Here is a 140,605-nt window from a genome sequence, read left to right on the forward strand (position 1 = left end):
TTGAAATTAAAGTTCTTTGCCTTTTGAACAAACTGCCTGCAATGAGTAATTCCTTTGCAAATCTAATTAAGGGGATAAGAAACAGGCATTCAAAAAAATGACTGCTTTATAGATGGGAAACAAATTTCAGAAAATCTAGCTGTCTTACAAAAGAGTTGCTTCACCTGAAAGTTCCTTATAAAAAAATCAATGCTAAATATTACAGCTGTTAATAACATCAGGAGTTAAAGCTAATGAAGTGAAAATACTAAATACAGTTCGGAGCTGTGCCACTTGTGGCTTTACTAGCTCCTTTAGAAAAATACTTTATATCACCTAATAGCTGTCCAGTATTGGCGAAGAGCTTTACAGCAGCTAAATACGGTAATTTCACCCTCAGCGTGAAGTTTTTTGGTAGAGCAAACCAAAAGTACTGCTGTAATAGAAACGTTTGTCTGAATTGAAGCACTTAGGGGAACTATTATGAATTTGGGTGAAGGGACAGCCTCTAGTTAAAAACTGTCTGCCGCTGACAGTGCATCTCTGCCGGTTCCGGACCAGCTGAGAGAACTGGCAACTTTGGAGTGTGGTGTCATCCTGGGAAGGTTACAGTCCCCTAGCAACAACTATCACAATTCTATAACAACACTCACTAAATCCCAGTGCTTTATAACAAAGCTGACTATAAACTCTAAACTTTAGAAATGATGTACGTACTTCCTGTCTAGTTAAGAGAATCTTTCAATAGAGATAGTGATAATAATTAAGAGTAAGAAATAGAAAAAGATGAAAATAAGATGTGAGTTGTAAAAATTCTCCTGTTAGATCTGTGTTAAGAAATCTTTAGGCGTTTGCTAAGTTAAATATATGCTAATGGTAGCCCTATGTAAGTTTGTAAAATAGATCTATAGAGTTCCTTTAAGAATATAAGCTTGCAAGAAGTATCTAATGTAATCTTAAGACATATAGTAATAAGCTTGTAAGAAGTAAAGATGATAGTTGTAAATGTAAGTTTAAATAAGAATAAGATGGAATGAATATAAGAAATATATAAGTAATAAGAAATATATTTGTTAAAGTAGTTCTATAGTTTCCTTAAGGAGTATAAATAAGTAGATGTTAATATGTTATATGTGAGTTTGTAAAATGTAAATGTTGAATGTGAGTCTAAATGCTTTGCAAGGCAAAAAAATGTTATATGTGAGTTTAAAAAGTGTAAATGTTAAGTGGGAATCTATGCTTAATGTATATGATGAAAAAACCTGAGATCTAGAAGTTAGTGTCCTAGGAGACTGCAAAGCAGGCAGTCTGAGCGGTTTTCAAAAGCTCCAGAAGCCGCTAAGAAGCTAAGAATGGCGGATGCCAGAACCAGCACAAGGCATCCGCAGCTGAGATCCGTGGAAAATCGACGCAACACAGAAAAACCTGAGCTAACATCAAAAACGGTGCGGTTTAGAATACTACTGTACCTAAAAAGGTCTCTGGCTTGAGAATAAGTTCAGACACGCTTGTTTGAGCAAAAATTAACTGCAAAAAGTTTTGGTTGTAAAACATCTCTTCATATTTTGAAGTGAAAGCCTGATACCAGAATTTTTCTTGTTTGAACTTTTTGAACTTAAAATGAGATAAAACTACAAAAAGATTTTGGTTATGGATTTCTTCATATTTGGAAGGCTAGTACCAGAATTTATCATTTGAATTTTAAGACTTAAGAAATGAAATGAACAATAGAGATTTCATTGATATGGGACAATTTTGAGTTTATTCATAGTAATGACCTAGGAACTGTTTTCTGGAATTGGGTTAAAAATGGAACTGTTTAAATGAAGAAATTTATTATTTCTACCTAGAATCAAGATGCAGTTTTGTGTATGCATATATGCTTTATTAATTGGTGATTCATGAATTGTTTTGTGGAACTGTTTATGTAAAAATGAAATTACTTACAGAACTGGTTTTGTGTTACAAATGGAACTGTTTAAATGGAAAAGTTTGGGTTTTCTAACTAGGCTTGAGATTTTGCTTAAATTATAAAGAAAAGGGGGAGAGTTAATATTCCTTAGTCTAATTTCAAAAATTGTTTGAGTGGATTAATGTCATGTTTTGTTAGTAAGAAATGCAAATGGAGTACTAAGAGGCTACTTTTAAAGTGTAAAGAGTTTTATTAAGAAACTGCTTTTGGATGTTTTGCTAAAAGTTTTCAAAGTGTTAATGGTTAGATTGAAAATATTGCTTTTCAATATGGGTTTGTAGGAATTGTATAAGTATGGGTTCCTCTAACTAGGTTTGAGATATTGTTTAAAAAATTATAAAGAAAAGGAGGAGTTATGAGATTAAATTATGTTTGCAGAAATTATGTTTACCCTATTGATATTGATGCACCCTGGTTTTGTGGAGTTAAGGAAATATTTGTTTGTGAATACATCAAAGATTTTCCTATGTTCTGTTAGCAAGAAAATTTAAATGATTAAGAGTTAAAGCTGGCCGGGCGGTGGTGGCGCACGCCTTTAATCCCAGCACTCGGGAGGCAGAGCCAGGCGGATCTCTGTGAGTTCGAGGCCAGCCTGGACTACCAAGTGAGTTCCAGGAAAGGCGCAAAGCTACACAGAGAAACCCTGTCTCGAAAAACCAAAAAAAAAAAAAAAAAAAAAAAAAAAAAAAAAAGAGTTAAAGCTGTAAGACGGAGAAAATTGTTAACTATATTTAGCACCATATATGCTAATTCAAATGGTTCTGTTAAGAGTTTGCTTTGAGTTATAAGAATGAGAGAATTGTGACTATAGCAATATTTATGTTAACCTGTTAATGGTAATGATGAAGCTAAGGGATTCTTTAAGTTTGTAGTCGCCTTAAGAGTTTTTGGTTTAGAAAGGGCTTGAGGCAGTTAAGACTGCTGTAGTCACCTTGGACCTAATTCAAAAGAGAAATGCCATCTTTATCATCCTCTACTCCCATACTGGGAGGTGTAACAGCTATGGAGATTGCTGTAAGCCACTAATAGTTATTTTTTTTTTTTTTTTATATATATTAAGAAAGGGGGACCTGTGGGAGCCCGTTCTCGGGTTCCTCGTGGCTTTACCCAGCAGGTCAGCATAGAGGATGATTAGGACCACGGGCCTGAGTGCAGGTGTCAGAGATGGTCTGCACTTGGCTGTGCTGGGGGAGGAGGTCTTTTGCTCCACCCCTTGGCGTCTCTATAAAAACCCTGGGGCAGAGACAGTCGGGCGTTGGAATAGGTTCCAGGCCCTCTCGAGGCTATCCTTTATTTTCTATCTGTTTATCTCCGAGATATTCTCCGCAATAAATCCTTCTATCTAATATTTCCTGCTGCTCGCACTCAAGAAAACTCTGGGGAACTGTGGGGGTGGTGGGTAAACGCCCCACATTCCCCTAAGAGCCTAAACCCTAAAGTAAGGCAGGAATTTTTAGCAGCAATAACAACAAAAACAAACGTCAAGCCCACAGGCAGAAATTGGTATGATCAGATGAGAGAACAATCTGGGGTTAATTTTGTTGGGTCCAGGGAATGCGCAAATAATGGGAAACAGACCACCAATGTCTATGAACCAGAAGCAAACTTTATTCCAAAAATCACCATGGGGTTTAAAAAAAAAATGCTTACCAGTTAAGTGGGACCACAGTCAGAGTTCGGGCTTCTAATACTGTGGCAATGGGGTAGATTTCGAGCCCCTTTTTATAGTAAAACGCAAGCATTAGGCACACTAGGAGTCACGTAGAATCAACTATTAAAAGTTAACTTTGGGGGCTGGAGAGATGGCTCAGAGGTTAAGAGCAGCCTGAGTTCAATTCCCAGAAACCACATGGCGGCTCACAACCATCTGTAATGAGATCTGGTGCCCTCTTCTGGCCTGCACATAATAAATAAATAAATCTTAAAAAAAAAAAAAAAAAGTTAACTTTGGTCCACAGCAGTTGTTGTTGGCTGTAAGGGGCAAGGGGGTTATTGTAAAAACTTAACCCCTGGCTATTGACAGAGGAGCTGGCTGTAAAGCACAGAGCCATTGTTAGCAGTTAACCTTTAGTAACTGACAGAGCTGCAGGTGTAAAGCAAAGAAAACCACTGTTAAAAGTTAATCCCTGTTTGTGTCAGCTTTCATCTCTTTAGGCTTATAATTCATATTCCTGTATTTTTATATTCCTGTTCCTGGATGTTGGTTAAACGGCGGCCATGCCAGCAGAGGAGAGTGCTGATCAGAAGAATCACAAGCCGTGGTTACCTTTTTAGAGCTTTATTGGGGCGGGGGAGGGGGGAACACGAGGGGAGAGAGAGAGAGGACAGAGGAAGGAGAGAGCGGAAAGAGAAGGGGGGCGCACAGAGGGCCCAACCGCTTCTTAGGCTGGGACGCCGTCACAGGATGGTGACGTAATTAAGGACAGAATACTTACACTGGACACTTCAACTTGCCTAGTGAGCAAAAGATTATTTACCAAGATGAGAACTACTCCAAGCTTAGTGAGTTCCAGGCCAGGCTGGTCTACATAGTGAGACCCTGTCATCACCAACAGGACCCTACAGCTAAACAATCCAGGGTGAGGAACTCGTCCTTAAAGACGCAGCAAGAAGCTGATTAGTGGTGGGACTGAAAATGTGCTCTGACTGCTGCTGATGCAAGGCTTCGTTTGCATGCCCAGCCCTCGGGGCTCTCCTACCTGTTGAAAGGGGTTGCTCTCCTTAGCAGAAGAGACCAATCTGTGATGGCCCTGGTGCATAAACCAGGGCCCAGTCCTTTTTTTTTTTTTTAATGCCTAATGCCATTTATTGAAGGAGGGAGGAGGTCTTAAATACAGGCTAACAGCACAATGGGAGAACCCCGGAGGGCAGAAGTTCAGTGAGACATCAAAGCCTGCCTTCCCTCTGGTGCAAGTGTGAATCTTGACAGTATGTGCAGAAAATGTCCTCGGTAATTTTTCTCCTCCTCTACGGGACTGCTCCTACCAGGATTAGCTAATCCTGTCTCCTTGTTCTGCTGTATGTGGTATGTGATATAACAGCCCTACCTCCTTGTTTATCTGTGTGGACTAGCCCCACTTCCCTGTTCAATTGTATATAATAAACACGCTGAGCTTCTGGGATGCTGGAGCTTCTCCATTTCTCCATCAGCCCAGACCATCCAGTACCAGCTTTTTGGTACATGCGCCTGCATGTCTATCCTTACCCCATTCCCCTGCCCGCCCTAGTGAGGGTTCTAGGACCAAAAAGCTGTGCAAGGGTGCAGTACCTATTGGTGAAGACACAGCATGCTTTGGGTACCGAGATATCAAGCTAGAACTGAGCTGGAATCTTTCTCCCTGCTGAGTAGCTTTCACAGTGTACAGGGGGCTATGCAGACCTGTGGCAGAATAAGATCAATTGCATCCCTGCCGCTGACCCTGAATGCTCTAGTATCAACCTGCAAGGCAAGGAGTACTTACTATGTAATCGTGACATGAAGGTTATAGGAGTACCTGTTCAGCTGGAACCTCCAGCTCACTCCTGCTTGATCTGGAAAGCCCCATTCCTCTCTCTCCAAACCCCACCCTCTCAGAGAATCTCCAAGAAAGAAAAGGCACCGAAAAGCCCAGTTCCGCATCCTTGGTGGCTGTGGCAGCTCTTCTCCTGAAGTTGCCAGCAGCCCAAGTCCCCTCCTAAAGTGCTCAGTTTTTGACCATAACTGGGCGCAGACCCAGCTTGTGGCAGACTCGTCATCACCCCTCACCTACAGGCTGTCTAAGTTCCCTGCTTTAGTTCAGAGAGGCGTGACTTCTCCTGCCTCAGTCTCTGGGACTGGAGAACCCATCCAGGAGTTGCTTTGCTCAAATAAACCTGTTCCTTTACTTTTTCAATTTGGCTTGATCTGGTTTACTGTGTCAGCAGAGAAACCTGTTATCGAGATACAGAAACCTATTAGTAACCACTGCTTTTGGACTGAATTTGAGGCCTGTTCCACAGGAATGAATCCAGGCCTGGTGCTGCAAACCTGAGCCATGGCTTGGAAGGTCATAGGCCATAGGGAGAAACCTAGTTCTGTTGTTTTTGCTAAATGGCACGTTATCAAACTGCTTCCTAAGTATTTTTGCTTGCATCCCTCAACCCAGGGAAGAAAAGCTTCTCTCTGCAGTGCCCAACAGTTAATGCGTTAAGAGACTTGTAACTGGTCAAAGTGATGAGGATATATGTCTATTTTATTTTTATTTTTTTTTTTTTTGGTTTTTCGAGACAGGGTTTCTCTGTGTAGCTGTGCGCCTTTCCTGGATCTCGCTCTGTAGACCAGGCTGGCCTCGAACTCACAGAGATCCTCCTGCCTCTGCCTCCCGAGTGCTGGGATTAAAGGCGTGCGCCACCATCGCCCGGCTGATATATGTCTATTGAATGCTCAACACAATTGGGATATTATATCCATAGGAGGCATGGAGGTCTTTGTGCTCACAGAGAAACACTAGGGGAACTTGGAATGTTAAGCACATGGTGTTGGAAGGCAAAAATCTGTTATCTGCCTGGAAGACTGGAAGCAGCTGTATTTACTGGCCTGGAAGACTAGAAGCAGATGTATTTACTAGCCTGGTGACCTTTGCACTATGTGACCAGAGACTTTTCTAGCATTGGACCCTTCCCCAGACCCTTATCATAAATTTGTTTTACTCAGTCAACTTACAGAACCTATATTTATGGACTTTACAAAGAGTTTCGATGGAGTCATATCTGATATGTATTTAGCTTACTTTGTTCCTCAAGGAGATTTATGTATGCTTTGTTGCGCATGTGGGACTGAGTAAATTATCACCAGAATAGTTTCCACCAAATTGTGCTGTGCTTAAATATACTTAAAATATACTACTCGGGGTCAGACCACAGAAGTTTGGACCAATACTGGCTACTGAGTCATGTTAAACTAAACTGCCTTCATGCTTCCTGCTGATGTCACTCGGCTAGTTGTGAAGGTCACAGAGACCTCCACATATGACCCTGGCCCCACTAAGGCTTAGGGAACATCTCAGAAGAGGGCTGGAAAGAATTTGGATCCACAAGATGTGATGTGAAACACTATCTTGTGGACAAGACACGGTCACTGCTCTCCTGAATTCGCTGCAGCTATAGATTACCTGCATAAGCCTGCCCAAGATAAGTCAATAAAATCTGCCAACAGCCCAACAGGCAGCACTAATTGGACTCAGAGCGTTATGAGTAATGAAAAAGGAGGAGAGAATATGAAGGGAGTGTTGGGGCTTCCTGGGGCAAGTGGGGAGGATGAGATGGGGACTCCTGAGGAGGGGGAGGAAGGAGTTGGGTGTGCACATGGTCAACATGCATTATTTACATGTGTGAAATTGTCAAAGAATAAAAGATATTTTTTTAAAGTCACTATGTGTTTGTTTGAGGCCTCTGCTACAGCAAGCTAGCTAGTTCTAAATCAATACAGGCAGGAAATCAGGCCAGAAGGAGCAGATAGCTGGTCTACATGGAACCCAAGTATCTTGTGTGTTTGGGATAGTAAAATTACAATTACCAAAAAAATTATATAAAATTTACTGTCCTCTGTTTGAATTAATCATTGGTTTCTGATAATTATAGCATCGTGAAATCACACCAAAAATCAAAATGTTTAGTCACCATAGATTATTACATTTATTATTTATATATTTTGTGTAGGGTATAGGGGTGGTGGTTTGCATAAGAATGACTGCCATTGGCTTATGTATTTGAATGTTTAATCACCTGGAAGAGGAACTGTAACAAATTCTTTTTTTTGTGTGTGTGTTTTTTGTTTTTTTGAGACAGGGTTTCTCTGTGTAGCTTTGCACCTTTCCTGAAACACACTCTGTAGCCCAGGCTGGCCTCGAACTCACAGAGATCCACCTGCCTCTGCCTCCCCGAGCATTGGGATTAAAGGTGTGTGCCACCACTGCCTGGCTGTAGCACAAATTCTAATTGGTCTTAATAATAAAAACCCAGAGTCAAATATAGAGGTAAATGCTGAAAGATCAGAGAGACAAGCCACAGCCACTTCTTACCTCACCAACTCCTCAGCCTGAAAAGGGGCTGAGGTCCTGTCTCAGCCTTCCTTATGTTCCTCTCTCTGTCCAGCTATATCACTTCCTGTTTCCTCCTCCCTAGTGCTTGGATTAAAAGTGTGTGCCACCGCTGCCTGGCCTCTATGGTTAACTAGTGGCTAGCTCTGTCCTCTGATCTCCACGCAATCTTTATTTGTTAGAGCACAAACAAAACATCACCACATTTCCCCTTTTTGTCTAAAATGGGAAAAGAAGGTTATAACTAATATAAGAAAAACGATATACAATAAGTGCAATAACTATACAATATATACAGGCGATAATTACATCAACAATGTCTAGTCCCTAAACATTTGACAGATTCAGAGAAAATACTCTATCTATCCTATCTTGTTGAGTCCAAAAGGTTGTACCTAATTCACTTTCTATTCTAACTTGCATTACCAAAATTATCTTTTCATGTCTCTCAACCTTACACACTTTACACTTCTTTAGTGAATTTCTTTTCTGAATCTGGTAACAAGGAAATTTTTAACTATAAAGTCTTCAACTCCATCAGAGACCTGAGAAGGAAATAATATTACCTAAATAAACAGGAAGTGCAAACAAGTGACTTACAAAAAAACATGAGAAATGACAGAAACAGCTGGCAACCTGGACCATCACCCAAGGTTCTTTTGCAACTTCGGGGCATCCATCTTCAGCCTACAGGCCTAGCATATCTGACAGACTTTTCTGTGAAGCAGGACTTTCTGAAGGGCTGTCCTACCTTGTCTTGACAAGGTTTGGCAGTCCTTTCTTTTGTGTCCTGCTTGTCCATTTGGACAGCATACTGTCAGCAGTCAAGGCAAGGGTACTTTCTTGCCCAGTGGCTAACTTTTGCCACAAAGAAAGTAAGCTCCATATGGAGTTTCTTCAATGCCCATCAGCTTCTCTGAAGTAGATAGGTGCTACCAGGAGCAGACATGTCTCATTGTCCTAAAAAAAAAAACCTATGTTATTAAAACATCTTAAATGTCACATTCTGTAGATCTCTGAAGTGTTTGAAGATGACCTGTCTACCTAAAACATATCTGTTTGGCCTTAAAAAACATACTTAAAATTAATACAAGTTTAATTGTAATAGGTGACTAGCTACTAACCTTCATTTCTTTATTATCCTAAATAGTTTGTAATAATAACTTTCAAGGACTAACAATTTGCATTACATTGTTAAACGAGATGTATAGGTACAATAACTTGAACAAAATTAGAAATGTATGTACAGTATGTTCTAACAAAAATAATCTCAACTTTGTATCAATATACAAAAATTCATATCAATGTAAAATATTTAAAACTAGTAGTTGTTCTTTTGGTTTAAAAGTAGATTTAATGATCTGCCTTTTTATCCTATTTCTATATTCCCCTGTTCTTTCCAGGGTAGGTTCAATAATCTACCCTTCTATTTTATCATATCTATATCCCCCTTTTTTCTTTTCAAAACAAGAACCCTGAATCTAAACTCATTTGTTCAGCTATTTTCCTGACCATTACCAATAACAACTTGTAACCAACTCCCCTTAACAATGAACATCTAATCGAACATTTCCAGGTGGTCCCAGGGGAAGAGGAGAAACCACGAGGGGAAACCACTAGGGGAAGGAAGTCTGGGGGCCAGGTCTTAAATTCCCTGTAGGTGGTTGTAGTGATATATTGTGGACCCCAATAAACTTGCCTGGGGATCAGAGGGCAGAGCCAGCCACTAGATTAGACATAGAGGCCAGACAATGGTGGCACACACCCTTAATCCTACCACTCAGGAGGCAGAGATCCATCAAAGCCACACTGGGAACAGAGCCAGGCAGTGGTGGCACACACCTTTAATCCCAGTACTGGGAAGCACACATGCCTTTAATCACAGGAAGTGACATGGCTGGGCGGAGAAAGGTATATAAAGTGTGAGGAAACAGGAACTAAGGCAGTTCAGCTGAGATCCTTTGGGGTGAGCACTCAGAGGTTTTCAGTCAAAGGAAACAGGATCGGCTGAGGAGTTGATGAGGTGAGGTTGGCTGTGGCTTGCTCTGATTCTCTGATCTTTCAGTTTTCACCCCAATATCTGGCTCTGGGATTTTTATTAAAAGACCATCTAAGATTTGAACAACAGGTGGTCTTGAGGAGCTCCGGGGGAGGAGTCGCTGCTCGTTGGGCTTTCTTTGGGTGGGGTCTGGAGGGGAGATCCCCAACAATGATATTGATCTAAATCTCTGAAATTGTAAGCAACCCTCAATTAAATGCTTTTTATTCTAAGAGTCGCCGTGGTCATGGTGTCTCTTCACAGCAATAGAACACTGGCTAAGACAAGGTGTGTGTGGGCCACAATGTGTGTGTGGAGGTCGGAGGACAACTTGTAGGAGTTTATTCCTTCCTTCCACAGTGTGGGTCTTGGGGATCAAACACAGGCCATTAAGCTTGACAACAATGCCTTTACCTGCTGAGTCATCTGACTGGGCTCCTATCACCACAGATTAATTTACATCTTACACAAATGTCTACCAGTTTTGTGTCTTGCTTTTCTCAGGGTGATGATTTTGATATCTGTTCATATTTCTGCATGAATCACTTATTTGTCCCTTTTATTGATAAGTAATATTCCACCATCTGGACATACCACATTTTGTGTGTTTGTTTGTTTTATGTGGGTTTTTTGTTTGTTTGTTTGTTTTTGAGACAGGGTTTCACTGTGTAGCAACAGTCCTGGGTGTCCTGGAACTTACTTTGTAGACCAGGCTAGCCTCGAACTCACTGAGATCCACCTGCCTCTGCCTCCCAAGTGCTGGGATTAAAGATGTTCGCAACCACTGCCCAGCTTATGTGTATATTTTTAAAAAGACTTTTTTTACTGGCTAGTTTTATGTCAACTTGATACGATAGAGTTACCAGAGGGGAAGGAGTCTCAACTGGGAAAAAAAAATGCCTCCATGAGATCAGGCTATGGGCAAGCCTGTAGGGCATTTCCTTAATTAGTGATTGATGTGGGAGGGCCCAGTCCATGGTGGGTGGTGCCATGCCTGGGCTGGTGGTCCTGGGTTCTACAAGAAAGCAGGCTGAGCAAGCTAAGAGGAGCAAACCAGTAAACAGCACTCTTCTGTGGCCTCTGCATCAGCTCCTGCCTCCAGGTTCCTGTCCTGTTTGGGTTCCTGTCCTGACTTCCTTTGATGATGAAGGATGTCATGGAAGTTAAGCCAAGTAAATCCTTTCCTCCCTAAATTGCTTTGGTCATGATGTTTCACCACAGCAATAGTGACCCTAACTAAGACAGATTGATTGATTGATGACTGATTGATTTTTGAGAAAGGGTTATTCTGTGTAACCCTGGATGTCCTAGAACTCACTTTGTAGAACAAACTGTGCTTGAACTCAGAAATCTGCTTGCCTCTCCCTCCTGAGTGCTGGGATTAAAGGCATCTGCCACAATGCCCGGCTGATTTATATTTAATTGTGTGCATGTGTGTGTGTGTGTTAGATGTATGTATATGTGAGTGCAGGTGCCCAAGTCAGATCCTCTGAAGCTGGAGTTAATGGGAGGCTGTGAGCCACCTTATGTGTGTGCTGGAAACTGAACTCAGGTCCTCTGGAAGAACAGTATGCACTCTTAACAACTGAGTCATCTCTCCAGCTCCATGTTTGTTTTATTTAATAAAATTTGTGTGCTGGATGATGGTGGTACATGCCTTTAATCCCAGCACTTGGGAGACAGAGGCAGAAAAATCTCTGAGTTTGAGGCCAGTGTGGTCTACAGAGCAAGTTCCAGGACAGCCAGAGGTGTACAGAGAAACCTATCTCAAAAACCAAAACAAAAAAAATGTTGGTATGTGTGTGCCAGTATGCTCATTTGTGTGTGCATGAATGGAGGCCCAAAGTTGACTTTGAGTATCTTCTACACCTTATCTTTTGAGACAGGATTGCTCACTGAACCTGGAACTTGGCGCTTCGGCTAGGCTGTCTGGCCAGTGAAGCCTAGAGATCTCCCTGTCTACTCCTCCCTAGTGCTAGAGTCATGGGTACTGAAGATCCAAACTCAGGTCTTCATATTAGAGCAACAAACATTGTATCCACCGAGCCATCTCCCTAGCCTAAGATGCTATGTTTTCTCTATTCATTTCTGTTAGTGGACATTTAAATCAGTGGGTTTTTTGATTGTTTCCTTTGGTTTTTTTGAGACGGGGTTTCTCTGTGTAGCCTGGCCATCCTGGAACTCACTCTGTAGACCAGTCTGGCCTGGAACTCAGAGATCATTTTGCCTCTGCCTCCCGAGTGCTGGGCTCATGCATGTTCACCACCCTACCCGCCTTAAATCAGTGTTTTTATAAGTATGGTTTGCACATCAAGAGTGACTCCAAATGTAATGTAGTGTCTTTCACGTTCAGATTATGTTTCAAGTGGTCAACACCTCCATGCCTAAAACTGCCATAGTTGCTGGCCTGGCTTGCTAAACTTATTAGAATCAGTCAGAAAATGATAGATTCACATAGTTTATATACAGATGGTAAAAACAAAATTAGTAAGCCAAGCATGATGATTTATGTTTGTCATCCCAGTACTTAGAGGGCTGATGTAAGTGAATCAAATTCAAAGACTGCCTGGGCTATATGGCAAGTTCCAGGGCAGCCTAGGCTTTATACCAAGATCCTGTATCAAAGTAACAAAAAGTAAATAAATAAATAGCTTAAGGAAAATTAACTCGCTGGGTGGTGATGGCACACGCCTTTCATCCCAGCACCCAGGAGGCAGAGGCAGGTAGATTTCTGTGAGTTTGAGGCCAGTTTGGCCTACAGAGTGAGTTCTAGGACAGCCAGGGTTACACAGAGAAACCCTGTCTTGAAAAATCAAAAAACAAAACAAAGCAAAACAAAATGCCAAAACAACAACAACCACCACCAAAACCCAAAACCCAAACCAAACCAAACAAACAAAAACAGTTAACCTGGAGTAAGGGCACAGAGTTGTAATCCCAGCAGTTGGGGGTGGAGTAGGAGAATCAGGAGTTCTAGGTTAACCTCAGCAGAGATAGAGAGTTCCAGTCCAGCCTCAGCTAAAAGGAAGATAAAAGACAGTGTGTCTTTTATCTATATCCTTTTGTTATTTAACTAAAAATATAGATAAATAGATAGATAGATGATAGATACATAGATAGATGACAGATTGATAGATAGATTGATAGAGATAGATAGATAGATAGATGATAGATAGATAGATGATAGATACATAGATAGATAGATGATAGATAGATTGATAGAGATAGATAGGTAGATAGATTGATAGAGATAGATAGATAGATAGATGCTAGATAGAGAGATGTGTATGTGTTTGTACACAGGAGTGCAAGTCCCCAGGGAGGCCAGAAGGGGGCATCACATTCTATGGAGCTTGAGTTCTAGGCAGTTGTGACTGGCCTGAGTTTATTTGTTCAGGCTGGCCTCAAAATTTTGACCTTCGCATCTCAGTCTCTTGCATATCCAGTCCTGCTCCACCAAGTCCAGCAAGACTGAGCTTTGAGCAGAATCTCATGTGATAAATCATGCCTTTGTAGTATCTAACTGTTTGTATTTATTGAAATGTAATGCTGTTGACATTTATTCTTAGGAGCTTTTTCCCTTTCTAGTAAGGATTCATTTTTATTTTATTTCATGTGTGTGGGTGTTTCGCTTGCATGTGTATCTGTATACCATGTGCACGCAATGCCCTTGGAGGCCAGAGGGGGCTCTGGATCCTCTAGACCTGGAGTGATTGACAGTTGTGAGCGGCCATATTGGTGCTGGGAACTGACCCTGGAGCTTTTTTTCTGAAGGTAAGACAGGCAACCCGTGTCACTTCTGTCCCCAAGAAGCTCACATGACCCGTTTCCACTTCTACTGACCGTTTGTGTGCACCGCCCTCCCCCTGTGTAGCCTCTGCTTCGTTCTTGTTTTTGAACCACGATGTCTCTGATCAAGTGGAAACCATTTGAGAGACTGGGCTGGCCTCAAAGTTTTGACAGCCTTCTTGTCTCTGTTTCCTCCTGAGTGACAGGGTTGCAGGTGGCAGGCCAGGCTCTTCTTTTGACTTTTTGTTATAAAGCAATGGGTTTTGTTACAGCATGTCCCCTACATCTGCCCTTGTTTCTTGCTCATATCTCTCCCGCTCTTCTACTTGCTCGTATCTACCTCCCTCTCCCCCAGGGCCCCACTCTTTCTGGCTAGCTAATGTTACATGTGTTCCAATTCTTGTTTCCCTCCACCCTCCACCCCTGCTGCCTCTGTTTTTAAAGATAGTCTCATATATCTGGGCTGGCCACAGAACCTGCCATGTACCCAAGGCTAGCCTTCAACTCCTCATCCTTCTGCCTCCACCTACCAAGAGCTCAGATTAGAGGCCTGCCAACACTGCCTGTGCCCACCTCCTCTTTTTGCTTCCTTTTTCACAACTAGAAGCTTATGAACTAAGTGGTTTTTGTTTGACATATAATATACCTTATTTTCACAACTAGAAGCTTATGAACTAAGTGGTTTTTGTTTGACATATAATATACCTTATTTTCACAACTAGAAGCTTATGAACTAAGTGGTTTTTGTTTGACATATAATATACCTTATTTTCACAACTAGAAGCTTATGAACTAAGTGGTTTTTGTTTGACATATAATATACCTTATTTCACTTCTGTTGCTTGATGAAATGTCCTGGCAAAAAGCAAGAAAGGGTGTCCTTCACTCGAAGTTCCAGGTTTACAGGACCTCATTTCAGGAGGTCAAGGCGGGAATCGGAAGCCGCTAGCTCACAGCTCCAGGCAGGAGCAGAGAGAAATCAAAGTGTCCATGCTGCGAGGCGCTCCGTTCCTCTCTCTATTTACACCGTCCAGGACCACAACCCAGTTAAAGCACTCAAGATAACCCCACAGACATGCCCACAGACTAACCTGGTCCATCCGTTATTGAGACATTCTTCCTAGGAGACTCGGCTTGTGTCCAAGTTCACAACTAAACTAACCATCACATAGTGCTTTAACATTGTCCAGAAGGAAAGATACAGACTTTAAAAGACAGATTTCCAGCATCCCATCCCCTTCTGAGAACAATGGATTTATTCTCCTACCTGGCAACAACCACTAGAGAGGAGCTGTGCCTGTCCTGGGTAGGTAAACTCCTCAGCTCACCAGGATCATCAAGGCGGCTTCTTCTTTTATTTTTAACATTTATTTTTATTTTATGTGCATGGCTGGTTTGTCTTCATGTATGTCTGTGCATCATGTGTGATGCTTGGTACCCACAGAGGCATAGGAGGGTATGAAACCACTGTGAGCAGCCATGTGGGTATGGGAATAGAACCCAGGTCCTCAGGAAGAGAAGCAGTGTTCTTAACCACTGAGCTATCTCTCTAGCCCCTCATCAAGGCTTTTTTTTTTCTCTCAAAGATTTATTTTATTATGTGTATAAGTGTTTTTCCATGAACATATAAGTGCATCTTCTGAGTGCCCTGGCCACAGAGGCAGAAAGAGGCTGAAGGATTCCCCAGAACTGGGCTGGGCTGTGACTGCCACGGGCGCTGGAAAGCAGACCCAGCCCTTCACATCCGAGCCATCTCTCCAGCCCCACATCCAACACTCACCTTCATCAAGGCTTCTGCACTCATCAATAGAGCATTAATATGCCACCGGGGCCAAACGGTGCCAGGCCCTCCGAGATGTCAGAGTCGGCTCTCTTGGCTCCCACTGGGTTCTTTCCCTGCCCTCTCCATGATGAGGCTGAGAAATAGCAGAGGGTACACAAAGAAGGCCGGCTTTTATTATCTTGGGATTAACAACTTTAATGGAAAAACCAGGGGGCCGCACAGCGTCGACAACTGGAACACAGCAGTGAGAGCGGAACTCCTGTACCGAAAGGATGCCAGCCGAGAGCTCGTACAGCTAGGGGAAACACTACAGGTCCCACGGGTTCTAGAGCAGGTCTGTGAGGCTGGAGTCACAGCTCTCAGAAGCAGTGGGTCTTCAAAGTAGGAAGCAGCAATAGGGATGAGCTTCTGCCTCTGCCTGCCTGCAGCCAAGGTTGACTCTTGGAGGCTGGAGTACTGGGGGCTTGACTTAACTCCCTGACTTCTGTGAGCCTTAAAACAAATGTCTGTGGAAAGCTTTGAAGGTAGTCTTCCTCTTCTTCTCCATCCTGCCTGCTGTGAGTGATGTCAACAATCTCTCTCTAGGCCCCACAACTCTGATTTTCTATATATAAATTGCTTATATTATATATAACAGATATTATTATATATAAATATATATAAATAAAATATATTATATATATGTATTATATAATGCATACCAAATTATATAATTTATATATGGCATATTCATATTTGTTATATCATATGTATTTATTATTATATATGTTAACATATAATACTATATATATTCTGATTGGCTGAATATATGTGCATGCAAATAAGGTGTAAAATGGGACCAATCAGGAAAGAACTATCAAACCTAGAGGGAGATGGGAAGAACACTGAGCCCACCAAAAGTGTAGTGTTTCCAATTAGATATGTAGGTCTAGAGCCGGGTGGTGGTGGCGCATGCCTTTAATCCCAGCACTCGTGAGGCAGACCAGGCGAATCTTTGTGAGTTCAAGTCCAGCCTGGGCTACCAAGTGAGTTCCAGGACAGGCTCCAAAGCTACACAGAGAGACCCTGTCTCGGAAAAAAAAGAAAAAGAAAAAAAAAAAAGATATGTGGGTCTGCTTCTCACTATAGCAGTGGGAGGGAAACGGGTACTTCGCAGGCAGAAAGGTATGATGGGATAGTTTATGCCCAGAAGTTTCTACTGGTTTCCAGTTACTCCAGCACCATTCTGATTATCTTCACTCTGGAGCGGCTGTCATGGCTGGTTCCGACAGACGATCATTCATTCATAAGGCAGTCTGATCTGTTGTGGAATGTAGCCCGTTCCCACTCCAGTGCTCCTGGAGCTTTCTCGTGCCCGTTTGGGGCTGGCTGGGGGTTTTGCGTTTTTGCTCCTGGTTGTCTCCTTGCTGACAGCTGAAGAGGAGGACTGTGAGGGAGAGTACACCACCACCACCAACCAGTTCCTTGCTTTCAGGTCTCCAGCTCCCAGCTGCCACAGAGCACTGAATCTGAAGTCCCTTCAGTGTCTGTCACTTTTTTAGGAGCTTCAAGCCACATTGCTAGGAGGGCCTGGCAGAGCTTTTTCCTCTTCGGTACAGTTTGGGGAGGCGGGAGGAAGAACCCAGCTACAGCAGGACATAATGTGGTAAGTAAAGGGAACCAGCAAAGAGCTGGAACTTGACGGTTTGGGCCTCAAGGGGGACACTCGGGTAAGTGTCTTTTTGGGTAAGAAATTTATTAATGCCACAAACCCACAGACAGTCTTCGGTGTGGAAGGGAATCCGAGGACAGTTCACACCCAAATGTCACAGTGGGTATGCCTTCTAATAGGTTTCAGAGAAAAGGGTGAGTGAGGTGCCACATCAAGGCTTGATGAGACTCCAGTCCAGGCTTGTAACTAGACTCTCTCCCTCCTGCTTGACGGGGAGAGGAGGAAGGAAGTGTGATCTTGAGTGTGTGCAGAGGAGTATGTAGAGGCAGGAGGAGTCCCTTCTGTTAATGTGTATCCATCATACAGTGTGTCACTGGCAGCTCCACACAGCTTAGAACAGCGCTTCTCAACCTTCCTAATGCTTCGGCTCTTTAATACACTTCCTCATGCTGTGGTGACCCCCAACCTTAAAGTTGTTTTCGCTGCCACTTCAGAACTGTAATTTTGCTACTGTTATGAATCGTAATGTAAAAATCTGTGTTTTCCATAGTCTTAGACGACCCCTGTGTTGGGGTTGTGACACACAGGTTGAGAACCCCTGGCTTAGCGTCTGTTAGCTTGGGGCCAGTACACAGAACCAGCCACCAGGGACTAGAGACACAGTTTCAGATGGGTACCAACTAAGCAGCATTTGGTCTGGGTTCTAACAGAAGTGAATATTTTTTTATTTTTTTAAATGTTACTTGAGACTTAGGCTGGGACTATGTAATCCAGGATTGCTTCCAACTCACAGAGATTCTCCTGCCTCAATCTCCAAAGGGCGCCACCATTTGCAACGAAAGTAATTTTAACCTTGCCATATAAAGCATAAGGGCCTAGAGCAGCTTCTAAAATACACTCCAGCAAGCCAAATTACGTGGGCTGTCGGCTGGGGAAGAGTCTAGCTCAGATACCCGAACAGAGGGTGACAAGGAGTGTCGGTGCTAGACAAAGGTTAAGATATAGGAAGCTAATGAGACACTGTCTAGTTTGGCAACCTAAGTAGACTGAACTGCTCTTATAAATGGAGGGGGGAGGAGACAGAGAAAGGGAGGGAAGAGGGAGGGAGGGAGAGAGAGAGAAAGGAAGGGTGGGAGGGCGATCAGGGGGAGACAGAGACAGCTGGAGGGATGGACGGACGGACAGACAGAGAAACCAAGCTTTGGAAGGAACTATCCTCCCTCCCTTTTCTCCCGGACCCCGCCCCGCCGCCGTATTGTAAAACCTAATGTGTTCCAGAGTGGCCTCCACACCTGTGAGCCTCACAGGGCATCCAGGACCTTGCTCTGAAGTCTGAGTTCCCTGTAACCGCCAGGAAGGCTCCCCACCCCCACCCTCAGAGAGAAAGTACTCGTCCTTCAACGCTGTACCACCTGCAAACTATCCGGGTCTCTCTCTACCAGATTGCAAATTATCAACAAGCAACATATGCTCCCTGGTAAATGAAGGGCTACCTCACTCTTGTGCTCCTGCAGAGCGCAACTCCCACAGAAACACCGCTGGCTTTCGGCTTCCAAGTAACCTGCGTGTGATCCTGTCTGGCCTGCATTTAAAACAAAACAAAAAAAACAAAAAAAAAAAGGAAAAAGAAAATAGTCACTGACCCTCAGTGGGTTTGTCCAAGGTATATACAATCAGGAACAAACCCAGCAGAAAAACTCCAAATTATTCCCAATGAATTCCTACTATGGTAACTACTAATTTCCCGCCGTCTTATGTTTATAGCCGCTTGGAAATTCGAAACACAAGCATTTTAACACATTGCTGGCTGCGGAAATGGCCTCAGCACTGCAACCGGAAACAGAAACTAACCACTACACAAACGCCACCTAATGACCAGCTAGAGCAAAGGCAAGCCCTGAAAAGTAGCCCAATCGGAAGGGGCCTGGCTTTTCCGGTGAAAATTTGATGGAGAGCAGAATCAGAGCAAGGAAGAGCGGGCCAGTCTTCTCAGCGGGTTTGGTTCAGCATCCCTGCAGGCCCTCTATTGCGCAGGCGCAGTTCCACTACGCTCAGACACAAGAACACGTAAGCAAAAGCAGGAGCCGGTTCTGCTTTCATTGCACCTACTGCTTGCGGGCTAAAACCGTGGGCTCTTGGTTTCTAAACTACATTTCCCAGCAGGCTCCCCTCTCTTACAGATAATAGGTTTGGTTCTCCGAGATAGGATAAAAGAAAATTAGGTGGTGACGTACTAAACAGGAAACAAGTTGATTATGGTGTTTGAGCGCCTCAGCCTAGAGAGCCCCAGTGGCCTAATGGATAAGGCATTGGCCTCCTAAGCCAGGGATTGTGGGTTCGAGTCCCATCTGGGGTGGTTTCCTTTTTCCAAATAAAAAAGGATTCAAATCTATTATTTATTTATGTATCTATTTTTGAGACAGAGTCTCTCTATATACCTCTGGCTGTCTTGGAACAAACTGGTCTTGAACTCACAATACATCGGCCTGCCTGTGCCCCCCAGTGCTGGGATTAAAGGCGTGTGCCACCATCGCCCGGCCATTTTGTTTTAAAACTAGAGAAACTGTGAGCCTTTACTAGCTGAGGGGTGCGGTTTGCCACACCAGGATACGAGTCCGTTCTCTTCCCCTGGGTTGCGGGTATGCGTTTAGTTTTGACATCCCTGGTAGAAATGGTTAGATCTTTTCCGCATGCAGCAGCAGCAGCAGCGGCAGCAGCGGCAGCAGCAGCAGCGGCAGCAGCGGCAGCAGCAGGGGTTCTGGAGGACTGCTACCTCTGCCTTTCTTCTAACTCCCTAGAGCGCCCCTCGGCGTTTCCCTCGCAGGGCCGTCGGTAGGCGGCGCTGTGGAGCGCCAAGGAGCGGGCCGTACCAACGAGCACCGTGCCGGGAGGGCGCCAGGCTGGGGACCCGCTGGCCAAGGACAGGAAGATGGCGGCCCTGGGGTCCCCGGCGCGCACTCTGAGAGGCCTTCTGCGGGAGCTGCGCTACCTGAACGCCGCCACCGGGCGACCGTATCGCGACACAGCAGCCTACCGGTACCTGGTGAAGGCTTTCCGAGCACATCGGGTACGGAAGCCGGGTCCAGAGGGCCCCCGGTCTCGGGAGGCGAAGACGAGGGCGGTCTGGGCAGGGGATGGCGAGGTCTTAGGGCAGACGTGTCTGAGTAGACCTGTCCTCCACCTGCGGTCCTCACCACATAACCCAGGCCCTGGGCTAGCCTGTGGTCTCAAGTCCCCGTCCTAACCCAGAAGCCACGTGGGGTGCACCTTCTTAGGGACTTCGTATCTGCCACCCACCAGGGTAGAGCTGTCTGACGATTTCATTGGTTTGTCGGGTACATGGGTGTGCAATGGAATAGGGCCGGCATTGTATGAAGTAGCCCCTAGGGGTCTTACACTTAAAGGCACAAGGGCATAGGCACTCCCCCTCCCCACACTTTCCGCATTAAAGTTTTTATAGGAAGCAATGTTTTTGTGTGGCGGGAAGTGTGTGTGTGTGAGGAGACAGAATTTCACTATTAAGTTGGCCGACCAGGAATTTGCTCTGTAAACCAGATTGACCTTGAACTCAGGTGTCAGATTGCCTCTGCCTCCTGAGCTCAAGGATTAAAGGCATAGGCCAGACAAAAGCAGTTTTTAAGACAGTGAAGTGGGGAATATTGGAGAGTTCTTCAAGTATGGGTACTGTGTTTTATTTATGTAGTATCACCATTGAGAAAAGCAATGACTTGTATTCTATTAGGAGATTACACTCCTATCTGCATCATAAAGATTACTATGTATATACAGTGTTCAGACAGAAGAGGGCACCAGATCTCATTACAGATGGTTGTAAGCCTCCATGTGGTTGCTGGGAATTGAATTCGGGACCTCTGGGAGAGCAGCCAGTGCTCAGAGCTTGTAACCTCTGAGCCATCTCCAACCCCAGGTTTCATGTTTTACTGCTGTAACGAACATAAACACACAGCATGCGAACCTTAGGAGGTACCACTGTGAAATCCACACTCCGTATCCCTCTTAGTCAGAAGGGAATGGAAGATGGTTCATTTCCCAAATGGGGGTAGTGGTCAGTTCTCTGCCTTTTGGACAAGATCAAATGCAAGTGGGACAGCTAAGGCTCAGGGACAGTTACCTGTACAAGAATAAGGAGAACTAGAATTTAGGGGAAGGAACCTAATGTTCTTGAGCAATCATCTTAACTGCTGAATTTGAGCAATGCAAAACCTTACAACTAAAATGCATTTCACTTTTAAAAAGTCATAATGTGAGGGACTGTGTGTATGAAGAACTTGAGCCAGATATCAAGAATAAGATGCATCTGGCAGTGGTGGCACTTGCCTTTCATCCCAGCACTCTCAGTTTGAGGCCAGCCTGCTCTAGAGTTGAATTCCAAGACAGCCAGAGCTCCATAGTGAAACCTCGCCTCAAAACAAACAAACAAACCCCCAAAACAGTACCAGCAAAAGAAACTTTTCAGGAAAACACCAGAATTCATGCTTAAAACTCCAGGGCTGACCTACACCTTTAATCCCAGCACTTCTGAAGCATAGGCAGGTAGATAGCTGAGTTAAGGCCAACCTGGTCTATAAAGAACATTACAGGCCAGCCAGATCCACTCCCAGCCCTGTCTTCCCAAAGAAAAGAGCAGGACTCCCAGGGACATCAGCTGAACACGGCACAAGATACAATAAGATCAGGCACAAACCCTCACATCAAGGCTGGGCAAGGCAACCCAACCCAGTAGGATATCTTTTTTTTTGGTTTTTCAAGACAGGGTTTTTCTCTGTACAGCTTTGGCGCCTCTCCTGGAACTCACTTTGTAACCCAGGCTGGCCTCTGCCTCTCGAGGATTAAAGCATGCCCCACCTCCGCCCGGCTCATCTTTTAATATATCTACTTTTTGGGGTGGTGTGCATGCCAAACATGTGGGGGTCGGGGGACAATCTGTAGGGGAGTCAGTTCTTTCTCTACTGAGGGGTTCTGGGGGATTGAACTCAGGGCATCGAGTTTGGCAGCAAGTGTCCTTACCTACTGACAGTGACTTTCAAGCCAGCTAGGATAAGAAGTGAGACCATTTTCTCAAAGAAGAACTCTCCCCACCCCCACCCCCTACACTAAGTTTGACCCAGGTATGATTGTGGTGTCACATATCTAGCCAGTCCATGCTACATAGTAAGACCTTGTCTCTAAAAAAGTTTTAATTCCATCAGGGGAGTGCTTCTGGTAGTACATTAAATATTACATGCTCGAGTTTTCAGATTTTTAACTGGATATTCAGATTGAGAAAAGGAATTATACATACAGTGGTGCCAGGGGTAAAACACATCCCCATCCATACACAATTTCTTGATGTTCCTGCTCCTTTTTCACAACCTTGGAATCCCAAAATAGTTAAGGGCAGAGTACTAAAAATCAAGTATTTTGAAGAACAACCATGATTTGGAGTTACTCTGGACATTAATATGGACTTTCTAGTTTGTTAAAGTCATTAGAATCCAGATTTTCCAGATGGTTAAATTATACAAACAAGTTTAAGTAATATGAAAACATACTTACTTCACACACACATACATACATACATATATATGATTTTCATGTTACTGTTATTGAGTACAGCACCTTTATTTTTGAGATAAGTTTCTGATTTTGGAGTGTAAGGTGTTAGGTTTCAGGAAGTCCATATATCCAGAAATGAGCTCAAGCTGGACTACATAAGGATTTCTGGAGGTTATATAAGAGCCAGTACTCCTCAGGAACTTGTGAAACAGATTTTCTACCCCACAAAGGAGTCATTTCTGTTACTCCTGGCAGAAGAGACCTGGCTCTCTGTTGAATTGCATCTGTGGTTGTACATCAGAGTCCCTGCTCATAAGTACTTGTTATACATTTCAAACCCCTACACTAGCATCCTGGCCCCATTATATGCCACCACCACCCCAGCTCCCAGGTGGTTCCAGCTCACTCTGTTCCTTCTCCCCACCTATTCATTTTCCTCAAAATCCACTGTCTTTTGCTCTTTCGTGGCCCTAGCCATGTTCAGTCTACTGCATCTTTTTCTTTCTGCTCTGGACTCTTCCAGATGCCTCTGGATATTTTCTCTTATTCACAATAAAAACCACACCATAAGCCTGGTGGTGGCAGTGGCACATGGCTGCAGAGTCAGGCCTGTGAGTTTCAGGACAGCCCAGTCTACAGAGCAAGTTTCAGGACATCTAGGGCTACACAGAGAAACCCTGTCTCCAAACAACAACAAAACCCAAACCAACAAACCACACTATGGAGTGACCATTTCAGTGATTTCTTTAATACACCCCCTATCCCCATACTAAAGGTATATGCCATGTTCAAGTCATGGAAACACAAAGCAGCCTTAATTTGTTTAAAGGGAGGAAAAGCATGTCTTTTTTTTTTTTTTTTTAAACCTCTACACCGGGTTTCCCTGTGTAACCCTGGCTGTCCTGGAACTTGCTCTGTAGATCAGGCTGGGCTTGAACTTAGAGATCCACCTACCTCTGCCTCCTTGATTATTGGCATTAAAGGTGTGGGCCGCCACCACCAGACTGCTGCTAGTTTTCTTGGTGTTGGGTGTTTGAATTACAAATAAAACCTGTGGTAGGAAGCAGATGCTAGGAATGTATGAATCTTTGTGTGACAAAACAATATCAAACCGGAGGTCAGCTTTCCTAATTACACAGTGCTCTATGAAGATATTAACTACATATCAAGTGTATCTGTATTCTGTTACTTTGTAGACGAAGCTCATTTATCAGATCGTCCACTGGGGGCATGTGGCTACTTCGGGGTGGTACCAGACCATCTGACTTTGTTAATGATGTTTTTAGGTCACCAGTGAGAAGTTGTGCAGAGCCCAGCATGAGCTTCACTTCCAAGCTGCCACCTATCTCTGCCTCTTGCGCAGCATCCGGCAACATGTGGCCCTCCATCAAGAATTTCATGGCAAGGGTGAGCGTTCAGTGGAGGAGTCTGCTGGTTTGGTGGGTCTCCAGTTACCCCATCAGCCTGGAGGGAAGGGCTGGGAGCCGTGATGGAGAGAGTCCTCAGATGCCCCTTCATTCAAGAATCCAACCATTTCTACCACTGTGTATTTATTAAATATTTTGTAAAGTGTAGCTTCTTTGCTGTTGTTTTGGTGTGTGTCTTTTGTTGACTGAGTGGTTAGGGAAATAAAACTGGAGGGGGCTTCAAGTGAATTTGCTGAAGTTTTTATCAGATTAATTCTTGTTCTAGTGTGTTAGTGCTCTCGCACATGCAGGTTCGTGTGGAGGCAGGGGGACACAAGGGTGCTTTCCTCAAGTACCTCTCCACCTCATCTCTTGAGACAGTATCTCTCACTGAACTGAGAGCACTCACAAGTCCTCAGGCTCTTCTGTCTCTGTTCCTCAGCTTGGGGGTTAGAAGCATGCACTGCCATGACGATTTATGAAGGTGCTAGGGATCTGTGCAAACTTTAATCAGTGAGCCTATCCCTAGTCCCTGATGTGCTTGGTCTGATTTATACCTAGAGTTTTCTTTTTCTGTTTTTTTTTTTAAGTAATGGAGAGATGGCTCAGTGGTCAGGAGTGTGTACTAGTCTTGCAGAGGATCTGAGTTTGGTTCCCAGCACCCATGTCAGGGAGCTGACAACCACCTTTTATAACTCTAGTTTCAAGGGATCTAGCACCTCTGCTCTCTAAAGGCACCTGCACTTATGTGCACACACACATATTAAAAAAAATAAACTGTTTTGCTTTTGCCTATTTTTGAGATAGAGTCTCACGAATTTACTATGTAGGCCAGGCGGATGTTGAACTCAGGGACCCACCTGGCTTTGCCTCCAGAATGCTGGAATTAAAGTACCACCATGCCAAGCTCTGAACATAAATTTTTTAAAATATAAAAATAGTAAGTAATGCAAACCTAGTGTCTTAAGGAATTTTAATACCATAAATGTAACACCCATATTTATCCCTTCTCTCTTCTCCCATTTCCATTACTTGTGGTAAGCATTACTAAGTTTACTATGCATCTTTCTACATATTTCCTATGTCTAGACTGTGGGAGCCCGTTTTCAGGCTCCTCATGGCTTTACCCAGCAGGTCCGCATAGAGGATGATTAGGACCACGGGCCTGAGTGCAGGTGTCTGAGATGGTCTGCACTTGGCTGTGCTGGGGGAGGAGGTCTTTTGCTCCACCCCTTGGTGTCTCTATAAATACCCTGAGGCAGAGAGAGTCAGGGCCGTTGGAAAAGGTTCCAGGCCCTTTCGAGGCTATCCTGTATTTTCTATCTGTTTATTTCTGCAATATAAATCCTTCTAATATTTCCTAGTGCTCGAACTCAAGAAAACCCTGGGGAGCTGTGGGGTTGGTGGGTAAACGCCCCACACTAGACAAACCCAGAATTAAATATATGGGTGTGGATCTTAAATTTTTACTTTCTTACTGTATGATAGGTATGAGTGCAGGTGTTTATGTGCCACCATGCAGGTAGAGAGGTCAGAGGACAATTTTAGGGAGTTTCGCCTTCCACAGTAGGATCCAGAGACTTGAACTCAGGTTCTTAGACTTGTGCTGTAAGTGATTTTACCTACTTGCTGGTCCAGTGTGCCTGTCTTTTATAAAAGTACCCAACTGTGATGTGTTAGGGTCCTGGCAGGAAATAGATGGAATAAGGTTGAGGAGAGTTAAGGGGATACATGAAGATGTGGGATGAATTAAATAATGTCAAGCAGTAAGCTATTAACAGTAAGCTATTACTTTCTTAGGCCTGATAAGCAGGCTCCTAAGGATGATGGCCACAGCTGAACTCCAGGAAGAGGGGAATCAAAGAGCACCTTAACATCTACCTCCTACTACTGTCAGCTTTCTCTACCTTTTTTTTTTTTTTTTTAAGATTTATTTATTTGTTACGTTTACAGTATTCTATTTGCATGTATTCCTGCATGCCAGAAGAGGGCACCAGATCTCATTACAGATGGTTGTGAGCCACCATGTGGTTGCTGGGAATTGAACTCAGGACCTCTAGGAAGAGCAGTCAGTGCTCTTAACCTCTGAGCCATCTCTCCAGCCCAGCTTTCTCTACCTTTTAACCTGAATTTGAGCATAGTTCTACTGCATTCAGCTAATTAAATAGAAAACGTGGCCTCTGCTTGGTATTGGTCTCCTTGCTCTATATTTACTCTGCCACATCCCGCTTCTGCAAGTTCTATGCTTCCTATTCCTCTGTCTTCACGTTGGCTGCCCCAGGCAAGCAGTGATAATCTCTTTTTCCTGCTAAAAGAAAAACTATTTACTGACAATTCTTTACTCCAATCCTGAAGATCTACAATGCAGAGTTTTCAGAAGTTAAAGAGAAGAGTAAACAGAACCAGTACCGGGAACATATCAATTTCATGGTACTGAGTTCAAGTTCTTATGCTCTACTAGTTTTCAGAAGCCACATGAAGGGTAAAATGCCTTAAGTATCTTAAAATTCAACCTTCCTCCTACATGGAGAGGAATTGTAACATTTAATATTTCTTTCAAGTACTAATCCCAGTGAAACTGATAAACTAGTTTAGCATTTCAGGAAAATAGACAATTTTTAAATTTTGTGGACTGAACAGTTCATAGAAGAAATGATTATGCAATTGCATGATATTTCCTATGTTATAAATAGCAATTTGCATTCACTAAGAAATATTTAACTCTAGTCAAAAGTGTAGAAATATAACTACTAAAATTATAATTTTACCTGATTAAAAAAATATGAAACACTTCACAAGTTTGCATGTCCTCTTTGTGCAGGGCCATACTAATCATCTCTGTATTGTTCAGTTTTATCGTTAAGTCCTACAGAAGCAAGCACCATTGATAATCTTTTGGTTGAACTTTTAAACTATCCTAAATGATCCTTTTACTTCAAATGTCCTTAATTTCATAACTAAAATTATTTTCTATAAACCACCAACTCTTATTTGTGCTGTGCCTTCTCTTTATTGTGTATGTGAGGGGTGTTCCCTGCCCTCAAGAAACTAGACATACTCTTAGACCAAAGACCATGTCTCAGTCATCTTTGTATTCTTCAAAGCACTTTCTACCCACATAGCATGTATTGAGTTGGTGTTATTGAATGCATGACCTAGTTTACTCTGTAGAATTATAATCAGAACAACACAACCATTGAAAAGGTATTTCTTTAACAATTTTTTTTTCTTTTGGTTTTTTGAGACAGGGTTTCTCTGTGTAACCCTGGCTGTCCTGGAACTCACAGAGATCCACCTGCCTCTGCCTCGTGAGTGCTGGGATTAAAGGCGTGCGCCGCCGCCGCCGCCACCGCCGCCACCGCCCGGCCGCCACGCTTTCATTGTATTTATGTTTGTGTGTGTGTGAATGTGGGCACCTGTGGAGTCAGTGGCCAACTTTTCTGAGTTGGTTCTGAGGACTGACCTCGGGTTGTTAGGCTTGCACAACAAGCACCTTTACGCACTCAGCCACTTTGTCCACCTTCAACACAAGGTCCTGTTAGTTCAGGCTGGCCCTTAACTCAGTAGGATGCCAGGGCACTTTGGATTTCTGTTCATCTTGTCTTAGTCTCCCAAATAGCTGGGATCTGAGGATACTACCACACAAATTGTAATTTCTTTTTTTTGAGGCAAGTTCACATGTCACTTGGGTTGGTGGACTCACTCTGAGGCCAAGGCTGGCTTTGACCTTCTGGTCTTCATGCTGCTGCTTCTCAATGCTACAGACATTTGTCACCAGCATTGGCTGTTTGCTTGCTTGCTTTTTTTTGTTTGTTTTTTTGATGAACGATTATCATTGAGCTCCTAGCAGAATGAAGAAAAATGTATACCTCAACACCCCCAAAATTCAAGTAACTAACATCAAGGAGTGAGGACAAACTGAAAACTGACCTCTTGGGAATAGTGGAATGAAAAATTATCTGCTAGTGCAACAGAGTAAACATCTTACTAGCAGGCTAGAACAGAAGCAAACTCAAGTAGGGGAAGTTCGTTCCTCTAAAGAAGACTCTTGCAGGTCATATAGGACAGCGTCTTATAACTTACAACTCTTGGTTAAAGGGCAAAGCAACTGTAGATAGGCGGAGTGAGTCTGGAAGCATTCCAGAGAAACTTGATTAAGAACACACTACTGCTGAGCTGTAATCTCAGCACTTGAAAGATGGAGCAAGATGACCACTGAAGGGTATCTTCAGCTACATAGCAAGTTTAAGGCCAGCCTGGGCCCCGTCTGACAAAATCCAAAAACAGTTGGGCATAGTATTGATCACCTTTAATCCCAGCACCTGGGAAGCAAAGGCAGGTGGATCTCTATGAGTTTGAGGGAAGCCTGGTCTACAGAGTGAGTTCCAGGCCAGCCAGGGTTACATACTGAGACCCTATTTTAAACTAAACCAGCCAACCAACCAAACCAAAAAGCAACACTCCTCCCCACCCCAAACCAAACAAGGCAGTGGTGTAGATTCAGTTTCTGGGCTTCAGTTTGCAGAACCTAAAGAAAATTTCAAACAAAAACAAATGATCCCGAATGGAAAGGCAGAGGTGTCAGAAGGAATGAAAAGGAAAGTAAGTGAATATATGGACACTGAGCAGTGAAACTTGGTTGGAAACAAAATGTCAGGAGTTGGCTGCAGCTCAATGACAGAAGGTATGTTCAGCATGCTCAAGACCCTGGAATTGGGGGCAGTAAGATGGCTCAACAGATAGAGACACGCTACCAGGCCTGACGACCTAGCTTTGTTTCCTGAGTCACATGGTAGCGGACAGTCAGCTCTGAAAGTTGCCCTCTGGTCCCTACACTCAAACTGTAGCACACAAAATAAATGTTTCCTTGTTGTTGGGTTGTTAAAATGTTCTTTTAATTAGATTAAACCCTACAAACCAGAACACCTGGTAACAAGGCATAGACAAGCAGCTCTCTTTGAGTTACTGGCCAGCTTGGTCTAAGTCAGTTCTAGGCCAGCCACAGCTACATGGTGAGGTACTGTCTCAAACAAACAAAACCCAAAAAGCCCCTCAAACAGTTACTCAGTATTTTACCAAGGATGTCTTTTTCAGGATAATACTGTATTTGTAATAGTGCATCTCTCTAGAATATATTTAATTTGTACAGTTTTCTACTATTGTACATCAATTTCCTTTAAAATTTTTTTATGCATACGACTGTTTTAACTCAATGTATGTATGTGCATATGTATGCTTGGTGCCTTTGGAGGCCAGAAGAGAATATCAGATCCTCTGGCACTGGAGTTAGAGGGTTATGAGCTGTCATGTGGGTGATGGGAACTGAGGACTTGGGTCCTCTACAGCCAGTGCTTTTATTTATTTGTTTTTTTTTTTTTTTTTTTTTTTTTTTTTTTTTTTTTTTTTTTTTTTTTTGAGACAGGGTTTCCTTGTGTAGTTTTGGTGCCTGTCCTGGATCTTGCTCTGTAGACCAGGCTGGCCTCAAACTAAGAGATCCGCCTGGCTCTGCCTCCTGAGTGCTGGGATTAAAGGTGTGCGCCACCACCGCCCGGCTATTTTTGTTTTTTGAAGCAGGTCCGTGGTAACTTTGGAGTCTGTCCTGGAACTCGCTTTGTAGACCAGGCTGGCCTCGAACTCACAGAGATCCGCCTGCCTCTGCCTCCCTTTGAGTGCTGGGATTAAAGGCATGCGGCACAGCCAGTGCTTCAAATCGCTAAAGCTCTCTCCAGCTCCTCTTGTACAATTTTCAAATGATATCTGCAAGTATTCGGAGATGTTTAGAATTTAGAGTTTTTGAACCAGACATTGTGGTACCTGCTTAATTGTGGTGTAGCTAAGGCTGGATTGCAAGTTTCAGGGCAGCTTGATTGAGCTATACAGTGTAAGGAATAAGTCATTTGGTCCATTGCTAGATAAAGCTTGTTTTAGAATCATGGATAAGCAGGAGGCACTAGGCCCCTATATTCCCTAGCTGGCAGCTAGGTGCCTGTCCTGTCTAGGCCCTCTCAGTTGATCCAAGGGTTGAAAAGTTACAGTTGGTCAACTACCCAACTGGGCTCAGAAATCAGAAGGAATCTTGGGCTACAAGACATTCACTGGATGTTTTTTGTCTTTTTTTGTTTTTTAAGACAGGGTTTCCCTGTGTGGCTGAGGCTTGTCCTGGAACTCACTCTGTAGCCCAAGCTGGCCTTGAACTCAGAGTTTCGCCTGCCTCTGCCTCCTGAGTGCTGGGATTAAAGGCGTGCGCCACCACTGCCCAGCTGGATGTTTTGTGTCTTGAACCAAAAGACTGAGGAATTTGGGGAAGGGGAATATTAAAATTTAGGAAGATTTTTATGTCCCTAAAGAATTCAGCCAATGAAAACTAAAGGGTGGAGAGACATGCAACAAGGGAATTAAAAAACAAACAAGAACCCAAAACAAAAAAGTTTTATGTCGCCGGGCGGTGGTGGCGCACGCCTTTAATCCCAGCACTCGGGAGGCAGAGCCAGGTGGGTCTCTGTGAGTTCAAGGCCAGCCTGGGCTACCAAGTGAGTTCCAGGAAAAGGCGCAAAGCTACACAGAGAAACCCTGTCTCGAGAAACCAAAAAAAAAAAAAAAAGTTTTATGTCAAATCCGCACTTCAGCTACTTTGCCTTTTGTGTCAGGGTGACGCCCAGCTTTCTGCAGAACTGAAAAATAATGTCTCATTCCCTGTGCTCGCTGAGTCTCCAGCATTCTCATTTTTTTGTTTCTTTTGAACATTCTCACTTATTTAACGAGGACCAATTTTTCTCACAACAGTGACACCCTATCTCAAAAATAGTTCTCTAAATAATTGGTAGCTTTTTTTTTTGTGCAAATTACTGAAGATAACATGACTATCGTTTCTATTGGTCCAGTATTTAATTATACTTAAATTGTTCAATGAGTGTGCAATTGTAATGAAACAGAAAACAAAAACTCCATCATTTCCCTTCCAAGTATCTAGAAAGTAGCGACGTTTCAGCTTAAAAGAATCACCCTATTTTTTTTTCCAGTTTGGAAAACCAGTGTGCAGCCGTGGCCTAGGTATTTCCAGTTGGCTCACTTGGGCCTCACGAGGATGAGTTATTCTGTCACCCCCACCAGCCGTGAGATTAAGAAATCAACTACTATCGCAGTAAGCAAGGCGTAGGAGTGCAGGGTGACAGCCTGCCAAGGAGCTAGGAGGCTGTCTGATGGACCCTGTCCCGGACACGCCGCTGTGTAACATGGCCCACCCCCAGTTCTCACTGCACAGACTCGAATGTAGGCTAGCAGCTTCCAGCTGTCCTAAACGTAGCAAAAGCATCGGGACGCCTGCTTTCCGGTGAGCTGATGTCGCGTGTTATTTCTTGAACCTGACGTGTCCCAGCTAGGACACAGATGAGGGGCAGTGGCAAAAAGCCCGAGGATAAAGGGTTAGGCGTCCTCGGCTCGGGCTGGGCCTTCCTACTGGTTCGCGATTCCGCCAGCATGCGTCGGGAACGCACCAACCCTGAGAACTTCCGCCGAACTACTTACTCCGACTCGCTCTAAGCTTGGCACTTGCTAATTTGGGGCTGGGCCGCCAGCGCAGCAAGCAGAGAGGGCCTAGATGACCCGCAGTCTGCAGCGCAGGGCTTAGCGCCCGGGGCCGACCAGGCACCAGAGTGGGCTAAAAGAGCAACGTTCTCGCGAGACCTGGGCTCGGAGGGGGCGGGGCCAGCGCGCGTGCACGCGCCCAGCGGCCGTTAGGGCGGAACCCTTCGCGGGAGGGGCAGGGCGGGGCGAAGCCAGCTGGAAGACGATTGGCCGAACCCCCACGGGAAACGACACGGCGCGAGCAGCGTGCGCGCTCCCGTCGCGGTGGCGGCGGTGGCGAGCGGCGTCAGAGCTCGCTAGGGGGGGTTGACGGCTTCTGGCGGGTGTCGGTGTCAAGAGGAGGCGAGAGTCGGCTAGCCCGTGTCGCGTCTGTCTCTGGAACCTGGCGGAGAGTGAGGACACGAGGGCTCGCTCTTGAAGCGGCTGCCATCTTCCACGTCCACGCCGTCGTGAGGAGCGCAGCCCGGACTGTCCCGCGACCCCTCCGACTCCCCACTCGCAGGCCTCGAGGCCGCGGCGGCCACCGAGACAGCGCCGCACCTCCCCCACCCCTTCCCCTCGTTCCCCCGCCCGCCAGGGCCCGGTCGGCGCCCCACCCCCGTCCGCTCGCTCGCTCGCCCGCCCGCCCGCCCGCCCGCTACGTCGCCGCCATGTCGGCGCAGGCCCAGATGCGCGCGATGCTGGACCAGCTAATGGGCACCTCCCGGGACGGTAAGTCGCTGCCAGAGCCCTGGGGGTGGGGGAGGGGACGCGGCCGGTGAAGGGAAGGCCGCCGAGGGAGCACCTGGGCGCGCGCGTGCGGTTGAGTAAGGGGCTCCCAGATTGGTAACACGAGGTCCCGGGCTCCCATCCGGTCCAATCAGGGCTTGGCAGGCGGGCTTGGGGGCGGTGACTGTGCGGATTGGCGGGAACGGCTGCCAATGGGGCGAGGCGGGGCCTGGAAGCAGAAAGGAGAGTTTGTGCCTTTTGCTGTTGACTTGGCCGGCTTTGGGAGATCCCAAGGCTGTCTTGCGTAGTGGGGCGGTCAGTTTTGACTGTTGGCTAGGAACCCGCGGAGCGCTGCGGCCTCCGCCCCCAGCTCCAGCTCCCTTACCCTGGGCTTTCGGATTACCCCTCGCCGCCGTCCTCTAGAGTGTGGAGAGAAGCACCCCCTCCCTCCTGGGTCTTTGAAACCTTCACTAAAAACCCCCAGTTCCAGGGACACTTCGTCGAACCCTACAGAATCAACTTTTTTTTTTTTTTTGATGGAAAATCTGACCCAAACCATGGTTTCTTAAATTGGGCGTGTTTGACCCCATTTTGTAAGTTGAAAAGTGTTTAGGCCTATTTTTTTCCCCGAGAGACCTCCATTTTGTTAGACAACCTAATAGAGGCTTTCTTAGTCAATATTGACTAATTTTCCATGTACCCTAAACAGAACTAATTTGGAAATTTGTTGCCCACTGGACTAGAATTGAAGGAAACAAAGGGCTTTTTAAAATGCAGTTAGATTAGAATTCTTATAGAGAGTTATCTACGTGTTGGATTATCCTTTGTTCTAGATAATTTCTGAAGTGATGAAATGTTGCTTTTGGGGGATAATTAGTATTGTACTTTCAAAATAAGTTCAGTACTTAAAAACCAATCCAAATCCTGGCTTTAAAACATTTTTTTGATAAGTTGTTTGACTTACTAGAATAGACATACATAAATTTGTTGAGTGCTTTGCCGAAAAATACGGGAGAAGATAAAACCTATTTCAAATCTTTTTAGCAATACTTATACAGCTTTCAGTGAGTGGTTAAGTTTTAATAAAAACTCACTGGCAACTTTTCTTAATAGGACATTAAGACGAATGGGGTGGATAACAGATTTATTCTATATAGAGGAGGGAAAAATTGGAAAGAACATAAGATTTGTATGTAGTAAGTAAGTAATCCCTTGAAAGTTAACATTAATTAAAAATACCACTGGGGTAACCTAACTTTTCATATTTGGGTAGGATATTTACAATTGCAGCATGTCTTAACATGTTCCTTTTCATCATGAGTGAGGGTATTTAGAAGGGGCTTCATACAGGATCTTAACAGTTCATCTTTGTAATAAAGTTTTAGAAACTTTGAGGCTTACTTTATGCAGTCCTTTTAATTTGGATGGATGCCATTATTGGTATCTTTTGCATAGATAGGATTCCCTTATATTTCTCCAGAGTGTAGTTGGATCAAGCTATGACCTGTCAAGGTAACAATTCTCTGATAACAGCCCCTCTAGCATTGCAAAACTGAACTATTACAATATGTACATATATGTATAAATTTCCTTCTGTATAGTCTCAGCAGGAAGCTGGATTCTTAAAAGTCATTGTATTTAAATTTGTATTTGTGTCTCTGTCCCTGGATTTTTTTTTTTTTTTTTGCCCTCCAGACCAATGAATTTATGGATGAACTCATGTTTATGAGTAGACAATAGTATTTCGTTGAAATGATTCTATTTTCAGTGCTGTATTGAATCAGAAGAAACATTAATTCTGGCCTGGTGGGAACCTGAGGCAGGAGGATTTCAGTGAGTTCAAGGCTAGCCTAGGCTACATAGTTACTGGCTAGCCTGAATTAGGGCAAGACCCTGCCTCAGCAACAACAAAAGAGGAACAACTACATGTATGGAAAAGTCGAAAGAAATGATTGAACATTTAGCCAGGCGTGGTAGTGCAGTGAGACCTTAGTCCAATAAAACAGAAAAGAAAGACTCTTTTTAGATACCCTTATTCTTTCGTATATGTAAGATAATACAGTACGTTTCCTTCTTATTACATGTTTAATGAATTTGTAATTCAGGACCTTGAAATAAAATCAGAATTAAAAAAATTTTTTTTTGGCGTACAGTAAACTTAAAGTTATCTAAGGATAGGGAAGCATAGTTATATCACTGAATAGTATCATGTCATTTGAACCATATAATGGAAAACCTTGTGTTACACACATGGACAGCTTACCAAAAATGCTGTTGTGTGTTTGGCTTTAAGAGGTGGAAATGGGGACCCAGAAAGTGGGAGAGAGATGAAAAAGGTAGGTGAGGTTGAGTATTTAAAGGAGCTTTGATTTTGTTTGTTTGTTTGTCCCTGTAGACTAACTATAAATAGACTCTTTTGGGTAGTGGTACCTAAGGTGGCAATTATCCCCTTATCCTTTAGTGTGGAATTTGTGAAGGAATCTGAAATGGTAAAGGAATCCTGGGTCTCTGGGAAAATGTTGCTCCCCCTTTCCAAAGATTACTTCCCCCTCACTTTTCTAAAAGAGTTTTAATTCCTTTTTAAATTGCTTGGAGATCTAAGACTCTTGGTTAAGTGCATCTTTCTTCAGTCATTTAAATCAGCTATCTCTTAGGAGACTCATTAGAATCCTTAGGAATAGGAATTACGGTGGTAGGAAAATAAGGTAAATTCGGATTACTGGGCACTTGAAGAAAGGATAGTCCTTGGTGAGTGGGGGGATTTGGACAGTCAGAAGGGCAGCATGGTGGAATTGGGAGGTTGGGCAGGGGGATGACCAGGAGGTGGGAGAGAAATGCATAAGGGAGATGGGAGGGCCAAAGACAAACTTTGCCTTCTTTGCAATTTTGCCTAGGGCCCTGGTGGTGGCAACCGCCTGTGTGCCACTGAAAATCGTGCCGATGCCTGGCATACTGCATAAATGGAAGCAGGGTACCGCGTGAGTTGAAACATTGGTCACACTATATAAAGTTTGTATATGTGAATCAGTGTAACTCAAACCCATGTAACTGGGGGTCTGTCTATATTTGGAATTTTCTAATAAGACATCGTAAGTTAAGGAAAAGAACACTGGGCTGAGATTCAGGAGACCTGGTTTCTAATTAGAAGCTTGGGTAAGTCACATAACCTTTTTGCTTCAATCAAGTTAAGTCTATAATTTGTTATATGGGAAGCCATATAATTTCCTATGTTAATACTAAAAATGTTAGTTTTTTTTTTAGAAAAGAATCACAAGTAGATACCCATTACTAGTATGTTATCTCAATTTTAAGATTAATTACATTTTTAAAAATCTCTGTCTTAGAAAAGAGAGAGATAATTTCTTTTTCCTGAACATATTTCAGATAATAGCAGGAAGGACCACGTAGGAAATTTAAATAAACATTTTGTGAATTGTTTTTGTGTCAGTTGAGAAAAAGCAGTTCGGTGCCCTTCGAAGACCATGGTCATTTTGACTAGATTGGATTAATTGCAAGAATGACCCTTGGCATGGCATAATGCCTCTTTGTGAGCACATAGTTTGTATAAGTCTCTGGCCATGATTCCAGAAAGACTGGTACAACTAATGTGAACTAAACAAAATTGGGGTGGACAGGAACACCCCCACCCCCAGTGGTAGGGATCAAACTCTGGGCCTTGCATATGCTAGGGAAGCTCTGAACCACTGAACTGTACCCATAGACCTAGGACCTGTGCCTAGATTACATCCTAAATATAGAAGTATGAAGGTACAGAAGGTTGTTCTGAAAGTACCATGTTTTAAAATTGCTTTAAATGGGAGCACAAACCATTTCTGAAAGGTTAAAATGAACAAGAATGATGGTGTATCATCAGATGTGCCTTGGAAGCCAACCTATAGACCCAAAAGTGTAGATCATAGAAATAAAATTTGTGGTATCATCCATGATGATGGGCTGTTTTGATCAGACTAAGTTGCCTACAGCTGGGGATGTATCTCAGTGGTAGAGTACTTTCTTAGCATGTGCAATGACCTATAGATTCAACCTTGAGCACTACAACCCTCCCTTCTGTCTCTCCTGGGCGGCAGAAGTAGCTCTGTGTCTCCAGCAGGGTTCTGCTTTGCCTGCCAGGTGTGTCAGTCAATGTTTCTGGAGTAGTTAGACCATTATTGCTGTTCATGGGGCTCTTCTTTGATCCTAGCATTTGGGAGGCCGAAGCAAGAGGATCAAGAGTGTCCCAGACTCAGCTACATAGTTAATTTGAGGCTGCCCTAGGCTTCATGAGACATCATCTCAAAAAGCCGAATCAACAAAGCACCAGAATTTTTTTTAGGAATTTTAGCTATTTGGGGTAGTAATTTTACTGAGCTGTATGATAATACTTCCTCAGTTATTACAGGATGCTAATCTTAACTGCTAATCAGTTATATAATGTGTGATAACATAAAATTGAAAGGAAAATGCAGTTCAGAAAGTAATTTACCTGTTCCTAACACAAGTTTAATAAAACTTAATACATCTACATCTATGTAGAACATTATTGCCTTTCTGCAAAATTATTGAATCAAAAATTTTTAGTGTTTTTTTCCCCGTGAATTATCTTCATTGTAAAATCATCTTTATTGTAATTTGTGTTTCTCTTGTCATCAACACATATTCTCTTAATTTTTTCTCATTTTAATGATTCATATCTTGGTCAGTTGTAAGCCATCCTTTTATTATACTTGGTTCATTTCATTTTAAGTATAAAGTATAGCCTTTAATGTACAAATACACATTTATAAAACACAATAATAGGATATGTCATAGTCTAGAGCATGTACATTCTTTAACATAAGAAATTTTAGCAAACCTAAGGCCAGTTTTCCTGTGTCTGTAACTACTTGATTTTTGTCAGTGTTCAGGAGTCTCCAAAACATTGTAAGCTCTATTAGCACTTGGATAGTGAATCACTTAGTTTCGCCCCTCATTTTGCATTTTGAACTCTAAATAATATTTCTATCTACAGAGCAGCCCAGAAAACTAAAAATCTCACCTCATAGAACCCTGTTGTCTTGGAATCTCTGCAGTTATTTAGCACTCCTCAAGTAAGCCTATGTTTCTGAGACAATATTTCAGGTAAAAAAAAAAAAAAAAAAAACAGAAGAAAAATAATTTGGTGTGTATGTGCAAGCACTGTAAGTGGCAAGTGTGTTTCTAGGTAAAGGAGGATGTTACCTAAGGATAAAAAGTGTTTCGGACGGGGACTACAAAAGCAAGTACGTGTCATAGTCATGCTCAGGTTCATTGAATCATTGTTCAGTAACATGCTTCTTATAGTGAAACTTGAAGTTGCTGAGAGTTCAGACAAGCCCTAGGACTGAACACACAGAGTTGGCTTAACACTAAATGAAGGTCAGTAAGTGTGGCAAGACTAGGTAAATGAGCCGGGCAGTGGTGGCGCACACCTTTAATCCCAGCACTCGGGAGTCAGAGGCAGGCGGATCTCTGAGTTTGAGGCTAGCCTGGGCTATAGAGTAAGTTCCAGGACAGCCAGGACTGTTTCACAGAGAATCCCTGTCTCGAAAAACCAAAAGAAAAAGACTAGGTAAATGAGATAGATGAGCTTCCAGCTGGACATAGTGACACGTACAATCACTTGAGGGGCTGAAGGAGGAGTACCTAGAATTCCAGGCTGGACTACGGAGTGAGAGCCTGTCACAACACCCCCCCCCCCCAAAAGAAAAGGTGAAATTTTAAACATGGAAGGATTACATTTGTAATCCTCTACCACTTGGGGGGCTGAAGCAGGAAGATAGTGAGTTTGAGGTCAGCCGAGGTTACAAATAAAAAAAGATGCCTGAAGCAGGTCAGTGCTGCTGCTTTTGAGGAAACAGACAGTTCTACCCACCCTAATCAGTTTACGAAGAAATTGTAGACTAAGAAGATGAAAGAAGTTGGAACATCTTGTTGGAAAAAAATGAGGGAGAGAAACAGGGTAAGTTTCTGACAGGAATCTTATGGCTTTAGCATCCCCGCTTCCCCACCACACACACACACACACACACACACACACACACACACACACACACACACACACAAAAAAAAAAAAATCTGTTCCTTTTTGGTTGTGGGTGGGTATGTGTCTGTGTATGCATGTGTGCATTCAGGTATGTATGTGTAGAGGTCAGAGAACACTTCTGGTGTTGTCACCCTGACCATTGACCTGAGGTCTACCTGTCTGTGTCTCTCTAGGCAGGTTGGCATTTACACGTGTATACCACTGTGGATAACTTCTTTCTTTTTACATGGGTTCTAGGGATCAGACTTGTGCTTGTAAGAAAAGCACTTTAGCCATGAAGTTATGCTCCAGCTGTTTGTTTTGTACTGGTCTTGGGACGCCTAGAGTCAGGCAATCCTGTAATCTTAGCTTCCCAAATAGCTGGGACTACAGGCATGCACCATTGGTCTGCTCTTGTTCTTTTGGGTTTAAATGATCATTTACTAGCAGCTACTTGGGTCGAAATGTGAAGGCAAGGCTAAAATAGATTAATTTTGTAGGTAGGATTATTGAGGATATAGAGGAAAGTAGTAGTGTCTTAAAAATTAAAGTTTACATCTTGTTTTTGATTTAGCTGAATAACTTAATGTTAGAAAGTAACATACAGTTCAGTCAATTGATTAAATGTCATATTTTGTTAACATTGGCCAGAAAAAGAACCTAACTTTTTTTTTTTTGTAGAAAACACTCTATTGACCCATATGTTCTAATTTAGTTGTGAACCATGTACAACTGATGTTTGACCTATTTGACTCAACGTGAAAAGAATTTAACCAGCTGCCCTTGCTGAATCTTTTGTCCTGTCTCAAGAATATGGTAAATTGTTTGTTTTTATTTTCTTGAGACCTCAGATTTCTGTAGGCCTCAATTTTATATTTTAGAGTTAAACTATCCAAAGCTTTGCCTTTCAGTAGGGAGGGTGGATATTTATGGAGGGTGCATACTGTACCAAGTTTTGTGTTGTATTCTGTCCTGCTGTCTATATATTATGCCCTTTGCAGTTAGTGCTTGAAGATGTTTTAAATAAAGGGTTAGTTCTATGGCTTCCTGCTTTTTATAAACTTATTTTTAGAAGTAGGAGTTCTTATAACCCAGGATGACCTTGAACTTCTGATCTTCCTGCCTCTGTCCTGAGAATGCTGGAATTATATGCATGGACTCTCACAGCCAGTTTTATGTGGTGCTGGGTATCAAACTGAGGGCTTCATGCATTCTTGGCAAGCACTTTACAGGTAATTCATTTGGCCAGATATAATGGCTCATACCTCTAATCCTGCCTAGTGGGAGGCTGAGCAGGAGCATTTCTGTGTTTGAGGCCAGCCTGAGCTATAGAATGAGACTGTCTCAAACTTCAACCCCCTCTCCCCCCATCAGAAACATTTCGTAGGCTACTGTTCTGGGTCACAGTGTGTCCCAGACTAGCCACAGTTGCATTCCTGTCGCTTTAGAAATTCATTTACTAACACCCCCCCCCCCCCCCCCCCCACACACACACACAGTTTTCTCTTTGTAGCCCTGGCTGCCCTGGAATTCACTCTGTAGACCAGGCTGGCCTTGAACTCTTAGAGATCTGCCTGTCTCTGTTGGGATTAAAGGCACATGCCACCACTGCCCAGCTCAAATTCTTGTTCTTTTTTTCTTCTACTTTTTTTTCGAGACAGGGTTTCTCTGTGTTGTTTTAGTGCCTGTCCTGGATCTTCCTCTGTAGACCAGGCTGGCCTGGAACTCGCAGAGATCCGCCTGGCTCTGCCTCCCAAGTGCTGGGATTAAAGGCGTGCCCCACCCCTGCCTGGCTCAAATTCTTATTCTTGAGGTGGAGGCCAGCAATCTATGTTTAAGATATTTTACAATGATTGTTGTTGTTGTTTGTTTGTTTGTTTTTTTGAGACTAAGTCTGTGTGACCATGGAACTCCTTATGTAAACTAGGCTGGCCTAGAACAGAGATCCAACTCTCTCTGTGTCCTGAGTACTGAGTATTAAAGGCATGAGACACTATGCCAGGCTCTTACAGTTTTGATGCAACTAAAAGTTCAAGAAACCCTATTATAGATAAATGTTTCCCACCCTTACTGTTTTTGTTGTTGTTGTTGTTGTTTTGTATTAATTTTTTTTTTCTGTTTTTTCAAGACATTTTCTCTTTGTAGCCCTGGCTGTCCTGAAACTTGCTCTGTAGACCAGGCTGGCCTTGAACTCAGAGAGATCTGCCTGCCTCTGCCTCCCGAGTGTTGAGATTAAAGGTGTGCACCACCATCACCTGACTTAGTATTTTTTCTTTGTCAGCTAACTTTCTAAAAATTTTAAGTTTTGTATATGTGTGCTTGCAAGCATTTGGTGGGGTGGTGCTGGGGATCGGACCCATGGTCTTCTGCAAAACTAGGCAAGCACTCCATTACTTGTGCTATACTATATTTCAGCACTTGGTTGTTGTTTTTTCTTTTTCTTTTTTTTTTTTTTTTCCGGTTTTTCAAGGCAGGGTTTCTCTGTGTAGCTTTGGTGCCTGTCCTGGATCTCACTCTGTAGACCAGGGTGGCCTTGAACTTAAAGAGATCTGCCTAACTCTGCCTCCTGAGTGCTGGGATTAAAGGTACGTGCCTCCACTGCCTGGCTTAATTTTTTTTTTTTAAGATTTATTTTTATTTTATGTGCATTGGTGTTTGGCCTGCATGTATGTCTGTGAGGGCGTTGAATCCCCTAGAAGTGGAGTTACAGACAATTGTGAGCTGCCACGTGGGTGCTGGGAATTGAGCTTGGATCCTCTTGAAGAGCAGCCAGTGCTCTTAACCACTGAGCCATCTCTCCAGCCCCATGGTCCTGTTTCTTTAAGCAGTTGGCATTACAGGCCTGTGCCTCAAAGCCCTGCTTAATTAAGTTAATTTTAGAAAGACATTTGTATTGCCATAAAAACAAATACAGATAGAAAGGTATTGTCATAATGATACAGCTAGACTCTGTTTTTGTTTGTTTTTTGGTTTTTGGTTTTTTTTTGAGACAAAGTTTCACTATGTAGTCCTGGCTGGCCTGGAACTCTCAATATAGAACAAGCTGGCCTCAACACAGAGATCTGCAAAACCTCTGGCTCTGAAGTGTTGGGATTAAGGGAATACATCACTATGCCCAGTTTATTAGTTAGACTCTTATCACCTAGAATTCCATATGCTAAAGGTTCGAATTTGTCAGGTATATCAAATAGAATAATATTGCCAAGTGGAAACATCTTTCATGAGTTAATGCTTCTTACTGTCTGGTAAGTATCTTGTTGATGAAATGGAATGACATCCCAAATCATCTTGTGCCAATTCCATATTTTGGAAAATACTGTTCTTAGTATTCATATAAGTTATTTGCCAGTATATTTCCAGCATATATTCAGGCCCATGAGTAGAATTGACTAACCAGAAATAATAAACTTGTGAAATGGAGAGTTTTCAGTCATCTCTAGGGAGGTCATCTAGACCTGCAGAATGAAATTACTTTATTTAGCTTGACTTCTCATTTTTTTTTTAGTATTTTGGTTCATGAGAGTCACCGGTTCTACAAGATGTCACTAATACAGTGGCCGTGTGAAATAGGAACACAGCAATAGAAATCGCAAGGAGAGCATGACTCTAGTTTATGGAAGGGGACAGAGAGGGACATACTTACTTGCTAGGAAAGAGATGATTTATCTTAGGCACTAGAAACTTAATAGTATGATGAATCTGTGTCACAATTTAATTTGTAGTATTAGAATATTTTAGACTGGTTTTTTGATTTTTGTTTTGTTCTTTGTTTTTAAATTTATTTGTGTATGTATGCCTGTTTGTATATGCATCATGTGTATAGTGCCAGAGGAGGGCAGAAAAGGTCATTGGATTCCCTGGAACTGGAGTCACAGGCAGTTGTGACCCGCCTCATGTGGGTGTGGGAAAGCAAGTGTAGGTCCTGCCCAGGAGCGTCCAATTCCTTTAACTGTTGGGGACTATATTTCCAGCCCCATAGTAGTGTTCTGATTGATTGTTTGAAAAACTTTAGGGTATAATTCATTCATAGCAGTAGAATCTCAATTACTTTCCTTGGTATGCCCCAGTTTGCTTTAGTCTTTTGTATTGTTTTGAGATAGGGTTTCTCTGTGAAGTTTTGGCTGCCCTGGAAATCCCTGTATAGATCAAGCTGGCCTCAAAATCACTAAGACCTGCCTGCCTCTATCTCCCAAGTTATTCTTTTTCTTAGAAATTTGAGGTGTAGTTGGTTCATTTTTTTTTTTCCCCCCTCTTGTCTCTGTCTCACCTAAGCTGGCCTTGAATTTAGGTGATCCTTCTGCCTCTGCCTCCTGAGTGCTCGGATCATAGACATGAGCTACTTGTAATCCTAGAGAGACCAAAAATCTAATATGTAAATATTTACAAACACTTACGTTTAAGCGACACATTTTTTTTTAATAGTGATTGTGGTTATTTAATTTTGAAAACAAACACCTATATGAATAAACAAGTAGTAGTTTTGTATATTTTGGTCATATTTTAAAAAGAATGACAGAGTCCCCAGAGACAACCCTTGTGAATGTGATGTATGTTCACAGCTTTTCTGCTGTACTATTCTGTAGGTTCAAGGCTCACTTCTCCATCCTGATGCTGTGTTTTTCATTTTAAATCGTCATTAGGTTGTCACTTGTTTTTCAGTACTGTTTTTTTCTTTCCTTTGTTGATTTTTGATATGGGGATTTTTTTTTTCTTGATGTTTATACTTATTTTGAACAATTGGGGACTTGATTGTTTTTTGAGACAGGGTCTCAAAAGTAGCCCTGATAGCCTGGAACAGCCTCAGGAGTTCTGAGATTAGAGGTGAGCCCCACCACACCTAGCTCTTTGAGGGTCTTTTTAATGGATAAATCAGCCAATCACATCATCTTTGGTTATTTTCAGCTGTTTCTTCAAAGATTGCCTTTAATTTGGATGTAGTGCTGTACATCTGTAATTCCAGCAGCTGAGAAGCTGAGGCAGAAGAATCATAATTTCTAGCTAACCTGGTCTGCATGGTGAGATTCCCTGTCTCAAAAGTAAAAAATAAAAATGGGAGGAAAAGATAGCTTCTATTGCTTCTAATTTTGTATGTAGAAAATTCTAGATAGAAGGAATCAAATAATCAGAGTACAAGTGTTACTTTATCAGAAATGAACAGCAACTCTGATGGAAATAAAGTTTAGTAGGCTGCAACTTTTGACATAAGTGCTAAATTCTGTATAACCTTATTAAAAATATTTTGAGATAAGGTCTCACTCTGTAGCTCCTTAGTCTGCTTTAGAAGTCACTGTGTAGTATCACTATGTTCAAGCTAATGACAGTCCTACTGCCTCAGCCTCCCAAATTCTGAGGCTGCAGGCATGAGGCTTTATGCCTGGCTTTGTGTTAACCTACTTGGCAGTTTAATTCTTAGGTAACAATTCAGGCCTTTGTAATGTCTCTCTTAAATCTGAGAAGTATGCTGATTAAAAAAAAAACTCCTACAGTAGATGTCCCCAAGAATATTTTTGTTATTTGTCAAGACCCTTTGCTTTGTATAATGAGAGAAGACTAGGTTGGAATAGTAGATGAAATGTAGCCTTGGAATTTAGTTTCTTTAGAATTTCTGTTCTTAACGTTGTTGTAAGCCTTTTCTCCAGCTTTATTTTTTAAAATAATTTTGTTACAAGTTTTCATACGTAAGTGATTTAGATTTTTAAAGTTTGTAAAACATCAATAGTCTTTGGTCATATACAGCAGCACTGAAATTACTAGCTGGTGTGGTACATGCTTGTAATTCCAGAAGTTGGAAGACTAGGCCAGAAAGAGTGTGAGTTTGAGATCAGCCAGGGCTGCATTAGTTAAACTTTGCTTCCAACTCTTGTTCCTTCCCTTCAACCCCCGAAAATATTTACTTTTTTTCTTCCTAAAATAAGCATTATATTTAAAAGTTTTTAAGCTTGTCAAGAGGATTATGGTTGGAATTAAACTAGTAGCCATTAGTGATTATTAAAGTATAGAACTGTATTAATCAAAAGACTATAAAGAAATAGTTTTCTAAACTGTGTAAGTAGTCCTATGTTTACATTTTCTGAAGAGAGAGAAAACTGCTACTACTAAGTGTGATTTATACATTCAGAAATATTTTGGCATTCCATTGGAAGACTCATAACTATTGGCTTTTGTATATAAATATCTGATTATATTGTTAAGATGTTGTGAGTCCTTTTATAAAATATAATGTAAATTGCTTAAATATGCTGTAGATCAATCTGAATATATTTATTAAGATAGCATGAAGGGGGAAATAAGTATTTTAAAAAGTAACTACAAAAAATTGGGCATGGTGATGCACCCTATAATCCCAACACTTGGCAGGTGAAAGTGGAAAGAGCAGAAATTCAAAGTCTTCTGGATACATAATGAGTTCTAGGCATCCTGGGCTACAGGAGACTATATGTCTTCCCCCCCTCCCCCCAAATAAAAGTAATTTAGGGGCTGGCAAGGTGACTCTGGTTAAGAGCACTTGCTGCTCTTGTATCAGTTTCCAGTACTCACTTGACAGCTCACAACTGTCTATACTTCAGTTCCAGGGGATTCTGTGCCCTCTTCTCACCTCTGAGAGCACCAGGCACAAGTATGATACACATATATACATGTAGGCAAAATTCATAAAAGTAAAAGTCCAAGTAATTATAAGCTGGGTGTGTTGCTACATACCTATAATCCCAGCACTTGGAGAGGCTGCGGCAGAAGGATCATGAGCCAGCACTAAGCCAGCTTCTCTGTCTCAAAAGCAAAAACTAGTAGCAGAAAGGTTTCTATAGATGCTGTTAAAGGACTTACAAAGATAAATGAGACAAGTAAGGTGCAAGGAGGTCTGTATTATAAGAGTGGTCAGGTTGATTGACTCCTCAGTACAGTAGTCACCTTGGTTCATGTGAAGACACAAGGCTTTAATTGTGCACTTCTTAAATTATCTCCATGCCCTGGAATAGATAAGAGACTGGCCATAGGTTTTTATGTAATTCCTATACTATTATGTGGATGTGCAGCTTATATTGGAAGAAAGGGTATTAATAGCTTGTCTTTGTATTTGGGATTAGGCAAACAAGAAGCTACTCATTTTCAATTCTGTTCTTATTTCTAGCGCTAACTTTCCTATCCCTGAAGGGGTGTAGGTCTTATTTCAGAGGGAAGGAGCCTGTTGTGTCCTAAGCCAACTGAGTGATAAAAGGTCCTAAACACACCTACAGATGGAGATGGTGGACACTCGGCTTGTCATACTAGAAAATGTGGGAGAACTTTCTTGTCCCTGCCTTCATTAATAGAAATGGGATACTTGCATTGCTTTGTATGCTGATGCATTTCCTGCTCTACTCTTTGTTTTCCCTAAGCTGAGCTCTGAGCTAAATCTGTACAAAGAACTATTGACTGCTTTTATATGTAAATTGCTTGCCATTAATGCCTGATGATATACAGTAAGATAGGATTCTGCATACCATTAAATATGTCAAGTATTACAACTTTAAGGTTCTTTTGAAATTATCATACTAAACTCAGTTCACTTTTGCTAACTTCACAGTTGTTGATCACATAGCATGGTCATCCACTCACAGCTTAAAAAAATACAGGGAGCATCGGAGAGAATGGGTAAAGTAAAATTTTGATGTTTTTAAAATAGCACCTAAATTTATGAAAGTTGATTTGGCTTATTGTTTGTGAGGGAGGGAAAGGGTGGGAGAAATTGAGGGGGAGGGGTGGGTTTTGGGAAAATAGCATGCACTGTGTACAATGTCAGATACCACTTAGGCCAAGGTTTTATGTGCTACTGATAAAATTTATATCAAGTCGTAGGGTATTACAACCGTAGGGTATTACAACGGGGTTTGTTTGCCTTCACAGCAGATTGAAGGGAATTTTGAGAGCAGTGTTGAGTTCAGTTTGAATGGGAACCCTGGCTTTAGTGGAGGCTTTTTCATACCCAGTGAAACTGATGCCTCAGTACCACCTTAGTTTCAGTTAGTGGATAGTTTTATATATATATGCATTTCAGTTTTTATTGTATACTTGTGATCTAACTGTTCTCAAGTGTTATAATTTATGACACCCAAGAAGGGATTGGACAAAAGAAGGCAATAAAGTTGTAATTCTGAAGATAGTTGTTTGGTGGACATTATTAATGGAACTTTTGGTGCTTCTATTCAAATGAAAATTAGTGGCCACCCAAAATTCTAAATCAGATTCCTCACTGGACCTAGTGGTACAGGCCTATATATAATCCCAGAATTTGAGAGGTAGAGGCAGGAGCATCAGGATTGTGGTATTTTTTATCTATATAGTGAGTTTAAGGACAACTTGAGCTACATGAGACCCTGCTTTAAAAATAAAGACCTAATCCATTCTAAAACCTTGCATTGTGATTATACATAAAGCTTAATTAATTTTGTGGAGGTCATAGGGCATAGAGACATGTTTTTATAGATAAAATAATTTGTTTTTGTTGTTGACTATGCCTGATCTAATCACTGCATCATTTAAGATTTTATTTCTCTTTTTTGAAATAGGGTTTGGATTTTCTGTATAGCCCTGGCCATACTGGAACTTGCTCTGTATACCAGGCTGGCTGTGCAGAGATCCGCCTGCCTCTGCCTCTCAAGTGCTGGGATTTAAAGGCATATGCCACCACTGCCCAGCTCAAAAATTTCTTAAAGTTCATTCATACACAGTAAATATGGATTGAAGAAAGATTTTAGGAACCAAATTTCACCCTCTAAAAATTGTACCCTTGACTCCAATCTCTGTATTCCCAGACATGCTCAGCCATTTGCCAAAGCTGAGTATAGTTTACTTACTGTTCCCCACACCTTCAAGCCTTTGTAAACTTTGTCAAAGATACTGTTCTGGTCTGGAATGTTTGTCTTTCCTCTAAGTCTTGTTTGTAGTGTTCGGATTTTGGCTTCTACTTAAATCCATGGAGCCTTTCCCAGTTTCTACAACCTTTTGGTGGTAGTTCTAGTATGTTCAAAACATCCCTTTGACACTTGGGTCATGTTATTTTGTGTTATTTTTATTTATATTTCCTATTTCTCTAGTGAAAATGTGGGCTCCTTGGGAGCAGAACATTTGTCTTAAGCTCTGTTACTCTATTTTGTAGCACAGAGGATAGAGTCACTAATAGGTTTAATTCTATGATTAGGATCTAGTATCATTGTGACAGCGCAGTTCCCTCTATATTTATTATTAGTTTTGAAACACATGTGAGAATTTATTAGGGGAATTAACTGAGATTTTGTGTGTGTGTGTGTGTGTGTGTGTGTGTGTGTGAGAGAGAGAGAGAGAGAGAGAGAGACAGAGAGAGAGAGAGAGAGACAGAGAGATTCATTGACCAGGAAACACAAATATGTAAAGCATGTTGAATGGATAAAATCTTGTATTAGAAGGATATTTTTTTCATATTCATTACCTATTTGTAGTCCTTTTTTTTCTTTCCTTTTTTCTCTTAAGTAAGTGGGTTCTATTTTATCTGGTTTCTTTTGAAAAGCATGGTTTGGGCCAGATGTTGTGACAAAGATAAAAGTTAAAATCATTTCTGTTTTAAAATTGTATAGTTAAATTATACTTATGTCATAAGTCCAAATATATTCAAATGCTGCATGATTTTGTAATTTTGTAGCCAAATTGTTTTAAAATATTAACCATAAAGTCCCCGTAAGTGGAACTTTTAAAATATCAATAGACAGATCCTCACTTACATGTCCTTCTCAGAGTATTGTTTATGTTGAACTACTAGTTTTATTATTTCAGTAAAAAGATTTTTATAATGGCTAATATTTGAAAGCTATATTTGATATTTTTGCTATAGTTATCAAATGTTTATGGAATACCTGCTTATTTGTAGTGAAGTATTTTAGATGCTTTTTTTTGGGGGGGCAGTTGTAGAAATTGATTCCTTCATTATTTTAAAGCTCACCAGGGCTGTTACTATGTTTATATTTGTAATTGTTCATGTTTTATCTGATAGTGTCTTCAGGGCATGGATCTCTTGTTAATGTACTTAATGTGATTTCTTAAGCAAAAATGGGCACTTTATTAGATGAGAAGTTTGATTAGTAAAACATCTGTAAATTTTAGCTTTATTCTAAGACCTCACTTAGACCCCTTCTCCCAGTGAGCCTTGAACTGACATTGCTGTTTCATTACCAAAAGCTTAGATAGTTGTAGCAGGGTGATTCTGAGATCTTCGTCCCCTAGAAATTTTAAATTCTTAATTACAGTAGAGTTTTAAACAAAGTCTTTCTAGGATCAAAAGGCTTCTATTATAGTTTTAGGTTTCTGATGTGAGCTTATGGTAGTTTGGTTCTCGTATGAGCTTGAGGCACTCACTAGTCTCCGTTGAAACATACTTTTAAAGAAACATTTCTCGAGTAGCCCAAGGGCCACTCATATAGCTCCAGTCTTGGGCTTTCGTTATCTTTAGTCATATTTTTCTCTGGGCTTATACTTACTAAGTCAGTATTGTAAAAACAAAACAACAAAAAACGAACACTATGATTTTGTTCACTTTTGTTTTCATATACAAGAATCTTTACAGTCAACATGTACTTCTAGGTGCTGTATTGAAATTGCTGGCAGAGTCTATTCTATACAAACTGAACAATCTGGCCCCTTGTTTTATTTGTAAAGGTTCAATGTATCTATGCCTGCCTACTTCAATCTGCAAGGGAGTTTCAGAAAGGCCCCGCATTCGCCGAGCCGTGAGTTATCACTAACTTTTCAGATGTGTTAATGAATGTGGAACAGAAGCAGTTGTGTTTAAAAGGAAATAAAAGTCCATCAAAGTAACATAGTAGCAGGCTTGAACACTAAATGGATTATTCCAAATTGTGTCACAAATAACCTACTAGAGATAAGCCTCAGAAAACCTATTGTTGAACTGCTCTGAAGCTATGGTTTTAGCAAATTATCTTTCTTAAAAATGTATGTGTCCTAGTTGCAAATCAGAATGTTATTTACATCTTCTTAACCAAGTTAAAACAATTTGAACAAAATCTTACCCCACAGTTTAGTAGACTTTAAGTTAAGCTCTTCAATATAAGAACACTTAAAAGGGGTAAAGTTTGAACATTTTTTTGTTTGTTTGTTTGATATTCACATGTGAAAATACAGAACTTAATTTATGAATTGCTTCCTAGTTGAAATGTTTGGAGTGCTGTAGGTATCATGTGAACTGCAGAGGTATTTACAATCTCTTTCGGTTTGTTTCAACAGTTTTCGCTTCAGTAATTCACCAGTAGGTTTTCATTTATCAGTGATATCAACTTAAGGCTATACCACATTTTTTAGGGCTTATCGTTCTGCATAGAGGAAACGACCCTGTGAGTTTTTCTTTTATTTCTTCAGAGAGTCTAAGCAAAAAAGTTGTAACTAACATTTGTATTTTGTTACTCTAGCTAGTTACCTTTCCTTTTCTTAGACTCTTTACCTTTTGAGTAAATAGCTTTATTTGATAAGCAGGTTGGTTGCTTCTGTTTAGGAGTTGTGTTTTATATGAGCACAGAATATATTTTATATTGCTTAGTTTGGCAATATAGCACAGACCACATAAAACTTGGAAGTGTGGAATCTTTGGAGGTATTAAAGTTAACATTTCATTAGGCAATGTGCCTTTGTTTGACTGGTGTGTAAGTCCTTCTTCCAGGTTTGTACGCTCTTAAACACCTTATCTACCCTCTTAACTCCTCCCAGCAGCAAAAGGGAGACACTTCAGCTGGAACAAAATAGTGGAAGAAATGGCGTCTGGGGTTCAGTGGGGATTCGCAGTGTGTATGCAATGTTTGAAAGATTACTTTTTATGTTTTTAAATTAATGTAAATAATTACAGAATAAATTAGTGCTTACTGTCAAGAGACCATTGTATACCAGTAGAAACTCTTGGTGGGTCTGCTGCAAGTTGCTTAACCTCTTGGGGCCTCATTTTCCTCATCTGCAATATGAAGGAGTTGGACTTGATAACCTATAAAGTCCATTCCTGCTCTAAAATCCTATGCTTTTCTGAAGTACTTTTATTTAACAGAATGCTTTGCTTTCCCACTTTGACTATTTATTTGAATTACATTTGCAGTACATATACTGCAACTGCATGTTGTCTAAAATAAAGTTTTTCTATAGGATGGTATATAAAAAACTAATCCCTCCTGGGTTGATTTATAAGTGTCTGTATATAGATTGTCAGACACCAAAAGCTAGTGGTAACTAGGACTTTCAAAATATAAATATTGTCTAGTTGTCTAACCTTGAATATTATTAACTTTTCTATATTACAGGAGATACTACACGACAAAGAATCAAATTCAGCGATGACAGAGTATGCAAGAGCCACCTTCTCAACTGTTGTCCCCATGATGTCCTTTCTGGAACTGTACGTGGTTATTAAGTTGTTTCATTACTAGTGTGCTACAAAAATGAAGTTCTTGGTAAAGTCTTAATTTTTTTTTTTTTTTGGCCAGATTACTTGTTATTGTTTTTAACAGTGTTAGAAAAGATTTGCATCCCTTTCGTTGTTTATTCCCACTGATAATTTAATTTTTTTTATATAATTTATTTATTTTTATTTTATTTGCATTGGTGTTTTGCTGCACGTATGACTGTGTGAGAGTGTCAGATCTTGGAATTACAGACAGTTGTGAGCTGCCATGTGGTTGCTAGGACTTGAACCCAGGTCCTCTGGAAGAGCAGTCAGTGCTCTTAACCACTGAGCCATCTCTCCAGCCCCAATAATTTAGATTTTTAATAATGGATTTCCTTACAGAAGTAGTTGTCTTGTTTTCATATATTTTTCACCATCCTTCTATTGGTTTTGTCATTCTTGTTTGATTTCTCTTTTCTTCTGGTCCTGGACATGAACACAGAACTTCGCACATGCTACGTACATACTTAAACACTGAGACATATCCCAGGTTCTCTACTATTTTTTGTTGTTATTGTAGTGGTGGTGGTGGTTGGTGGTTTTTTTTTTTTGGAAGTTTTTTTTTGGCTTTTTTATTTTTTAATGAAAGATTTATTTATTACGTATATAGTGCTCTCTCTGCATGTATGCCAGCAGGCCAAAAGAGGGCACCAGATCTTATTACAGAGGGTTATAATTGAACCTGGGTCCTCCGGAAGAGCAGCCAGTGCTCTTAGCCACTGAACAATCTCTCCACCCCACTCCCCCACCCCTTTTTTGGGTTGTTTTTTGGTTTTTCAAGACTGGGTTTCCCCCTATCGACGGTTGTTTTTTTTTTTTTTTTTTTTTTTTTTGAAGGCAGTATCTGTTTCAAACTGGTAACCTTGAACTTGATCCTCTTGGCCTTCACCCTCCCAAGTTCTGGAATCATAGATATGTATCAGGAAGCTGGGCCACGAGCAGATTTTTGTTTTCTTCCCCTTTTATTTAATTTTTATCCAAAACGTGTATATTGGGATGGTTCCCCTACGGATTTGGGATTCAGGGTGCTTTTAGTGCCACTTTCTCCTGAAGGAGCATCCTTCTGTAAGCCTTTCTTTTCTGCCTGTAGGCTGACAGAGAGAGGACAGTGCAGCAGCCAACACATTAGACAATTGTTTGTGCATGGCTCAAGACCAGGGTGATTTTACAGCATCTTGGGTATTTTACATCCATTAAGTAGGAATTGGGGCTCTGTACCAAATGCTTTTTCTTACTTCTCTTCTGAAGAGGGATGAAGGAAATCTTTTGCAAGAGGCATGTTTTCACGGGGCAGTGGTCATCAGGGAGGTGGTCACTGTCGCTTGGAAAGGCCCTGCCATTCCTTATCTTTTTTTTTTTTTTTTTTTGGTTTATTTTGAGAGTTTCTCTGTGTAGCTTTGCGTCTTTCCTGGAACTTGCTTTGTAGACCAGGCTAGCCTCGAACTCACAGAGATCCGCCTGCCTCTGCCTCCCAAGTACTGGGATTAAAGGCGTGCACCACCACCACCGCCCGGCTGCCATCCCTTATCTTTAAGTGACACAGAGGATTTGATCTTTAACTTTTTGAATTTGATTGAAATTATAATGAGTAATTTCCCTTCACAGATATATTTGTTGATGGGTAACTGTTAGGGGCTGAATCTTGACCTCATTTTATTTCTCATTTGCCAGAAATATCTAGAATGAAGAAAGGATTTCCAGATTACTTTTCCATAAGGAGTGAGTGCTCTTAGCTACAGACACCCAAATGAATGTTTTTTTTTTTTTTTAGTGAAATTAAGGATATCCCTCAAACATAAAAGTATCAAGAAGACACATGCAGTAGGAAACATTTTTGTCATTTCCTAGTGGGAAACGCAGTTGAAACTGTTAAGTGCCAAAGCCTGGTATGGTGATCTAAATGTGGAATTCCAGCACGTTGCCAGCCTGAAGACAGAATCTGAAGTTTGAGGCCAGCTTGAGCTACTTAGTGAGACCTTGAAAAAGAGCCTGAAAAAAGTTTTAAGTATAATACAACATAGTAAGAAATTTAGTTTGTGGGCAAGTTCAACCCTTGAATTAGGACTTTGACAAGTATTAACAGGTAATAAACTAATTTTTTTAGTGTTTCTGTAAGTACTTCCATTTTTAATTTTGTTTATAATCCTGATTGCAGGGATTAGGCATGCACCACTTCGTAGCTTTTAAACCTTTTCTACTGTATTAATACATTTGTATCTATAATATACCTCTCATCTGTAGAATACTCTGGTATTTTCCACATTTAAATAATTAATTTATATTATGTATAGGAGTGTTTTGCCTGCGTTATATCTGTTCGCCATGTGTTTGTGCCTGATACATGAGAGGCCAGAAGAGGGTATTGGATACTCTAGGATTGGAGTTCTAGAAGGTTGTGAACTGCCATGTAGGTTCTAAGAGTCAAACCCTGGTCCTCTGGAAGAGCAATCAGTGCTCTTAATTGCTGAACTATCTCTTCAGCCCCAGAGGTTTCCCACATTTGGTGTTGTAGGAAATTAGATGGTTACATTTTTTGTTGCATGTGTTTGTTTTGGGGTGTGTTTGCACATTGTTCACTCGCATGTGGAAGGCAAAAGAGAACTTTGGTTGTCCTCAGAAACACTACTCGCCTTCTTTGTGATGGGATCTTGGCCTGGAGCTTACTGATAAAGCTAAACTTGCTGGCCAATGAGTCCAAGAAATCTGCTGCTTGAATGTTCTCAGCACTGAGATTACCATGTCTGCCATTTTACATCGGTGCTGGGCATGCTGACTAGTTTTGTCTTTGACACAGCTGATGTCATTGGAAGAGGAAAAAGCCTCAATTGAGGAAAAGCCTCGATAAATAAAATCGGGCTGTAGTTCAAAACTGAAGGGCATTAATTGATGGGGGAAGGCCTAGCCCATTGAGAGTGGTGCCATCCCTGGGCTGGTGGTCCTGGGTTCTATATGAAAGCAGAGTGAGCAAGCCATGAGGAGCATGCCAGTAAACGGCACTCCTCTACGGACTCTACAACAGTTCCTGCCTTCAGGATCCTGCCCTGCCATGCTTGAGTTCCTGCCCTCACTGCTTTTGATGATGAACTGTTATATGGAACTGTGAGTAAAGTGAATTCTGTCCTCCCAAGTTGTTTTTGGTCATGGTGTTTCATCACAGCAATTGTAACCCTAAGACACTAAGGCTCATCCCCAGGTCCTTGTGTTTGTAAAAGAAGCACTTTACCAACTGAATTATATCCCTCGCCACCAAAATAACCTTATTTAGTGGACAGATCATCACTTTTGATGAACATAGAAGATAAGAGCAACAAAATTATAGAATTCATTGTTACTTATTTCTTTTTCTTTATTTTGAGACAGGATACTATGTAACATTGCCTGTCTTTGAACTGGTTCTGTAGCCATTGATGACCTTGAACTACAGATCTTTCTACCTTTACCCACCAAGTGGTGTATGTATGGTTGTGTACCACCTGTGAGTCTGGTGCCAATGAAGGTCAGAAAAAGGTGTTGGATCCACTAGAACTGGAGTTACAGGTAGTTGTAGGCCACCATATGGGTGCTGGAAACCAAACACACTTCCTCTGCAAAAACAAGTGCTTATAACCACTGAGCCATCTCCAGCCAGACACACACCCTTTTAAACATTCTTGAATGTCCTAAGCCTGAAATTTTTAAAAATTCATTGTTGTATGTGTTTTCATGATGCATGTGTTTATGTCACTGCATATGTATCGAGATTAGAGAAAAGCTTGCAGGAGTCAGTTTTTTCTTCTATCATATGCATTACAGATAGTTAGGAACTGCCTTCTGTGTGGATGCTAGGAATCTAACTTGGGTTCTCTGAAAGAGCAACCAGTGCTTTTAATCACTTAGCTATCTCTTCAGGCCTTTTCAATATTTTTTTCCCCTCCAAGACAGGGTTTGATTTTTCGAGACAGGTTTTTCTGTGTAGCCCTGGCTGTCCTAGAACTAGGTAGACCAGGCTGGCCTCAAACTCATAGAGATCCATCTGTCTCTGCCTCCAGAGTGCTAAGATTAAAGGAGTATGCCACCACTGCCGGCTAATTTTTTTTTTGAAAAGAACATTCTTTAGATTTTTGGGAGACGGGGTCTTGTGTATGCACCCCAAGCTTGTCTCAAATTCCCTTTGTATTGGAGAATGGCCTTGTACTTCAGATCCTTTGGTCTGTCTCCTTAACAGGCATGTAGAGACACATCTGGTTTTATGTGGTGCAGGAGATTAGTGGTGCTGGACTGGGTGGTGTTGACAATTGGCTATTGTCTTAGTTTCTGTTCCTGCCATGAAGAGACAGCATGTACCAAGGCAACTCCTAAAAGGAACAGGGCTTGCTTATAGTTTCAGAGGATTAGTTCATTATTGGCATGGCAAGAAGATAGGCAGGAAAGCATGATGATGGAGTGGTCGCTGAGAATTCATTTACATTCTACTCCACAGACTGAGAGAGACAGAGGGCCTGGCTGCATGCTTTTGAAACCTCCAAGCCAATCCCAGTGAAATACCTAGAGAGTTTACCAGCTGGAAATTAAGCATGCATATATATGAGGCTGTGAGAGTCAATGTCATTCACACCACCATAGGTATCCACACCAGCTTTAGCATCAGTATAGTAACTCATGAGATTGGGGGATTGGGGCTTGAGGGAAGGGATGGACTAGAGCAGGTCAAAAGTTCCAGCTGATCAGTAAGTGCTTATTACAGAGAGACCAAGAATTTTCCCTTCAGCCCTGTACAACATTTTCAATAGATTGGTGGTGGTGGTGCCTTTAATCCTAGCACTCAGGAGGCAGAGACAGGTGGATTTCTGTGAGTTCGAGGCCAGCCTGGTGTACAGAAGGAGTTCCAGGACAGCCAGGGTTATACAGAGAAACCCTGTCTTGAAAAACCAAAAGAGAGAGAGAGATTGGTCAAGTTTTTTAAAGAGTATCGGGCGATGGTGGTGCACGCCTTTAATCCCAACACTCGGGAGGCAGAAACGGGGATCTCTGAGTTCGAGGCCAGCCTGGTCTACAAAGTGAGTTCCAGGACATCAAGAACTAAACAGAGAAACCCTGTCTTGAAACAAAACAAAACAAAAAAGTCTAAGGAAACTACTGTATTCTTTGAGGCTATTTAAAAAGAGTTACAAATGTACCATTTAATTGTGGAGCAGATCAAACACGTGCTAATAAAAACTTGAAGTAGTTTTTTTAAACATACATATAGTTGGTTAGCCACAAACATCAAACACTTTGAGGTTTTCCATCATTCAGCTATTTTTAAAAACACAGTGCAAAAAGAATGAGTTAATAAAATCCTTTAGATGAGGGGGAGGTTAGGAAAGATGGTCTTACTATGTAGACCAGACTGGTCTTAAACTCACAGAGATCCCACCTGCCTCTGCTTCCCATGTGTTGGGATTAAAGGTATTTACCACCACTCCCAGCCCAGTAAAATCCTTTCAAACTTTGATTCCTGTTCATTAAGGACCTTTGGGCCTGTGTGAATGTTTACTGGAATTGAATCTTGGGCCTCATGTGCATTTCTTTTCTTTTTTTTTTTCTTTTTCTTTTTTTTTTTTTGACAAAAGATCTCACTGGCTTGCCCTTAAACTTAACCCATTGTCCAGACAGGCCTTGTTCTTAAAATCCTTCTTAAATCTTTGAGCAGTTGAGATGACTGGTCTGACCCACCAGGCCAAACTGAGATACCTTTAAGGGGCTGGTGTGATGGCTCAGTGGTTAAGAGCATTGGTTGTGCTTCTAGAGGGTCTCGGTTCAATTCCCAGGACCCACATGACAGCTCACAACCCTCTAACTCCAATTCCAGGAGATCCAACACCTCCCTGGAGGCACTGTACATGTGGTTATAGACAGATAGACAGACAGCATTTGCACGACCTATCCCATAACAATTTTTTTTAAAGAAAACATAACTTTTAAAGGCACTTAGTGTGTTTGACCTATATAGAATTGCAGCCTTTTGAGTGGATATAGTAGCACAGTCACTTTTTTTTTAGGGTTTATTTTAAACTGTGTGTGTGTGTCTGTCTGTCTGTGTCTCATAAGTAGGCATGTGCATGTAAGTGCGTGTGCTTGAGGTGAGAGTCATCAGATCCCCTGGAGTTGGAGTTGCAAATGGTTGGGAGCTACCTGATATGGGTGCTGGGAACTCAAGTTTTTTATTTTGAAAGAGCATCAAGTACATTTAACCACTGATCAGTCATCCAGTCCTCTATTCCTGTAATTCTAGTATTTCAGAAAATTGCAGGTTTGGAGCCAGCCTGGGTAATATACCAAATTCCAGGCCATCTAGGACTACATGAGGAAACTGGGCTTCAATTTTTTTTTTTTTTTCCCTCTTGATTATATAGTATCTTCTGAGAATCTTTTTTGGTGTTTAGGCAAAATAGACACACACATACACACACACACACACACACACACACACACACACACACAAATTAATTTGAATATGTAATTCGTAAAACTTGCAAATTGAGATGGATTTTTATACTCTTTATTATGTTCATTTTAATCATGTTGGAGTAATGAAATTTAAGTAATACTGGATGAGTAGAGGGAAAAATTGAGAGGGGTGAGGATTGATCCAGGTTAGGGAGGGCGTAATGGAAAAAGTAAAGCAAACTCTTAAGTATTTTATTTTAGAATTGTTATCTGTAGCCATGCTTGGTGATAGATGCTAATGATTCCAATCAATACTCCCAAGGTTGGGACAGGAAGATCATTAGTTCTAACTTGGCCTGGGCTCCATGAAATCTTGTTTTTCAAAACAAACAAAAAAGTGTGTGTGTGGGGTGAGGGGAGGATCTCTAAAGTCCTAAATATAAAACAATGTAATTGTATAGTTTAAATGTTCAAAATTTTATTATTAGTAATATATTTTGTTGTTTTGTATATAATTTCTATAGATGGACTCACTGTGTAGCCCTGCCTGGCCTAGGACTTGATATGCAAAACAGGCTAGTTTGGAAGTTGTATCAGTTCTCTTGCCTCTTCAGTGCTCTGATTACAGTTTTGTGCCACCACACATCGTGCAATATATTATTTCTGCATTAAAAACATGGGCTTTTTCATGTGCTGTATATTGTAAAAAACGAATCCTCAGCTCTCCCTACCGTTTCACCTGAATAAGTCAGTGGTCTTATTTTTGCCATTTTTTTTTCATTGCATGTTTCTCTCTCTTTTTTTTTTAAATACTTTATTGATAAAGTGGGTTATTTTTTTTTGTTTTTTTGGAGCTGAGGATGGAACCCAGGGCCTTGTACTTGCTAGGCAAGCGCTCTACCACTGAGCTAAGTCCCCGAATGTTTCTCATTTATACATCTCTTTTTTCTCTCTACCTGGAACAGCCATTGTCTATGAATTTTTAACTTGTCAAGCTTATCGTACATGATTTAGCATAGTAGTTTAGCTTCTGAATCCCACTATAATATACCTGCTTTCTGTGCTACAGAATAGGCACTTTTATTTATATGTTTTCTCTTTTTCCAATCAGATTAATCTTTTAGAGGCAAGATGATTCTTTTAGTCTTTTCAAGCTGTCTTTGCATTTCTAGGGTTAGATACAAAACAATAACAAGATACAGTCTTAAAAAAAAAACTTTTAATTCTAGCACGTGGGAAGCAGAGGCAGGCACATCTCTGAGTTCAAGGCCAGCCTGGTCTACACAGTGAGTTCCCGGACAGCCAGGGCTATGTAGAGAGACCCTGTCTCAAAACAAACAATATTTAAAAGATAAAATGCTAAGATCTGAGCATGGTGGTACTGCCTTGCCTGTATTGCCAGCACTTGGGAGGTTGAGACAAGGATTTTTGAGTTTGAGGCCAGTTTGTCCAGTGAGATCCTGTCTTGCAGACATATGTATAAAGTAAATTAGTAAAGGGTAGAAAAGTAGGACTGCTTTTTATGTTCCTCTTTAAAATACTCAAGTTTAAGATTGTTAATTTGTTTGCTAAGTTACCCTTGCTGAGAAGGATGACTCCATGCCCATGTACATGTAGGCTGTACTAACTGGATTCAATGAGAACATGGGAAGGGAAATTTTAGGAAATATGGGTGGGGTAGAAGGGAGAATTGGGGTTGGATATGATCAAGATACATTGCTGTCGGAAGCCATCAATGAGTCAACTGGGATACCTGAGTAGGGAGGGTTGGGAGGGCTGTCCATCATTACTCAAGAAGCAAGTTTATTTCTCAGCCTGCTTATATACAAACTAAAAGGCAGAAGCAGAACAGTGTTGACATGCAGACAGCATAGGCAGAAATAATCTTTTTTTCAGAGCTGAAGACCGAACCCAGGGCCTGAGATAAATCCCCAACCCTGGCAAAAATTATCTTAAGAAAACCCTATCCCTATTCTGTCCTTGAATCAAACAAGCAGTTTCATAATCTCCCACAATATACCTCTTATAAGCATCAGCCTGAAATTGTACATTTAGCTAGATAGCATGTTTTTCCCCATGGGCTTAATCAAAGCATTCTCATGACTTTGAAAAATTAAGGAGCAAACTAGCTCAAACTCTCTTGACCTGTACGTCAAGATGGACTCCAGATTCTAAATGGAGTCATTGTGGGCTCCCACACATTGCATGCATGGATAAAATTGTCAAAGAATAAAAATACCCTTTAAGGAAAGATAGAAAATGTCAATTTTGAGTGTTAGGATTGGAATTAGTAAGGGAAAATCTTTTCTTTAAGCAGTAGTGATATTATTGAAATTCAGACCCATGTCTTGTTATTTCAAGGCTCTTGTCTGCTCTTTTCATGTCATATTAGGCTTTCTCTTATTCTTAAGCTGAGTTTTGAAGCAAGCATTGAATTTGGATGGCAAATCATTTTACAGATATAACAAAAGAAGGGACTGAAGGTTCAAAATTCAAGGGGCAAGATTTTTGTGGTTTTTGCTGTAGAAAATGGTGTTTATCTAGCAGAGTGGTAGATGGGAAGCTGTGCATGGTAAGCCTGTAGTGCGTTGTCTGTGTTTTGTCTTGGTTTCACTTTGTCCTGCCCGTTGTCATCTACTTTCAGATGACTTGTTATGTTTGTACTTTACCTGAATTACTTAGTGTCTTTCATTCTTCCTTTGGAGACTTTTAGAACAGTGTAGGAAAAAATAGAAAGCAAGTAGAATTATTTTAAATTAATAAGCAGTGTGAAGATTAGCCAGGCAGTGGTGGCCCATGCCTTTAATACCAGCACTGAAGAGGCAGAAATAGGATCTCTGTGAGTTTGAGGCCAGCCTGGTCTATAGAGCTAGTTCTAGAACAGCTAGTGCTGGCTACAGGGAGACCCTGTCTGGAAAAAAACAAACAAAAAAAACCAACTAAGATTATAGGTGTGTGCTACCATCTGCTGTTACTTTTCTTTAGCACTGGGGTGCCTCCATTCTCCTTTTATAATTTGATTATTATATTACTTTTATTTATTTAGATTTATTTTATTATTGTGTGTATGAGTACTTTACACCACATATATGCCTGATGCCCAGCAAGGTGGGCTTCTATGTAGGTACTGGAAATTGAATTTGTGCCCTTTGCAAAACAAGTGCTCTTAACCATTGAGCCAACTCTCCAGCCCATGTGTAGCCCAGGCTGGCCTCAAACTTGTCATCCTCCTGTCTCTGCCTCCTTCAGCAAATTCTACCAGCAAGCGTTACAACAACCAGTGACTGTTGTATTTATTCTAGGTTGTGCTTCTCAGCCCATCCTACTTGTGTTAATGTTAATTTTTTTTAAATCATGTTTTTAAAACAGATTTTTTTTTATCATGTCTTATTTCTCTCCAAGTAGTCATGCATTCTTATTTCTCTACAGAGTAAAATTGGCATTTTATTAATTTTTAGAATTATTCATGCTATAGTAAGAGGTAACAAACCATTTTACCATTTCCCACAATCTTCTCCTAGAAGTCATTTGGTTCTAGTTGTATCATTCTCTGTTCTCCAAATAGGATATACTTTATTTTCCTTTCAAAACATATACTCGAACTATTGCCTGTTACTCTTTTTGCCTGTGTAAATTATCTTTACTTTTCCTGGAAACATACCTCATACATACTGATACTTGATAGAAATAACCTTTTATGAGTTACTTTGAAAAATGAAGCACTAGTAAGTTTATTCATCAACACTTAGTACTGAATAGTAAGGTAATTGAGCACCTCTTAAGTAGTGGTCCATTACAGACCTCAGGAATATAAACAGTGATCAAAACTGTCTCCATTGAATTTATCATCTCAGTTTGGTCAGTATACACAAGTAACTACATTGATAGCTTCAAAGTTCTCTTTCATAAACATCTTATTTAGTCCACATAAAATCTGGACATACTTGAGAAAAGAAAGAGAAATTAAATGAATTTTTCAGGATCAGGAACTTGATAATGGGGATTTTTTTTATTTGGAATTGGTTCAGTGCTCAGTATATTTTTATATAATGTCCCAAGGTTTTTCTCCAATTACAAGTTGTGTTTTGAGAAACAGCATTTTATTGTTTAAATTGTTTTGACGTATTGTTGACAGGTTTCCATATAGTTAGTTCCCTTACGTTTATAAAAACGATGTATAGCCTGAGCTATTGGCTGAGCATTTATAATTTACATTAATTTCTCTAAGTCAGTTATTTGGGAAGCAGCTGCTGGTTATTTGGGAGCAGGCAATCATGACAGGAAAACTTTGCCTACGCAGATCCAATTATAACTACAGATATACACAAACATATGTAAGGATCTAACTGTCATATTGCGCACCAAAACTAAAAACAAATAAAACAATAAATTATTGATACTGATATACTAGTAATCAGTGGACAAAAATATAAAACTATGCCAAGTAGTGGTGGCGCACGCCTTTAATCCCAGCACTCGGGAGGCAGAGCCAGGCGGATCTCTGTGAGTTCGAGGCCAGCCTGGGCTACCAAGTGAGTTCCAGGAAAAGGCGCAAAGCTACACAGAGAAACCCTGTCTCGAAAAACCAAAAAAAAAAAAAAAAAAAAAAGATGTATAATATATTTTTTAATTTATTTTTTGAGACAGAGTCCCTTATGTAGTCTTGAATGCCCTGGAACTCACTGTATATAAACCAGGCTGACTTTGAACTCACAGGGATCTTTCTGCCTCTGGCTCCCCAGTGCTGGGATTAAAGATGGGTGCCACCATGCCAAGCTCATGTCTGTCTGGTTGTCCGTCTGTCCGTCCGTCCATCATTGAGATATATAGACACAGACATATACTTGTTTTTTGAGATAGGATTTCTCTGTGCAGCCCTGGCTGTGTTGGAACTCAATCTATAGACTAGGTTCGCCTTGAAGTCACAGAGATTGCCTGCCTTTGATTCCTGAGTGCTGGAATTAAAGGCGTGTTGCCACCACTACTTGGCATAGTTTTATATTTTTGTCCACTGATTACTAGTATATCAGTATCAATAATTTATTGTTTTATTTGTTTTTAGTTTTGGTGCGCAATATGACAGTTAGATCCTTACATATGTTTGTGTATATCTGTAGTTATAATTGGATCTGCGTAGGCAAAGTTTTCCTGTCATGATTGCCTGCTCCCAAATAACCAGCAGCTGCTTCCCAAATAACTGACTTAGAGAAATTAATGTAAATTATAAATGCTCAGCCAATAGCTCAGGCTTGTTACTAACCACTGTACAACTTAACTCTTTTCTATTAATCTGTGTGCTATCCTGAGGTTCCTGGCTTTTTTTTTTTTTTTTTTTTTTTCTTTTGTCGGAGCTGAGGACCGAACCCAGGGCCTTGCACCTCTGAGCTAAATCCCCAACCCCGGTTGTTTTTTGTTTTTTTTTTTTTTTTGGTTTTTTGAGACAGGGTTTCTCTGTGTAACTTTGCACCTTTCCTGGAACTCGCTTGGTAGCCCAGGCTGGCCTCGAACTCACAGAGATCCACCTGCCTCTGCCTCCCGAGTGCTGGGATTAAAGGCAATTCCTGGCTTTTAACTATCCCATTTTGTGTGTCCAACTTGTTCTCTGTCTTTTGTCTCCTCTGACTCTGCCCTTCTTCCTCTTCCCAGCATCCTTAGTTTGGTCGCCCCACCTATTCTTCCTGCCTGGCTATCAGCCAATGAGCTTTTTATTAACAATGAGAGCAATACATATTTACGGTGTACAAAGATTGTTCCACAGCAGATTTGTTACTGTGTCTAGTTTGTATCAGTGGTATATATATTCATTAATATTACACTACTCTGAGTTTGAGGACAGCCAGGGCTACACAGAGAAACTTTTTCTCTAAACTCTCCAAAAAAACAACAAGAAAAACTACACCAAAGAGTTCAAATAAATCTCTTAGTAATGTGCCTACCACTCCCCCCACTCTTTCCTGACCAGTTTTCACCCAGCCAGTGCTTGCGTGCCTTAAAGTTGTGTAGCCAGGCTGGCTTTGTACTACATGTCATCATGCCCATCATATTACTAGTTCAGTAGTGTATCTCTAAATCACATACATAAGGAAGATGTTATATGTCTTTTTGCCAGCTCTCTTTCCCCACCTGCCAAGGATGTGTGAAATTTTAAATTTGTGTTGGGAGTGTACTCTTTCTGAAGCATTTGCTAAAGGAGTGCTTTGTTTTGATTTTTTTCAAGATGGTTTCTCTGCGTAGCCCTGGCTCTCCTGGAACCCTAGAGCCAGGCTGGCCTGGAACTCAGAGATCCACCTGCCTCTGCCTCCCAAATGCTTCAATTACATGTGTGTGCCACCACACCTAGCAAGAGTGTAATTTTTAGAGATGGTATCAGCCTGTAGCCTGGGCTGACCTCCTTTATCTTCCTGTTTCAGTCTCCTTAATGCTGGCTTCATAGGCTTGGATCACTAGGCCCATTGGAAAGAACATGGGTTTGGGTTTTTTTTTTTATTTACTATTCCTAAATTTTATTTTATGTATATGGGTGTTTTGCCTACATGCCTTGTGATTAGTGCTCTTGGAAGCCAGCAGAAGGCATTGGTATCCCCTGGAACTGGAGTAACATACAAACTGTTGTAAGCTACCATGTGGGTCCTGGGAATTGAACCTGGGTCCTGAAAGCTACCAGTTCTCTTAACCTCCCAGCCACCTCTCTAGCCCCAGATCATGGATTTTAATGGTTACATGTTCTGTCAACTCCTGTAGAGAGGCACTTAACATTTTGTTTGTTTTATTTTTCAAGATAGGGTTTCTCTGTGTAGACCTGGCTGTCCTGGAACTCATAGACCAGGCTGGCTTTGAACTCAGAGATCTGCCTGCCTCTGCCTCCCAGGTGCTGAGATTAAAGGCATGAGCCACCACCACCCGCCAGAGAGGATCTTAAAATATTTCAGTTTTTTGGTTGTGAGCCTAGCCTTTAACGGCTGAGCCATCTCTCCAGCCCATATTTCAGTTTTTTAAACCAGAAAATGACATTGTTAAAACTTATGTCCATGTACTTTTATGCATGTTTCATTCCTTAAGTTCTTGGAATTGCTTAATTTAAACCAAGTTTATTCAATAGTCATGATTTGGGCAACATGGGTAGTACAAAATATGGTCTATAGAGAGAAAAACAGACCATTTTTAGGAAGCTTATAGATTCCATTTGGAACGATAACATTGATTCTCAGAAATTAAAAAATTAAAATCACTTAACAGAATCTACTTTGTTAAACAAAAATCTGTAGAACGTTGTAGAATTTTAAAGAGGCGTTATTAGGATCAGAGATTTGGTCGAACTTCATGGAGAAATGAATTTGAAATGGAGAAAATGAAGAGCTGAATTTTTGCCACTTAGAACCTGAATGTCTGTTAATTACAATACGTGGAATCAACTTGTGGAAAATTTAAGGAAGAAGTAAACAATTCGTTATTTTTTAAAGAAACTCTTCCTTATAATAGTCATTTGAAAGCAGTAAACCAAACCTTTTATTTTGTTTCATTAACTTTATAAAGAGAAGTACCAACAGCAGCAGCCAATGTTAGATCACTCGATATTGGACGCAGTAGTGCTCCATTAAGTGTGGTCTCAGGATGGATTTTAAGAGGAACAGAGGCTTTGGAGAATTGTTTCATATTCCTTGTGTTTCTATTGGGGTTTCCTCTGTAGTGGCTTCTTATTAGTTAGGAGACTAGAATCATGAAAATTGTTAATCAGTGTATGATTTCCCTTGGATTGACTTTTACAATGTCAGGTAATTGTTGGTAGTTTCTTTTGGGCTTGTTTGCTTTTTTCATGCCATGCCTGATACCATGTCAAAGCAGATATTTAGTCATGGTTGTATGGAGAGAGAAAACAGATGACTGGTTTCTAGAATTCAGAGAAACTGTCTTATAATACCTGTTGTTCTGCTAAGTCCCTAGAGAGATGAGGTTGACACTGATGATATTGGGTTGGGGGTATACCTCATTATAGCTAATTTTTTTTTTTTGGTTTTTCAAGACATGGTTTCTCTGTGTAGTTTTAGTGCCTGTCCTGGATCTCGCTCTGTAGACCAGGCTGGCTTCAACTCACAGAGATTCACCTGGCTCTGCCTTCGGAGTGCTGGGATTAAAGGTGAGCGCCATCACAGCCCAGCCATTATAGCTAATTTTAAAACAACTTAAGTAAAATGGAAATCTCTTAAGACTAGTTTTAGTTGCCTTGGGTTTTTGTTGTTGTATTGGGGTTATTTGTTTTAGACTGAGTACTAAACTCAGGGCCTTGCATTTGTTAAGTAAATGCTGTACCACTGAGCTAAATCCCCAGTTCCAGAAGGCTGGCTTTAAAGCAAACCCTAGTCTGGCAAAGATGGCTTTCAGTAAAAGCACTTGCTGTGCAAGTTTGGCAGCTAGAGTCCCATCCTCAGGACCCTTTGAATGTAGAGGGAGGGAGCAGACTACACATGGTTATTCTTTGGCCTCCATGGGCATCCTCTGACACCCCTTTACCGCACACTGTGCACACTGCACACACAAACTAATGTTTAAAAATTTACTTTAGAGCAAATCCTGACCTAAGAAGCACATTTTGAATGAGACCATGTATTTTAAGACTAAAACATGCAGAGAAGCCAGATAAAGAGGCAATCAGAAGAGAAAAATCAAGATGTAAAGTTAATTATCAAATAAAGAACTTCTCATTAAAAACAAAAATAGATTTGTTAAAAGAGATTCCACAGTGCAGTTTTAAAATTAGTTGTAGATCACTTAGATTTACTGTCATGCCATACTGTAAAACATGTACCCTCATTTATTGATTGATTGATTTTTACGGTATGTGTATATCTTTGTATGTATGTCAGGTTTATGCAGGTGCCTGTAGAGGTGTCATATCCTTTGGAGCTAGAATTGTAGGCTGCTGTGAGCTGTCTGACATGGATGCTAGGAACTGAACTGGGAAAAGGAGCAAGTGTTCTAAACAGCTGAGCCATTTTTCTAGCCCTTTAGCTTAATTTTTTGAGGCAGTTTTTTTTTTTCTTTTTAAATGTAGTTTAAGAAACCTTGAACTTGATCATCCTGCCTCAGCTTCCAAGTCCTAGGATTACAAGCATCCTCTGTGTGGCTCTTTTTGAGACAGTCCTCTGTGTAGCCCTGGAACTCACTATATAGGTCAGATTCAAATGCACAAAGATGTACTTGCCTCTGCCTCTGCCTCCCAAGCCCTGGGGTTAAAGGCCTGTTCTACCACACCTGGCCCACGACACTTTCTTTTGACTAGTTTTAAAATTTCTCTAATTCTCTGTTTATACCTAATTATTTGTTTTTGTAAATATACTGTGTGACTTCATATTTATTTAAATTTTACCCACTCTATATATAGCCTTTTAAATCTTTTTTAAAAATCCTTCAAAGCCTTGATCTGCTAAATTTACTGTCTTTAGTTTGGGATACTATACAAAATGATTGTTCATAACTTTGTTTCATACATTTAGAGGTTATTGGCAAAAATTAAAAAAAAAAGCAAGATTGGCTGAGTCATTTTAGATTCTGTATATAAAACTAAGACTGGTGGTCAGACTGGTGCAGTAGATACTATAATACTGTTCCCTGTAGAAACTTCCTGTGACTGAGTAATATTAGCTGTTTTATTTGGGATTTTGTTTTGTTAGCTGGTTTTTGTTTTGCTTTTGTTGGTAGTCCACACTACCTCTCAAACACCGACTGATTATTGGCCTCAAACTTGCAATCGTCCTATCTCAGCATTTCAAATGCTGTGATTGTAGGAAATTGCAGGAATGTCCCACTATGTGAGATTGTAATACTACTACAATTCTGTCCCCTCATCCCCTGTCTCTTTTCCTTCTTCCTCCCCTCACCCTTATTTTTTCTATCTGCTTAATTGATCATTTGTTTGTGATGAGATCCTCCAGCTTGAGACTTTTATTTTTAAGTTTCATTTTTATTTGATGAGTAGTTGGTCTGCATGTTTGTCTGCATGCCTGGTGCCCAAGAAGCCAGAAAAGGATGTCAAATCCCCTGGAACTGGAGTTGCAGATGGTTGTTAGCTGCCATGTAGGTGGTGGAAATGGAACCCAAGTCCTGTGGAAGAGCAGCTGGTGTTCTTACTCCCACTGTGCCATCTCTCCAGCCCCACCCTGAGACTTGGGCGGGGGCGGCGTCGCTTTTCACGACAGGGTTTCTTTGTGTAGTTGGAGCTTGTCCTGGAACTTGCTCTGTAGACCAGAACTCACAGAGTTCCACCTGCCTCTGCCTCCCGAGTGCTGGGATCAAAGGTGTGTGCCACCACCACCTATCTAACCCTGGGACTCTTGAGATACTAGGATTACAAGTACTTGCTGCCATACCCAGCATTGCTTCGCATTCTTTAGGTCCAGTTTAAATGCATTCTCATTAGAAACATTTTTCTGGGCTGTCTCTTTAGGTCCAGTTTAAATGCATTCTCATTAGGAACATTTTTCTGGGCTGGCGAGATGGCTCAGTGTCAATTTGAGTTCAATCCCCAGGATTAATGGAAGGACGGAACTATTTCCCACACGTTATTCTCTCCCCTCCACTTATACACCATGGCAAGTGGTCTTCTTCTGGCTATCTCGTTCCAAAAAACCTCCCATGGTGTATTGGTAGTATTACTAATTTATTAAAACTTGCAGTTGTTTTTCATAGCCTTTTTTGTTTTTTTTTTTTTTTCCTGCGAGATGGTCTCATGTATGAGCTCAGGCTGATCTTGAACTTGCTATGTACGTGTGTCTAGTGACCTTGAACTTCCAAACCTCCTGCCTCTATCTACAGAGTCCTTGTATTACAGGTCTGTACCACTACATCCAGTTTGTAGAGAGCTAAGGGATTGAACCCGGGACTTTGTACACGCCAGATAAACACTCAGCAACCAAATTAAACTCCCCAGCCCTAATTGTCTGATTTATATTTTGAAGGTCCATTAAATTAAGAAGTATACTATATATGACTTAACATATATTCTGAAGAGAACTGTGATATTGATGAATTTTTATTATGTATATTTTCAGTGTAATGTCTTCTTTTCTTTCCTAGAGAATGGATCTTGGAGAATGCCTGAAAGTCCATGACCTGGCTTTAAGAGCAGATTATGAAATTGCATCCAAAGAACAGGACTTTTTCTTTGAACTTGATGTATGTGATTTTGCTTTCATGTTACATTGTAGTAAAAATATTTTGAACATAAATTAATGTCTCTTAGGAAGAAAGAATTAGGAAGGTATCTTTTGTGATTTTATGATGGTTTTTCAATATATAAGAGATTGAATATTAATGAAAATGTATAAAAGAGGTTTGTTTTTGTTTTGTTAAATAAAAAAAAAATCATTTATTTTTGAGACAGAGTCTCTTACTTAGCTCTGGATGTTCTGGAACTCCAGACTGACCTCAGATTTACAGAGATCTAACTTGCTTCTGCCTTCCAAGTGCTACCACACCTAGGTAAAAAAGATTCTGTTGAAAAAAAAAATCAGCTTATTTTTCCCAGCAGAAGTAAAAGTGATTAAGAAAATAGCAGTTTCAGGGCTGGAGAGATGGCTCAGAGGTTAAGAGCACTGACTGCTCTTCCAGCGGTCCTGAGTTCAATTTCCAGCAACCACATGGTGGCTCACAACCATCTGTAACAAGATCTGGTGCCCTCTTCTTTCCTACAGTCATACATGCTGTATACATAATAAATAAATAAATCTTTAAAAAAAGAAAAAAGAAAAGAAAATAGCAGTTTCAACAAATGTAAGCCACCCATTTTTGTTGTATTTAAAGTCTTTGTAAAGAAGTAATTCTTGAATTTTTCCATTAATAGTTACTTCTACTGTATTAATAGATCACTAGCTAGATATCTCTAGTTCAGGATGAAATACAGGGCCTTATTCTTAGTAGACAAGCACTGTATATTGCCAGGCTACCCCTGCAGCCTCAGGACCATGTTTTTAATGTAAAATAGTAAAAGAAATAGAAAATACTGTTTAGGTATCAGAGTTACAAATATGATTTAATATTGTCCTTATATAGAAGCATTTCTTGTATAAAAATAGAGAAACTTGAGACAGAAGAGATGGCTCAGTGGTTAAGAGCACTTGTTTTTGCAGAGAACCCAAGTACAACTCCCATCACTCACATTTTGGCTCACAAAGCATAATTCCAGTTCTGGAGGTATTATGGCCTCTTCTTGATGTTTGCAGGCACCATGCATACACATGGTACATATAAATATATATGCAGGCAAAGCATTCATATGAAATAAATAGCTTAAAAAATAGATATAAACTAAATTACACAAAATGTTTTAAAGAACATACCATTTTTCAAACTTTTTGCATTTTTATGAAATACATGTACATAAGACATAATGATCAATAAAAGTCTAATGGTGCTCTTTATCAGTGAAATTAGGTAATTTTTTTTAGTTGAAGATATCAGTAAATAGGCTCTTCTGATTCTCTGGAACATCCAAGAACTTTTGCTTATGGAAATGAAAATTATATATAAAAATACTTTAATATTGTCTGGCCATAAGGTACAATGGAACTGTTGAACATTGTGGTTGGATATTGAGGTTATTTTCAGTCTTTCTGCATTATTGGTGAAAAGTAGGTGAGCCAAGAGGTAATTTTTACAGATAATGCTTAATTGCTCTTTTTGAAAGTTTAACTATTTTTAAGCAATACATTGGACTTTCCCCTTGTGGGCTACATGGTGTTATCAAGACATTTTTAGTCGCTATTGATAAACTAAATGTAGAATATGAATGGAGTTTCAATTTGCATTTTTTATGGGTGAAGTGAGTGTGAATGCTCTGTATTTAAGATCATGTATAATGGCAGCTGTTCTGAGTTGACTAAACTTGAGTGTTACCAGTTTTCTAGTTGACTTATATTAACTTCTTTTTTTTTTTAAAGATTTATTTATTTATTATGTAATGTTCTGCCAGCATGTATGCCTGCAGGCCAGAAGAGTGCATCAGATCTCATTGCAGATGGTTGTGAGCTACCATGTGGTTGCTGGGAATTGAACTCAGGACCTCTGGAAGAGCAGCCAGTGCTCTTAACCTCTGAGCTATCTCTCTAGCCCCTATATTAACTTCTTAAAAATTGCGAAAATTGGTCCTTTCCCTCAAGTATGCTATAAATATACTTTCTATTTTATTTTTCTTTAGATGACTTTTGCCTTTAGATAGTATTTTTAGTTATACTCTCTAATCAGTGCTTATAATACCTATTTTAGGTTTGAAAGATCTTTTCTATTTTGATCTGAAAATAGTTCTCATCTATGATTTCTTCTGCTATATATTTTTAATTTTTTGATTTATTTTATATGTATGAATAGAGTGTGTGTGTGTGTGTGTGTGTGTGTGTGTGTGTGTGTGTGTGTGTGTGTGTATGTGTATGTATGTGTTTACAAGGCACATACCTGGTATCCATGGAGGCCAGAAAACAGCATCATATCTAGCATTACTGTTACAAATAGTTGTGAGCCACGTGTGGATGCTAGGAACCAAGGTTTCTCTGTGTAGTCCTGGTTGTCTTTCAACTCGCTCTGTAGACCAGACACAGAGATCTGCCTGCCCCTGCCTCCCTAGTGATGGGATTAAAGGCGTGCGCCACCACCGCTCTATGATAACATTTTTAAGAGTGAAAAAAGTTTTTTTTAAAATATTTATTTATTTATTATGTATACAGTGTTCTGCCTGCATGTATGCTTGCAGGCTAGAAGAGGGCACTAGATCTTATTATAGATGGTTGTGAGCCACCATGTGGTTGCTGGGACTTGAACTCAGGTCCTCTGGAAGAACAGCCAGTGCTCTTAACCGCTGAGCCATCTCTCCAGCTCCCAAGAGTGAAAAATTTAAATTATTGTTTTGAAGTTTTTAAAGATTCTTTTCTCTGGACTTCTTTTAATGAATTTTTTTATAATTACTTGAAAACCAGGCCCTCACACATGCTAGGCAAGTGTTCTGTCACTAGCAATTCCTCAGCTTTGTGTTTTTCTTGTTTTAGGGGTGAACTGCAGGGAGGAGTATAGCAGATTCAACCCGGTGCTTCCTACATGTAGGAAAGCACTTCTGTTCTTAGGGCTTCATCCCCTAACCCAGAATATAGTGTTTAGTGAAGATATTTCTGGATACATTGACTTTGTGGCAGTAATTGTTTTATATTAAATTTTCTAGGCCATGGATCATCTGCAGTCATTCATTGCAGATTGTGATCGAAGAACAGAAGTGTCTAAGAAAAGATTAGCAGAAACCCAAGAAGAGATAAGTGCTGAAGTGGCAGCAAAGGTAAGAATTTTAGTCATTTTATTAGTTCAAAACATAAGTTTTTTGTTTTATTTTGTTTTTGTCGTTATTGTTTGAGATAGGGTCTGTCTTTATAGCCTTGGTTGTTCTGGAGCTCACTCTGTAGACCAGACTAGCTTTGAGCTCACAGAGACCTGCCTACTTCTGCCTCTTGCCTCATGAGTGGTAGGACTATAAAGTATGTTTTTAACCCATTTTATTCACTCCAATTTTCCCCCCCTTTTTGGTGTTTTTGAATCAGGGTCTCACTGTGTAGCCTCTTGCTGGCTTGGAACTTACTGTATAGGGCCAGGCTGGTCTTGAATTCACGGAAATCTACTTGCTTCTGCCTCTGAGTGCTAGGATTAATGATAATAAAAAGCATATGCCACCATGCCTGGCTCATTCCAGCTCTTTGATTTTTCAATAGTTAGATTGTAAACCTAAGTAGGGAATTCTATGGAATTGTTTTTACATACTCAAATGTTAACAAATGTTAAGAACTAATATAACAAAGTAATATTGATAATTATATTTTATTCAGAATTTGCCAGTCATGCATGCATTCGTTTGCATTATAATAAATATATGTATAGCGCCTTTATTTAGTTTTTGGAGACAGGATTTCTCTGTATAGTCCCAGCTGTCCTGGAACTAGCTCTGTACACCAGGCTAGCCTTGAACTCACAGATAACCCCCTGCCTCTGCCTCCCAAGTGCTTGGATTAAAGGTATGTGCTACCACTGCTTGTCTTTTTTTTCCCCCCCTTTTTAAAGACTTATTTTTATGTGCGTGAGTGTTTATTGCTTTTGGTTATATATGTACAACATGTGCATACCTGGTACTCATGCCATTCTAAGTGAGTGAATCAGAACCCCTGAAACTGGAGTTACAGTTGTGGACCCCCTGATAGGGATGCTAGGTACTAAATCTTGGTCCTGTATAAGTGTAGCAAGTGCTCTTAACCACTGAACTATCTCTTCGGTCCCTGATTCTTTTGTTTTTAACACACATAAGCTTACGTAGCTACCACTATAGTTTAAGGTACTGAAGTAGCAATGAAAATACTTTTACATTTGGGAGTCACCACAATATGAGGAACTGTATTAAAGGGTGACAGGCAGCATTAGGAGGGTTGAAAACCACTGATATAAGGGATCATGTATCTCATGGTTAAGCCATCTACAAGTGATTAGGTTCTACAGACCTGTATTGGTTATGCAGTATTACATTGGTCATCCATCACTACAGAAGAACTAAGCTAATGATCTCAAATTCAGTGACTCATGTCACTGCATGTAATAGATCAGTTAGATTGCACAGTACTCTTGTGTCAGCAGGGATGTCCTGGCACATGTTTTATAGTCAGCTGGAGGCTACTGAGCCATTCTTTGAGGGCTAGGCTAATCATGTTTTTTTTTTTTCTTTCCTCTTCTTTTCTTTTTAAATGGGTCACTGAGGCTTTTATTTTGCTTGTAGAACTGCTGCAGCCACCTTAGTGATTACTGAGCCATTCCTTGAGGGCTAGGCTAATAATGTTTTTAGTGGTTGAAGAGAGACAGAAGCATCATACACAGTTATGCAATGTTTTTCAAGCTGTTTCTTAGGACATCATCAAAGGAAATGTGTGCATAAGTTTAGAATCAAAGTACTATTGTGAGGGGGCAGATGCAGGAAGATTGATCTTTGGCTATTAATACAATCTTTCAGTGATAATTTAAAGAAAACACATTGATGAAAGGATAGTCATAAAAGAGTTGGAACCCTTGAGAAAAGGAATGTCTTGCATTGGGGACACTTTAAGAAGTAAATATTATTGGAATACTACTTTGTTAAGATTGTATATTTCTATTAAGTTAAACTTTTATTTCTGAATGTAGTGATGTATACTTGTACTTGGGCACAAGAAGGAGGATTAGGAATGGAGTCCAGCCTAGACTGTAGCAAGACTTGTCGTGCTTCATAAATGGATCTTCATTGGGACTTTTATGAGTTTCTGAAATACATTGTTAATGCTCCTTTTGATTTTTTTTTTATGTATATGCATGTTTTGCCTGCATGTATGTCTCTGCACCATACACGGGCCTGGTACCTATGGAGGCCAGAATAGGGCATTGGATTTCCTGGAACTGGTGTTACAGATGGTTGTTAACTACAATGTGGGTGGTAGGAATTGAATCCAGGTTCTCCAGAAGAGCAGCCAGTGGTCTTAACTGCTGAGTCATCTTTTTAGATTTTCATTCATGATCTTCTCTTTTGTTTTCCTAGGCAGAACGTGTTCATGAGTTAAATGAAGAAATAGGTAAATTGTTGGCCAAAGTGGAACAGCTAGGAGCTGAAGGAAATGTGGAAGAATCTCAAAAAGTAATGGATGAAGTAGAGAAAGCACGGGCAAAGAAGAGAGAAGCAGAGGTAAAATTCCCTTTCCTTTTTTTTTGTTCTGTTTTGAGAATTAAATCAATTTAGGAATGTTTAAGTACTTGCTGTTTTAATGTTGGGTTCTGTTTTAAAGTGGTTTTAGAAAATTGGTGTCATAGCTGTATTGAAATTTATAACTCATAAATGTCTTTAAACCAATTACCCACGTTAAAAAAAAACCACCTATATACACTGTGTTACCTACCCTTTTCCTCATCAGTTTTACTTATCATAACAATATAATCTGCTAATTCCTTAGGGGCCTTCTCTCATTCTAATGTTATGACAGAAGCCAAAAGTTGTAACATCATGTAAACAAATTCTGTTTTGATTGGTATACCCCCCCCCCATATGTAGAAACTCAGATGTGTTTGGTAGCGATTATGATGTATGCAGTCTTTTGCTATAGTTTCTGTTGGCCTTAACTGATGACATCTAGACTGCTTCATGATGATCTTTAGCTTTTCAACTCTGGGCATTTTTTTTTTTCCAGTTCTTAAACCTCAAATTTAAAATATTTTTGTTCTTAGAAGTACAGAGTTGCAGGTGAAGTGGCTCACACCTGCAATCCCAGCAGTTGGAAAACTTGAGTAAGAGGATCATAAATTTGTAACCGACCTATCTATTGAGACCCTGTCTTGAAATAAAAAGATGGCAGGATCTGTTGTGACAAGATTAAAACGGAAGCCCTATCATTCAAACTGATGTTGGGTTGTGGGAGTCCAGCTCCCACTTTTTAAAGGGTTCTTAGGTGTAGGAGAGAGGAATGAGGAAATATCAGATAGAGAGACCTAGCCAACGAGAAGAAAGAAACACTGGATAGCTTCGGGAGGGCCTGGATCAATACCAACGGCCTCGTCCTTTATTGAAAAGGGCTTTTTATAACGTGCCAAGGGGAGAGGCAAAAGACTTCCCCCTTGCAAGATGAAAGCACACTGTACAGCCAAGTGTAGACCCTTCCAAACACCTGGTAAACACACCCGTGACCAAATCATCTCCTTATGCAGCCCTGGTGGGTAAAGCAAGCTCAGATTCTCTGATCCTGAGTAATTTGAGTTTCCACATTGGGTACATACTGTTTTCTCTTTTTCTATTCTGTTCTAATACTTCTTTTCTTCATACTAGTGTGGAAAAGCAGAGCAGAAAGAAGCAATTTTAGTAGCTTCTTTAGCATACTTGTAGTCTCAATGTTAGTATTTAGTACCAGAAGAAGACAAACTGAGAAGGAGGAGGATAAAAGGAAAAACTCAGTGTTCCTTCCAGCACCTGTATAATACCCATATCATAATGATGACCCTAAGACATCAAGAAGATATTAGCTGGAGAAAGAAAGGCCTACTGCATTGAATGCATGCTAGTTATTTTCACATAATTCCTTTCCCTTGGGGTTGAACCTGGGGCTTCATGTAAGTACAAGGCAAACACTCAGCCACCGAGCTTATATCCTCCCCGCTTCACTGCAGTATGTATATACCTTGGGGTTGGAGTTATGATAGTTGTAAGCTGCCATTTAGCTGCTAAGCATAGAACCCAGTTCCTCTGGAAGAGTAGCCAGTGCTCTTAACCACTAAGCCACTTCTCCATCCCTTTATAATCCACCCCCCCACCCCACACACCCCCACACACAGGGTTTCTCTGTAGCTTTTGGAGCCTGTCCTGGATCTGGCTCTGTAGACCAGGCTGGCCTCGAACTCTGCCTTTCGAGTGCTGGGATTAAAGGTGTGCGCCACCTTTACAATATTTTTAAATTCATAGGGTGTGTGTGTGTGTGTGTGTATACCTGTGTGTACATAAATACATAACTCTGACATGTGGGTCTACATTCATGTATATAGACATATGTGGAAAACAGAATTATCTTAGTAAAGGAAAAGAGGATAGTAGATTGATAAATTTACCACTGTGTGTTGTTCATTCATGAACACCATGTAATGTTTGGGAATAAGTCATCAGAATTGTGATGAAGATTAACAATTCATCTGTTGTCTTGTTGATGGGGGGAGTAAAGTAAAGGATAGGTGAAGCTTTGACCTTCAATGGAGCTCTCTTTCAAAGGAGTTATTAGAACAACGTTTTGTATGTATATATAGTATATTTTTCTTAGAGAACTTTCAAGGACATTCGTGTGATCATTGTTTTTCTCACTTTTGTTTAGGAAGTTTATCGAAATTCTATGCCAGCTTCCAGTTTCCAGCAGCAGAAACTTCGAGTCTGTGAAGTCTGTTCTGCATATTTAGGTCTTCATGATAATGACAGGCGACTTGCTGATCATTTTGGGGGTAAACTGCACCTGGGATTTATTGAAATAAGAGAGAAACTCGAAGAATTAAAGGTACATTGTGTAAATTAATATCCCTCACTCTATTTATTCTATCAGTTTTCTTTTGATTTCATTGACAAGGTCTTGCTGTGTAGTTCTGGTTGGTCTTGAACTACTGACAGTTCTTGTCTTAGCCTGCCTACTACTGTAATTACAGATAGTTTTTGAATAGTAGTGTTTATTCTGATTCAACAGTATTGAGACTCTGTTTAAAATGTATTATAATGGTGAGAAACAGAGGGAAGATCATGTAGATGCAATTTTTTTTTATGATTTAGTATGTATACAGTTGTTATGTTTGCTTGCATGCCAGAAGAAGGCATCAGATTTTTTTTTGGTTTTCTCCAGACAGGGTTCCTTTGTAAAGGTTTGGAGCCTGTCCTGGAACTCACTCTGTAGTCCAGGCTGGCCTCGAACTCACAGAGATCTACCTGCCTCTGCCTCCTGAGTGCTGGGACTAAAGCCATGTGCCACTACTGTCCGACTTGGCATCAGATTTTTTTTTTTTTTTTTTTTTTTGGAGACAGGGTTTCTCTGTGTAGCTTTGCGCCTTTCCTGGATCTCGCTCTGTAGACCAGGCTGGCCTCGAACTCACAAAGATCCGCCTGCCTCTGCCTCCCGAGTGCTGGGATTTAAGGCGTGCGCCACCACCGCCCGGCTTGGCATCAGATCTTTTTATAGGTGGTTGTGAGCCATCATGTAGTTGTTAGGAATTGAACTTTGGACCTTTGGAGGAGTAGTCAGTGCTCTTAACCTCTGAACCATTTCTCTATCCTGTAGATGTGATTTTTTTTTTAATGTCATTAAGGAATGTTAGGGGTGGGGCTGGAACTCAGCATGCTTGAAAAAAAACAAGTAATGGTGAAACGTGAAATTTTACATGTTTTCCACAATTATGGAAACTTATCTTGGAAGTCTAATAATTGTACCAGACGAAATTTTAAGTTATGTTAATTGTAGTTTATGGGAAGACATATAGTTTAAGGTAAAGATACTTAAAGATTTGCCCAATAAATTTACAACTGATTTTTAAATTATTATTATTTTACAGAGAGTTGTAGCTGAGAAGCAGGAGAAAAGAAACCAGGAACGTCTGAAACGAAGAGAAGAGAGGGAGAGAGAAGAACGGGAGAAACTGAGGAGGTATGAATGGCATCAGAATAGTGCATGTGTTTGAAGCTCAATCTCCAGCCTGAAGGGAATATGACTTGAAGATGCTATTAAAGTGGTTCTGGGCATAGGAATTTTGAAATTTTTGCCTTTAAAGAATGTTGCAGTGCAAAGCTACAAAGAGAAACCCTGTCTCGAAAAAACCAAAAAAAAAAAAAAAAAAAAGAATGTTGCAGTGCAAGCTGGGCATGGTGGCAGTCAGTCCCAGAGACCCACAAGGTAGAAGACAAAAACCAGTTCCCAAAAGTTGTCCTCTGACCTCTAATAGCATGTCATGTCATACTGTGGCACATGGGGGCGCACAAAATAAATTAAAATGTAATAGTTAAAAAAAAAAAAACAATTAGAGATATTAAATGGCATGAAGATAGAAAGAATGAGACGGTCAAACACATTTTAGAAAAAAGCCAATCAAAAGATTAGTAGGGCTGGGTTGTGGTGATGCATGCTTTTAATCCCTGTACTTGGGAGGCAGAGGCAGGTGATCTCTGAGTTTGAGGCCAGCCTAGTCTACATAGTGAGTTCTAGGACAGCCAATGCTACACAGAGAACACTGTCTCAGAAAACAAAAACAAGCAAACAAAAAATTACCATGCAAGACCATTTTAATAGAAATAATACAGATTCAGTAGCTTGTATTTATCTAAAATGCTTTAAACCAGAAATGTTCAAAAATTTGAAGTTTCTGAATTGGAGAGTCTGTGAGTAAATAAGCATTACTTGTTTAGCATCTCTAATTTAAAATATGAAGATCCAGAAATCCTAGTTTTTGTGTATCATGTCTGGATTTCACATTTTCATGCTGGGGATGTTCGGCCTTTAACAGCTCTTAGCCATTCAACTGAGCTGATGTGATTTCTTTCAAGAAATTTGGGAAAGCAAATAAGGGCTGTCTTGTGTCTTTTAGGTTGAATGAGTTACAGTAAACCTCTTGCTACCCATTGATTTTTTTTTTTTTATACTGGGTTAGATTTTGATTTGTACCTTTTTGCACAGAACTGTGGCCTTTTCTTTTTTTGGTGGTAGTCTTAGGCCTTGAGCCCAGGGCTTAGTGCATGCAAGCACTCTAACATGCCACCTTTTATACGTTTTGAGGAAAGATTTGAGAGTTTTTGTTTTTATATTAAGCTATTACTATCTTCTCAATTGTAGAAGTCATAAATTATTTTATTTTGTTTTGGTTTTTGTCTTTTGTTTTTCACGACAGGGTTTCTCTGTGTAGTTCTGGCTGTTCTGTGTACCCAGACTGGCCTCTGCCTCCCATGCGCCACCCTTCCCAGAAGAGCCATAAATTATAAAAATTCATTAACTTGATATAGCAAGTCTGCTCGTATTAACCTATAAATTTAGTGTTTTCATATTTGGAGTATTTAAACATCTTGTAAGTTGTTGTTACCCATTGGCAACATGTTCAGAACTTTAAGCACTTTATAATAGACAGTCATGCCACAAAGAAATTTTTTGATAGCGTTCTCCTGATTGCATTATGTCTTTGGAATTTAAGTACCTTCTCTGAGATACTGTAAGTCCCTAAGATAATTAATTATTGATCATGGTAACTCAAAAGCTCTGAGCATATTATTCTCAGTTTAGGTGAACTTTATTTTGTGTTACATAGCTGTGTGTGCATGTGTGCACTTGCTCATACACATGGCAGGCACACGTGTGTCACACTGCACAAGTGGAGGTCAGGACTTTCACCATGGGAGCTGAACTTGGGCCACCAGGCTTTTTACTGAGCCACTTCACGGGCTTTTAGCTGGCAGCCTTTTTTAATTTTAAGGACAAAACAGTACAATGGTGTGTCATCTGTCTTGAGAAATTCTTTGTCTCTTTCTTTCTCTACTTTTCTTACTGTCTCACCCCCTTCACCATTTCTCTCTCCCTGTGTTTTCCATTTAACAAGTTTTATTTCAGGACTTAGCCTCTTTGTTTTTAGTGTATGCTGAGGTTATGTGCTCCCCCCCAAGTTAGTTTCTGTTTGTCGGGGGCGGCTGTGTCAGTACCTCCCGTGTGTGTGTGTGTGTGTGTGTGTGTGTGTGTGTGTGTGTGTGTGTGTGTGTGTGTGTGTAAGTCAGAGGAAGTTTTCTGGAATTGGTTCTTGTCTTTCACCTTACTGAGACAACGTCTCTTGTTGCTTTATTATTATTATTATTATTATTATTATTAAGACAAGGTCTCTGTGTATCCCTAGCTATTCTGGACCTCTATAGAGCAGAATGGCCTTGAACTCAAAGAGAGCCGCCTACCTCTTTAAAGTGTACATACCATCATATCTAGCTTACTTGGTTGTTAAACCTAGGTCTTGTTGTGTAACCCAGGCCAACTGCCTGAGTGCAGAGATTTCAAGCAGTCTGTCACTATGCTCAGTCCTAGGCTGTTTTTTCTAAGGATGTTGTTCAATATTGCATTATTTAGAATAGTGTAGATAAGCATTTTATATAGTGTTGGAATTATCAATTTAAGATTCAACTGACTTGGTCAAACGATCTCATTTTTTGTTTTTATTTTTATTTTTGAGACAGGGTTTCTCTGTGTGGTCCTGGCTGTCCTACAACTCACTCTGTAGACCAGGCTGGCCTCAGATTCATAGAGATCCACCTGCCTCTGCCTCCCAAGTTCCACCACCACCACCAGCACCACCACCACCACCACCACCACCACCACCAGCAGCAGCAGCAGCACCACCACCACCAGCACCACCACCACCACCACCTGGCTACCTCATATTTTTTTTGTTATACGACTGTAATATTTGTAGATGGTGAGAAAGTCAATCAGTCACCTCTTACTCCTTTTGATTCCAAAGTATAAAACCCTCTTGGATGAATGTGGTGGCGTGGTGGTGCATACATGTAATCCCAGCACACAGGAATCTGAAGTAGAAGGACCTGCAGCCTTGAGGCTAGATTAGGCTATGTAGAGTTTGGAACCAGCCTAAGTTACATAGTGAGTCCTCATCCCCCAAAAACAAACAAAGCAAGTGTGGTGGTTCATATCTCTAATCTTAGCATTCATTAGACTATCTGGTTCAAAGCCAGCCTGGCCTGCAGTGTAAGACTGCCTCAAAACCAAACAAAGTCGAAGCAGTTTTCTCCTTTAAATGCTGTGAAATTGAGGAAGTACTGTAAATATGTTCATAAGATAAAGTTATAAAACAAGCTGGTTTTTAGTTTCTCCTGATATAATCAACTAAAAAATTATGTCATTTACTAGCTAGCTATATGCTAGGCTCTGTTAAGAAATTTGCCTTAGTTTATCTGATCTGTATTAGGTTTTCATTGCTGTTAGAAAATACTTGAGAAACAGTTTAAAAGAAGATAGATTTATTTTGACTCATGGATTCAGAAGTTTTAGCACCTGGTCTACTGGCTCCATTGCTGTGGGCCTGTGGTTAAGGCAGAAAGAACATCATGATGACTGAAAGATACAAAGGATCATGGTAGAGAAAAGCTGCTTACTGCAAGGTTGGCAAGCACAATAAGTTGACAGGACAGGTCCAGACATAAGATCTTCCCTTCAAAGAACCCATTTCTTTGAACTAGGGCTCACCTACTGATTTCTATAACCTAACAGTACCATCAAATTAAGAATCTGTCATTTAGGGGCTGGAGAAATGGCTAAGGGTGCTTGCCACTCTTTTAGGAAAATTTTCGGTTCCCAGCAGCCACATTGAGCTGTAACAACTGCTTGTAACTCCCAGCTCCATGGGATCCAACATCTGGCTTCCACAGGTATCCACGTGCATGGGGTATACATGCACAGATTTAAAAAAATTGTAGATTATTATCCATTGATTGGATAATAGCCCTTATGATCCAGTTAGCTTTAGATGATTAGATATACCAGTTTGTGACCAGATCATCAGCACATTAACTTTTGGGGGACATTTTATTTATTTATTTATTCATTCATTCATTCATTCATTCATTCATTTATTTATTTATTTATTTATGATTTATTTATTTATTATGTATACAATGTTCTGCCTGCATGTATGTCTACAGGCCAGAAGAGGGCACCAGATCTCATTACAGATGGTTGTGAGCCACCATGTGGTTGCTGGGGATTGAACTCAGGACCTCTGGAAGAACAGTCACTGCTCTTAACCTCTCTGATCCATCTCTCCAGCCCCAGACATTTTATACCTAATGATATTTATATTGCTATTCCTGTCTTTCAAATGATAGATTAAACTAAGGGAGGATATATAATTTTCCCCTGGTTGCACAGACAGTGAATGGATAGAACCATAGTTAATACAACTCAAATCATAATTTAAAATATATTTGCTATTATATATGCACCCCTGAAGTGTTTGGAATTGTTTGTTTATTGAGTACTAACACTGTACTGGCAAATGTAAGGAGTTAGTTATGTAAGATTATAATCTGGGGCTGGATCTTTTGGAAATTGGAGACATGGCTTGGCAGTTTAAAAGCAACACCCACATGGTGGCTCGCAGCTATCCATATCTCCAGTTCTGGGGATCCAGCCTCTTCTGACTTCAGACTTGCACATGGTTAACATACACACATGCAGACAAACACACACTTTTTAAAAAAGGAATATAATAATTTTGGGGCTGGAGAGATAGTTTAGTGATTAAGAACATGTATTGCTCTTCCAGAGCACCTGAGTCCAGTTGCCAGCATACACATTAGGTAAATATCAATTTCCTGTGACTCCAGCTCCAGGGGATCCAATGCATCTAGCCTGCTGAGTCATGCACACCCAGATTCACATGTACACACACACACACACTTAAAAATAATTTTTTAAAGAATATAATTCATGTAAATGGATAACAAAAAAAGCCTTGGTTGTTGTTATTTGTTTTTTTCTGCTCTTGTTCTGGTTTAGGAAATGGTTTCTGGAGAATTGTTTTCGTGATAAGCACACAGTTTCAGTCTCCAGAAGTATATTCTTTTCTAAGTATATACTTTTCTAAGCAGAATTCTGTAGAGTTTTTTTGCTGGGAGGAGATGAGGATCCATAAGTACATGACTTGTTTTTATAGAAGTGAAAGTCAGAACTCAAGAAGAATGTAATTTACCAGCACATTGTGCCAGCTTAAAAACTTTATATAGTCATTTCTCTAAAAGTAGATATTCTTTTTTTAGGTCCCGCTCACATAGCAAGAATCCCAAAAGGTAGGTACTGTAGAAGATGGATAAAATAGTGAAGCTGTGTTTTTCAAATGTGTGGTTTTTAGGTTATATATCTTGTAAATTTCAGTGAGAATCAATAAATTAGTATTGACTGTGTGAGCAGTGGTGGCACACACCTTTATTCCCAGCACTTGGGAGGCAGATGCCAGGTGTGACTCTGTGAGTTCGAGGCCAGCCTGGTCTACAGAGTGAGTTGCAGAACAGCCAGCGCTACACAGAGAAACCCTGTCTTGGAAAGAAAAAAAAAGTTATCATTGACTTTTTGTTAGTTCAGATTTGAGCTTTTTTTTTTTTCCTTTTTTTCTCCCCCTCCCCCCTTAAATGAATTAGTTTAATTCAGAGTGATACAGAATTCAGAGTACTGCAAAGATGAAACTCCAGGCTCTAGTAGGATTTCAGACTGGGTTTACTTTACAATACAGCTGAGCTAGCAATGGCTGAACACTAGAGACGATGAGCCTTTGTATTATTTATTTATTTATTGCAAAAGTTTATTACAGTATACAACAGGATCCAGGATATCACTTCATTCTGACTATAAGTGGCAAAGACGTTATAGTGGGGAATCCAGATGTTTAACACGCTCCAGGATAACACTTCATTCTTGCTGTAGGTGGCAAAGATGTTATAGCAGGGAATCCAGATGTTTAAATAAGAATGGAAGAGGGTCACCATCATCTCAGATATGAGGAATCTCTTTCTTTTTTACCAGATTTCTTATTTCTACTTGTGGCCAGGGGTCCATTCCCCATGGTCTTGGCTTTTAGCTCCCTGAGTTTCTTCTGCTCTTTTGGTTTTTTGAGACAGGGTTTCTCTGTGTAGCTTTAGCACCTTTCCTGGAACTCACTCTGTAGCCCAGGCTGGCCTCGAACTCACAGACATTCACCTGGCTCTGCCTCCCGAGTGCTGGGATTAAAGGCGTGCGCCACCACCGCCCAGCACCACCGCCCGGGGTCTTCTGCTCTTTTTGTTTCTGCTTGAAAGCCTTATCTTCTTGTCTTTCCTTGGCCTGCTTCTTGGACTGTTTCAGAGGCTTCTTTTGCCACCTTCTCGGCCTGACATGGCACCTACAGACAGCCGAGCTATTTCTTTAAAAATATTCTAGAAATTCAGTAAATATATGACAGAATTTTTTTTTTTTAATTTTTATTTTATGTGGTGTTTTACCTGCATGTATGTCTATGTGAGGGTGTCAGATCTTGGAGTTACAGACAGTTGTGAGCTGTCATGTAAGGCTGGGTATTGAACCAGGTCCTCTGGAAGAGCAGCCAGTGCTCCTAACTGCTGAGCCATCTCTCCAGCCCAGGATTTATTTTCTCTTTCTTTCCTTCCTTTCTTCCTTTCTTCCTTTCTTTCTTTCTTTCTTTCTTTCTTTCTTTCTTTCTTTCTTTCTTTCTTTCTTTCTTTCTTTCTTTCTTTCTTTCTTCCTTCCTTCCTTCCTTTCTTTCTTTCTTTCTTTCTTTCTTTCTTTCTTTCTTTCTTTCTTTCTTTCTTTCTTTCTTCCTTCCTTCCTTCCTTCCTTCCTTCCTTCCTTCCTTCCTTCCTTCCTTCCTTCCTTTCTTTCTTTCTTTCCTTCTTTCAAGTCAGTTTGAAAAAAATCAATCAATTTTGTTGTTATTGTGTGGATTTTGTTTGGTTTTGTTTTTAAGACTGTGTAGCCCTGCTTGGCTCCAGTTTGTCTTCTGGCACTGTTAGGGAAGATTACAGGCATGTGTCAACATACCTAGTTAATTGTTTTCCCAGGCAGGGTCTTGCTTGAATTCATTATCCTCCTACCTCTATATTCCTTAACAATGAGATTACAGCTGTGTACCACCACATCTGGCACTGTATCCTTAGTGGAGTGTCTATGTATGTGATTCTGCATACCCTGAGATAGTTGTTTATATTTGTTGTCACACAATACTTCCCCCACTCACTTTGTGTAATACGCCCCTTAGAGCTTCCTGGTTTGAATGATAAAATACTGATCTTCATGTTTGTTAAACTGCAGTGTTGCTTTTCTTTACTCACTTCATTGTAGCCAAGCAGGTTTCTTCTGTTGTGCCTTCAACATGTTGAACTTGCTCTCATTCCAGGACTTTATACCTGGATGCTATTCGCTATGGTGACTGATTTGCTTCTTCTCTTTTTCAGTCTTTGCTCAAATGCCATCCTGTCAGAAAATCCTTTTCTGCCTGCATTATGTAAACTATTCCTACCCATTTCTCCATTTACTTATTTCTTTACTAGAGGTAGATCTCTAGAGACTTGTTTCTAGATTATAATCTCCAACAGTTCAGGCACTTGATTTTATTTTACTATTCCTTTTCCCTTGTAACTAAAAAGGTGCAATGGGCTAGGTACCTAGTAAGTATATTTTGCATGAATAATTATTATGTAGACATTTTAAAAAGTTGCATTAAATTATGTATTAGATGAAATAGGTTAACTAGGTCAAAATGAGTGGTTAAAAATACCATTTGATAAACTTCTTTTGAGTAGATTTTTATTTAATTTTTCTTTTATTTTGTGTACCACGTGTATGCCTAGTACCCACGGAGTTTAGAAAAGGGTGTCCAGATCACCCAGAACTGGAATTACAAATGGTTGTGAGCCACCATGTTGGTGTTAGGAATTGAACCTGGGTTTTCTTTGAGAGCAGCCAGTGCTCTCGATCATTAAGCTACTTCTCTAATCTCTGTTTTACTTTGGAGACAGGGTGTCACTATGTAGCCCTGTCTGGTCTCATATAGACAAGATTAATCTCAGACTCATAGCAGTCTGCCTACCTGTCCCTCCCAAGTGCCAATTAAGACATGTACCATCATTCCTGTTGCTTTTTCATCTCATGAGATAGATAGAAAAATAGATAGATAGATAGATAGATAGATAGATAGATAGATAGATAGATAGATAGATAGATAGATAGGTAGGTAGGTAGGTAGGTAGGTAGATAGGTAGGTAGGTAGGTAGGTAGGTAGGTAGGTAGGTAGGTAGAGAGATACAGACAGACAGACTGACAGATACATAGGTAAATAGGTTGACCTTTCTCTCATGATGGATGTATGGGCAGACAGATAGACAGCCTTCCTATGTCCTTTTTTAGAAACATGTTCTTCAAAGCCAGGTGTCATAGCACATTCCTATAACCCCAGTATTTGCCTGTAATTCCAGTGCTCAAGAGGCAGAAGCAGGAGATCCAGGAGTTCAAATCAAGGTCATCCACAGCTACACAGAGCAAGTTTGAGGCCACCATTGGCTATATGAGAAATAACTGTGTTTAGTTGAAGAAACTATTCAATTGTGGTTAGACATGAAGTGTATAATATGTACCTTTATTTGACTATAATACAGACTGGAGCTAAGTGCTTTTAAAATTCTTCTATAGGAGATAGAGCGATGACTCAGTTCTTAAGGGCATTTGTTCTTGCAGAGGACCCAGCTTCTATTCCCAGCAACCACATGGCAGATCATAGCAGTCCCTAATTCCAGCTATTGGGGATCCAGTGCTCTCTTTTGACCTTGGTGTATATCAGGCATGCATATAGTGCACAGACATTCAAGCAAAGCACTCATACACATACAAATGAAATAATATATATATATATTATATATATATATATATATATATATATATAATTTATTTATTTATTTTTTTAATGAAAATTCTTCTGTAGCCAGGTGTGGTAGCTTACACTTTCAGTCTCAGCACTTGGGAGCCAGAGGCAGGCAGATCTCTGAGAGTCCAAGACCAGCCTGGTACATGGTGAGACTGTATCAAATTAAAAAACAAAAAACCCTAAAATATTAATTTAAAAACAAACTATCACACAATTATTACACTTTTGAAGTTACGAGAAAATAACATTATGGTAATTTGAAACATTTTTAACCATACTATTGAGGTACAATTTATATGCCATAAGATTTGTCAATTTTAAGTTTGTGAGGAGCTGTTTGCAGAATTATCAACACAATCCAGCTTAAAACATTTTGGTGTTTTTATTTGTTTTGTATTTTTGACATGTGCTATAGTGTCCTAGGCTGCCCATGAACTTACTGTCGTCTTACTTCCTCCACCTAAATGCTGAGATTACAAATATGCGTCACCCACATCACCCCTTCTCTCACTTTTTTTTTTTATTTGTTTGTTTGTTTTTCAAGACAGGGTTTCTCTGTGTAGCTTTGCGCCTTTCCTGGGACTCACTTGGTAGTCCAGACTGGCCTCGAACTCACAGAGAGCCACCTGGCTCTGCCTCCCGAGTGCTGGGATTAAAGGTGTGCGCCACCACCGCCCGGCCCTTCTCTCACTCTTAAAGTGACTTTAAACAAACAGTATACTTTTCTTCATCTTGTGTTCCCTCACATGTTTCTGTTCTTTCCATGCTATGTCCACCCTCATTACACACAAACACACACATATATCACCACACACATACATGTTTTGGTAAAATGCCCAAATTATATTTGTTTGTTTACATTGTAATTTTTGACTTACTATGGGCATTCAAAAATTCAGTGGTCAAAATATAATTCAAATAAAGGATGGTTTATCCATAAATATTCTTTATTATCATTCCTTCTTTATTTCATATGCATCTAATACATTTAATTTCTTTCCTTGTTTTTTTTGTTTTTTGTTTTTTTTATTTTGGTGGGCAGGGGTTGGTTTTTTTGGTGGTGGTGGTTTTGTAAGATTTATTTTTATTTGTGAGTATATGCCATGTGTGTAGAGGGGATGGTCTTGGAAGCCAGCCAGAAGAGCATGTTAGGTTACCTGGAACTAGAATTATAAGTGATTGTAAGCCTCCTCATGTACATGTTGGGAATTGAACTCAGTTGTAGAAGAGCAGCATGCATTGTTGAGCCATCTTTCTAGCTCCCCCTATATTTCTTACGTATGCAAAAAAAAAACCCTAAAAATTGACGTGAAGTGGTAATACTGATTGTTGCCTTTGTTTTTCTTTCATATTTATGATACAGCCTTAAAAAAATTTTTTTAAGTATTAATGCTTTGTCTACATGTATGCCTGAATGCCAGGCGAGGGTATTAGATCCCATTATAGATGGTTGTGAGCCATCATCTGGTTGTTGGGTATTAAACTCATAAGGACCTTTGGAAGAGCAGCCTGTGCTCTTAACAGCTAAGCCATCTCTCCAGCCCCTGATACAGCTTATAAATGACTCTCACTATGTGTTTGTAGCCCTGGCAAGCCTCAAATTCAATGTGCCACCACAATTTCCCCTGATAAATCTTTTTTTATTACTATTTTTATGTGTGTATGTGTTTTGCTTGTACCTGTGTATGTGTGAGTGTGTGTGTATGTATGTGTCGTATGAAGGTCAGAAGAGGGCTTTGGTATTGTCTTCTATAGCCCTTGTCTGAATCTGGGGTTTGTGTTTTATCAGCCAACCCTCCTTCCTCTGCCCTTAGCTGAGTTTATAGGTGTGTGCTGAGATCCACTCTCTACCTTTTATCCATTTAGCTTTTTTTTTTTCTGTCTAATAGTAGGGGTGGATCCTATTAGCCCCTTGGGTGTTAAGCAAGTTTTGTATCACTGAGCAACAGTTGTAGTGAGTTTATTTCTGTCCTGCCTGCCAGCGCCCAAATAACCACATGGAGACTTACTAATTATGAAAGCTTAACCAATAGCTTAGGCTTGTTTTTAGGTAGCTCTCATAACTTAAATTAACCCATTTCTATTAATCTATGTGCTGCCCTAGGCTTGTTTACCTCACCTATGTACTGCTCATCCTGCTTTCCTAGTTCCTCGGTGTTCCCTTATTTCTGCCCCTTCTTCCCAGTGTCTTCTGTGACTGGAAATCCTGCCTAGCTATAGCTTTTTATTAAACCAGTCAGAGTGACACATCTTCACAGTATACAAAAAGATGATTCCACATGTCCCCCTTTTTGTCTAAATGAAAAGGAAAGGTTTTAACTCTTAACACAATAAAATTATATCCAATAAGAACAATTATCAGATTAAGAATTATGTGTTCCAGGGGTTGGGGATTTAGCTCAGTGGTAGAGTGCAAGGCCCTGGGTTTGGTTCTCAGCTCTGGAAAAAAAAAAAAATAAGAATTATCTGTTCCAAAGTTTTATACCTAGACCATTTTTTTTAAATCATAACTTGTATTGCCATCCTGAAAATATCTTTTTAGATCTTAAAATATCTTTTTAGATAAACAACTTAAGCTTTTATGTTTCTCAACCTATATATTTTACATCTCTTTGGTAAGTTTTTTTTAATTAGGTAACATAGAAATCTATAACTATCTTGTCTTCAACTCCATTAGACACCCGAAAAGGATAAAATAGTACTTGAGTCAACAGGAAGTGTAGAGCAAACAACTTCCAAAACTATAGAAATGACAGAGACATCTGGCTACCTGTACAGTCACCCAAGGTTCCTCTGTAACATTGAGGCATCCATCTTTGGCCTGCAGGAATTTTGTCTTGGCAAAGTTTGGTATTCGCTTCCTATTGTGTCCTGCTTGTCCAGTTTGAACAGCATACTGTCAGCAGTCTAGGCAAAGGCAATTTTCATCACAAAGAAAGCAAACTATGGAGGTTCTTCAGTGCTCATCATCTTTTCTTTCTTTTTTTTTTTTTTTTTTTTTTGGAGACAAGGTTTCTCTGTGTAGCTTTGCACCTTTCCCTGGACTTCACTCTGTAGACCAGGCTGGCCTCGAACTCACAGAGATCCACCTGCCTCTGTCTCCGAGTGCTGGGATTAAAGGCGTGCGCCACCACCGCCTGGCGCTCGTCATCTTTTTATGAAGTAGATTGCTGCTGCCAGGAGCAGACGTGTCTCATTGTTGTGAAAAGCCTTATGTTACTAAAACAGATCTTTGCAGTGTTTGAAGACCATCTATTTAAAATATATCTCTGTTTGACCTTGAAAACTTCGTAACATAAGGTTAAGTTTGATTGTTAGAGATGAATAACTACTAACCTGTATTTCTTTAATATCCTAAATAGCTTTCAAAGACCAAAACTTTACATAACCTTTTAAAATGAGCTGCATAAAGTACAGTACTTTAAATAAGAGTAGAAACATATACAGTATGACAAAAATAACCCTAAATTTGTATCAGTATACAAAGATCCGTACCAATGTAAAATATCTGAGATCAGTAGTTGTTTAAAAGTAGATTCAATGATCCATCCTTTTATCATTTCCATATTATATCCCCCTTTCACTACATCCCTAGTTAACTGACATAAATTTATACAGTATTGGTACTTCTGGGAATTGGTGCTCTAGCTTTTTTATTTTGAAATTCTAGTATCTAGTCATTAATATACTAGCAATGTATTTGCATTGTTCATGAGTTTGTTTAGAATAGAATTGCAATCAAATACAGCTACTGAAGAGTAACTTCGCAGTCTTGGCAAGATGGCCCAGCTGGTTAAAGTCCCTGCCACCTAGCCTGATAACCTGAGTTCATTTCCTGGGATTCACATTGTGGAGAGAGACTCAACAAAAGTTTGTCCTCTAATCTCTCCTTATGTCCTGTGATATGCCCATGAGTACATACATCACTTTGTTTGTTTGTTTGTTTGTTTGTTTTTTGGTTTGGTTTGCTTTTTCAAGACAGGGTTTCTCTGTGTAGCTCTGGCTATCCTGGAACTCACTCTGTAGATCAGACTGTAGGCTATCCTTGAACTCAGATCTGCTTGCCTCTGCCTCCCAAGTGCTGGGTTTAAAGGCATGCACCACCATTTCCTGGCCACACATCACTGAAAAAGGAAAAAAACAAAACCGGCTTCTTTTTAAAAGAAAAACTTGTAGCACTAACAGTGAAATAAATTATTTTCTTGTAGATCTAGATCCAGAGAGCATCGCAGACACCGATCTCGCTCCATGTCACGAGAACGCAAGAGGAGGACTCGATCCAAGTCTCGGGAGAAACGACATCGCCACAGGTCCCGTTCCAGTAGCCGCAGCCGCAGCCGCAGCCACCAGAGAAGTCGACACAGCTCTAGAGATAGGAGCAGAGAGCGATCCAAGAGGAGGTACTGAAGTGCCGATCAGAGGATGCGGAGCTACCTTTATGTTTAGCCTTTTGTTTACTTATGTTACTTATGCTTAGATTATTGGTTTGAAACTTGCACCTGGTATTGATATGTACTCAATTGTAGGTGTATGCATTTTTTCTGATTGTATGGGTAGTTCATCCAGAGTTCCGTGTGAGCCAGAGTAAGAAATTGGAGCCAGTATGTGCAGAGGTTATTGCTTTTCTTTACTTGGGATGTTGGGGAGGTGGGAGGGATGCTGATAAACCTACTTTACAGGCAAATAATTTTAGGTACTCATGAGGTTTTGGGGATTTTTGTTTGTTTGTTTGTTTTTCAATATGTATTAACAAATTAGGGACTCTGTGAAGTCCTTTCATTAAAAGAATTATTTAGCTTTGTTTGCCTGTTTTCCAAACTTGGAGCTGGTGCACTTCTAAAGAGCAAACATATTCTACTATGTTGTTTAATCTGCAGTATAAAACATACATTTTTGTGTTCATCTTTAGTGTGATGGGAAGATTCTGAGTTTTGAGAAGCTACAGCACTTCTTAGTATAGCAGGAAACCTCAAAATATGCAATGAGAGCAGACTAAGGGTTAGAATGTAGTGGAGCTGTTAAACTCCCAAAACTCAGGTCACATGATAATCCTATGGAACATAAATTATACTTAAAATTACTTTTTCCCTCAACAACCATGCTTAGGTTCATGTAGGAGAAACACTTGGAGTGTGCCTAGTTACTAGTCCTAGGCTTTCTGTGGCTACTCCACATAAAGTTCATGGTTGAATCCACAGAAAGCTGGCAGAATCTTTGTTTTAGGCTGAATTACCCATTCTCTGAAATCACAAGCTCACTTTCTTAATAGGCTTCCAATCAATATTTTATTTGATATCTTTCTGTCCTTCTTCTAAGTAGCCCTTGAAGTGATTCTAACTAGTTTATTTGTGGGGGGAGGGATGATTTGGGGGGAATGGTCGGGGGAGACAAGGTCTTATGTAGCCCAAACTGGCCTCAGATTCATAATCCTTTTTTCTCAGCTTCCTCTTGAGTGCTGGGATTATAGGTGTATAACACTGTGCCTGGCTTTAAGAATTAGATAACTTTCCTCTGTGCTAGGCTTAGTTTTAAAAGTAGCAAAGAAATAATAGTGTATGTAAACAACTATATTCATGTTGCTCTAAGGCGTTTTCTGTGTGGGAACATACTTGACCACAGATTATAAAGTGCTAAACTGGATATCATAGGGCAAATTATATAAATCTAGATAGTGAAAATTTCATAATGATTTTTAAAAATGGTTTCAGATAATGGTTCAGTCTTGAATAAATGGTTGTAATTAAACAAGTAGGAAAATACCTATAGGTCTCTTTCTCACATTTTGAAACTGGAATTTAGAGGCTGTCCTCAGTGCAGTGTTCAGAAATAAACATTTTCTTAATGATCTTGATGATTTGAAATCTGCACACTAATCTGAGAATTGTGTGGCTAGGTGGAAAAGGATCTAGATGATTCTGTGTTGACCTGCCCAGCTGTCATTTTTCTGGTGTTTATCTTACATGTCTATTGGTGGTGGAAATGGGAGGGATGGGTGGGGAGTAGTGTCCTATCATTGTGTCATCTTGATGCTTCCTGTACTTGAGAAGTTTATTTATATAGGAAAACTTCCCACCATACTCAGCATGTTCAAAAGAGGATTATTTTTGTAAAACTATTAAAATTTTGCTTTTTCAAGAGTATTTCATATCTTGGAATTCAAATTACTTTTAAAACAACATTGTTTTTAACAAAAAAGCAAGTAGTTATTGTTGTTTCATATATATAAAACATCAAATTATTGGTATATATGTGAGTTTAGTTTTTGATGGTAAAGAGAGTCCATTAAAAAGTCTTGACATTTTGCTGTTTTCTTGCCCTTGCTGTGAAGTACTGGTCTCTGCTACAAGTGAGTTATCTATATGAACCTTGTCTTGGCAACAGTTCCCACAGGTCAGTGAAGACCTTCAGCATCCTTGTGCTTTTTGGGGTGTTCTGTCAGGTAGTCTTTGCCCAATAATTTAATTATATCCTGTTGTTTGTCTCTTTCATTAAATAGTTAATAGGAATATTTGGCTTATTAGGCTTTCATTAGCAACACATAAGAAACTCTGCATGTAGAGTATTTGTGATCTTGTACAAACATGAATTCATGTCTTTATTTTTCAGTTACTGTCACTGACCTCAGGAACTTGCCAGCATCCTATTGATCATTTCTATCATCATTAATAGAGGCTTTGGAGATGGCTTGTGTAGACTTGGAATGTGACTTTTATGTCTTTTAAGCATATTATTTTTTAAATGCTTATTAAGCAAGAGCTCCTGTAATGCTAAGTAAGACTCTAGGGCTGAGTCAGGAGGCTTGCCAAAAATTAAGGCCAGTTTGGGCTAGGGAGAAAGACCTTGACTCAGAAAACAAAACAAAAGGGAAAAAAGGCTTATAAAATCTCAAGTAGTATGCTCTAAGTTGGTGTTAATTTTTCAAACTTTTATTTTAATCATCTGTGTTACCATATCTTTGTATTATGATAAAGCACTTGAAAACAATTTATGAAAGGAAGGAATTTTTTAGCTCACATTTTCTGAGATTTCAGTTCATGGCCACTTTTGAATTGCTTCTGGGCCCATGCCTGGTGAACCAGAATGCCAGGGCAGGGAGCCTGTAATGGAGTAAAGTGGTTCACCTTTTGGCAGAAGAAATAGAGAACAAGGTGTTAGGCACAAGATAGAGTAAGATTTTCCTCTTTTGACTTGTTTCGTCCTGCCAGAATCCACCGCATAATGGCTGGTTAGTTATGAACTTAGAGTGGGTTAATTCATTGATTGTATCATCTTCATGACCTCATCAGTTTTCTGTAGCACCACCCACCAGTTTCAAGTCAACAGTACATGAGCCTTTTGAACTGTTTTATATCTAAACTACAATGTTCTCCTTATCTATATTTTTAAAACTGGTTACAGTAGTATTTTTATCTTGCCTTATGTTTTTCTGAAAGTATTGCTTTTTCAGGGCTAGTAGCATTTTTAAACTCCCAACTCTTAACAAAAAAAAAGTATTATGTAGGACTTGGCAGTGCCTCTGATCATAATTTTAAACCTTGGTTGAGATAAATTATGTATAAACATTCTGTATCACCTGTAAAGAACAAAATAAATGTAATATTTGTTGTTAATTCATTATAGGTGTTGAAAGTGTATATTCTATGCTAACCAATATAGTGAGATCCTATGTAATGTCTTTGGGTTTTGTTGGGTTTTTTTCAATTTGCATTTCTGATATGAGGGTGTTTTGTTTATGTACCTTTTTTTGAAGATGGGTATGAGAATGGAGATAGTAGTATTAGGAGCAGTTAGTATTTTATTATGGTATAATCAGTTTTTGATACCTTCCATTTTGGTTTTAATGAATTCACTCAAGTAAAGCAAATTTTTAGATTAGCAAATGGTTATTTAAAGCCATAGTATTGAGTAATTCTGTTACCTAGGTTTGCAAAGTGCTGCCTATAGAACAAATGTGGCTGGCGCCTGTTTTTGTACAGCCAGCAAGCTATGGATGGTTCTGCATTTTTAGTTTAAAAGTCGATAGAAAAGAAAGACTCTTACATCCTGAGATTGTGTGTGATTTACAACACTTCAAATCCTTATTGTCAGCCCATTTGGCCCAAAGGATAAGACCTCTGTACTAATTCATTGATTTCCATCCAATTTGGAATCTGATACTTTTCACTTTTAAAAGCTAAATATTACCTATACATTATTTTTATATTAAATATCTCTTTATTAATTGGAGAAACTTCATGGTTATCTCCAATGTACTAAGACTATTTATAGGTCATGTTTAGTTTAGGCTTTTTACCTGTATCTCTTTGTTGCCACCAATCTTGTTTTGGTGCCCCCCCCCCCCCCCCCCCCCCTGCTATTGCAGTGCTTTTTTCTGTCAGACACTCTTCTCAGATGTGTTCTAATCTATTTCTTCAGCTATCAGAAACTTAATATTGATCCTATTCTTTCATTGGATTTTGGGTGTCCCAACATATTTTGCTCCTTAAATTAATATTTTTCAGATCCTCAAAAGAAAGATTCAGAGACCAAGACTTAGCATCCCGTGACAGAGACAGGAGTTCAAGAGACAGATCACCTCGTGACCGAGATCGAAAAGATAAGAAGCGGTCCTATGAGAGCGCTAATGGCAGATCAGAAGACAGGAGGAGCTCTGAAGAGCGGGAAGCAGGGGAGATCTAATTAGCTCTGTATATACCTTCAGTCCTTAAGCTTCCTGTGGAGCTAACGTGCTGTTGTCTAGTTTACAGTCCTTCAGGGTGACAGTTCTAGATACTGACCCAGGCTAGATAAAATACATATTTAGTATCTAATGATCTGAACTGAACCTGTTTTCCTTGATAAAGCCTAAACTACATCCATAGTTTCTGGTGAACCTATACTACAATTCTGAACGTACAGTACAGTTTTATATAATAAGACACTGATCTCTCGTCTTTCAAGTAGGAGTGATAGTGAATGAGTTGTGTTAATGCTTGCAGTTTTTGAACATTTGTAAAATACTGTCTTCCTTTGTATTCCAAACAGCAGCTTTGGGGAATTTTTCTTTATAATTCTTCTTCCTGTGACTTTTGTATCTCCTGATACCTGTGCCTCCAACTGTAAGAGAAAAGGGGGCAGGGAAGCAATATAACTTGTGTTCTAAGGTTCTGGTCACCTCAGTTACTAGTTGATTACAGTTGAGCATTTCTACTGGATTGTGTGCTGGAGAAACTTACACAGGGCTCTTTGGTTTGGGCCGATGAAGAGTGGGAAGTTGAACAGCTGTTTCATTACTTTTGCTTTTTTATTGAAAATTTGAAATCAGACTTGTCTTGATTTTTCTGTTCTACTAAATTGCTATGTTCAGTATATTGAGGGGGATGGGGCAGGGACTGTTTCATAATAAGCACTTGTTTTATTTTGTGTGTGAGTGTGGAGTATAAAGGCTATCTATACTCTTATTGTAAAAATTAATAATAAAATGAGAAGAAACAATCATCACCACCATCATTACATTGTAACTTGTTTAGTAAGTTGTCACTAGAACTGTTTGCTGTGGTATTTTCCTCTATTCTGTAACATCCTTAACAGTGCCTTACTGTACAAGGCACCAAAGGAAGGAAATACAGAATTGTGGATTTCAATGAACTGTTGCTCCACCCAATTCTCTTGCTGACTATACTCCACTACTTCAGAGCTGTGTTTAACAGCTTCTGTAAGGAAAGATTGGACCTGTAGAAGTAACTAAGAGTCTCTTGTTTGTATTTCTTAATTGACAAGCCTGAATAAAATCAATATGTAACCAATATGATGAAACCAACAGTTTCTGCATTAAAGAGCTAATTGCCTACTAATAATTACCTAGTAGTTAACAAATACCTTTTGTCCTTCTAGAATATAGGAGAAACAATAATATATTAACTAGTAAAATTGTATATATAAGATCACTTTTTGCGGCCTAAGGGTATGGTCTCATGTAGTCCGAGCTGACCTAGAATTCACTCTGTAGCTGAGACTGACCTTAAACTCCTGACCCTGTGCCTTTGCCTCAGTGCCAAGATTATAGATGTGTACAACCAAACCCAGTTTAGATCGCTTTTCAAAAACCTTTTTTGGAGGCAGGGCAGTTCCCAAAATTTGGTGATAGTAATTTGGCCCTTTGTGCCCATCTATGTGATACTAGATTGTTCTGAGTTTTAGAGATGAGATGTTGCTAGGTATTCTTGGCTGGCCTTGAATTGCAAACTTCTGCCTCAACCTCCTAAGTGTTGGAACTATATAGACACAATCCACCAGGTGTGGCTTAAACTTTTTTTTTTTTTTAACAGCAGAAAGGAACAAAAGCATGGTGGAATATGCCTGTTGTCCCAGTGCTTAAGCACTTGTGAGGCTGAGGCACGGGGATCACAAGTTTAAGATCAGATAGGGGGGTACTGAAGTTTCCAATTTATCAAGTGAACGCTTCGCAGCTGTATTTCCTTCTACAAGGTTATGTAGTTTAATCAAAGGACTTCAGGGGCTGAAGAGATGGCTCAGATGTTAAGAGCACTGGCTACTCTTCCAGAGGTCATGAGTTCAGTTCCTAGCAACCACATGGTGGCTCACTACCATCTATAATGTATTCAGGTGCCCTCTTCTGGCCTGTGGGGATACATGCAGGCAGAACACTGTATACATAAGTAAATCTTGAGAGAGACCTGTCTTCATTGAGGCCCAGTTTTGTGGTTGCCAGGAATGCTTTATTTATCTGTATTGCATCCCAGTGGTCTACACTATTTTTCATAAATCCTTACATGTACTTTAGGTTTAGCCCTGGATTGTAGATGGTGAGAATTAGAAATAGTGTTTTAAATTCTAAGAAGCAGGCATGGTATCAAATGCCTTTAATCCCATTACAAGAGAGGCAGAGGCAGCAGATCTGTGTGTTTGAGGCCATCCTGGTCTACAGCTCAAGTTTCAGGACAGTCAGGACTACACAGAGAAACCCTGTCTTGAAAAACAGTAATAAAAATATTTCACAGCTGAAAAAAAAATACAGCTTGCTGAGGTAGACAATCTGCTGTTGAGGGTAAACTTACAAACTATTGAAACACATCCCTCCATCTGGTAATCAGCTGCTCTTGTTTCTTAAATCACCCCCCCCCCCCCCCCCCCGTCAGGGTCTTATGTGCTATAACATTGCTAAATTGCCTTAATTTATTTATTTTCAAAACAAGCTGAGTATGAAGGTTTCCACTTGTTTATAATCCCAGCACTGGGGGGCTGAGGCAGGAGGGGTTGTCACAGGTTCAAGTCCAGTTTGAGATAAGCTTGAGAACTTAAAGCCATTTGCATCGCGATTTGATTCTGCCTGTTTTTTTTCTTTTTCTTTTTCTTTTTTTTTTTTTTTTTGTAAGATTTATTTATTTAGTATACAATGTTCTGTCTGCATGTATGTCTGTCTGCAGGCCAGAAGAGGGCACCAGATCTCATTACAGATGGTTGTGAGCCATCATGTGGTTGCTGGGAATTGAACTCAGGACCTCTGGAAGAGCAGTCAGTGCTCTTAACCTCTGAGCCATCTCTCCAGCCCCTTTTTCTTTTTTTAAGGGTATAATTTAGAGGAATGCTGTAATCTCCTTTGAGGCAGGGTCTTATTGACCTGGAGCTCACAAATTAGGTTAGATTTTCTGGACAGTGAGCCCTTTGTATCACAGCACAGGAATTACAAGCATGAACTACCATGCCTGACTTTTTGCTGGGGGTTGAGCTTAGGTTCTCATGCACTTAAATTTAAAAAGCAAGTGCCAGCTGGGCGGTGGTGGCGCACGCTTTTAATCCCAGCACTCGGGAGGCAGAGGCAGGCGGATCTCTGTGAGTTCGAGGCCAACCTGGGCTACAGAGTGAGTTCCAGGACGGGCTCCAAAGCTACACAGAGAAACCCTGTCTCGAAAAACAAAACAAAAAGCAAGTGCCTTCTTACCTGATCCAGGTTCTTCTCCCCATCTTTTGAGGCCAGGCTGACCTCCAACTCATTGTATAGTCAGAGATGACCCTGAACTCCTGGTTCTCTAGTCTTTACTGCTCAAAATTAAGGATTATAGCCATGTACCACCACACCTGGTGAAAGTATTGCTTAGGATACTAGTGAGATGATACAAAGTCTCTTGAATGTTTTTCTTCTTTCACCTGTTGTTTGAGACAGTAGTTGTCTTTGGAAATTAAAACAGGTGGTGAGGGCTTAGAGAAAAGCCTTTCGTTGGTAGAGTTAGCTCTATCAGTGAGCAATGCCAGGGCCAGAGATGTTTGAGCTTTGCCTTGTCTGCATGTTCTCAAGATGTAGCAGCAAATGAGCTGGTTGCTTGGCTACTACAACCATGTCTGAGGATCAGCCTAATTTCAATAGCTAGTGTAATAGGAGTTAGGCTGAAAGCCAGACATTGGGGCAGACCCGATCAGTTAAACAAAGATCCAGAATATGGGACAAGATGTGAGATGCCAGAAGCTGGGACCACTCCCATAATCCAAGCTAGTTGGGAGTCCAAGGCAGGAGGATTTCAAGGTGAATACCAACCAGCCTGGGCAGCTTTTGAACCTTAGGCAAGGTTTGTGATGGCGCACACCTTTAATTCTAGCACTCGGTAGGTAGAGCCAGGCAGATATCTCTGAGTTCGAGGCCAGTCTGGTCTACAGAGAGAGATCCAGGACAGGAACCAAAATTAGCCAGTAACCATATTTATAGTCTAATTAGATCTAAAGAAATTGTTTACTAGTTGGGCATGATGGCTTATGCCTGTAATCCACACGTGGGAGGCAGAAGAATTGCAATTATTATTATTATTTTTTTTTTTGGTTTTTCGAGACAGGGTTTCTCCGTGTAGCTTTGCACCTCTCCTGGAACTCACTTGGTAGCCCAGGCTGGCCTCGAACTCACAGAGATCCGCCTGGCTCTGCCTCCCGAGTGCTGGGATTAAAGGCGTGCGCCACCTCCACCCGGCTGAACTTTTTTTTTTTAAAGACTTATTTATTATATATACAGTATTCTGGCTGCATGTACAGCTGCACACCAGAAAAGGGCACCAGATCCCATTATAGATGATTGTGGGCCACCATGTGGTTGCTTGGAATTGAACTCAGGACCTCTGGAAGAGCAGCCAGTGCTCTTAACCTGAGCCATCTCTCCAGCCCCCATACATGGGTATTTTAAGCAAGATTTCTCAAGATTTGATCTCTGAACATTATCAGAATCACACAAAGGAAGTGATCACCAGTGTATGCACACACCAAGTGCCCAAGGTCATCATCAGTCATAAGGCACACTGCGTACCCACTGGAATGACCACAGGAAAAAGACAGCAGTGCTAGTGGAGACGACGAACAACTGGAACTGCCAGCAGGACTGAAATGGTACAACTGCTTCAGCAAGGAGGCTCAGCAGCTAATGTAGATTAGGCATGTCCTTTCCACCCACAGTTCAGTTGCAATCTTCGTACCCAGGGAAACGAAAACTTGGGTCCACACAGGTTTGTATTTGAATGAATGTAGCAGTTAAGTTCATGGTATCCCCAAACTACAAATATTTGAAATATCCATCAATTAGAGATCAGACAAATTGTGATACATCCACACAAGAGAAATAATTGTTAATATAAGTAGGAATGAGTAATTTAATATACCCAGCTGAAGGAGCCAGACCCAGAAGAGGACACTATACAGTTCTCTTCATGTGAACTAGAACAGGCAGAAGTAGCCTCTAAGCTTTGCCTAGGACTAGCTGCTGAGCAGTGAGCCTTTTAGGGATTAGAAGATTTCTGTACCTTGAGTGGTAATGTTCATGTGCTACCTACATTGTTAGAAGCTACTCCTGTGTGCTAGGCATGGTAGTACATGCCTGTAAGGCCAGACTGGGCTATAGAATGAGATCTTGTCAAAAATGACTTCTGAAATACACTATTTTGTGGAAGTCATATCTCAGTAGATTTAAAACAGGCTTAAATTTTTTTAAACTCCTTGAAAAAAATTTTACAGTATGCTTTAATCATGTTTTCCCCTCCCCTATCAAATATTTACTACATCTGTTGACCGTATGCATGCATGTGTCACAGTACGATGTGAGGGATCAGACACAGGTCTGGTTGTCAGGCTAGTGACAATACCCACTGAGTCATCTCACTGGCCCACATACAGGCTTTTTAAAATAAGTAGTAATATGGTCTCTAATCTTGAGTTTCTGGGTTACATCCTCCATACCACCCAAACAACAGATGGCCTGGTCGGTCAGAAGCACCCTGGAACAACTCTGAGAAGTTGTTCAGAGAATTAATTCTTCCATATAGACAGTGGGCTGTGTCATTTTTCTCTGCCTTCTGTTTTGTAGAAAGACATTAGTTGTAGATGAGAGGTCAAAACTCCTGGAAGGCTCGTGAGCCCTTCATCTGTCTTGCCTGTCAAAATAGACCTGTAGCTCTGGAGCATCTTGCTTCCTTCTTTGTTCTTAGTGCATTAGAGCAGAACATGGGTTTTCTCGTAGACACTTCTGCTTGCTTGCTGATGAATGTGTTTCACAAGGGAAGCCACAGAACACCATCAGAAACCATGTTGGTAGCTTACAAGTATTGAAGGCAATGCTAGCTGGGTAGGAGCATGAGGGCTAGCTGACTCTGGAACCCCAGTTCTACCACATATTAGCTATGTGAACACATACTGGAGCCATACCAAGTAACAGCCCCCGCACTAAGAACTGGCCATGTCGCCTCTGCCAGTCCAGCACACCTGTGAGCTGACAGGTTGCATGCACTTTCTCAGATATTTAGGTTTAAGGAACTAAAAAAGCTGTTGAGGGAACCAGTGACCACATTGGGTGATTTGAATTCAATTCAGACTGACTCGGAGCCTTCAACTCTATTTTTTCCAAGTTTATTTAATGACAGATTATATGATCAAGATGCCTAAAAGGGCTGGGTGACAGTGGCACACACCCCTAATCCCAGCACTCAGGAGGCAGAGGCAGGAGACTCTTGAGTTCGAGGCCTGCTCTACAGAGCTAGTAGTTCTAGCTAGTTCATAAAGAAACCCTATCTTGCGGGGCAGGGGGTGTTTAAAAGGCTACTTTAACAAAAACTTTGAGATGGGGTTTGCACCCAATGACATCCAGCAATTCTACATACCCTTACAAGTTTATCCCACAGTTGAAAAGGTTGCCTTCTCTGGTTTCTGGCAAAATTTTTCCATTCTCAAACTAGTTCTGTCTCCTCTTGAATATGACAGGTGGAGTTGTAAAAAGGCACTTTCAAGTCTGGCTGCCTCCTGGAGGTTTCTCTGTGTTGTGTGCATCAGTAGCTCTGTACAGGTTGGAGAGACGGCTCAGTGGAGCAGTGCTTGCCATACAAATGTCAAGTTCCGAATTTAAATCCCTACAAGTTATATAAAGCCTGGTATGGTGGCTCCTGCCATGAGATAAGAGCAAACAGGAGAAACCCCAGAAGTCTGACAGCCAGCTAATGGTACGTGCAACAATGAACAACGGATCCCCGAGCTCATCAAGGAGGGAGGTGAAGACTGACCTCCAAGATGGCCCTCTGACCTCCACATGCACACTGTGTCACACTCCCACCTGTATTCATGTGTGTGCACAAACAGCATACATGCTTGCACACACATACAAGAAATACACTTAAGAAAAAAAAAAGATGTGGCCAGATGTAGCGCCTTTAATCCTAACACTTAGGAGGCAGAGGCAGCTGGATCTCCATGAGTTTGAGGCCAGCCTGGTCTATATAGTGATTTTCAGGACAGCCAGGAATACATACATCTCCAGGGTCAGTACTCATAACCTCCCCTCTGCTGCCCTGTAAATAAATCCTTTATCTTCTTTGAGTCTCAGCTTTAGGATACAGGAGTAACACAAGCCTGGAAGATTCCTGCTGTCCTGTTCCGGACACTCACCCTCCCTCCCGTCGTCAGTATTCAGCGTGGTGTGGAAGTTTCCACTTGAGTTGCAGTGTGACTTCACTCCTGGCCACAGTTCAGCAATCCAGAGGTGGCGCTTGAGCCTGCTAAGTTGGTCAGAGACCTTTCTTGTGACTAGAAGCTTCCAGCTTAAGTCGGCTGTCTGGACAGGTTAGTTAAGCACTCTTGGTGACTGTTGTGAGGAAGTGGTTCAGAAGGAGAAAGGAGGAAGGTAGCCATGTGGAGAGACGCTTCTCCAAGTCCTTTTCTGATTGGGCTTTTTAGAATTGGTTTTCTTGTTGTTTATAGTTAAGAGTCCAGCTTAACTACTAGGTCACTAGGTCATGGTGGGAATTAGATGTGCTAATGCAGGCACATGTACACTAGATAGAGCACCGGAGCTCTTAATGGAAGAAGACGGATGGTTTTCCAGGCTGCAACTGCCTAGTATTGCAGTTTGCAGCCCCCACTCTTCCTGGGGTATCCTTGGACTTCTACACACATACCTTAACCCACAGATTCATGTGCATTGTGGGAAAATGCCTTTGCAGTTTGTGATGAGCCTTTCTCCAAAGCATAGGTGTCCACTGCTGGTCAGAACTTTGACAGGGACTAAAGTATACCTTTAAGACCCTGAGAAGTGGGGACATCTGTGCAGCAGCAAGTGCTTCTGCCAACTGAGCAATCTTGCCAGCCACCAAACTTTCTTCTTATAAAGACACCAGACATATCTGATTAGCCACACAAATGCCCTCATTTTTACCTGATTGTGCACAAACAAGTCACATTACAGATGCTGGGAATTAGACCTTCCACAGTTTAGGAACGGATCCCGTACAATGAAGAGGCACAATTCTGATTGTGGGGCTGCTGACTTACTTCATTTACAGGCTGCTCATCCCACAGCTTGTAAAGTGAAGGCTCAAAAAGCCATGCTAATGGTCTGTAAGGACATGGATTCCCTAGTTCTTCCTCTTGCTCAGGACTTTCCCATGGCTCTGGCTCTCTCAATGGATGCTGGCTGGTTGGACAAACTGACACACACAGTAGAAGACTTCTAGTGTAGGGATGCCAGGATAATGCAGCTGTGTTGTCTCCAAATATACCCATGAGCAACAAGGATAGGAAGCCGAAACAATTCTTAAAAAGAATGAATTCAGAATGATACACCTCAAATCCTCTCCAGAGAAATATCAGGGAGGGTACCTAGTGACAGGAACACTTAGCAGCTCGTGGAAGACGTTAGGGAGCTGGTGGAGCTCAGGTCTTCAAAGTCAGTGTCACACCAGGGAGCAGGACATGGCAGGGTGTTCCAGTGTGCGACCTCAGTCTGTGACGGTGTTTAATACATTAGCTACTTTTCTCATTGCTGCAACGAAATATCTGACAGAAGCAACTTAAAGGAAGACGTGGGGGAGCTGGGGGGAAGTGGAGGAGTGTGAGGCTTCTGCTCACATTGCACCTGCAGTCAGGAGCCACGGAGAGAGCTGATGCTCAGCTCATTCTCTTTCTTCACCCAGGACCCCAGCCCATGGAAAGGTGCCAATCGCATTTAGAGTGAGTGGGTCTTTCCACCTCAGCTCAACCTAGAAACTCCCTCCCACACATGCCCAGAGGTTCCCCTCTCCCTCCCTCCCTCTCTTTCTCAAGTGTAAAGCCCTACCTTTGGTAACTGACAAACCTGTGGATGGAACAGTGGCCTTTGACATCAGAAAAATTACAGGCACTAAAAATTACAGCTGCTTCAGGAGCAGCTAAATGCTCAACATATTGAATCGACCAGTCCTTGGATTCTCCTGTTTGTCATTAAAAAGAAAACTGGAAAATGGAAAATGTTCTCAGATTTAAAAGCCATAAATAAGGTGATTCAGCCCTTCCCTTCCTGTGTATCTTCTCTATCCAAATTGCTGGCTTCTCGATGGCGTTCCAGTCAGCTAGTTACTAGCTGATGCCCCCGATTCAAGGTAAACTTTATTTAACAGTCACAGGGCAATCAAAATGCCTGTAACATCCCAAGATGGGCATGGAGCTGCAGAATTTGAGATTTGCTCTGATGGATTTCAGTCTTGCATTGATCTAATCTTCCCAGCCCACTTTCCTATTCTACCCTCTTGGAATGAGAATTTGACTGTGTCATTGCATTTTAGAAATATATATATCACGTGTTTAAAGCTAAAACTTTGCTTGGCATCTCGGAGGAGTCCTTAGACTTTTGAACAATGCTGGAACTGTTAAGACTATGGAGACTCTTGAAGTTGGACAATGTATTTTACAGAATGAGTTAGCCATAGGCTGGGTGTGGTGGCATACACTCTCTGTACTCGGGAAGATTGTCCAAGAACTTGAGGCCACCCTGGACCACACAGTAAGTTCCTGGCCAACCAGGGTTACATAGAGATCCTGTCTCTAAACAAGATAGTCATAAGTCTTCATGGGACTTGTTACAGGAATGCTCTGGTTTGAATCTGAAGTGCCCCCCACCAGCTTGTTCCCAGCTGGTAGTGCTGGATCTGGGGACTGTGTGGGAGCTTTCAGAGGTATGTCAGCAATGACAGGCCTTTGAAGGTTGTTCCGCCCCTGGCTCTGGCACTCCCTCTGCTTCTGGTCCCCAGTAAGGTGACTGCAGCCACATGCTCCTGCTGCTGTGGACTGGGCAGCTCCGCCAGGTGCAGCCCCTCTGAAACCACAAGCCCGGTAACTCTTGCCTCCTTCAAGTTGTCTTGTCACACCAAAGCAAAATAACGAACGCAGCTCCAGACAGGTCTGGCACAGGACACTAAGTCACTTGGCCCCCCTGGCACAGACCCAGGGTCTGGGAGAGCTACAGTCCAGAGCCACGAGCCGGCCGCCTTCCAAACCCCCGCAGCTGAAGTCTGGATGGTCCTCACTGTCCTTTGGGAGCCTGGGGTGGGGTGAGGTGAGAGAGGAGAGAGAGGACACTCAGGCTGCTGGGCCTCCTTCCGCTCCCGTACAAGCCAGGCCCTGTACCAGTCACCGCACACGGGCAGGGAATAAACATCTGGAAAGAACCCTGGCAATGTCTCCCACTGGTCAGCTACATGGCGGAACCACTGAATTCCTAAACCACAGACCTTGTATCTGAAAAACCAACATGACAGTTGTGCCTGGGTGAATGTGCTGGGGACTCACATCAGGGTTGGAGGGACAAGGATGAGGCCTGCTAGCCCCCTTGGCTGGGTGTGGAATGAGTCTCCTGTTGGTACTGAAGGTTGGGTGGGGCAAAAGGAGGCTATAGCGCAGCAGAGGAGGAGGGAACCCAGTTACTCACAGTTGGGGTGGCAAAGGGACCCCATCAGTCCAGTGCCAGCCTTCAGGGCCTCGTTGGGCCCCCACCCAGAAGCCTTTGGTGATCTGGTATTTTCCTAGGAAGTCCTGAGGGAGAAAAGCAAGCACATTTTTTTTTTTTCCACATCATGGCTTACTAGGACATCCATTTTTCATGAGGCATCTGCAGGATTCCAGAATGCCTCTCCAGGAAGGAATCAGCTCCAAGAGCTTGCAAAATACCTGGAATTATGGAAGTGGACCTGGAAGCTCACTGGTGGGCTGGCACTGTGCTTAGGCTTGGGGACCAGAAATGAGAATCGATCCCATCTCAAGAGGATGCTACAGTCACCACACAACGAGAGAATAAAGCAGCTCAGAGGAGAGGGAAGGGCCTGGGCCAAGTGGAGAGGCTCCTAAGCATGCCCAGGTGGCAGCCAGTAGCCAGAATGGTTGGCACATGGGGGGAGGGCAGGGATTGACTAAGGTATGGAGGTGGTATGGGACAGATTACTGGTGCAGTTCCTAAAGCAACAAAATTATCTTGCACTGGTTCAATAGTATTAAAGTCGTTACAGAGGGCAGTATGGGGCTGGAGATGGCTCAGCAGGTTAAAAAGGCTTGCTGCCAAGCCTGATGAGCCAAGTTCAATACCTGAGACACAGGAAGGACAGAACCAACTCCTCAAAACTGCCCTCTGACCTCCATACACGCATTGTGGTGTGTGCATAGATGTGCCCCCCCCCCCCCCCCCCCCGCCGCCCCAATAATAAAATGCACTAAAATTGTGGCATGAACTTAGTAATAAGAAACAGAGCCGGGCGGTAGTGGTGCACACCTTCAATCCCATCACCCTGGAGGCAGAGGCAGAGGCAGGCGGATCTCTGAGTTCAAGGCTAGTCTGGTATACAGAGTGAGTCCCAGGACAGCTGGGGCTACAGAGAAGCCCTGTCTCTGAAGAAGGGGGGGAAAAAAGAGGGCTGGAGAGATGGCTCAGCATTTCAGAGCACAGACTGCTCTTCCAGAGGATGTGGATTCAATTTCCAGCACCCACATGGCAGCTAACAACTGTCTGTAACTCCAATATCTGACCCTCTCACACAGACATACATATAGGCAAAACACCAATGTACATAAATAAAAATAAATACATTATTAAAAAAAGAAAAAAAGAAACACACTTAAGGATTTTGTGTTTATCTATGTTCGTTCGTTCGTTCATGCTTGTGTGTGTGTAAAAAAGAACAAGCCAAAACCCAATCATGAAGTCATTCTCTGATTTAATTGTGTTTCAGAGCACTGATCCCTTGCAGTTAGATTTTATAAACACTTGATCTCAAGCTATTTCCAAACTGGATGGTTAAACCCATCTCTGCCCCCAAATGGAGGAGTGTTGTTCTGCCCAGGTCCAAGGTCACTGTGGGTTAAGTGTGTCTGATATGTCTGAGGGAAGGGACCAGGCTTCCTGGTGGCCGTTGCAACACTGGATGGCTTTGTTTCTGGAGGCATTAGAATAATGCTTAGCTAGCGAATCCTCACTTGCTGGCCTTGCCCCAGCCTCACACACTCTCTAGGGATCCATCTCTGGTCCACCACATCCTCACTGTTCCTTATTTCGCAACCAGGCTGGGAGGGGCTTTGAAGCAGGGAACTGGGCTAGTTTCTCTGCATAGACTGTTCTAACTCTAGTTTCTCCACGAGTGCAGTGCTAAGGACTTAACCCAGGGAGGTCCTTGGGTCCCTAGGGGTGTACCCTTGAAGAAACTTAAGTTTATCTCTGCTTCCTGGTTCATAATATAACCCCTCACTCCTGCCCACCACCTGCCACCGGTACAAGAACTAAGTTGATGGGCACCAAGCCTTTAAACTTTCAAAGCTGAGCTAAGTGAATATTTTCTCTTCAAAAAGTTAGCCATGGTGGTAAAGAAATGGCTCAGTTGGTAAAGTGCTTGCCACACAAACCTAAGAACCTGAGTTTGATCCCCAGTACCTACATAACGAGCCAGGCTTAGGGGTATGCACCTGTAACCTGAGTGCCAGTGAGGCAGAGACAGGTAGAAGTCTGGGGCTCACAGGCCATTCGGCCCACTCAGATTGGTGTGCCCCAGGTCCCAATGAAACCTTGTCTCAAGTGGCTTCTGAGGAACAGCACCCCAGGTTGACTTCTGGCATCCACATGCAAGAGCATGCCTATGGATAAGCGTCCATATGTACAACTACACACGTAATTTGTGTCAACTTGACACAAACAGACATAGCTGGGGAGAGGGAATCTTAATTGAGAAGATGCCGCCCTAAGATTGGCCTGCAGGCAAGTCTATGGGGGTGTTTCCTTGATTAATGATGGGCCTTGTGATGGCTGTTCTTGGTTGTCAACTTGACATCTGAAATTAACTAAAACCCAAATGGCTGGGCACACCTGTGAGGGAATTTTTCTTAATTAAATCATTTAAAGAAAAACCACTTCTAATCTGTATCTTTGAGGTGGGAAGATCCACCTTTAATCTGGGCCACACCCTCAGCTGGAAGCCTATATAAAGTACATGGAAGAAGGAAGTTTGCTGTCTTCGCCTGTTTGCTCTTGATAGCAAGTCCATTCCTTCACTGGCATTACAGCCTACTTCGTCAGGATTCCAACATATACTGAAGACCAGCTGGGACATCCAACCTTGTGGACTAAACTTCGGGATTCCTGGGCCCTCCTTTGGAAGACACTGCTGGATTAGCTGGACCACAGCCTGTAAGCCACTCTAATAAATCCCCTTTTGTTAAGATCAATCCACGTGAGTCTATTTAATGGGTAATAGGGATTTATTAAGATATATAGAACCGAGTAAACAGCTGAAGTTGTCCTCTGTTCTGATCTGGAGTGAATCCACCTGGCCGTCCGAACACACCAGGAGGAGGACCTCGCGACCCTTCTCCCTTTCCTTTTTGGCGAGCGCACGTACGTGTGTATGTGTAATTCATTCTATAAGTTCTGTTACTCAAGAGAACTCTAATACAGGCCTATAAGAAAGCATGCTGAAGGGCTGGAGAAATGGGTCAGTGGTTAAGAGCACTGGCTGCTCCTCCAGAGGACCTGGGTTCAGTTCCCAGCACCCACATGGCAGATCACAGCTGTCATCTATAATTCCAGTTCCAGGGGATCTGACCCCCTCATACAGACATACATGCAGGTAAAACACCAATGGATGTGAAATAAAAATAAAGAATTTAAAAAAGAAAGAAAAGAAAAACAAGCTGAGCAAACCATGAGAGGAGCAAGCCAGTAAGCATTCCTCCATGGCCTCTGCACCAGTTCCTGTCTCCAAGCTCATGCCTTGAGTTCCTGTCCTGCCTTCCTGGGAAGATGGATTACAAGCTGTAAGGTGAAATAAACCCTTTCCTCCACAAGTAGCTTTTTTTTTCTTTTTTGGTTTTTCAAGACAGGGTTTCTCTGTGTAGCTTTGGAGCCTGTCCTGGAACTCACTTTGTAGACCAGGCTGGCCTCAAACTCACAGAGATCCGCCTGCCTCTGCCTCCCGAGTGCTGGGATTAAAGGTGTGCGCCACCACCGCCTGGCCACAAGAAGCTTTTGGTCATGGTGTTTTATCACAGCAATAGAAACCCTAACTAGACATAATTGATACCAGATTGTTGACTCTTGCTGACAGACCTAACTGTGTGGTTTTGGGAGGAGGGTAGTGAACTGTGGGCTGGAAAAGCCAGAGTGTTCAGAGCTCAATGAACCGTGGGAACATTATCTCAGAAGATAATGCTGAAAGCAGGCAGATCAGATGATGGAGGTCTGGCTTGTGAAATTTCAGAAGTCTGAGGGCTCATAAAGACTCTATCAGAGACATCTGATATTTTGAATTAAGAACCACTATAGTGGAGGCTGGAGAGCGGGCTCAGCGGTTAAGAGCACTGGCTGCTCTTCCAGAGGATTCGGGCTCAGTTCCCAGCACCCACATGGCAGCTCATAACTGTCTGGGACTCCAGTTCCAGTGGATCCAACACCCTCACACAGGCATACATGAAGGCAAACACCAATGCACATAAAATAAATTATTTCTTTAGAAAAAGAACCAATAGTGAACCTTTGCTTTGCTGGGACAATTAATACTGGTCAACAAGGGCTGTGATTAAGAAGAGACCAGCATCACTGAGGCAAAATCTACTGGGAAGTGTTTCCTCAGGGTCAGCACACAGAGGCTGCGGTCCAAAAGTTGCTAAGGCTTTGCCTTAATAATGTGTAAAAGTTTCCCAGGTGGTACTAGTTTTGAAGCCATGAAGAGGTCATGGAGAGCAGCTGAGGCTTGGCATCATGACAGGAGAAGAGGCCGTTGGTGAACATGCAGCCTCAGTTGAACTAGAAGCCAGAGGATCGAAAGGCCCGTGGGGAGAAGTTGAGGCTTGACGTGTGTCAGGGTCAGAGTCCCTGAAGACAGCCCAGGGGAGGCTAGCTGAAGGTACAGCCCTGTTGCAGGGGAGACCCCAACATTTTGGAGATGTCAGTACCGGGGGCTGACCACCAAGGACAGCAGCAGCTGTGGAGTGGAGCGGGCCTTAGCCTAGGAGACAAGTTGTGTGTCCTGTGAAAGGCAGAGCCAGGGGAGTGGGCTGTCCAAGCCCTTTGGAGCCCAGATTGTGAGTGATCCTAGACATTGAACAGACTTATTTACACTGTTGGGGTTGCATTTTGCTTTGTTAAAGTTGTGACTGTGCCCTGATTCTTCCTTCTTGGTATAATATATTGTGGTATTTATATTAATACGAGCTGTTGGGGATGAACAAGAAAGGAAAGGTTATGAGTTAATAAGTGATAAGTTTGTGTGTCAAGTTGACAAGGGGTCAGTTGTGCTGATTGTTTTGTCAACTTGACACAAACCTAGCCATATCTGGAAAAAGGGGTATCTTTTGTTGATGTTTTGTTTTGTTTTTAAGACAGGGTCTTGCTATTTACCTCTGGCTGGCCTGAAACTTACTATGTAGACTGTGCTGGCTTTGAATTCACAGAGATCCACCGACCTCTGCCTCCAGGGTATTCTCTTGATTTAATGAATGATGTGGAAGGGCCCAGCCCCCTGTAGGTGGTACTACCCTGGGCAAATGGTTCTGCATAGCATAAAAGCAGGCAAGCCATAGAGAGCAAACCAGTAGACAGCACTCCTCCACGGCTCCTGCATCAGTTTCCACCCCGAGGTTCCTGTGCTGACTTCCCTAGATGGTGTACACACTGTAAGGTGGAATAAACCTTTTCTTTCCTCCCCAAGTTGCCTTTGGTCATGGTATTTTATCACAGCAGCAGAAACACTCTCTCTCTCTCTCTCTCTCTCTCTCTCTCTCTCTCTCTCTCTCTCTCTCTCTCACACACACACACACACACACACACACACACACACACACACACACACACACACCAGTTAATCACATGGTTGGAGAGATGGATGGCTCAGCTCTTGCTTTTTCAGAGGACCTGAATTTGGTTCCCAGAATCTGTATCAGGTAGCTCACAAACAACTGTAATTCCAGCTCCAGGGAATTTGACCACTTAAGCCTCTGTGGGCACCTGTACTCGTAAGCAGACACACTTACACATCAATAAAAAATATTTTAAGCTGAGTGTGGTGGTGAATTTTAGCACCCAGGAGGCAGAGGCAGGTGGATCTCTGTGAGTCTGAAGCAGTCTGGTCTACATAGTTTCAGGCCAGCCAAGAAAGCATAGTGAGACTGTCTTAAAAAGAGAAAAGAAGGAAAGAAAAGGAGAGAAATGCTTATGGTCCCAAGGCACTAAGTAATTTCCGAGATGCTTTGTTCCCCAGCACTCCAGCCAACACCTGACACTTACACACCCACCATGCTGTATTTTCTCCACCACATCCTGGGAGGACTCATGGGTCTCTCCCAGCAGGCCTGGCTCCACTGTTAACTGGCTAACTGAGTAACCCAGGTTGGATGGGACCAGCCTAGCTCTGCCTTCTTCTTAGAATGAAACCCTGAACACCTGATAGCTGGCCCCTGTGCATGTCACTTCATTCCTTTGGGCTTTGGTGACTCTCATAGCGTGAAGGACTTGATCTAGAGATTCCTTCCCAGGGCTAAGTTCAAGGATCTGGGATGACACATACCCTCTCCTAGCCAGCCTTTCTCACCTGGGTGTGGCTCAGCAGGGGCAGTGTGGCATGGTGGGCTGAGCAGAACGCCTGGCTGCCCGCCCAGTCTTGGGCTTCTTCAGAGAGGTAGTAACAGTGTTCCTGAGACCACAACCAGCCCTGAGGGCATGGCTGGCACTTGGCTCCTGAAAGTAGAGATCTCTGGGTCAAGGGACAATTCTAAGGGGCTATGCATGAATACACTGTAAACACAAAACCCGGCTGTGACCCTGGCTGAGGGGGTGAATCTACGGGGAGGGAGCTGGCAAGCATCCAGGTGGGAAGGATAATGGGCAGAGAGAGCCCCAGGTCGTACAGCCCGCACTGTGCAAAGTTCTCCTGGAGAGGGGCTGGTACTTGCATTACCAGTCAGGTCATAAACTGAAGGGAGGCTAGGGTCGAGCTTTCTCCTCTTTGCTAAACAAGGCCCGTGTCTTCATGCTGCAAGTCTCAGAGGTGTCCCAAGTACACGGAATAGGGACGGGATACCATACCGCCTCTAGAGGCCAGTGCCACGATGGCTACAGTGCAGACAGCCAGGAACACAGCCATGACCACCAGAGCCCAGCGCAGGGACTTCATGTACAGGGGCAGCCCTGGAGAGAAAACAGAAAGGCAAGTTGTAAGAGATCAACCCAACCACATTCAAGCCAGCACCACCCTGGTCTCCACTCCCTCTCACGCTGCCCCCACACCAGCTCCATGGTCACCTTGGCTCAAGCACCCAGGCAAAGCACCCAGGTTAGATCCGAACTTCATATTTAGGAGAACTGCCAGAATATACTCTGCTTTTTTCTCACATGGCTAGAAGATAAGGGCTCCACAAAACACAGCAATCAATGCGAGACACACACACACACACACACACACACACACACACACACACGTGCGTGATGTACCCGTGTGCCAGACAGTAGTGTCACTGCCACAGACGTGGGCAAGGGGCCTTCAGGCAGCAGGTGACAGAGAATCCAGGGCACTGTGGGCAACGTGCCACGGGACAAAGAGCAGGGACCGGACTGCAGCTCTACAAGGTCAAAGTCAATGAAGGTCAAGTCCTGACTCTCCACGTTTTCTCCTCAAACTCTCAGTGGCCTCTCTAGTCTCTCCAGGTCTTTGCCATGACTGAAGACAGGGCAGACTCAGTTCTCCACAGCCATGGGGAGTCAGCAGCCATGGGCCTTGTCTGTGGCTCAAAGGCCAAGGGCACCAGGTAGTTGGGGAGGCTGCAGGCAGGGAATGAGTGTGAGGGACAGGACACAACACCTGTTTTCTCTCATCCTATCCTCGTGGGTTTGGTTGTTTGAAATAGGGGCTCTCTGTTAGTGGTTCTCAACCTTCCTAATGCTGCGACCCTTTAATGCAATTACTCATTTTGTGGTGACCCCCCCCCCCCTTGCTGTGGGATGGTCTGTATGTCAAGTGTGTTGCTGATTGGTCAATAAATAAATCACTGATTGGCCAGTGGCCAGGCAGGAAGTATAGGTGGGACAAGGAGGAGAATAAAGCTGGGAAGTGGAAGGCTGAGAAAGAGAGACACTGCCAGCCGCCACGATGACAAACAGCATGTGAAGATGCCGGTAAGCCACAAGCCATGTGGCAAGGTATAGATTTATAGAAATGGATTAATTTAAGCTGTAAGAACAGTTAGCAAGAAGCCTGCCACGGCCATACAGTTTGTAACCAATATAAGTCTCTGTGTTTACTTGGTCGGGTCTGAGCGGCTGTGGGACTGGCGGGTGAGAGAGATTTGTCCTGACTGTGGGCTAGGCTGGAAAACTCTAGCTAGACCCAGTGCTCACCCCTCTGAAGCCATGACACCCGCCGCTGAAACCAGATCTCTCTGGACACAGACGCTTGAAGAGTTATAGCAAAGAGGAGTGCTCCCTCCTCGAACCTGGCTTGAGCAGTGAGTGTGTAATCATGGGAGGGAGGGTGAGGGCGGTAAGAAAGTAGTTACCGGGCTGGAGAGATGGCTCAGAGGTTAAGAGCACTGACTGCTCTTCCAGAGGTCCTGAGTTCAATTTCCAGCAACCACATGGTGGTTCACAACCACCTGTAATGAGATCTGGTGCCCTCTTCTAGCCTGCAGTCATATATGCTGTATACATAACAAATAAATAAATCTTTAAAAAAAAATGTTCAAAAAAAAAAAAAAAAGGCTGGAGAGATGGCTCAGAGGTTAAGAGCACTGGCTGCTCTTCCAAAGGTCCTGCGTTCAATTCCCAGCAACCACATGTTGGCTCACAACCACCTGTAATGAGATCTGGTGCCCTCTTCTGGCCTGCAGGGATACACGCAGACAGAGCATTGTATACATAATTAATAAATAAAATTGTTTTGTTTTTTTTTTTTAAAAAAAAGTAGTTACCATATTTCCTCAGACCACAAGGAAAACAAAAGATTGTTCTGCAGCGGGATTTTATTTGAAGTGAATAATTGTACTCGGCCTGGTGGTACACACCTTTGATCCCAGGACTCGGGAGGAAGAGGCAGGCAGATCTTTGTGAGTTCCAGGTCAGCCTGGTTCTACAGAGTGAATTCGAGGCCGGCCAGGGCTATGTAGAAAAACTGCCTCCAAAAAAAAAAACAGAAGAAAAAAAACAACCAAAAAACTGACTTAGAAAGAGAATGTGTGTACTAGTATGTTATATACTCATATATGAATGCTAAGTTTCTACACAAAGAGTTGAGAGTTTTCAAGATTTTAATAGAACACATTTACTGTTGCTCAACTTCAAAGTCTCAGGAACTTTTCAAATTCCCATTTTTTCATCTGCATTAGAGAAAACACTTGCTTCAGTGATCAGAAGTCTGTTAAAGAGATTTATGAAGCCGGGTGGTGGTAGCACATGCCTTTAATCCAAGCATCTGGGAGGCAGAGGCAGGTAGATCTCTGAGTTTGAGGCCAGCCTGGTCTACAGAGTTAGTTCTAGACAGCCAGAGCTTCACAGGGAAACCTTGTCTTAGGGGGGAAAAAAAAGGGTGGGGTTTGGGGGTTAAACACTGTAACCTGTTCAGATTTTTATTTTTTAGTTTTGTGCTGGGGAACTAACCCAGGCCCTCAAGCATGCTGGGTGTTCATTAAGTCCTAAATCCAGCCCTGGAATATATTTTTTTCAGATTTATTTTTAACTATGGCCGTGTGTGTGTGTGTGTGTGTGTGTGTGTGTGTGTGTGTGTGTGTGTGTGTGTGTGTGTGTGTTGCATATGCCCTCGGAGGCCAGAAGAAGGTGCTGGATCCCACAGACTGGAGTTATAGGTGGTTGTGAGCATCTCACTGTGGGTGCTAGAAACAGCAAGTACTCTTAAGTGCTGAACCATCTCTCCAGCCCCTGTGGAATTTTTAAATACACAATTTTTAAAGGTATTTTCCAAGATATCTATCAAGTGATAGGTAGATAATCGAAACATAATATATTCATGCCATGGAATACTATCCAGCAAAAAAGAATGAAATACCAAGTTCATGCTACAGCATAAAAAACCCCTTGAAAACGGATTAAGCCAAAGAAATCAGTCAAGTGTGGTGGCATAGGCCTATCGTCCCAGCATTCAAGAGGCTGAGGCAGGGGCATTAAGAGTTTCAGTGAGTGAGGTAACCCAAACCCAGAAGGACAAACATAGTATGTACTCACTCATAAGTGGATTCTAGATATAAAGCAAAGAACAGTCAGACTGCAACCCACAGAACCAGGAAGGCTACATAGCAGGGGGGACCCTAGGATTGACTGTGGCTTATAAGTTTTGGTTTTACTCAATTACTGGGCAAGCCTCAATGAAACATTTCACTATTAGGATAAGAATTTATACTGTATCAAGCTGATAACAGATAAACAAACAAACAAATAAATAAATTATAACATCACAATACCCACTAAAACTGGAAAAAAAAGTTTCAGGCCAGGGGCTCGAGAGATGACTCAAGAATTAAGAACAGTGACTGCCTTTCCAGAGGGCCTTCAATTCCCGGCACCCACATGGCAGCTCACTACACCAGTCTCAAAGGATCACATGCCCTATTCTGGGCCCTATGCACACACCTGGCAGACATTCATACACATAAAGTAAATTAATCAGAAAAAAAAGAGTTTCAGGCCTGCCTGAACTACATGGCAAAACCCTGTCAACAAACAAAACAGAAGGAAGCCAGACAAAAGGGTTCATGTAATGTGAACCCAAGGACATGGATGTCCAGAGGACAGTGTTTAGAGACAGAGAGACTGGTGGGGTCTGGGGGTGGAAGGTTTGTTTTAGCATGAACACAACACTGAATATGCAATGCTCCTTGAATATTACACTGTAAGATGGTGCCTTGTATGGTATAGGAACTGCATCTCAATATGTCTGTTACCAAAAGAAGGGGGAACTTGAAAAAGCTTGGTCTAACATATAGCAAGTTCCAGGTCAGCCAGAGCTACATAGCTAGACCTTATCTTAAGAACATACATACATACACACACACACACACTCACACTCACTCACTCACTCACTCACAGGCTGTGGGATTGCTTAGTGGTTAAGAGCACTGGCTGCTCTTCCAGAGGACCTGAGTTCAATTCCCAGCACCCACATAGTGACTCACAACTTTAATTCCAATTCCAAGGGGTCAGACGCCCTCTTCTGGTCTCTGCAGGCACCAGGCACATGATGCACAGACATAAATGTAGGCCAAACTCACACACATTTTACAAACAACCCACCACCAAAAATATGTATAAACTGAGATGATTTTTTTTTTTCCACACGGCATTGAACTACCAGGGTCTTGTTCATGCTAGACAAATGCTTTACCATTGAGCTTTGTCCCAGCCCTAAATTAAGGCTCGAAAATAATAAAAGCAGAACTGGAAAGCTCGGCCAAGACAAGGAAGATAAACTCACCAGTCACTGTAATTCTTGTGGCTGAACCTTTGTTTAGCTCTGACCTTCAGAAAGCAAAGCATGACAGAAGCCCAGTGGGTGATAAGTTCTCTCAAACCAGGTCGGGGACCCGCCTAGCTTAAGCCACTGGGCTTGGCAAGGCCCTGCAGAGCTAAGGTGAAAGTGCCCACACCACCATTTTCTGGTTTAGTTTTTGAAAACAGGGTCTGTATAGCACAGCTGGCCTGGAGGATTCTGGTCCAGGGTAGCTTCGATCTTGCAGCAATCTTGGTACAACCTCTGGCATGCTGGGATTATGGGCTTCACCACACGTGCCACATTTTTTTTTTTAAAGATGGGGTCTCAACATGTAGCCCAGGGTGGACAAAAGCTCTTAGGCCCTGCTTCAGCTTCCTGAGCGCTGGGATGGCAGGCGTGAGCCACCTTGCCGGGTTGACAGAACAACTAACTCTTGATCACACAAGTTACACACATACACTATACAGACTCAGCTTGCAAAAACACAGACACATCTGTGTAGCTAGAGTGGGTTCCCTTACCGTGTCTTCTCCCTTCCCCCGACCCTGCAGTTACTGCTAAAGGACATATGTCCCCAAAAGAGCAGAAGGGGCTTATGCCAGTGTGAGGCTTAGCGGTCACCGTCTTCTGCTCAGGGCCTCTGCTCCTCTCCATGTGACACTGATGTCTTCCGCTGCACTGAGCTTCAAAATCCTAAGCCCTCTCCCGAGACCATCGAACCTGGATCACCTTTGGGGTTCTAATTCTGTCTCACCTTCCCCAAAGAGCTCTCATCCCCCAGCCTCATTGCCAACAGCCTCCCTGCCCTCTACACTACTCTCAGACTGACTGCTTTCACTTTGTGAATGTTCCCCACCGCCTGGACAAGATGGGGGACAGGCGGCCGCCGGGCAGTATGGACTCCTGGAGACCAGGGGCTGGGTGGGGCGATCCTTCTCCATAGGAGGTGTGCTAACTGCAAGACAACCACCGAGATCAAACCCTCCATCTTCTCCCCAGAGGGATCCAGGGAATAATAAGTTCTGACTTGTACAAATAGACTGAGGAGCCAGGTACTGAGATGTGGGCAAGTCCGTGCGTCTACCTGCCTTTCCCCCCAAGGAGATACTTAGGAAGCAATCATAGCCTGGCTGAAGAATCCTGGGATAATGAAGTCAATCCAAATGAGAGGGTGAGACAGCGATCCCTAAGTTGCCTGGGGGATAAGAGAAGGTAAGTCCAAGCCAAGATCTGAGGGAGAAGCGTTCACCACATGAGGCTACAGCCTTTCTCCCTCCTGCCAGCTGCCTGAACAGTTGGTACAGTACTTGCTTATCATACCTGAAGCCCCAGGTTTGATCTCCAGCACCACATAAACCAGATGTGGTGGCCTATCCCTGTAACTCCAGCACTTTGAGGATGGAAGCAAGAGAATCAGAAGTTCAGGGTCACTCTTCGACTATGTAGTGAGTTTGAGGCCAGCCTAGCTAGTATACATGAGACTTTGTCTTAAAATATGTCTCCCAGCCTTCGGTACCTTCACTAACAGCTAGGCAGCTCCTTCAGGGTGCCTGCCCACAGAAACAAGGGACGAGACAAAGCAGTGATGTTACAGACCCTCTCCCAAGGGGCTTGCTCCTCCCAAGTTCACACAGGACAGAGAAGCAGCTGGCCTAGGGTCCAGCAAGTCACTGAGCCTTGCTTACATGGCCTCTCATGTTGGGATAACCTGTTTGACCTCCCAGGATCAAGCACTCAGGAAAGTTCCTTATCCAAGCAGGGTCCTGCAGACCAAGGCACATCTTTGTTTATTTCTCCATCTCTTCCCACGTTTTCCTTTGTGGAAGAGCGACCATCCGGTTAGTCAGGAACCTGGGAGAGATCTCCATCCTTGTAGTTTAGCTGTATCCCATCTGTGTGTGGTCCTGCCTACCGACTCTGCCTCCTGAGCCTCATCCTCTACCATAAATCCTGTCCTTCTCAGCCTCGGGCCTCCTCAGCCTTCCTCCACCAGACAGTCAGAGCTTAATTCCCAGAACAAATCCAACAGTGTCACTTCAGCACTGGTTCTTTTTTTTTTTTTTTTTTTTTTGGTTTTTCGAGACAGGGTTTCTCTGTGTAGCTTTGCGCCTTTCCTGGAACTCACTTGGTAGCCCAGGCTGGCCTCGAACTCACAGAGATCCGCCTGGCTCTGCCTCCCAAGTGCTGGGATTAAAGGCGTGCGCCGCCGCCGCTGCCGCCGCCGCCGCCGCCGCCGCCGCCGCCACCGCCACCGCCGCCACCACCACCGCCACCACCCGGCCAGCACTGGTTCTTAAGTCACAGTTTTTAAAAAATCTGACAGAGGACCTGGAGAGATGGCTCAGTGGTTAGTGCGCACTGGCTGCTCTTGCAGAGGGCCCGAGTTGGGTTGCAGCACCCACAAGGTAGGGCTTACAACTGCCTGTAATTCCAGTTCCAGGGGATCTGATACCCTTTTCTGGCCTCTGTAGGCACCAGGAATGTAAGTGGTACACAGACATACGTGCAGACACTCATACACATAAAATTAATATGAAAGTATTTGGTAAAACGCTAGAGGCTGGTATACCATCACTCCAAAGATGTCCCTGGATCCTTAGAACCAATAAATACACTAGGCCGTTTAGCAAAGAGGAATTAAGGTCCAGATGGAGGTGAGGTTGCTGATCAGTTGACCTGAAATGGACACTGACCTGGTCCCAGTAGGATCGTGAGGGTCCTTACCCGTGAGGAGGGAGGCAAAGCCGGAGGGCAGACTAACCCAGCCTAACACCACTGGGGCTGACAGCAGAGGATCTGGCACTCAGGCAAAGTCAGGGGCCTGCCCCAGGAGCCTCAGTGAGAGGCCCAGCCCTGCTGATACCACCACCTTAGACTAGGGAGCCCAGTCGGACCTCTGATGTTCAGACTGTAGGATATTACATTTGTATCAGCGAGAGGCACCGAGTGTGAGGGAAACTTACAACACAATTCTCAAAGGTTTTAGTGATCCTTTCAAGTATTGGAGCCCTCTCTCTATCTGAGGACTCCTAGGTACTGGCCATCGTCCTACCCTTCCATTACCCCAGACTGGGGCAGTTTACCTGCTGGGCAAGGCACAAGCCCCTTCAGGCAGGCCTCTACCACCCCCAACCCAGTAAACCCACCACAACAGAGCCATTCCTCACTCAGAGGGACTTACAACCTTTAGGGGGCTGTGCTGGTTAGTGTTTTGTCAACTTGAGACAAGCTAGGGTCATCTGGAAAAGAGAAACCTCCCTTGAGAAAATACCTCCATCAGAATGGCCTGTAGGCAAGTCTGTTGGGCATTTTCTTTTCTTTCTTTCTTTTTTTCTTTCTTTCTTTCTTTTTTGGTTTTTCGAGACAGGGTTTCTCTGTGTAGCTTTGCGCCTTTCCTGGAATCACTCTGTAGCCCAGGCTGGCCTCGAACTCACAGAGATCCGCCTGGCTCTGCCTCCCGAGTGCTGGGATTAAAGGCGTGCGCCACCACCGCCCGGCGCATTTTCTTAACTAATGATTGATGTGGGAAGGCCCAGTCTACCGAGGGCGGTACCGCGGGGGTGGGGTGGGGTGCCGGTGGTGGCGGGGCGGTACCGCGGGGGTGGGGTGGGGGTGCCGGTGGTGGCGGGGCGGTATAAGAAAGCAAGCCAGGAAGCAGCCTTCCTCCGTGGTTTCGCTTCAGTTCTTGCTTACAGGTTCCTGCCCTGGCTTCCCTTGATGATGGACTGTAAGCTAAACAAACCCTTCCCTCCCCAAGTTGTTTTTTGTGTTTTATCACAGTAAGAGAAAGCAAACTAACAGAGGCTTTCTTCCACGCTCCACTCGCCTCTCCTTCACAAGCAAAGCACAACACACGCACGCCCCAGCCGTCTGGCACCGGGCCAGCTCAGTTGTGCGCGGATGGATGACCCTCCTCAAGGCGGAAAGAAAGGAGCCAAGTCCTAGGAGGTGTACCCAGGCCACCATGGCCACGTGATTCTGAATCACTTCCCCTCATCCGAAGTTCCTTCCACTTGTACTTCTCCAAGATGCTGCGCGCACTGAGAAGGAATGAGAAAGTTCCCCAGGGGAGGGGCAGGACCCTGTTTTGTTTTGTTGTATTAATTCTGAGTCGGAGAAGCAGTGTGGGCTTGGGGCAGCCAAATGGGCTCCTGGTTAGTGTAGTTCAGGGACCGGGCACGGGCACCGCTGAGCACTCACCTATGAGCGTGATGGCCCGCGGCAGTTTCTTGCTGTCCATGCCTGCGCGCTGCAGCAGCGCGGCGTCTTCTTTGGTCAGCCCGGGCTCCTGGCAGCGGCAGCGGCAGCGGCAGGTGGGCGAGCCCGGGGAGACCGCGCTGCCCTCGGTGGGGCCGATCCGCTCGGTCGGGGGCGCGGCAAGCGGCGATCCACGGCCCCACGTGGAGCCCGGCGACGGGGCGCGTGGCAGCCGCGGGAGCGTGGGCGCCGAGCGGCGGGCGAAGGCGGGCGATTCTGGCACCGGCACGGTGAGGAAGCGCGTGGACGGCGCGGGCGAGGGCGCGCGGCTGGCTCCCGCCGCGCCCACGGGTTTAACGCGCACGTCTACCTGCAGCTCCACGGGTGCCCAGGACCCGGGCGTGGGCTCTCCTGACGCCGCCCAGGGCTGCGGCTCGACCTCGCCGTCCTGGGGCTGCTCGGCCCACGTGGGGCTCGGCGACGGCAGCTCGCGGCTGCATGAGCCCAGGCGGCGGAAAGCGCCGTAGCCCAGGCTGAGCGGCGGCAAGCGCGGGGACCCGGACAGAGCCGGAGGCTGCGGCCTCTCCTCCGAGAGGACCTGCAGCTCCGCGTCCGCAGCCTCCCTCCCGGTCCGCTCCGGCCTCGGGTTGCCGTCGGGAACCCCGGCTTGCGGCGCCTCCACCGGGACCTGCGGCGGCTCCGTTTCCGGGCTTGCCAAGGACTCCTCTGGGGACCCGGCTTCGGCCTGGCCTCCCCCAGAAGCTTCCTGGGTCCACTTCATCCCGTGCGCCTAGCCCCCCCAGACTCGCCGAGCGCCGTAGTAGGTGGGGTCCCCAGAAGCTTCGCGTCCCTGAAGTTGTCAACCGCACCCTTCACAGGAGAACCCCTCTGTGATTGGCTGTGGCTACGGACTGGCCACGCCTCTCGGAGCTCCAGCCCCGCCTTTCCGTGGCACAGGTTGCTGGGCGGGGCCGGCTGAGCGAGTCATAGATAGGGTGGGGTGGCTCTAAAAGCAGCCCTGAGAACCGGAGACTTGCAGATTCTTTCCTCTCCTTCATCTCGGGCCCCACCCGTTCCCCGTGTTGGCACGGTACCGCGTGTGGGTTCTGTTGTAGATTGCTGTTGTAGATTGAGCGGGAAGCGATTGGCTAAATCCGCGTGGACAAAATCTTCAGAAGTATCAGAGCAAAGGAAAGGGATGTTCTTCTAAACAGTACCAGAGGGTCACTGGTTGCACAATTCGGAAGAGGGGGAAAGGTTGAAGTCCTGATTCCAACTCTGGAAGCTTGACTACTTGTAGACATTTGGAGAATGAGAAATGAGCCAGGTGCCTTGACCCATGCCTTTAATCCCATCACTCTAGAGGCTGAGGCATCTTTGTGAGTTTAAGGCCAGCCTGGTCTACAAAGTGAGTTCCAGGACGGCCAGGGTTTATATAGTGAAACCCTGTCTCACCAAAACAAACAAAAACAGTAACAAAAAGAAATGAGGAGTGAATGCTCATATTCCCAATGAGTGTCGGGGACTCCACCAGCCTAGTGAGGAAGCATGGTCTAAATAGTTTAGTGGGTTTTTCGTTTGTCTTGTGTTTTTGTTGTTGTTGGGTTTTTATTTTGTTTTGCCTTTTTGTTTTTTGAGACAATCTCTCTAGGTCCTGGCTATCTTGGAATTTGTAGATCAGGCTAGCCTCAAACTCACAGAAGCCCTGTGTGCTGGGATTAAAGGCATGCACCACCACGTTTGGTATGAATACGGTGTTTAGTATTGTAGATTTTCTTTTAGCATTGAAGTGTGTGTAGCAGGTTGTCTATGGCTGTCTCTTGAAGCTCAGGTATATTGAACCTGGAGTTACAGGTATTTGTGAACTACCTGATGTTAGTGTTAGGATTTGAACTTGATTCCTCAAGATACAGCAGCAAGTTCTTACTGTTGAAACATCTCTCCAGCTCCTGACTAGCCGTTTAAAAATACAGATTCCTTGGAGGTTCCTTCCACACCTCCCAAGTCTGCAGAGGCTTGAGGAGGCCACTGCTATTTTAACCAGTGCTCTAGGGTAGGGTTATCGGATAAGACAGATGATTCAGTTAAATCTGACTTCTGGTGAGCAAGACATGTTCCGTCTGCAGGTCAAACTCAAGTCTCATGTTTGTGTGACGGGCACCTTGCCAACTTAGCTATTTTCTCCCTAACACCATGAAAATGCATCTTAAAAGGCAAAGAACTGTGATTTCCAGGTGGGAAACGGGGTGGCCAATGCCTATAATCTCAGCACTGAGAGGTGGAGGCAGGAGGATCAGGAGTTTAAAACCTTCTTCATCTGCATAGATTTCAAGGAAAAACTCTAAAACAAAAAACAACACAAAACAGCTGGGCTGTGGTGGTGCACGCCCTTAATCCCAGCACTCGGGAGGCTGGGGGTGGTGGTTTCTGCTCTTTTGGGGGGCCTGCCACCCAGCTTCCAAGTAAATCACACATGGAGGCTTATTCTTAATTTTAAATGCCCGGCCTTAGCTTGGCTTGTTTCTTGCCAGCTTTTCCCAACTTAAATTATCCCATCTATCTTTGGCCTCAGGGCTTTTATATCTCTCCATTCCCATATATCTTTTCTTCCCTTCTTACTCTGTGTCTGGCTGGGTGGCTGGGTGGCTGGGTGGCTGGGTGGCTGGGTGGCTGGGTGGCTGGGTGGCTGGGTGGCTGGCCCTGAAGTCCTCCTCCTTCCTCTCTTGTTCCTTGATCTTTCTTTCCCCAAATTTCTCCTCCTATTTCTTCTCTCTTCTTGCCAGCCCCACCTATCCTTTCTCCTGCCTCCCTACTGACCGTTCAGCTCTTTACTAGACCAGTCAGGTGTTTTAGACAGGCACAGTAACACAGCTTCACAGAGTTAAACAAATGCAACGCAAAAGAATGCAACACATCTTTGCATCATTAAACAAATGTTCCCCAGCACAAACAAATGTAACACATCTTAAACTAATATTCTATAGGAGGCAGAGGCAGGTGGATCTCTATGAATTTAAGGCCAGCTTGGTCTACAGAGCGAGTTCCAAGACAGCCAAGACTACACAGAAAGACCTTGTCTTGAAAAAAACAAAAACCAAACCAAAACAAAAAAACCTAATAAATCAAAACACAGGAAAAGGAGGAGGAAATGATGAAAGAAGCGGGTGTCAAAACCATCAAAGTCTTCTGAGGGACACAATGTACGAACAGCGCCTGCTGGATTTGGTGACAAGGGGGTGCCCCTTTACAAGGAAGGTTTTGGCAAGGTAGAAAGGACAGAAAAGGCAGCAGTGGTTTGAAATGTACTTGGGACATGAGCAGAGGTAGCGTGTGGGGACAGTTGTATTAGAGAAGATCGATGGGGACAAGGGGTGTTAGGGTTAAATATGCATCCCTACACCTGGGCACTTTCCTGTCTTCAAATGCCTCTCACTCACACCTTTGCCAACACCAAAGCCAACTGGGTTTCCTCCTCCCCTTTGGCTCTGCTGCCTCAAGTGTGCTGTCTCCAGCTTCCCCCCACTTTTCATTTTTCAAAAGTGAGTGGGAAACTGTTTCCCACTCAACAAATTTATATAGTGAAGTCTTCTCTCCCAGGACCTCAGCTGAAAACAGGGTCATTTAGCTGAGAGGAGGTCATACTAACACAACATAGCTGGTATCTCCAGAAAAAGAAGACATTTACACAGAGAAATGCCAGAGCCTGGAGGCAGAGATCAGGATAGTGCACCCAGAAGACAAACAAACAAACAAAAACACCAAATTATGAGGGATGCCAGAAAGCCAGAAGGGCCAAGAGTAGATGCTTTCCGAAACCAGCCCTCCTGATACTGTGATCTCAAACTTCGGGTCTCCAGAATTGAGGGGATAATTGAAGCCACCCAGTCTGTGGGACTCTGCCCTGGCAGCCCTTCTGACCTAGTAAGCTACCTTTCAGGGAGGGCTCTGCCACCCTGGGTGGTCAGCACAGCATGTTTATGGCAGGTGCCTGTAGCCCCCGCCTTTCCCTGTGGCTGCCTCGGTTGCCATATGACGTGCTCCTTTGCAGGAATCTGATGTGAGACTGTTGTGAGAAATTGATGTGAGAAGGGCAGAACTGAAGAGTCAGAGCCATAGGGGGAGCAGCTCCAGGGGGAAGTTCTGCAAACACTGCCCCAGTCTCCGGGTTCCTGGTTTCAGCTGGGCCCTGATCTCATGAGTTCAATTCTGGGCTTCATGAGATACCAGGTATCCTTCCCGTGTGTATCACTGTGTATCCTTCCCGTGTGTATCACTGTGTATCCTTCCCGTGTGTATCACTGTGTATCCTTCCCGTGTGTATCACTGTGTATCCTTCCCCTGTCTATCACTGTGTATCCTTCCGGTGTGTATCACTTTGTATCCTTCCCGTGTGTATCACTGTGTATCCTTCCCGTGTGTATCACTGTGTATTCTTCCCGTGTGTATCACTATGTATCCTCGTGTGTTTCCTGACCTTTTGCCGCACTTTAGTATTCTAGTTTCGTTTCAATTGCTGTGATGAAATGAAGAAAAGCACTTAGAGGAGAAAGTTCATTCCAGGTTACAGTCCATCACTGAAGGGAAGTCAAGGCAGGAAATCAAAGCAGCTAGTCACATCACATCCACAGTCTAGAGCAGAGAGAAATACATGTGTTTATGTTCCTTGTTTGCTTGGGCTTAACTTGACTTCTCCTATACAGTTCAGAACCCTCTGCTTAGGGAATAATGCCACCCACAGTGGGCTGAGTCTTTCCACATCTAATCAAGACAGTCCCCCACAGATATCCCCACAGGCTAACCTCAATTAAGTTCCTCAATTAAGACTCATCCCAGGTAATTCTAGGTTTTGTCAGGTTAACATGTCATCACAGGTAGCATATCCTTTACTCAAATGCAAGTGGCCGAAAGCCCAAGTCCTACCAAGTCTTCTTGTTCCTTTGAAATAAGAGCTAGACTTTGGTGTCACAACAGCCCTGGTGCCAGAAGGCCGTTTCCAACTCCTTGGTGGAACACCCTAAGCTAGGTGAGTTACCCAGATCTCTTGAGGAGATGGGTCAGATGCTAGACAGAAGGACAAATATCCACAGTGGTCCTTCCTTCTTCTCGTTCTTCTCTCTGTCTCCCTCACTTGGAGTTAGCCACGGAGGTTTGGCAAAAAACCGTGTGTGTGTGTTGGGGGGGGGGGCGGTATCGATGTAGCATCAGCGAAAGATGAAAAGGCCCAAAGTCCATGGGGAAGTGTACCTTGGCTCTGGCCAGCATCAGAAAGAGACAGAAAAGAAGACAAGGAGGAAGTTGCATCTTTCTGAGTCAGGACTCATCCAGGGGGTCAGCTCTAACATAGGCTCTGGTTCTGTGTTGATTGTTCAAAGGACTGGGACATCTGGGAAGGAAAAGCACATTATCTCATTTAAGGGAATAATTATTTCTCCCATTTCTTTAGCATGGCCTAAGGTGAATCAGCTGTTCTGAGGGGGTGGTCCCTTGGCCAGATAATTGATAGGTCCAATGGATTAACTCTTGTGTTTTTGATAGCTTGGAATGTTAGGTCCCCACCCAAGACTAGAGGTGGAGTCCATTCTTTTGACAGGAAGAAATAGATTTCCCTTAACTGGTTTCAGTAGAGCCTGATCAAGGCTACTGTAACATCTTCCTTTCTGAAGAGGTTATTCTAACATCATTTAGGAGATAGGCTGAAATTGGGGAATGGATAGAAACCATTTCCATCATGAAAATCTAGAGATTATGTTCCAGGATTGCTGGGGATTAGTGTCTGGACCAGAGTCATACCCTTGCCTATAGCCTCAAGGCAGGGATGCTCATTTAGGAGGAGATGAGAAACCAGATCTCTCCCTCGCTAAGACCAGAGAGCCAAGGGCATTGGAGCTGCTGCTTCAGGCCCCTGCCCCGGCTGCCTGTCCAGTTTCTGTCTCTTGTTCTCATCATGAGTGATGTTTGGCGCTGCAGTCTCCCGGGTGATGTTAACTGCCCTCAGCGGTTGTAGCTACACACGTCTTTCTTTTTAATTCTCTGCCCCTCCTGGCGAACATTTGAACTGTTACTGTGGTTAAATACATCAGAGCTGCCCAAGCTGTGGGTAACTCCATCACCACTCTTGTACCACGTTTTAGAAAGAGCATGTCTCTGACTGTCTCAGCATAGATTCAGTCAAGTGAGACAGCTGAGCTGAAGGATAGTCACAATTTCAAATGGGATGGGTAGTTCCAAATGACCCAGCAGAGGCTGGGCAAACAGTCTCTCAGGGTTGTTCCCTTCAGCCTCACCAGGGCCCCATGTTATCAATCTCCTTAGCTTTTAAACAGCAGATGGGTGAAAATATTGAATTTCAATGTGCATTTCTTTAATTATATATGAGCGTGAGGTTGAATGTCTTTTCATTTGCTAATGGTGTTCCTGAGACTTGTCTGGGCCAGCCTCATGACCTGACTAAAGGGCCACTGAGATCACCTAGTGCCAGTTCCAGATCACTAGCTGGTTTCAGGAAGTGGCCCAGCGGGAACCCTGGTCACACCATAGAGTTCACTGGTCAAGGAAGCCTGATGGTATCTGGCTTGTCTGCTCAGACGGAAGAGCTGTGTGTGGTACCACAGCCTCATTCCCCATAGAGGAACAAACCTAACCACTTGAATTTGCGGCTGTAACCTCCCTGGGGCATCCTAGGCCTTTCTAGGGCCACAGGACAAGTGGGTGGTTCCTCTACTGCTCAGAGGTTTAGAGACATCGGTGCTAGTGTGACCCCCACCCCCACCCCCATCTCATTCTGGACAACACTGTCAGCCTGCTCATGTGTTTTGTCATTTAATGCTAGTCTCTGGTTCTCGAGAAAGACTTGCTATGTCTGAGATCCAGGTCTGACATGCCTGTTCTGCTTCTGGGATGATGTCACCCAATGGCTCAGTGAATACTTGCTAATAAATAATGCCGAACTAAGGCACCGGGCAGGGTGCTTGGCATACCATGCCTCATTTATTCTTTCTCTCCTAGTTTTTACTTGACAAAATTTAAACATTAAGTGGAAAAAATACAAAATGTTGTAACTATTCTTCATTGTCAGTTTGACTGAATCTAGAGTCGCTGGTTTCTCCAGAGAAGTTTAACTCTGGGGAGGACCTGCCCTAAACGTGGGTGGCACCATTCCATGGGCTGGGGTCCTGGACTGAATAAAAGCGGAAAGGGAGCTGAGCACCAGCTTCCATTGCTCTCTGCTTCCTGACTCTGAACACAATGTGACCAGCCGCCTCAGGCTCCTGCTGCTATTCATTCACCACCAAAATGGACAGTGTCCTCAAAGTATGAGCCAAGTCAGTGTTTCCTCCCTCCCTTCCTTCTTCCTTCCTTCCCTCCCTTTTTCCTCCCTCCCTCCCTCCCTCCCTCCCTTCCATAGCTTTAGTTATGTGTTTTGTCATTATGAATACACACAGCCAAAATATACCTCCCACCTAGATCCTGCAGCTTGAATGTCACAATACCTGTTTTGTTTTTCTGTTTCCATGCAAACAGGCTCTCTGTTGTTGTTGGGCCCTTGACGGGGCGGGAAAACCTCCCAAAGCTCCCTCCTTCAAAGCATCCGCACCATTCTCCTCTCACAGCAATGTCCCCACTCTAGAGACCGTGGCTAACTTGTCCCATCAAAGGTGCCACACCCCACCCAGCCATTGGGTCCATTTACTCTTTGCAATAACTCCGGAAAGTCCTTTCAATGATTTGAATCCCAAATTCACGTGTGGGAAACATACTCCCCAGGTTCCAAATTCGTGGTACTTTTGGAGATGGGCCTTTTGGGAGATGATCAGGCAGGAGCCCTCGGAATGGCTAAATCCACTCACTGGAGCCGGAGAGATGGCTCAGAGGTTAAGAGAAGCTGCTGCTCTTGCAGAGGACCCAGGCTCCCTCTCCTGCACCCACACGGCAGCTCATAACCATCTGTAACTCCAGTACCAGGGGATCTGACATTCTCTTCCGACCTCCTCAGGCACCAGGTATGTACATGGAGCACTTAAACATATGCAAGCAAAGCATGCATACACATAAAAGGATAAAATAGATTGAAAACATTTTAATTTAAATCCACTCATGGGTTAATGGCTCCTCCTGGGGTGGTGGGGTGGTGGTGTTATAAAAACCAAGCTCTCTCTCGCATGCTTCCCTTGTCTTACCATGGGATACTCTCCACCATATTATGACGCAGCAAAAGTTGCTCACCAGGTGCCAAGCAGAATCCAGCACCCAGTCCCCCTGCTTCCCAGGCATGCCATCCTCATGCTGGCTGATCTGGTTTCTGCAGGTCCTGGGCTGGTGTGGAGGAGAGGTCCTGGCTAGCCCCTCAGCAGATCAGCCTTCACTTCCAAGTTCCTTTAGGCCCAGGCCTCCCGTGCTTACCTCCTGCAACTCTCAGGGGTGTTTGTTCTCAATTGGGAGCCATAAGGCCACTGTCATTTAGTGACGGACCCACCTGTAGTTGGGCTGGGCCTTGTGGAGACAAGTGAGTCTCTGGCAGAGACCCAAAAGGTGCCTTCTCATCAGGCATGCCGATGAGACAGCCATGGGCTTTAGAAAACATTCCTGCTGTGTGCATGGACACTTGCTGCTGGAGAAGAGCCACACACACAGGAGAAACACCTCCCTGAGTCATCTAAGTGTTAGAACACGCATCAGCCTTGTTGGAAGCCCCACCCCTGTATGGTTGGGATATGAAGTGGCCTCCAAGAAGGTTCATGTGTTAAAGGCCTGGTGCCACTGAATGGTGATTAGGTCCCTGGAGTGCTAACCTTATCAATGGGTTAATCCTACTGGAATGGGCTCTAAGGAGATGGGCCTGGCTGGAGGAAACAGGTCACTGGGGACTACCCTTTGAAGAGTACTGTTTACCCCGTCCCTCCTCACCTCCTTCCCAGCTGTCACGAGGTGAGCAGCATCTCTGGCCACAGTCTTCTGTCACCATGATATTCTGCCTTGCCTCAGGCCTAAGGCCAAGGGCCCACCAGCCAGTCTTGGACAGGAACCATAGCATCATCCTCTGCTTTGGGTGGGAAGATTCCCTCCTCCCAAATTCCTTCTGATCCCAGCTGCTGGGATCTCATGCTCTGGAGGGAGTGCTCACACCAGGGTACAGGTAGGTCAAGCGAGTACTCACAGTTTGTTTTCAGTAGGAGAGCAAGCAAAAGCAAAAGATCACTTCCCAGGGTGGGGCGAGGACCAGTGCCTCTCTCTAGTGTTTGGCTTACACCTCTTTTTTAAAAAAACTTTCATTCATTCATTTTATTTGTATGGGTGTTTTGTCTGCACGTAAGCCTGTGTATCATGTGCATTCAGTGCTTAAGGAAGGCAGACAAGGACATCAGATCCCCCGGAACTGGAGTTATTGACGGTTGTAAGCTACCATGTGAGTGCTGGGAATGGAACTCTGGGAACTTCTGGAAGAAGAGTCAGTGGTCTTAACCACTGAGCCATGTCTCCGGTCCCCGGCTTACAACTCTTGATCCATCAATTCCCCTCCTCTGGCCCCCGCTACCCCAGATGGTCCCTCTCTTAGACCCGGCGAAAGCTAAGTAGAGTGTAGTACCTCTCAATGAGTGCCTTTGTGGGTGCCCACCAGAACCTGTCAAGACTGGCTGTGTTGTTGTTGTTTTCTCTCACTCCCCTCCTCCCTCCCATCTTGGCCTGCTTAACTCTCTCATGCCCCAGGGGGAAATCTTATTTATCTTCTCCACTGTCCCAGCTCTCCATTCAACCTTAACTAATCTTTCGATTCATTTTTTTTCCCTCAGATATTTTGCCGTAGTGCCGTAAAGCTGACTGAGCACCCCTTTTGGATCCCCAGTCTCCTGAGAGGTGGGATCATGGCTGATAGGTGTGAATGCACACTGCTGACTCTAGTATTTGTGGCACACTTCCCTGTACCATGGATTAATGTCCCCAGTCACAGCTGAGCTTTCCGGGTCTGAGGTTCAATGCTTAGAAAGATCTAGTTGGGACCAGGTAGGTCCAAAAGACTCAGGAGGAACAAAGTCCTACAGTCCAACCAGGGGGACACAAGGCACGAGAAGCAGCCCCTGCCTCACATCATGGGTTATAGGAGGCTTTTCCTGACAGGCTGACAGGGCATCTTGTGTCAGAGTCAGAGGGAGGAGACACATGTCCTAGGAACATCTTGTGGGCAGAGGGGTCACCCCAGGATGGGGATATAGTCCTCTTGTGAAATAAATCAGCCACTGGGGATGAGACTCACTGGCCTGAAGAGTCATTAGGCGGGGGATTTCCTACCTCAAGTCACCTTGCGAAGGTCTCCTAGAAGGGCACAGAGTGTGCCACCAGGAAGTCATGGCAATGGTGGAAAACAGTAGTCTAATCAAATGTACTGGCAGCTGGACAATGTGGTTCAAGACAAAGGGGGGTAGCCACAGATTCTGGAGGAAAACCAGGAAGCGGTCCCCTCAGGGAGATTGGTGGTGGCAGGGGGGGAGAGCAGGATATGGTAAGCTCTCTTACGTACAAGTACTGGCCAGGATGGAGACACAGCAGCTAGTCCCGTTCCCTCAGACAGGGCACCCTGGCCTGCCCCACCTGCTGCCAAGACCCTGAGGCAACATGAGTAGGAGCCAGGCTGGGAGGCCCTGGGCCCTTCAGCGTGGATGTGCTTCCCCATCCAGCCCCACAAGCAGGCTGCTCTCCCTCCCTCCCTGGCTTCGGCCCAGATTCTAGGCCCCTCTTCCCACCTAGGCCCTTCTGAAGTTCCTAGCCACACTCTGAAGCCTGGCCAATAACTGCTAATCGCCCCCTAAGTGCTCCTGGCCAGCCTCCCTCCTGCACGGACTTGGATGGCTGGGCCCTTTAATCTGTGATGAAACCCATCACCGAAAGCCAGGCTGGCTCCGTGGACTGGATTCTGCCTGAAGGGCCTGCGGCTTTCTCCTCTTTCTGCGGCTTGGTGTTCTGGGCTCCTTGTCTGTCTTGATTTCTCAGTCTAATCTTGAGTCTTTCTTTTAGGAAGCTTCCTGCATGGAGAAGAGGGGCCATCTGTGTGAACAGTCCCTTCTTTGGGGCATGTGTGGCTGGGTGTTCATCTGCTTTTTTCAGGTGAGAGCTGAGAGATCCCAATTGGTTCAAATGCCAGTATGGGGAATGTCCTCCTGACACCTGCCTTACTTTGAAATGCAACCCCTCACCTTAGGGAGTAGCTTTGGAGACTAACTCTTTGCTAGTTGAGTTCTATCACCCTCATTTCTTATTGTAGCATCGTTGTGATCTCTTTGATGGACAGGACCTCAAAGGTCAGCAGTGGGTAGTAATGTGCTTTCCTGGACATGATTCAGGCATAAGAAATGCCACCTCCTTTCCCTCAAATTATGTTCATTCAATTCTTATAAGGGTGTGTAGCTTCACCATGAATCCATTTTCAGGGTTGCCTGTGTTCAGGGAATTATACAAGGGTCCCAGAACTTACATGAGTCCTGAAAGAGGCCATTCATTCTTTGGTCCGAAGTCCCATTTTTGATCCTCCCACCCAAAGCAAATGCAGCTTTCAGGCAGTGGTCTAACATCTTTAGGACTCAGACACCCTCCCCTTCACGTGTGGGCACTGAAAGCCCTCCCCTCTGCCTGCCCTGCAGAGCCGTCCCCTCAGAGGCCCTAGAGACCACTCATGCTCTCTCCAGTCTGGGCCCTGACACTTGCACTCGACCTCGGGAGCATCTGACCCAGCTGAGTGTCCTTCACCTTGGGCTATTCTGGTCATTCAGTCTGTGGATCTTCCTCTAGCCCAAACCTCCTGGATTATTATTTTATGAGTGAAGGCTTTTAAAACAAATTCTCCACTTTTCCCTGGGGCTAGGCACACTTTCATCTTTGGGACAAAAAGTGCTTTTAAGAGGAAGATATATAACCCCCCCCCACCACCTCTGCTAATGTACATAGGAAGTCGGAGGGCTCATCCTAACCCTACTATTATCCCCCGCTACTGCTGGGTACCTATTCATACTCAGCTCTTGGTGTCATCCATAGGAGACTGGGTCCATGTACCCTCCGGGGTCCAGCAGTTTTCAGCCTGCTCAGAGCCTCTCTTCTAGAACTTGTGCCTGTGTCTCAGTGAATGACTAGCCCAAACAAAGATGTGCGTCTCCCCGAAAAACCCTGTGCTCCACTCCAGACCACGCTCTGCAGAGCTTGAGGATAGGACCAAGTTCATTGCCAAACCACCGGGCTCTGGTTGTACCTGCCTCTAAGAGGGTGCTGCTTCTAGAAGTTGGCTGCTCTGGGGAGGGTGGACACCAGGCTTCTAGATGGCAGCCTGGAGATGGTGGATATTCCCAAGCTGTTAGGACAAGTCTAATCTAGAAGCCTCAGTGGCCCCGCAGCTGCCTGGGAGGATCATCTTTTCTGACTCCGTCTCAGGCTGACCTGACCTGGCATGAGGTGCCTACATACCCAAGCCCTGGCCCATGTTAATCCTGTGACAGCCCGTTGCTGTTCCCAGCCTCTGCTGCCACCTTAGGGCAGGTGGGTCGGCTTCCTTAGATGGGCACAGAGATGGGAAGAACTCCTAAATACAGAAGAGCCTGTCCAAGTGACGGACAGGAGGGGCTCTTTAAAAACAAGTTTTACATTTTTTTTATTTATTTGTTTTGTATGTATCATTGTTTGGCTTGAGTGTTTGTATTGCACCGTGTTATTGTGTAACCAAGCATTTCCTGGGGAGATGCAACAGACATCTTACTCACCCTAGATAACACCCAAGTTCAATTTGGTAAGCCAATGGGTTTTTATTGGGTTTACTTACAGGAGTATGGGTGAAGGGTTACTTACAGGGTGCTCACAAAAGCTGGGAACCTGGAGCATACTGCACAGCCGGCTGGCAAGCCAACAGATTGGAAATTGTCCTCGCCAAGCGACTCTGGTCTGAACCACTTCTAGGCAGCTGGTCTGGCCTCAGAGTCTTCTTCCCAATTTGACTTGCAGCAGGGACTCTCAGCTTTTATTGCTTTCTCTGACAGAGAGGGGCCTAGTGAATCTGATCAGTTTTAGCGACTTCCTGAAGGTGTCTTGTGTTGTTTACCTTCCTGTTTAAGGAGCTTCCCGCAAGGTGGAATGTCTCAGTCTCAACATGTGTGCATGCAATGTCCTCAGAGACCAGAAGAGGGCATCAGGTCCCCTAGAACTAGGACAGTGGTTCTCAACCTTCCTAACGCTGTGACCCTTTAATACAGTTCCTCATGGTGTGGTGTCCCCCAACCAAAACATTATTTTCGTTGCTACTACATCACTCTAATTTTGTTACTGTTATGAATCGTAAATTGAATATCTGATATTTCTGATTGTCAAAGGGGTTGATGATCCACAGGTTGAGAACCACTTAGCTAGAGTTAAACTAATGAGCTGCCATGTGGGTGTTGTGAACTAAACCCAGTTCTTCCAGAAGAGCAGTAAGTGCTCTTAATCACTGAGCTGGCAGCTCTCTAGCCCTTAGACAGGAGGGTCTTACATGACCACCGTGACTTCCCAGGGACACCTACTACTGTACTACACCAATAGCACTACAATGTGGAGGCTGGAACAATTGTTCAGTCTGGAGGTGTCCTGGGAACAAGAATGAGCTTGGCTGTTGGACATAGGCTTGAGGCACCAAGACAGAGAAGGTGGCAAATACCCATCAATACCAGCCTTCCACGCAAGAGCCGACATCAGTCCCAGACGTGTCCCTGGTGGGCAGCACAGAACCTGAACAAAGTTAGCCTCTCAGGCAAGTGCCCTTCCAGGTTAGTGCCCTCTCAGGCTAGTGCCCTGGGCAGTTTGGAGGAATTTCTCCATGTGGGAAGACAGGGAAGGAGCCTGGCTGAAGCTTCCTCCAGGACCCTTGCTCTGGGGAGCATCCCCTGGTTCCCAAGGGCTGCAGATGGCTTCCCATCCCTGTGGCAAAATAACAGACAGAAGCCACTGAAGGGTGGAGAGGCTTGCTTTGGCTCGGCTTCGGCTCATGATGGCCAGGAAGGAATGGTGGAGTCCATGGTAATGAGAGGGGTGGCGTAGCCTCCTTCAGTCTTGGTGAGTAAGGAAGCAGAGAGCCGGGAGGGACGGTATTGATAACAACCTCCAAAAGTCGGCCCCTACTGGCTAAGTACACCATCTAGAGGCCACATCTCACAACCTCCCACAACAGCACCATGGTGGACCAGTTAGTCAAAACAAGCGTATGTAGGGGACATTTCACATTTCAACTCCAGCAGTCATTCTGTGCTTTTGCAAAAACTGGAAAAAGAGAGTCCCTGTCGAGTACCTTCCTGCTCACAAACAAACTCATTAGAACATTGCACTCCTTTCTCCCAGCGCATAGCCCCTTCCCAGCAAGCCTAGCTTTGCTCCCGGGTCAGGGCTGAATTCCAGACCCCCATGGCCCTCAGGCCGGGAACCCTGTGCAGGGAGCAGCTTGCACAGCCGTAGGAGGCAGTTTCAGTTAAGCGCTGTCCGCAGCTGGCATCTGACCTGCTTCTATTGATGCTTTCATCACGTGTGGGTGGGAGATGAATCCCATTGCCCAAGAGTCCCAGCTGCAAGAAACACTGCTAAAGATCTCGGTGGGTACCTAAGAAGTCCGGACTGTGGTCCTGCTGTTTGTGGTGGGTGCCTAAGCCCTTGCTCGTTGAGTCTATGTGTGATTAGGGCAAGAGGAGCGCATGGTGGGGTGAGGTAGCTGTAGGGAAGTCGTTTTAGGGAGCAGGAATCTTCCATCTGTAACAGGCAGTGGCTTGGGGGACAGGTTGGGGGTGTGTGTCGGGGTGGGAGCTCACTGCTGCCTGCAGCCCGGAGCAGGTAATGTGGTCCTCGGTCAAGGTACTTCCAGACATGCTATGCTGAATGTGGGCCTTCTGGGCAATCCTCAATAGGGCAGTCACTAGGAGGCTTCACTGCGATATTTTCAGACTCTGAGTGGTCAAGGAGGGCAGGGACACCAAATCACGCTCTTTAGCAGGGTCTGCCAAGCAAGCAGGCTTATTCCCCAGCAAGCTGTTTGCATAAACCAGAAGGTTCCACCCAGATAGAGGAGCCAGTCTTCTCCAGCTCCTCAGAACGCAGCGATGCGCCCCTTTTGCCACTAGAGGGCGGCCGTGTGCAAAAGGAAAGCAGAGTGCGTTTGCGGACAGCCCTGTGGCGCCTGCGGACAAGGGTCTTTCCCCAAGTGGGTCCTCAAGAGTGTGAAAGCAATGCCAGGCCGTGATAGTTTCCTCACATGACCAGGCTCGGTGGAACTGCATCTTGCATAATTAAGCAGTAATTAAGATTAGGTAAATTAATAGTCATATTAAAGTATGTAGTAGCCGTAATAATATTAACGAGAATGGTATTAGCGCTGCATGTTTGAAAGCTTCATGTGTGCGCGCATACTCTCCCTCCCTCCCTCCCTCTCTCTCTCTCCCCCACCCCTTTCCCCTCCCTCCCCGCTTCAGTGGCTGGATCACAAGTGCTCTCTAATCTTTTTTTTTTTTAATTTATTTTAATTTATTTTGCAATACAATTCAGTTCTACATATCAGCCACGGATTCCCTTGTTCTCCCCCCTCCCGTTCCTCTCACCTTCCCCCCAACCCCCCCCCCCATTCCCATCTCCTCCAGGGCAAAGCCTTCCCCACAGACTGAGGTCAACCTGGTAGACTCAGTCCAGGTAGGTCCAGTCCCCTCCTCCCAGGCCGAGCCAAACAATCCTGCATAGGCCCCAGGTTTCAAACAGCCAACTCATGCAATGAGCACAAGATCTGGTCCCACTGCCTGGATGCCTCCCAAACAGATCAAGCCAATCAACTGTCTCACCCATTCGGAGGGCCTGATCCAGTGGGGACCCCTCAGCCATTGGTTCATAGTTCATGTGTTTCCATTCATTTGGCTATTTGTCCCTGTGCTTTATCCAACCTTGGTCTCAACAATTCTCACTCATATAAACCCTCCTCATTCTCGCTAATTGGACTCCCAGAGATCCACCCGGGGCCTAGTCATGGATCTCTGCATCCAGATCCCTCAGTAGTTGGATGAGGTTTCTAGCACAACAATTAGGGTGTTTGGCCATCCCATCACCAGAGTAGGTCAGTTCGGGCTGTCTCTCGACCATTGCCAGCAGTCTGTTGTGGGGGTATCTTTGTGGATTTCTGTGGGCCTCTCTAGCACTTTGCTTCTTCCTATTCTCATGTGGTCTTCATTTACCATGGTCTCCTATTCCTTGTTCTCCCTCTCTGTTGTTGATCCAGCTGGGATCTCCCGCTCCCCCAAGCTCTCTTTCCCTCAACCCTCGCCTTTCATTACCCCCACTCATGTCCAGGCTGTTCATGTAGATCTCATTCCATTTCTCTGTCATTGGGCGATCCCTGTGTCTTTCTTGGGGTCCTGTTTTCCAGGTAGCCTCCCTGATGATGTGAGTAGCAGACAAGTCATCCTTGTTTCATGTCTAGTATCCTGCTATGAGTGAGTCCATACCATGTTTGTCTTTCTGAGTCTGGGTTACCTCACTCAGGATGATTTTTTCTAGATCCATCCATTTGTCTGCAAACCTCATGATGCCATTGTTTTTCTCTGCTGAGTAGTATTCCATTGTGTATATGTACCACATTTTGTTTATCCATTCTTCAGTTGAAGGGCATCTGGGTTGTTTCCATGTTCTGGCTATTACAAACAATGCTGATATGAACATAGCTGAACAAGTGCTCTTATGGTGTGGTTGAGCATTTCTTGGGTATATGCCCAAGAGTGGTATAGCTGGATCTTGGGGGAGATTGATTCCCAATTTTCTAAGAAAGCGCCATATTGATTTCCAAAGTGGTTGTACAAGCTTGCATTCCCACCAGCAGTGGAGGAGAGTTCCCCTAGCTCCACATCCTCTCCAGCATAAGGTGTCTTCAGTGTTTTTGATCTTATCTTAACAATGGGTCGTTGGGAGGGTATGGTTGTGAAGCTTCTCCTGAGTCTAATTCTTTCTCTTTTTTAATTGATTTTTTTTTGAGAATTTATATATGTGTCAACAGGAGAAGAATGATGTAATCACAATTGTGGTAACTCCAGATTATTTTATATAAGGAATTCAGAAGGTTACAGAAAGTATTAAATAATCCTACTTTTGGTTAAAAAATTATAACCATTTATTTTGTGAGACAGAGTCTCAGGTAGAGCAGGCTGTGTAGTCAGGGATGGTTTTAAATTTACACTCCTCCTGCCCTACAGTGAGTGTTGGGATCAGATGCATGCTCCAGCATGCCCAGTTTATAAAGCACTGGGGATCAAACCCAGGGCTTTGTGCATTCGAGGCAACCAGCCTATCAATAGATCTACACTCAGCCCCACCATATATTACAGTATTTAGAAGCACATGAGTGTGTTAAATTTGAAAGAAAATTTGTTTAAATAACATATGTGTTGTTTACCGAAATCACCCCATCTATGTATGTATGCTTTGTAATAAGAAAACCTTTATTTACTCCTGTTGTTAAAAATACTCACTATATCAGATTTGGGTTTTTTCCTCAGCTGCTGTGAGCTGAGCTTCCTGTCACTTGCAGGTTCCTGTTACCCTCTGGGAGAGGCTAATGCACGAGGCAACGGTTTTTGGCAGGATTATTACTGAGGGCATCATTTTCACCCAGAAGTCAATCTCGCTGCAAGAACCAGCTTTTCTGGACTGCAGACTGTCCCTCAGGAAATGCTAAACATAGTTCCTCTGCAGACTGGTCTCCGGGACAGTCATTCTCTCTTTCTCCCTTTCTCTCTTTCTCTTTTCCTGATAATGTTTTAATTATTCACGTGTATGGGTGTTTTGCTTGCATGTGTGTCTGTGCATCACATGCACGTCTGGTGCTTGTGAGAGTTAAAAGAAGGCATCAACTACCCTGGAACTGGAGCTATAGAAATTCGTGAGCCGACACGTGGGTGCTGGGAACCAAGCCTGGGTCCTCTGAAAAGGCAACAAGTGTTCTCCACCACTGGGCTTCTCTCCAGCCTTGTTTCTGCAGACAGCAGTCTTTCCCTTAGGAGAGTAACCCAGCTGACCGAATTCTCTTCCTTTCCTCCTCTCCCCTCCTCTTCCCTCCCCTCCTCTCCTCTCTCCTTCCCTCCCCTCTGCCCCCCCCATTCCTTCTTTTCTCTGCAGTGCTGAGGATTGAATTGGGATCTATATATATGCTAGGCAAGTCCTTTACCATTGACTCGTGCAGCAGCCTGGGTTTTCTGTGGGGACTGTTTCTTTTCACTTTCAATCCCACAATCCGGGCGGGGATGGCCCTGACCCCAACTCCAGGGTTACATGTGTGAGCCACACCTTACTGCAGCCACAGGCTCAGGAAAGGGCATGCATTGATTATTTTATGTCAACTTGTCACCAGCTGGAATCATTTGGGAAGAGGGACTCTGAATTGAGAGAATGACACCATAAGCTTCGCCTAGAGACAAGTCTGTGATGCTTTTTCTTGATTAGTGAGTGATGTGGATTGGTCCAGCCCACTGTGGCTGGTTCCATCCCTGGGCAGGAGGTCCTGGGTTCTATAAGAAATCAGGCTGAGTAATCAATGAGGAACAAGTCAATAAGCAGCATCTCTCCATGGCCTCTGCTTCAGTTCCTGCCTCCAGGTTCCTGCTTTGAGTTCCTGCCTTGACCTCCCTCAATGTTGGAGTGCAACCTGAGAGTTGGGGAATGAAATAAAGCCTTCCTTCCCCAGTTGCTTTTGGTCATGGTATTTTTCTCAGCAATAGAAAGCATAACCAAGACAGGGAGTGTGTGATATGCCAGGCTGGCGGGACAGCATTTGTGTAAGCCTTTTCTCTGCCGATTCTGCACGTGGAAAGACAAAAAAGTCTGGTGTTCCGATGATGGCCACCTACCACTGTGGAGTCTGAGAATGAAGCAGACATGGAGAAAACAAAGGCAGACTGTGGAGAGGCATAGTGCTTATCTCAGGAATGGAGCTGGAGTCTAGCTGAAGGTGTCTCAATCGTGAGAGCCAATGTGCTTCTCCTTTGCCTCGGCTGGCATGGGCTTGGCTTCCTGGTGTTAACCCCGGGAAGTATCTTGACTGTAGAAGCTAGCATAAAGAGTTGCCGGGTGGGGTTTGCAAGTGAGACTAAAACACAGAACTGGCCAAGTTGACTCAGGGCAAGCAAGTCTGTTCTTGGCCAGCAACTAGTGATTCATGCTATGTAGTGATGAAGGAGCTCGCCGCTTGGACACATGTTTACCATGCACCTGGGAGCATCAGGGGGTGAAATGGGCAAGTTGATGAGCTCTCCTTGCTGCTTTCAGCAAGATCTTACACTAAAGAAACAAACCTACGGGCTAGTCTGATGCCTGTTACCTGTGCGCAGACCCAAGGACATTATCCTAACTGATGCGATCCAGCCCCAGAAAACAAGGCTGTGCTGTTTCAATGGTATACAGGAGGCACCTAGACTAGTCAAGTTCACAGAGACAGGAATCACATGGTGGGTACCAGGGGCCGTGGGGCAGGGCAGGAGTTGTTTAACGAGTGCAGTAAGATGAAGAGTGTTCAGGAGACGGCTGTGGTGATGGGCGCATAGGGGTATGAACGTGCTGAGCAGTGCCAAGCTGGCCCGTTACAAAGTGGTTAAGATGGTACATTTTTATATTGTGTGTTGTTTGGCTACAGTTTTACAGACAGCACACAGCAACGGGAATAATGCAGCTTTGCTCAAAAAGGTCTTTCTGCATGGGCTTGCAGTCCTGGGCTCAGAGTCCCAGATACGACAGGTTAAGTTCCTGCACAAAGGAA

At 43.0% G+C, this 140,605-nt stretch overlaps 3 protein-coding genes, 2 non-coding genes and 1 pseudogene across 15 annotated transcripts; 3 read left to right on the top strand and 3 right to left on the bottom strand.

Annotated features, from left to right (window-relative positions):
- The first annotated feature begins 19,225 nt into the window (after positions 1-19,225).
- Fmc1 (formation of mitochondrial complex V assembly factor 1 homolog) lies at positions 19,226-24,398 on the top strand. The gene is made up of 3 exons (XM_052720918.1): positions 19,226-19,335; positions 20,067-20,335; positions 24,111-24,398. The coding sequence occupies exons 2-3, from the start codon at positions 20,198-20,200 to the stop codon at positions 24,312-24,314; spliced, it is 342 nt and encodes a 113-aa protein (XP_052576878.1). The 5' UTR covers positions 19,226-19,335; positions 20,067-20,197; the 3' UTR covers positions 24,315-24,398.
- Positions 19,552-19,624, top strand: Trnar-ccu (transfer RNA arginine (anticodon CCU)). The gene has a single exon. It is a non-coding gene; the product is annotated as a tRNA-Arg (tRNA).
- Positions 24,399-27,006: 2,608 nt separating the features above from the next.
- Positions 27,007-27,112, bottom strand: LOC128100182 (U6 spliceosomal RNA). The gene has a single exon (XR_008214700.1). It is a non-coding gene; the product is annotated as a U6 spliceosomal RNA (small nuclear RNA).
- A 4,946-nt stretch (positions 27,113-32,058) lies between these two features.
- Luc7l2 (LUC7 like 2, pre-mRNA splicing factor) lies at positions 32,059-96,192 on the top strand. 11 transcript variants are annotated; one of them, XM_052720903.1, is made up of 12 exons: positions 32,059-32,525; positions 35,417-35,500; positions 49,228-49,298; positions 50,868-50,962; positions 68,489-68,587; positions 71,619-71,729; positions 73,995-74,138; positions 76,300-76,476; positions 77,516-77,607; positions 82,758-82,787; positions 90,616-90,807; positions 94,909-96,192. In XM_052720903.1, exons 2-12 carry the CDS (start codon positions 35,463-35,465, stop codon positions 95,084-95,086), a joined length of 1,227 nt encoding a protein of 408 aa, XP_052576863.1. In that variant the 5' UTR covers positions 32,059-32,525; positions 35,417-35,462; the 3' UTR covers positions 95,087-96,192. The 11 variants fall into 11 exon arrangements, with proteins under 11 accessions (XP_052576863.1, XP_052576864.1, XP_052576869.1 ...); XM_052720911.1 differs by lacking the exons at positions 32,059-32,525; positions 35,417-35,500 and adding exons at positions 39,272-39,378; positions 46,127-46,194 and having other exon boundaries at positions 49,228-50,367; XM_052720905.1 differs by lacking the exons at positions 32,059-32,525; positions 35,417-35,500 and adding exons at positions 39,272-39,378; positions 46,127-46,194.
- Positions 51,900-52,380, bottom strand: LOC128099167 (40S ribosomal protein S27-like; annotated as a pseudogene).
- Positions 96,193-99,879: 3,687 nt separating the features above from the next.
- Klrg2 (killer cell lectin like receptor G2) lies at positions 99,880-121,689 on the bottom strand. Its single transcript, XM_052720902.1, has 5 exons — positions 120,838-121,689; positions 112,230-112,331; positions 111,736-111,881; positions 105,603-105,706; positions 99,880-105,215 (listed from the first exon to the last, which is right to left on the bottom strand). The coding sequence occupies exons 1-5, from the start codon at positions 121,613-121,615 to the stop codon at positions 105,095-105,097; spliced, it is 1,251 nt and encodes a 416-aa protein (XP_052576862.1). The 5' UTR covers positions 121,616-121,689; the 3' UTR covers positions 99,880-105,094.
- Between the last annotated feature and the right edge of the window lie 18,916 nt (positions 121,690-140,605).

This window comes from Peromyscus californicus, unplaced genomic scaffold (genome assembly GCF_007827085.1).
Source record: "Peromyscus californicus insignis strain IS unplaced genomic scaffold, ASM782708v3 Scaffold_6__1_contigs__length_162567912, whole genome shotgun sequence".
NCBI classification, from domain to species: Eukaryota; Metazoa; Chordata; class Mammalia; order Rodentia; family Cricetidae; genus Peromyscus; species Peromyscus californicus.

Coding starts and splice junctions, on each gene's coding strand:
- Fmc1 (XM_052720918.1), top strand. CDS start 20,198: ATGGCGGCCCTGGGGTCCCCGGCGCGCACTCTGAGAGGCCTTCTGCGG. Junction 20,336..24,110: donor AGGCTTTCCGAGCACATCGG/GTACGGAAGCCG, acceptor TGATGTTTTTAG/GTCACCAGTGAGAAGTTGTG.
- Luc7l2 (XM_052720903.1), top strand. CDS start 35,463: ATGCCTGGCATACTGCATAAATGGAAGCAGGGTACCGC. Junction 74,139..76,299: donor CAAAGAAGAGAGAAGCAGAG/GTAAAATTCCCT, acceptor ACTTTTGTTTAG/GAAGTTTATCGAAATTCTAT. Junction 76,477..77,515: donor AGAAACTCGAAGAATTAAAG/GTACATTGTGTA, acceptor ATTATTTTACAG/AGAGTTGTAGCTGAGAAGCA.
- Klrg2 (XM_052720902.1), bottom strand. CDS start 121,615: ATGAAGTGGACCCAGGAAGCTTCTGGGGGAGGCCAGGCCGAAGCCGGG. Junction 112,332..120,837: donor GCGGGCCATCACGCTCATAG/GTGAGTGCTCAG, acceptor TTTTCTCTCCAG/GGCTGCCCCTGTACATGAAG. Junction 111,882..112,229: donor GGCACTGGCCTCTAGAGGCG/GTATGGTATCCC, acceptor CTCTACTTTCAG/GAGCCAAGTGCCAGCCATGC.